Raw genomic sequence first — 121,707 nt, 5'->3', positions numbered from 1 at the left:
TAACAAAAAAGAATTTCCCCTCAGGGATAAATAAAGTGATTCTGATTAAATCTAAGGAACTTTTGACTGCCTCTCATGTCAATGAGAAAATACACATTATTCAACTAATTTAGGCCATAAATTATCATTCCTAAGCTGACAATGACAGTACACTCTTGAATGAAATTAACACTTGATAGACAAGGTAAATATTTATAGAGCAAATATCATTGAGTGCTCTGCTCCATCCATGCACCTCATTGTGTTAAAGCTTTCTGTCAACAAAACAACCAGCAGAGAGTGAAATGTGCTTTTATAGCTGCACAATGCATGGAGGTCATTTCTACTCGAGCTCTTTAATTGGCCGCTGTTCTGTCATTTTATTTCTGTCTGCATAGCAAATGACTTCCTGTTGCTTTTTATTCTCATCAGTCCACTTTGACTGCCAAATGTGTGCAGCCATTTCCCTGTTTATTGCTAAAAGTTTAGCAATAAATCCACTTAGCAATAAGCAGGAAAATGGTCGTTGCTAAGTGGTGAGTTGATACCGCTTGATATGGAGCCATTATATATCCTGGTTATAAGTGATGAGTGTCTGTCTGGGCTGGATCTGATGTGGAGATTTGTCAGGAGATTTCTGCTGATAATAATTTGTGATCAATATCTTCCTGATCTTCAGCACCTGAGCTGGCATCTCCTCCCAGAGAAACCAGATGGCCTCAGCACTTTCCCTTCACTACCATTCTGTAAGTCTCTACTCACTCCAAGGTCTGTTGCTATGTTTTCTCTGCCTGCGAGTCATCATCCACTATCACTCTCACAGCACACGAGGAGTATTCGATGTTGCTTTTCGTGGCGTATTCATTGGCTGTGATGCTCTGTTGATCGAGGCAGAACCCAAACTTGGGAGTTGATGGGTTCCTGAGGGCTGTGCACTATGCTTCAGTAAACCATACATACCATGCATATACATTTCTCAGTATCAGTGCCATTAAAAGATGCTTTGGCTTTAGTTACAGGGTCAAGAATTCCAGTTTATCGCCATGGAAACGCTTCAGAAGTCTAAGTCTCTCCTCACAGTAGCAGACATGACGTGATGACGGCGAACACAGAAGGACACAAGTCTGCCAGATGGACATTTGTATTCAGACTACTACTACTATCCCATATATACATACATATATACTGTATATATATATATGTACAGTTTAGGGTGCAGTTAGAAGAGCAGTTTAAGGACGTTTCAGATCCAGTTATGTTATAAAATACCTGTTATGGATTGCTGACATTTGCAGTCTTTTACAAAATAATACATAAAAATGACATCAGTGTAATTACATTTTCAAATCACAGGTCGATTCCCTCATTCAATAAAAAAAAAAGATCAGCTAGATGAAAAAGTTGATAAGCCTCCGTTGTCATGGTTACAAGAACACGTGGTGGATGAGGGACAGCCGAGGTGGGAAACATTTTAGAACTTAAAAAGAGTCAGTCTCCCATGTTAAAGTGTCTGATGATTTGTTGACACATGCATCCACCCCAGCCCATTAAACACACACACACACACACACACACACACTTTCACTGTAACAACATCACCTGACTTCAGCCACTTCAGAGCTTTATAATCTGAGTGTAAACAGAGTAATAAAAACAATTATGAGTCCATGAAAACAGTGCGATAAGTTTACTGTGCTGTCAATCAGACCTTAGAGCACAGCCATTATAGCCCCATGTGATATCACTAGCTACAGGAGACGAGTCAAGCTGAGCTCGATGCAGCAGCACAGCAGCCCACGGGCTCAATTAAAGGGACCTGATAGATAATAGTAAGGAAGCACTGAGTCCTGGTCTGTGTGACTGTATTCAAACTAGCTGGTATTTGTCGTTTTCAATAAAAATATGAATCAAACAACTGTACAGTTTTTGTTCATTCATTACTTTTAGCTGACAATTTTTTTAACTAAATGCTTTTATAAAAACATAAACATCCAACTCATTTATTAGTATTTTAATTTTGAGTATTAATGAGTTTCTCTGCTAACTTAGTAGTGTTGTTACACACTGTGTAACAAAGAGTTCCAAATCTCAATTTATAGACAAATATAACTTACAAATTCTATTTATTTTCTAAGTAACATGTCTCTTTAAATCTCCATGGTGACTGGAATCCCTTTTTTTTTTTTGGTGCCATGTTGGATCTCACCTGGAGCCGTGTCTGTGATCTGATCTGCTACAGGTCTAATGCACAGTATGGATCTTCTGTAAGTAAAAAATAATGAGTGTGCTATAGATAGAAAACAGATGGGACACTGAGCCAACACAATATGCACCATGTAAGAGCGTATCTATGGAGGTGTCTGTGGAGGATGGTCATTTTCAGCAGCGTTTGTGTTTACAGATCACTTAAATGATAAATAAAGTTTGGTTTTGGCCACTGTAAATCAACAAAGACCAAACATAGGCACATCGTGTATAAGCAGGCTTTTTCATCAATGATGCAAATCAATAACATGACAATAACATGGATGTGCCAACATGACCAATGTATTCAGTGTTTAAGGCTCTTTTTGTTACACAAATGTTGTCACACTCCGTTTAATCATTACAAAATGACCATCCTCAGTGAGTCACAGAAACGCTGGAATCTGTTGTGCTGCATCTATAATACAGCGTGCAGTATTGATTCCTCCTGCCACAGCCGAACACAGTGTTATCAGGGCATTGCACAAGGAGAGGGAAACAGCCATATATGCACGGCGACCAGCAAGGCATAAAGAGGATAAAGACACATCAATACCTCAGCGTGACGGTGCAGCTCTGCCCAGCTGCTCACTGAGTAATTGGTATGTATGTGCATCTTTTTTCCTCCTCATGTGTGTGTTTGGAAACAAAAACACTGAAACTTTATTTTTTTCTGTCCTCATTAAGGAAGCACCAACTGAGATCTGAAGTTTCAGAAATGTCTGAAAAATAATAAAACTGTGGCTGCAATAAAAATGCATCAAACGTGTAGCATCAAGTTTATTGCTTTACTATTAAGGTTTATAAAGTGTTTCTTAATGGGGATTTCTGTCATGTTACAGCAGTGCCACCTACTGTTGGATGATGGCTATAGCTGCATGAAACACTTCTTGGGTACATGCTTATTTAATTCACATTCATTTTAAATTAAATACCATGGACTCTATTGAATTTGTAAATTTGATGGCTGACCTCAGTACTTCATATTATTTTTTTTTAATTAAACCTCTTTATTGATGACACATCCAGCCACAAACAGGGCTCTCACACACTCTCCCTCTCTCTCTCTCTCTCTCTCTCTCTCTGCCCTGGACAGCATCCTTGTTTTGAATCATCAGACACTTGGCAGCCTGCTGAGGAGTGATGACTGTTAGTTAGTTAGTCACTGCATGGGCGTTGTTTTCAAAGTGGGTGCAGCCACAAAAGGTGAAAAGGTGATTTTGTGCATTATCTGTTTTGTTGTATTATTCATTATATGTATTACACACATTCTCAATTTGCATGATTTATTCCCTTTATTCCCCCTTTCCACGCATGATATATTTTCATTTAGTATCTTTGCTTTTTGCTAGGTCAGCTAAGTCAGCTGCTGTTCTATTTTTTGTTTTGGATTTTTGTTTTCAGCATACATTCACTATTTCCCAGATGAAATTGTCTTGACTTGATAACCACTTTATTTTCCATATGAGTCATACCTATGGGGTGGTTTGATGAATTTCACCCACTATATGATCCAGTTTTTAGGGAGTAACCTCTGTGACTATGACTAAGGTAATTACACTGGTGGGTTGATACTGCACAGATTAACCCTTACCTTACGCAATCCCTCCCCCCCAAAAAAAACTCCCACCCAAAAGCCTTTACAATAGTTTCAGTCATTCTGGTTTCACTGGTAAAGATTAACCCCACACTCTGTGGTCTTTATTGCCATGCCTGACCAGTTTTGCTCTTACAGTCAGAGCCTCTGAGATTCTATCAGCTGTGTGCATCGTTAATATCAGTGTAGGATTCTTGTGTTTTCATGAGTTTTTGACCCACTTTTCCCAGACCTATGTGACATGGCTTATAGAAAGCTGCCACTAGATGGCACCATGTGATGTCAAAACAACAGGCATACTAAACAAGAGCTCTGTCTTGTTCCTGCAGATCGTTGTGGTAATTAAGTGGCTCACATTTAAGCATTTTTAAATATCATTATTATTAAGAGAAATCTATACAAGAAGACATTGTGGATACATCTGTATCTGTATTAGAAGAATACAAAATATTAATAATATGAGAAGAAAAAAAGGTGTTGTGCACAGAGAAGAAGAAGTCATGTCCTAAAAGGTTGAATAAATGATGTGATGATACAAATGAGGGATAAAAAACAAGTGATTAAGAAGCTTTATAATAAAGAAAAGGAAAGCTATGAGACATAAACATGCTTGTGAAGGGCATCACAAGCTCTCAAAATCTCTCTCTCTTACATGATTTTAGTGAAAGCAGGAAAGTGTTTTCGCACACATGGAACCCCTTGGTGGATCATGATAAAGCTTTGCATGAAAACCATCCTATAGTACATCTGATAACTCCCTTTCAAAGATCTTTCTGGCACATGCTGGTAGCGATGTGACTTAGCTGTTGAAATCCAAAGGTAAAAACTTGAAGAACCTGTGGAGCCTCCAGGTGACTCACCTGAAAAACCCACCTGGAGAAAAACAAAACGGGGACGGCCAGTGTCAGATTGAGCGATTACCCCTGCTATGCATGTTTAAACTAATCTGATCTGTTGTGACACTACAAATATGTTGCAGTGTGTTCCATCATAGTTACAAACTCATTATTTTATACATTAAAAGCAGGTCAACTGATAGCATGCACTCTCTGGTGTGTGTGATGTCTTTATTGGTATCTTATTGGTATCTTTTTGAAGCATTTCACAGCTAAAAAAAGTCACTTCACTCAAGAAGTTATGGAAAATCATTTAGCTTTAGCCTATACATAAGTTAAAAGTTTGTTTTTTTTAAGAAGGTTGCACTGCTAACGCTGCAAATGACAGACCAGGCTGATTGTGAACTAGAGCAAAAACAACATACATGGCTGTTTCTGCAACGTCTGTGGTGAGCCATGGTCAGCCATGTTGTTTGTTTACATCAGTCTGAAAAGATTATAAGTTGTAAATTGGAAATTCTGACCTCCATCATTAACTTCCTGAGAGCTGAAAACATAGCTCTACTTCAAATATGCCTTTGGTAAACAAAGTTCTCCTCTAAATGACAGTCTGCTGCAGCTCAAAGAGCTCCAGCACAATCTGGACGTGCGCTGACTAATAATCCACATGTATTAACCGTCTGCATGGCTGATAAGACGACACAGCAGGCCGTCTTGAGTCATGATGAGAATTTACTCGCACACTGCGACTATCAAATATGCTTTTCTTTCTCAATCCATAAATGATAAGTTCAAAGGGAACTTCAGGGGGAATGGGGACCTGCCTGACGGATGGTTAGCTGTTATGTATATAGATATATACAGCTGGTTTTTGGTATCCAGGCAACATGGATCAAGAAGACATAATTAGTTAAGGATGTCTTCTTCAAAACTTCCATTAGAGATGAGAGAAGAAACAAAGAAGAAGAAGAAGAAGAAGAAGAAGGGGAGTACGCTGAGGTTGCTGCTCATTCACAAAGTTTAACATGACAGTGCCATCATCAGATGTCCATGTGTAACCATGGCAACGTGTTTCAGGTCGTTTGTCTTTGAGTTTTTGCTGTAGAATTGACAGGACACGTGGTTAGAGCTGCAGTTAGCGTTACAATTGAAACCAAATGAAATGTTTTTTTTAGATCCATAAGCGTGTCGGGCCTCCAGCTACACACACACACACACTCATGCACACAAATATTTTCCTGTGTCGAGGAAGGCCCGTGTGGTTCTGTGCCATGGATTTGTGGTTTCCAATACAAATATCTGGCAGAGAAAAAGGCATTTTCACTTTGGCCTGCTGCTACACAGCATCAGTCACTGTTTCATAACAACACGCTTCACTTGTTTTCTCAACATTTACTCAACAACAGTGCAACTATGTCCTAAGGCAAGATGTATCAAATTCACAATCTATGTGATGTTAATCCACCACAGGACCAGCTGTTTAACTAAAACCACGGCCACCCAATTGACTTGTTGAACATTTCTGAGTTTTGAATCAGGAACCACGGTCCGTCTGGTTGTCACAGAACATCTGCCTTGGCTCCAGATTGTGTACGTTCACCTCAAAAGATGAGGTGCTACAGCCACTGACACCCAGTCCATGATATCATGTAAAGTGTGTGTGGATGTGGACATGCTTGTGTGTGTGTGTGTGTGCGCAAGTGTTGCTGTTGGAGGCGATCCAGTCTTGCAGATGGCCCTGGTTTGTGTTTGCACTGAACGGCTGCAAGCCTTTCGCCTCCCCGGTGACCATGACAAACTATGTGCGCACACACACACACACACACACACACAAACACACAGGACAATTAGTTTCTGAAAAGTCTTGCAAAGTATGTCAGATAAATCTTTTACAGACCTGAGGTAATTTGCAGATGATTGGAGTGATAAGAATGCCAGCACAATGATTACATAACAGGTTGTGTGTTCATTAATCAGTCAATGCAGGTAACATGGTGCTGCATTGTTTATATCGACAGTACAAACAGAGCTGCGGTCTGTTTTGTTTCAGGGAAAGCCCAAAGCGTCATATCAGCTGTGACGCCTTTCAGGTTCCATCTACTATACTTAGAATAGAAGAGAGGAGTCGGTGTACCTGGTCTCACCTGTACACACTCACTGGCTGGCAGCCACTACTATAGCAACAACAACAACAACACAGCGGGGAAGACTTTTGGACTTCCTGGGAGATCCTCTGGTATGCACGCTCAATGTTTGTGGACTCAGGAATGTTGCCTGGGCGACCGGAGGCCACGGAGAGGGAAACCCCTTATCTGCTGACGTTGTCGTTCAACCGTTGTCATAGTTCAAAGGCCGCTTAGGTAGGAATGAAAAAAAGAATACACACAGAAGCACACCTTAAAGGCTGGTCTTAGTATGTGTGTCTCCATGGAGATATTGTTTGGGTGGAGCGTATGCTCCACAGGGCATGAATGGTTACAGAGCAGAGAGAGAGAGAGAGAGAGAGAGAGAAAAGAACAAGGGCGTCCCTTGGCTGTGAGTCAGGACTGGTAGACTTACACTTTCAAGCAGGAACTCTAACGATTCATGAATGAGCTGCAAACCATAGGTTTGTTTATGTTTGTGAAAGGCTGGGAGTGTTGGATTTGAAAACCTCCAAGTGATTGCAACACATTTTTCTTTGTGTTGCAAGTGTTGTTTGGTGCTTTGTGGATCTTATGATGACTTCAGATCTGGACTATGTTTTAAAATGGGAGAGAAGCTGACGATAGTGCAATCAAACAGGACTACAACATCCACTGTAGTCTTTAAAAACACATTTTTTTTAACATCAAAGTTGTACTCTGTGAGTACGTCTATTGATTCAATTAAAAGATTCAATACATTTATCCCCATTAGTGTCGAAATGGACAACACCTGAGCATACCAAACCAGGTGAAAAGCATGAGGTGTTGTCCACAAATGTCACCAGCACTCCTTCACCTCTCAAATAAATCTGAATTCATTATTTGTGTCAGAGCACAGAAGGTGTCATGGCTCCATATCGAAACACGTTTACTCACACATGCCGGCACAGATGGTGCAGATTGTGTCAGCACTCTGATGGTCAATACATTCAGAACGTGTGCTCGGTTGACCATTTTTCAGTTCATTTTCCTGTGATGATGGGAATTTTCAGATGAGAGAGGCCACAGGTTTGATCTCAAACTTTGTCGATGCATTTCTTTGCTCTTGCCGCTTTAACTGAAATCTCTGCTAAGCTTTAAAAGATTCATCTATCTCCATTGTCTTATTGAATAATAATAAAAAAATATAATGCTTGTGTTTCACTCTGTAACATCATCTTACCTCCTTTTTTTTTACGTGCTAAACGGAGCATTAGATTGGCATCACGCACCAGTATGTGTTCATTACAGACCTCTATCCCTGCTGGGATTAATTATTTAACACTTAGTGAGTGAGTGAGTGAGTGAATTCACATTAGTCAATGGAAGAAGACGAAGAAAAACCTGATGTTTGCCTAAACAACTGCTGATAATTTCCATTGTCAAAAGGTGCATGAATTCACTTTTAAAGCTGATAAAATGTTGAAAACTTTCTATCTTGTTTTTTTTTTAGCTTTAACGCCCAAAAGCCTGTGGAACACCAGCCCAAACCAGCCAGATCAGCGGATTAACACAGCTGCAGGGGAGAGACGTTAACACTGTTTGCATGACTCATCCCGCTCTGAACATTAATTTTATGGATTTTCCCTGATGAGAACCTCCATTTGCATGCAGCACTTGTGATAACTGTCAGTTTTTTTTGCAGCTTTCCCTTCCTTTTTTTAATATAAAACATTTCTCCCCCCGAAGGGATGCACAAACATTTGCTCAAATCATTAGCGATGAAAAAAAAAAAAAAAAAAAACCTAAGCTAAGCTAAACCATTGATCAATATTACACCATGTCTTCCTATGGAGTCCTCAGGAAGATACCCTGTTGGACAGCCAAATACATCAAGTGACATTTTCTTTGATAAACAACATTTGAGGATGTCAGGGCACTTAATCAATTTGGATAATGTTAATATATGCGTTGAAATATTGATAGGGATGATCGACCTCCTGTGGGGAGAAGCTCGTTAATAAACATAATCCCCTGAGCATCCAGCCAGCAGAAAAAGATCAGATGGGGCTGTTTATGCTGAGGTTGACCTGCTGAATTAAAGATCAACAAAAATCAAATTTACCCTTAAATGAGCATCAATGATTTATAGCCGAGCCTTATATTAAAAATAATAGGTGCAGGCTTAATATATTTATTTTTTACTGGCGGTTATAACTGAATATCACACTAATTATAAGCTGGAGACAGGAGAGAGCGTTCACTCCCTGCATTCTTAAACATTCTTTCAGAGCTGACGGAAATGCTGCACGTCATGACTTTGCTTGTATTGCGACATAAACAGCAAGATGTGCTAAAAAAAAAAAAAAAGTCCTAAACTGGTTTAGCCTGTTCCTTAAAAGCAGTGATGGACAATGAGAGCTGGGAGGAGAGGAGACTCCACACCCCTGTGTGCAGCTGTTGCTTCTATACAGACACATAAAGGGATACATATGCAGGAGGAGTCATAGTTTCCATGATGACAGTGAGGAAATCCTGTGGTGCAACTTGGAGGACCAACCTTTGCTCCAATGTTTAACTCAATCATTAACCGGGGGACTCACAAAGGTCCCATTGTGAGTCAATAAAAACGCTTTAGAGACCAAAACTGTCTGTACACATGCTTGATATTAATGTAGACACCTTGTTAGCAGCATGCCATTTTGGCAGTCTGCCTAAACACCCGATTAATACAAATACAGGCAAGGATGCCCATTGTGATTAAAATGAGTGGATGGGACACAGATCCAACTAAAGAGGTAGTTTTTGACACACTGATCTGTTCTAGTGCTCTTTTTTTCCAAGATGGTGCCAGTCTTCTGTCAACATGGCAGTGCCTGGAAGTGAGAGCCACACTGTCCATCTTTACATACAGTCTATAGCTGGTAATGCTCGACTACTCAGGAAGAGTTACTTGACTTTGACGTGTAAAATGGAGCAGTGCCTCTTTAGCTTCACAACCTTTGACCCACCTTAACCTCTTTGATGACCCCACTCATGTTCTCGCTCTGCACTTCTAGTATTACAGGACTAATCTAGCATTATGGCGGCTGCCCTCGGGTCACAGATGGCTGACAATTACAGCTCCCATTGTGTTTCCTGCAAGTTTTACAGTATCTCTCCCCCTCCTGGACTCGTCCTTTCCACCCCAGCCTCCCAGCCGTCTTCTTCTTCTTCTTTTCCCCTTAATCAGAGCAGAATAAGATTTAGAGAGGAGGTAAACACTCTGGTTTTATGATTGGGCCCCTTCTTACAGCGTGGTCTGTATAATTGAAAAGCCCTCTGTGACTATTTTAAGACACTACTGGGAACAGACTCCCATGTGTGTGTGCAGCGGCTGGGAATGGGGCTTTAGCTTTCTGTCCTACGTTCACTGATTGCTAAACGTCTCCTCCTGTGATTATCGCATTGTGACAAATATGTAAAAAATAAAAGCTCAGCTGTGATCTGTCACTTCTACAGAACAATGGTGACACCGCACTGTCACAGTGTGTGTGTGTGTGAGCGTGTGTTTGTCGAACAGGTCTTACTCAGAACCATCTGTTCTTCACACCGCTCTGCAATCCCCGACCACCAACATCCCACAAACCAAAATTAACGTTGTTTCACTGTGAGTAAAAAGTTTAAACAAACAGAAATATCAGCAGTCAGCGTCTTCTTTCTGCCCCTGAGTCGGCCATAATAGACCCTTTGTTCAGCTGAAATTATAAACTCTTATTTTGGACCTTGTTTGCATGTGTCAACTCTGAGTCTTGTGCGTCATTGAAAGCCTTGTACCTAAGGTTTAAAGTTAGAACCTCTGTAACAACATCAGATTTAAACACAGACAAAGAAACACTAAGTCAGGACATCTTCATCCTTCAACGACATAAAGCGAAGCAGGCGAACCGCAGGTTGTGACAGATATATGTGCAACCACAACCTGCATGCAAAACATGGCTGACACTGACATAAAGCTCCTGCTCTTTTTTCCCAGCTTTGCATATTGTCTTCGTTCAGAATTAAAGTTTTTAGAACAGATTCAACTTTCTTTTCTCTGAGTTTGACCACTCAGGGCCACCGTACATGCAGAAAATGACATCTGATAAACAGGATTTAAAACACAGATTTTCAATATATAATCAACATTCAACCTTGTCAGACTATAAATTTAATATAACAAATAATATGATAATCCTTCCAGTGGTTGGTGAGTTATTTGAGTCTGGACTGAGCTGAAATTCTGTAAAATCCACCCTAAATGCGCATTAAAAGAAGTTATGAGTGCATTAATTTTATACCGTAGTTCAAAAAAAAGAGAGAAACTAAATATCTATAGCTTCACTCACTCACGAAAAAGAAACCACCATGAGTTTTTGTGGTTAAAAAAAGATATTTATATATAAAAATATTGCCTCATAAAGCCATTTAAATAACATGTCGGCATGGTCCCCCAACTCCAACAAATAGGCCTGTTACCACATGAAAGACAGGCGACATGCTCTAGTTCTATTTAGCAGCGTAGTCTGACATGTATTTCTTTATTGGGTTTACCCAAAAGAAGCTCAGTTTATTTTATCACATATCACATTCCTGATTTTTAGGAATGACCTCAAAGCTGCACAATTTCTGGATTTGAAATTGGAGTTGGACATTTTGTTTCAGACTTTTGTCCTCAATGCACGGTAGAAAACAAATCTGTAATAATTTCTAGAAGGAGCCATTGCTTTTAACTTGAAGGCCACAATAACAAGATGGAACAGCTCTGCCAGCCACTGGAAATATGTGAATATTTTATTTTGAAGTGAACTGTCCCTTTAAATTAAAGGCCTTCAGGACTATACTTGTCTTCACCACCTCTGCCAACTATCCAACACACTGTGAACATAGCCTTTGTTATGGATAAAGAACCAGGATATGGTTAGCTTAGCTCAGCTTAGCCTTATATGACCATGAGATACAGGTTTGCCATTTCTTTAATCCATACACAAACACACATGAAGCCATTTCTTTGCTTAGACTTGCAAAGTCTAAACAACTGCTACCTCAGTATAGATGAGAGCGACTGGTACTGATATTTTACAAAACTATTGCCTATACTGGTGTGATCGGCTGTAAACATCAGGATTTTGTCTGTTATTCATAGTAAATAAATAGAAGCAGCAGCAGCAGCAGCAGCAGCAGCCGGTGAGAGCCGTGCAAAACAGCTCTGCAGCGAGACACACAGCAAGTGTGTTTCCAGATTTCAAAGTCAGCCACAATCATTACATTTGATTCCAGAAAAAGATCAAAGAGGGCTGAGGGGAACCCGCACACTGCAGACACGAGAAAAAGCTCCGTACGAAAATAGATGCTTCTACATTTCAACCATCAGCACACACTTCCATCAGCACTGAGAAGATGTTTTGACTCATGTGTGACAGAACAGTTAAGCGACAAAACAAAATGTGAGAGTGTTTTATGAGGCACCGAGCGGCATCGCCACACTGCCTCAACACAACAAAACACAAAGGCCTCAGGCATTGTTACAAAGATACGCAAATGTTTGTTTATCTCACTTTTATGTTTTAAGGTTTGTACTGAAAACAAAATTCAACTTTGATGTATTTTTAACTATTTTAAAGGCTTGTTTACGACAAACACTTTGTGGCAAATCTTAAAAAGAACCAGTCATTTTAATATTGTAAATGAAGGCGTTGAATTCCACTGTTTGAATACAGGTAGAACATCTTATTGATGCTAAAAAACAAACATATTTATGCTTATTAGCTTGATGTGACTTTGGCCAATGAGAAACAGGCACATACGTCCATATAAAACAGCAAATTTGCCATTTTTACACCCAAAAATATGCAGAATGGTGAACCTATTGGACGGAGCTAACTTTAGCCATTGTGGAGCACATTTTAAATATGTGTTTCTTTAACCTTAAAAAAATGTATTACTGTTCCTTTAATGTGTGTCTCTATGCAAACACACACTCTCACAGACACACAGCAAGAATTACTGCTGAAGAGAATTCCATGGTGCTTCATTCTGTGCTGGCTCTTCATTATAGTTAACTTAAATTAACAGCCACTTCAATAACAATAAAGCAACAGTAGGCAAGCTAATGAAACACTGAGCTGTTTCCAGCGTGCAAGTCTGACCCAGACTTCACTCACACCCACCAGCATACTTTCCCCTTACATCAGCAAACAAGAGAACTGCACAGCACTTTTTATTATTCATAAAACAAGATAATATAAACTGTCACTGGCACTGCAGACAATAATGTGGATTTCTTTTTTAAACTGTGCATTACGCTTCAATAAAATCCCCACTTTTTATTCAATACAACATGTCTAGACTATATTTTTATTATCATTATTGCCAGTAGCTAATTAGTGTTTTATTGTGCAAGTCAATTGGGGTTTTGGTCTGCCTTTTGTTTTTCTAAGTTTTTGTCATTCCTTGTGTCTCTGGGGGGAATGCCAGTCAACCAGTTAGTCAGCCACCCACTCAGAGTCAGGAGCTGATGCAGGAACCACAAGGAACCAGGAACCGCCCGCATGTCTCCCTCAACGTCACACTGACGCTGTCTGTCGGATGTGACAGCACAGCTTCACACGAAGGTGTAAAACATTTTAAATTTGATTTAGTTAATAAATTAAATCAATTAAATCAATCATTTTAATTTTTTTTACCCTATTTATCTTGACTTCTATGTGGTGTCTTATAATTTCTTTAATTATTTGTATTTCTTCTTTGCATAGTGATCGATATTATCCAACTATTAAGTTTAAATTCTCTTAACTATTTAAAAACATGCAGATTATTTTTTATTAGTGTTTTATTTATTTTAGGACTTCTCTGTTTAAACTGCTTGTAAAGCACCTTAAGTTGCTCCCGATCTTCCTGCTGTATACTGTAAATAAAGCTTGATTAACTGATTGATTAATGGTGCCTTCACATACACCATATGGACAAAAGTATGTGGACAGATGTGTGTGTTTGCTGGCCGCCATGTTTTTGGCGTTTGTAGAGTATGATGAAGAGTGATGAGGTCTGGCATTGAATGGCCTTCCACACTGAACTGGGAAGATCAATGAATGATGCAAACAATCATCAGCTGCAGATCTTGTGGACTGCACAGTGTCCATTTATCTTCTTCCTGTATATTATCCCATGTTTACACTACAACATGAATTTAAAAACTAAGTATGAAGAAGACACAGCTCTTCAAATATTAGAGGTCAGTATTCATTCAGATGGTTTTTACCTGACTGAAAATTATCCTCAGCATAATTAACCTGCTTTGCCCTGGTCTGTGGATAATTAAAAGTTGCTCCTCACTTTGAACTAAAAGTTTTAATGCTCTCTATGATGGAGCAGTTCTTCTTCCCAGCAGCAAAGTGCACGGAAGAATTTGATTTAACACATTTGATACCATTTAAAGAATTGAAGGGGCTTTTGGCCAATATAAGTTTCCATATTTAAATACTTTTTGTAATGCACGAACCATACATAGGGCACAATAAAGCAGAGAAATTTACCTACTGAGAGGACGAAGAAAATATGAGTGAGAATACCAGAGATGCAGAGAAAGAAAAAAAAAAAACTGAAACTGAAAGCAGCCCGCAAGCTATATATAGGGCAGATGTGGTGCTGGTGAAGCCCCTTGTAATAGAGGTGGTGGTTGGTGTTATGTTGCACTCTTTCTCCCCTCTTTCTCTGTCTTACTCTTACTCCAAGTTCTTTTTAATTTGCTCCCTCTAACCTCACATTTACAACGCAATTGCCCCCAGAGGACGTCAGCAGCTCGCTCTCCACTCCACAGCTGTTGGTGGAGGCGGAGGTGGATAGAGGAGAAAGGGAGGGAGGACAGAAGACGTAACCTTGCACACGTCTCCCTTAAGATTCGCCACAGAACGACTGTCAGGGGTTGTTTGTGTCAGGATGACTGAGAGGTAAACAACAGGTGTTACATATGGGATGCCTGAGGGGGATAATCTAAGAAGGGATTAGCTAAAATAGCATACAGTAGATTGGGTGACACAACAAAAAACTTGAGGCATTGTTTGGGATAGCACTAATGCCTGGCTGGCCCTCTGGCACGCACACAAACGCACACAAACACACAGCCTGCTATGGGTACAGTAATATCTCTTATCTGTCCATTTATTCAAGGTGACATAACACAAGCAGGAGCCTTCTGCTAAAAACTGCAGTTCCTTAAATGGCCACTAGAGGCTGGCTACAAAAAAAAAACCCTCATCAAACCATCGAACAGCAGAAATGTTTATGTAGTAATACACATACATATGAAACATGTTTATTTTCCGATGGAAATAAATGAATATTCAGTAACATTGTGTTTGCTTTAGGAAAAAGGAGCAACGATCCCCTGCACCCCTACACTACGTGCATCTCTATTTACTGTAAAGGCTTCTGCAGCCTTCAGGCTTTGCTTCCTGTATTTTGACACTTCATATGGAAACAGATACAAAACTTTTCAAATGAACTCAATTTAAAGGATGTGAATGCAGATTCTTAACATGCTGGATCACTCAAATGTGGGCAGGGTTTAGCAAAAAGGGCCAGCAGAGACCAGGAGGAGGAGGTGAAAAAAAAAATGAAATCTCAGCTACATTCTTTGGATTTAACATGCAGTTTGGTGAATGCCCCCCTTTTATGGGGCCCGAGCTGCACTAGCTGACTGAGCGCGTGCTGTGTAAACGTCAGTGTGTGCATTGAATGGATTTAGAGGTTAAACTGACAGTAGTTGAGACATGATAGTACCTAACTTACATGGACATTTCCATCAGCAGAGTACTTTTGGGAATGATCTGTGCTTTTCCTTTGTGGTTCTCATGTATCTTTCCTCCCCTACATGCACACACTTTCACACACACTGCATGCCAAGCAATAATCTGATGGGCAGAGCTGAAACCAGATGGTTTGATTCATATTCCTGCTGATGTTAAACAGGTGCTACCTGACCTTCATTCCACCGCTGCTCTGCCGTGGTTATTTCCTCTGCACTCTTCCCTGCCTGGCTATTTTTACTCACTGTACTGTTAACAGTGAGGTTCTGTAATTATTACATGGCACATTGACTTTTAGTAACATGCCTGATGCCTTTATTTTTGCCAATAATCAAGAGCCAATCAACTGTTTTGTGTAAACTCCATTGTCTCCATTGGTGCCTCTATTTATTATGTTCTGTTAATGACATCTTTCCGCTGTGGTGAAACAGCATTTTTTGGATAGTAGACGTCTTAATTCAGAATCAAAACATGGCTAAACAACACTTAGCTGGGCACAGATATTGAGGCGTGTGCCCATTTTGCCTAATGACCCATGGTGTGCGACGATTGTTTGTCTTTGTTACTCTGAGGGAAACGATTGATTGGGAAAATATTTTTACTGGAAACAGATCTGATTCAAATTCAAAGACCAAGCATTTCAAACTCATGAGCTTCCAGTGCTCTGAATCAAGCTGTATCGTTATCTAACCTGACACTAAAAAAAAAAAAAAGAGAGACGTTTAATTAGTGGGCTTGTGGGAAAGCTGATACCCTCTATTTATTTGGCCAAACGCCGCAGTTCCGGTTAAGACAGATAAAACACTCTCCTGCCATCCGTCGCTTCTTTGGTGATGTTCTGTGAAGTGTTTAATTATGTCCGAAATTTATGTTCTGAGAAAGTGGATCATCGTTCAGATTAAGTGTGTTTCCCAGGCTCCTATTTCACACGTGCAAGCATGCAAATGTCCTTTTTGGAGGTGAGCGTGCACTGCCAATGCACAAAGTATTTTTACAACAGTATTTATAAATGTTTAAGTCAATAATTAAGGGTTTAAGGGCCTTCCTGTTTAATGTAAAGACACATTCAAAGGATCATAACAAACCACTTTGGTGTGAAAAAGCCGTTAATCCCACCTCAGGGCCTAAAATAACTCCAGTTCTCTTTTCTCCCTGCTGAATGGAGAGATGCACAAAGAGAAAATGGGAAGGTGGTAACCCAAGCTTTGGGCCTGTGTAGCTGGTTAGCGTGTTAACTGTGAGAGGCCTAGATTGCATCCCATGCTCCAAGAAAAGAGTCGATTCTCACTGGCGGTGTCCGGTGTCTCTGGATCTACTCGCTGCTCTGGTTACCTGTGTAACCCCTCGAGGCGTGGTTACTTATTTATTGATTTTATTTCAGGCAAATAAAAGCTATACTATCACTTTCATAAAATACATATTTATTTATTTGCATGGTACACTTTGGCAGTCACAGCCTGTGAATCCTTGTTTCAGGGATAAGGTGACAAGAGAGGATGCTCTGGGATAAAGTGACACAAAGCAGCAGGTGTGGGAAGAAATGGCCTCAATCTATTCTGCCCAAGCTCTGACATTTCCCAAGGTAACCATCAATAGCTTGGATTTCCAACCGTCTACTTGACCTGTGTGTGCATTGACGTTGTCTGTGTGTGTGTGCCGAATGTATGGGGGGGGGGCAGAGGGACAAACATTTCCTGAAAAGTAACAGAATACACCAACTTCCTGGAACTCCCATTTCTGCTGCATTGGACATACAATGAAAACTTCTTAAGACATTCCATGGTACTGCATGGAAGTGACTTTCCCTGCATCTTTAGAGAAGCTGCAGTTTTATAGTGCTTGCTATGTTATGCTAAGTCCATTTTAGGGTTTTTTTGACAACTAATGATAAAACAATCCTTCTCTAAACTAGATAGTTAGCTTAGCTTAGCTTATAGAGTGGAAGCTTAAGCTGGATCCATACTCCGCGAGACAAAGAGCGGAGAACGCGCTCCACGGGTGGTAAGAGATAAAAAAAAAAGGTCTTTTCCGCACGGAGGTACCATACTCCGCAAGACGTGTGTGTGCGCCCACTGCAGCGCACGTCAGACACCAAACAGGAACAACATCACACACAGCCCACCTCCAGTGTTTGCGAACAGAGGAAGGTACAGCAGCTGACATTATGGATTTTGCAGTTTTGTTAAAGGAGATGGACGAGGAGACGAATATGCACACAGCGTTTTGCCTTTGCAAATCTGTCGCCCAGGTAGTGCCACTTTTTGCGACACACACTCTCTTCTGTGCAAAGTATCATTGCTATCTCCTTCCAGGAGTTGTTGCCTCAGCAAGCTTCTCCTCAAAAACATCCATTGTTGAATTAATTAAATCTGTTGAATCAGTGCTGTTTATACACCTACCTATATACCTGGAGAGGCTCTTGCGCTTCTCCACATTCATCACGCCCACAATAAATTCCGACCAATCACAGCATGGTTGCCGCACAGCCTTGAAAGACAAAGTTCGGCCCGGACTCTGTGCATAAGAGTGCGGAACAGCAGGCGGTCAGAGACAAAAAATGACGTCATTTTGTGGACGTAACGTCTGCACGGGAAAAAGTTCTTTGTCTCGCGGAGTATGGATCCAGCTTAAGGGGAAACCGCTTGTCTGTCTTTACAGATGATAAAGAATTTGTCTCAGTTCCACTAATGCATGCTCACAGAAATAAAAGCCACATTTGATTGATAATTCCATCCACCCACAAATGATGTAGTGATGTTGGAAGGCTAGAACAGAACACTTGGTTGTACATTTACATAGCAATAAAGGTCCATACAAGGACGTATGGGTAAGGATGAGGGGTTGGTTGGTGGCTCTAAAAAAAATGAAACTCAACAGCAGGTGAAAACAAAACAGCTCACGGTGTCAGGCGGGTTTGAACCTTGGAGTTCGCAGTCCCATGATGACGCCAGGCAACATGATAATATGTTCCTTAAGCATAAATGTTACCATGTGTCGTATCTGGTGGATGTATTGCTATTGTCACTAAATGTGACGTATTATTGTGCCCGCCGTGACCCTGCACTGCAGGATAAAGTGGGTTCCGATGATAGATGGATAGATGTGCTTTATTAACTCCACAAGCGTCACTTCTGTTTTCTTTTTACTCGCAATGTGGTTTAGGTGGCATTAAGGCAATAACGTCATGGCCTTTAAATTGTTTTATCAAAACGTAAAGAAAACAGACAAGCAAGTCTGTCGTAATGTGTAACTGTGCATACTGCTTCACTTTAATGCTATAGATAGTAAGGCTGACAAAGCAGTACATTAAATATAAGCATGGAGAAGCCTGTGTGGCCTGACAGTCATTATTGAGCTTACATTTCTCTGCTCTTTTTACTGGTACAGTATATTAGCAGCTTGTGGTTTGAGGACACATACGTTCAGAAGGCTTTGAAGGGCAGAAACACTCTTTTCTCTGATGTGTGTTAAGCTGCTTGGTTCAGCTCGTACCCCCTCTGGCCTGTAATTAGCTTCGTAGAAATCTGGTAGAGTCTTCACAACAAAACAGAGCTGCTTATTCACTGCTCTTATTTCTCTGTTCCTGTGTAAGAGCGAGAAACAAACCTCGATAATTCATATCTGCCTCATCTTCAGAGCGGTGCGATACATGCTGACGACACTCCAGAGAGGAAAGCAAATATGCTTACTCAGTTCTCTGGATTCCCTCTGAACTGTTCCTCGCTGTCTGCTGCCAAACTAACTGCATGATTTTGTCATTATATCTTATCCTTGTTTTCCCCTTTCCTCTTTGTTTCTCACTTTATAGCAACCTGAAACCTTGGTTGCTGTGATATGCTGCTTTATGCATCATTTAATCTTGCTCAAGTAAATGCATCATCACTTTGCGTTCAGCGGGAAATCCTTGTAAATGTCCCAGAAGATGCACTGACATCAAAAATATGGGTTTATATCAGGGTAACGTGCTTAGAGGAGAAACAGATTGAGGGAAAATGTCACAAACATCTGTTCCTCGATGATGCAATTGCATCAGGCGTGCAGCTCAGTGTAGCAGGAGCTCCATGGTTCCATGAAACGGACCAATCCTTTCACCTGGAGGCTGCACATGTCGTGCACAAACCTGAATGGGATGTCATACCTTCACAAGTGAATCATCAACAACATAAGAATGCTCCCTTCACACACCCTTTGCTACACAGCAAGGAAAGCCCTTTGTGTATTGATGTAAAACGCGCTTCTGTGCGTTTGTGCGCACAAAACAGTGACGCTTTACTGTCACATGGCGCGATGCCCGGTAATTCCAGATCTGTGATCCCATTGCCAAAAACGAAGACTCCCCACGCCTTGATCTGGTCTGAGTCAGCAGAGCGGGGATGGTGCCCTGCAGATCTAGCCCATGTTTGGATGAGCAGACATGGCGGAGGGACTGCGCACATAATTCTATACACAAGAAATGCACGAGCTCAGCTGTATTTTAGGCAACTTTAATGACACAGTCAGCAGGACGGAGTTAGAAGACAGTTAAGAGGTAATTACATAATCTTGGTAAAGTATGGGGTTCAGTTCTATTGTGCTGCCATACAATGGAAGTGACTTCACTGTTCTTCCATATTATTAAAAAAACTGTTTTGCAGGTAGATATTCAATCAGATGAATGAGTTTTTTTGGATCAGTGAGTACAAAAATGTGAAGAAAACGCGTCGTCTCTGGACCCTTTCCTGTTGCCCCCCCCTCCATGCATGTTGGAAACATTGACACTATCATAATTTCATTACAGTATTTATTGCGCCTGCTGAGACATACATTATGTGTCGCCTGGATTTTGGGGGCCGAGCTTGTTTCTTGCCTCGTTTGAAACAGCTGCTCGGCCTCTCAGGGCCTACGAGGCTGATGGATTTCATGGGATGTTTCAGAGCGTTGTTTGGAGATATGAAATTTTATATCAGTCATACTCTGGAATAGATCATGGAAAATGACTGCTCAGGGTGTGTTACTGGGTTCATGGGTAATTTATGGACGTACTGAGTGCATAACACCTCTGCTGCTTTTTTATTTATTGATGGATATCTGGAAACTGTACAGCTGATCGCTAAAGATGTGTGTTTACACAGTGAAACAACAGTCACATCCAAAATTATAGCAAAAAGCTGCTTTTTACAGGCTACAAGTACAAGTACTGTGTTTTAGCATCTTTTACTTATTTTTAATTAAAAAAACAGCCATTATAATAAAACTTCCAACAAGAATACATCTGCCAGATATGACACACTGGTACACACTTAACCACAGCTGGATTAAGGTTAGGCATTAAAAACAAGGTAAGGGGTTAGGTAAAGGTATTTTTAAAATACATCATTTTATAATATTAAACACATTTTAGAAGGAAAAACTGCTTCTGTGTGGTCACCACTTTGCGGCGAGTGCCTGCCTCCATGAACACACACACACACACGTAGTGTTTTTAGTGACTGAAATATCGACCTCATGCTACATTTTCTTACAACAAAGTGCGGAACGATCGGCTACACAAAGACAATTTAGATCAGTTTTTGTTACTACATAATACATTCAAACGTGTCAGTGTCTAACTGCCTTTAATTTAAGACTGCTGTAGCTTTTTAGCTTAGCAAAGCAAATTTAGATTAAAAAACAATTTAGTTTCTCAAGGACTAATCTATCAACTCCAGTGACAGAGATAATCTTTAGATGTGGAGATACTAAATGAATAAGCATTAATTTGACCACCACTCTGACAACGTTATTTACTGGCTGAGATCAGCTGTTGCTGGGTTGTGAATCAATCGGATCGAGCTGATGAAGGAAGTGAGAGCAAAAACTGTTTCTTACAAGAAAAAAAGATGACTTACAGTTAAGTATAGCAGTATCAGATCATCTCTGAGATGTTTTAGGTTTTAAAATATGCTCTACATAAATCAGCAGTTGTTACTGTACATTTATAAATGCTCAACTTAAAGACATATTTTGCAAAGTCTTTATTATTTATCACCAGCTGTTCCTTGGTTAAATATGGCTCATGGAAGCCTTCATGCTGACAGCATCAGTCAGATGTTTCAGTTATCTGCTATACAGCTATAATATAAATAACGTAACAGCTGGACTCAAATGTTCTGCAGACTGTTATGAAGAGCACCTGGGGAACAGGACCTTTAATTTTACCCAAATGTTAATAAACACAATATCATAGCAGGAAAATGTGTTTTTTGTCAGGTTACAGCACATGAGGCGAATAGTTATTCCAATTATCCGCAAATGTTTGTGATGTACGGTCACAGCTCCAACCTGATTTGTCATTTGGCCGCATATTTTTTGTTTTATATCATGTTCCTCTTCGGTAACGCTTCCAACTGTCTGAGGTCAGAGCTGTTTGTTAGTTACAGAGAGAGAGAGAGAGAGAGAGGGATTGTGGACAAGAGGAAGGAGAGAAGCAGATGCTCCCTCAGGAGGAGGGTTGAGCTGCCCACCTCCTCTCTCCCTCCATTTAATTCTAAGAGCATATGGACACTAAAGAAAGACCACAGGACCTCAGGACTTGCTGCAGAGGATAAACAAAGAGAAAGCGGGCAGGGGACAGACACTGAAAGGAAGACAGAGCAGCAACCAGAAAGACTGTGAGAAGGATGTTTTAAATAAAGGTCTTTTTTCTCTCAAATGAGATTGAATGATGGAAAATAATGAGCATAGATTTGCACATGAGGCAGCAGGCAGCTCGCCTGCTGAGGCAGGGTGCGGCGAGGATATCCTTGACTTAGTTTGCACTCTTTCCTGGCTTGAATCTAATCACTGTCGAACTGCAGAAAGTCTCAGAGGCTTATCAGTGTAATAAAACCATGTGCTTTGATTGGCTGATTGAACATTTAGTATACAATGACAGTTTCACATCACAGAGGGATTTGGAAGTGTAGATTTCAGTCTCAAAGGCGTCTCAAATCCTTCAAGATCCCATTTCTGGACACGTACGAATAATTGAGAATGAAGTTTCGCCTGAAATTGATGTCTTCTGACATAAAGGAATACACTTGATTTCAGATGACGGATTCAGTCCACCCAACATGTGTTTGGCTCAAAGGTTTGTAAAAAAAAAAAAAAAAAAAAAAAAAAAAAAAAATCCAAGCATGTCATCCCTCATGCTGTATGTCCTTTCCTTTAAGGCTTAAACATGGCTGACAATCAGCCAGCATTTGACATAATTTGCAGCTTTTGTGGTTGGTTAGATATGGATTGTGTGAATGAAACAAGTGGCATCAGAATCAGATTTACAAATATATACACCCAACAGAGTAGATTATTCACCATTTGATCAGCAGCAGTTAGCGCTCATTACAAACCCATGTAGCCCATGTGACACACATTTCATTTAAATAAAACGTTATTATGGTCTTATTGACCTGTTGCTAGCTCGCTGATACCTAATCTGCAGGAGAACTGCTTGCCTCATGGAAAATGAGTTTATAATTCAACTCGCTGAATAATTTATCTGTATATTATATATTTTATTGTTTCCATTATGACGTGTGTGTTACACTGCCACCTCTCCTAGGTGGAGCCCGAGAACAATCTCCACCAAAGTCTGCATCCTGTTTGATGTGAGCTCATTCCCTCAGTCTGGTCTGAATGTCACCTTCGGTTTGCTTACCAATTCATACAGGACGAAGAGAGCCATAAAATTCTGCTTTGTGTGTATTTAATTTTATCACAATAATCAATTAAAGTTTTACGACCTGGCAGCAGAATAAAAGGGAACATACATTTTTTTTACAGCACCAGGATGTGATTAAAAACATGTTACAGATTTTAAAAAATGATGCTGCTGTGTTTGTTTTCTCTGCTTTCATGTCAGATGAGGCAGGATGCCACCTCCGTCTGATAACTGTAACCTTCTGATGTTGAGGTGCGTTCCTGCGGTGGCGCCAGAAGGACAACATCATCTGCAAAGAGCAGACTTCTCAGCCGCTCTATGCCTGGAGAAATCCTCGTCCAACACCTAAATCATCCACAGGAACACATTTTCTGGTCAGAATTTTAACTGTTAATTATGTTTATTTAAATAGTCGTGTGAGCAAAAGAACTTTAGCAGTTGCTCATTACACCCCAGATGTTGCCTCATGTGGTACTGATGAGCTCATTCCACCGGCCAACAAAACCTCCTTTTCACTCACAACAAGACAGCATCTCAGAAGTGATGGCCTCGGGTCAGGCTAAGTATTATTTGTCAGATGAGACTTTTTAACCTTCGACCTTTTGGCAGGAGTTTTATAAGCGCAGCGTACAACGATCATTTCACAAGAGGTACGGCTCCGCTGAGCAGCCTGAAGGTGACGCATCGAGCCAAGAATGTGCTGATTTCAGATGTGGCGAATGGCAACCATGATGATTGTCAAATTGTAACAGTGTTGTTATTGAAACCATGTTTCGCTCAGCAGGAGAGATTTGATCCATTTTTTAATTTTTTTTTATATGAAGGCCAGTGAACCACAGCAAATGTAACAATGAATAATTAGTAGATCTGAGGGCTGATTTAAAAGCTCGTGTTGAGTCAGATCAACACTTGGATCAGGCAGCAGTGGCATGTGATCACAGGGTAATAGATTCCTCTGCTCAATGTCAGCTTTTAATCAGCATTTTGGAAGAGACCACAGCTTTCACTCACTGTGGGATATGATGATGTTTTCTCAAACACAGTTTCCTGTCAGAATACTAAAAAAAAAAAACACACAGCAAAGCAAAAGCTCAAATTAAATCCTCTGAAAAGCAAAATGAATTTTTAATACCCCATAAAAACAAATGACGCTGCACATTATGAGAAAGCAACATAAAAACATTTCTTTTAATGCGTCAATTAACTACAAACACAGCTGGGACGTCACAGTTGTATTTGTGTTGTCTGGAGTTTGGTATTTGACCAGGATTAATAGCAGGAGTTTGTCTTGCGGTTAAAGCCTTCAGAGAAAAATCATTGTTTGCAAATGCTAATTTATTTAGCAAGAGACATTACGTCTAGTGCTGTGTAACCAGTTTTGATGGTTGCTCTGAAATTATTGCAGCTTATTAGGAATGCATTCCTCGAAAGGCAGTAAATCATTTTCACAATCTTACTGGACAAGTTCTTTTATGAAAATCATCATGAATCTTTGTTATATCAACAGGGTTTCAAAGGACTCCACATGGACCGGCCTGACTGGCCACCATCAATCTTACCATGTCGACTGGGGGGAAAAAATTGGAGGTGGTTAGCACATTATATCATTATAGTAATCATAACTTCACTTAGGCAGAGTGTTTGTGGGTAACTTACTGATCCGACGAAAGCGTTTTCAATAGAGAAGCTAAACAAAGGCAGCGTCACACAGGCTGCTATTATTAATTCTGTTATAACTGGCAGCGTTTACCTCCACGGCTAACTCCTGCAGCTCATTATCCAACATCATTTTCATTGCAAGTAAATTTGGATATCTTGTTTTGCACCATTTTTTGTGACTGTGTCAGGCTTTCTAATGAAAGGTTCTGATCTTAATGTGAGGCTCTGCAATCAGTGCATGAAATGTGTGTTTACTCAGGGATTGTTCGGTTTTTCTTCCCCAGCCTGAATTCATCTAATGTTCATGGATTTAATACCGGTCTGGGTTTGTGTTGCTACACAAATCTAATGACAACAGAAGAGAACAAAGTTATAAGCCCATGTTAGACAAGTACAGCGGTGTTTACTGTCAGCAGTGTGATGTTGAATCTTATGCAGCTGCTGGAATCGGTATGGTTGAGTATGAGTTATAAAATACATGTATGGCTACAATGATTTGACAACACAGCACACATTTTCCAGCTGTTGTGTGGCATTCTGGACATAACCTGGATGAATTCAGGCTCCTGGAGTAGTGCTAATACTTCTTCTCCTTAGCTGACACTGACTGAAGGATTATCAGAGTTTGGAGAAAAGATGGAGTAAATGACTTCATAAGTATTCTGGCTATTTCAGATAATTGTCTGCCTACTGGAATAAGTAGACGTAGTAAGTAAACAGTGGTGTATAGCGGTGATTCTAGACTCATTTGTGGCAAAGTGATATCATGCTTTTGTGTTTAAGCAACTTTTAATGACTGAATTCTGTGTGCAGTAACTACACATTTGAAGCTACTTGTGTGTTATTTTACACTGTCTTTGGCCACAATAGAACACATGGATGCATTGACAAGCGTCACCCGATCAAAGAATGATATATCTGTCTGTCAGGAGGCAGAAGATTCTGTTGTCGCTTTAAACACCACTAACTGTTTTTCACTCACAGTTAGGCTTAGGCATTAAAAACTATTGTTTCAGGTGAGGCATTAAGATGAGGCCCCATCTAACCAGCTTATATGTAATATACCAGCAGCCAAAGGGATCATATCTCTCCTGTTCTAGCGTCTCTTCACTGGCTCCCAGTGGACTCAAGAATACACTTCAAGATCCTTCTTCTAACCTACAAGGCTCTTCATGGACTTGCTCCATTGTATCTGCAGGACCTGATTGTACCATATGTTCCTAATAGGACACTCAGATCTCTGAGTGCAGGTTTACTTGTAGTTCCTAGGATTCATAGAAGCAGAATGGGAGGACGAGCTTTCAGCTATCAGGCACCACTATTATGGAACCAGTTACCAATCTGGGTCCGAGAGGCAGACACTGCCTCCACCTTTAAGACTAGACTTAAAACTTTTCTGTTTAGTAAGTCTTACAGTTAGCCTTAGACCTAGTGTGTAGCACAGCTATGCTGCTCTAGGCCTACGTTGTCGGGGGGCACAAACATGATCCACTGAGCAGTTTCCCTCTCACCCTCTGACCTCTCCTTTTCTCTCCTTAGCCTGGCTCACACTGGTCTCAAGACCTGCATGCTGACCTGCAGTCCGGCCCGTGAAGTCTCTCTTGCCCTACATTGTCGGGGAGCACAAACATGATCCTCTGAGCAGTTTCCCCCTCACCCTCTGACCTCTCCTCAGTCTGGCTCATACTGGTAATATCATCTCATAATCTGTGTTTACTGTCTTCCTCATAGTTCTGTGCCTCGCTGTCTCTCTTTGCAGGTCTCAAGACCTGCATACTGACCTGCAGTCTGGCCCCTGATCTCTCCTGTGCTCATCGACTTCACTAGCCCCTGCTGCTCATCTTTGCTACCAAATTACTATTCCTACTTATGGACTGACTACAATATAATCACTGTTTCATCTTGCTGTCATGTTTGCTCTGTACTGTATCATGTTTGCTCCTCTCTCTCTCTCTCTCTCTCCTTCATCCTCTCTCTCCTCTCTCTCTCTCCTTCATCCTCTCTCTCCTCTCTCTCTCTCCTTCATCCTCTCTGACTAGCAACAGGACTGGTTCCCCCTTAAGCTGATTTATGCTCTTAAAGGGAGTTTTTCCTTGCCACAATGCTCTTAGGGGGGTTCCTGTGAAGCGCTTTGAGACAATTTCTGATTGTAATATGCGCTATATAAATAAAACTGAATTGAACTGAATTATACAATCTGACACTTACAAAAAAAAATCTTCACTTTAAAACATAAAACATACAACTGAGCAAGTGGCACTGCTGTAGTTTAAAGTTTGTCAGCCCTTTGGGGACCCCCTTTTGAGTGGCCTGGGGCCCCATGCAGTTGTCAGCCTCGTCTGATGGCAAGCTGTGTCGATACTAACACAGGCCACAAACTTATCAATCACCTCTTGTGCACACTGTACAGATAAGCACACATAAATCATGTGAAGATGAATTCCCCGGGGTTATCATGGTTAGGGGTTATGGTTTGACAAATGAAACAGTTTGGTTCAGATTAGTGTTGAGAAACTCCGGTAAAGATTTTATGCTTCCAGCAGGAAAACAGAAAAAGTCTTTGGTATGAGAGTGGAATTAAACCTCCAGGTCAACAGAGTTTAAGGCCACATCCACCCTTCAACCAGCCCAACCACAACACCCTCACTTTCCACCATGTGAAAACCACCGTTTCCTCCTCACATAATCCTTCCACGGTGGGAAATACACTACTGCTACAGCTGTAGTTGTTCTCTCACCTTTTTTGAGAGAACAAATTATATCAAAAGTTATATTCGATAATGACTACAGAATTGCAAATCTCCGATTACAAAACTACCCCCTCTCCCTCTCCTTCACATTTCTTTGTGGCTCAAACTGACAGAGCTCCTAATTAGAGCCAGATATAAGCTGCCAAATTCTTCTGAATGGCTTACTGAGCGCTGATGTCAGAGATGCAGTGGAGGTGAAAGTTGAAGCCAGTGATTCAGAGTATAAAAAACACCTAACAGGAAATATGGCTTTAACTCATGCTGCTTATTTGTCTTTTGACACTCTGCTGTAGTCACTTTAAATCTAAATAGCTACATTGAGATTCATTGTTTTCATATGAGACTTAATAAAAATCCAATTAACTTGTAACCTTTTTGCGTTTGGCAGACTTGAAATAAATTACCTGGCCTTACATTGTGCGGCTTTTACAATGTGGTCCTTTTATTGAAACACCAGATTTCACACTTTTTTTATCAGCATATGAAATATAGTTTCAGGGTTTGTTTATAGTGAAGAAAGTCTGAAAAAAATGTCTTTTTCTCTAATGTTTTAAATCATTTAGACTGGCAGGGACACTAATAAGATCAGTTTTATTAGTGTTGTCTTTTGGCCACAAGTGGTTTGGATTTGGGGGGAAGGTCAGAGGTCATGATATGTCTTAATCAGCCAATAATATATATCAGCATGAACTCTCACCTCTGTCCTCTCTGTAGGTTTTTGCTCCAGACGCAGGGATTGAATGAGTTTTTCCTTATTAAACCGAGCTTCGTCTGAAAGTTTCTTATTTGCTTTTGTGGCAACATCTTTACTAACATAAAATAAATTCAGTTTAAACCTTACATGAAAGTTTTAGAGGATACTGAAGAGGAATTTTGCTGAAGTAGCTGTTCGTTGTGACTTGTCTCAGACAAATAAGATAAATTAAAGGGGTGAAATTGAACCCTATAAGCATGAAATGTTGCTGCAGAACATTCAAAATCATTTTTTACTGTGAAGATAACAAAAGCAACAGAGTCTCCGTGGATGGTCTGGTTCATTTGCGATGACCGAAAGAAGACCAGAGCAAACATGACACGCTCAGGAGAGAAAAGTTGGACAGACCCCCCAGATGTCTGTGTGTTCAACAAATGTGATTAGGGGTCAATTAGGAGAGGGACATTTTGACACATGTGTTAAATTTGGAGTGAGAAGAATCAGATATCAGCAGCAGAGGACAGTGTATGGATGATATTTAATACAGTGCTGATGTTGAGGTGCATTCACGGTAAACCTGAGAGAACTGTACTGTTTCCCCTGCTGCTGTGAAACAGTCAATAACTTTATTGTTTTCCTGCTTTTGATCCACCGGCTTTCATTTTCTTTGGGAATCAGTCCACAACATAACACATTCTGGTGAGAAAGTACACTTACAAGGCTGCCATGACCTCACATTTCTACATAAAGTCGGTAATATGTCCAGGTTTTCCTACGTCACTGGATCGCTCTGTGAAACCACTAAAGCAGAGCTGTGAGTCTTGTTTTGGTAAACACTCCACTAGAAACCACCCCCATCAGAATGTGGCTCGGCGGCTGCTGCCAGGATTAATATGTGGTTAATGACATGGTTTTGGCAAGCTGCCCTGCTCCATTGATCCAGCGTGGATTCTTCCAGTCCACTTTATTACCCCTAATGTAAAACATTCATCACGGATGATTTCTGCTGTCCAACTCAGCTGAATGCGGTACAGTATATATGCAGTCTATTCTCTTTGGCATTCACGGGGCCCTCAAGAAGAAACTGGATATTTCAGATCATCAGATTTGCATCAGATTTACATACTTTACTTCTCTACACCCTTAAGTGGGTTAAAGGCCATTGGCCAAGAGCCTAGTGCTGAGAAGGCTGCTTCAGTTATTCAGTAACATCTTCTCAAGTGACTACTTTGCAGATTTCTTGGCCAGGTGAGCTCAAACACTGCTTAAAAGCAACAGTTTATTGCTAAAGAGTATTCTGCTTTTGTGAATGGAAGCTAAATAACTAGAGAGAGAGAGAACCAGAGTCTGAAAAAGCAGCATAGTAACAAGTGATTTCAGGTCACGTGTGTGTGTCTCTCTTCGATGGCTCCAGGTGTGCTGCTGTTCCTCGCGATAAGTTCATCCAACACTTCTACATCCTCATGTCTGTCTACAAAATTTACCCTGTCATCATATTTTTGCACCACTTTTCCTGCCTCTTTCCCTCTCTCTGCTGACACACCTTACACCACACCAACTTCCTGTTCCACCCAGTCCTGTCCTGCCTCGCCTTTCCCTCTCATCCCAGCCCATCCTGTTCAATCCCATGCACACCATCTCCTATTGGGGTGTTCTTGTTTCGCTTCTCTTTGGCTGACTCATCTTCCTCTCCACTTTTGCTCTTTAATAAGTCACTGTGATACTTACTGCCCATCTAAACTATTGACAAACATGATGTGAATCTGCTCAGAAAGTGCTTTATGTACAAAGTAGCCAAAGAAAGTCAAGCTCCGCCTGGCTCAGATTGTTCGAATTAGAGGAGTTGCGTCTTTTGGCCTCCCTTCTGCGCACGCACACACACAAACACACGCTGCAAACACACGCGTGTCCAAATGCTGAAGGAATTGTTACAATCCAGCTGCCTCCCATCCGAGGCTCGTCCGCTGCTGCCAAAGGATGATGATGCTGATGATGAAGTTGCACTGGACAGCGTGCCAGCGTTGGTCCCATGATGACATCACAGGCTGATGTCAAGCAGATGGGTGTGGTGATTAGACAGGCAGCTGAGTTTGGGTATGTGTGTGTGTGTGTGTGTGTGTGTGTGTGTGTGTGTTAGGGCAGGGTGAAAGAATGCAGGCGTTCTCTGGGGTTTTCTGCAGTCAGCCAGAGTTTTGGATGGACACTCGCTATTACGTTTGTACTGGAGGAGGATGGGACTGAGGAAGAGAAGGAGGAGGAAGTGAAGGAAGAAGAATGATTGAGATCAGAGACAGAGAGAGGCAAATGATCTCTTCCTGAGGGCCTGCTCAGTGTTTACAGCTACAATAAAGTTTCCAAATATGTCATTTTTAATTTCCATTATAACATATCTTTGTCAAAGAAAATTGTTTTTAACAGCAAAAAATGTGGAGGTCCTTCATCTTTAATACCTTATACTGAAATATTTGCCTGGGTTCCTCTTTTTTTTTTCAGATTGTCTGTGCTCCTCATCCACTTTCCTACTTTGACCTTTAGCCTTTATTTCACCCCACAATATCTTAGTAGTATAGTGGGAAATCTGTATAAAAAATATTATGTTAAATAAGTTTAGGCCTAATTACATTTTGGACATTTGGTTTGGGTTGGATAGATGAGGTGACATACATGTGATAACATGTTTAATCTAATCTCTGTGGTCTTACATAGCACAGCAGAAGTTTTTTTTCCGCTTATAGCGTGCTCCCCCCCACACACACCTCTTGTCCCATCAGTGAGGTAAACCCTGCATAAATTCTTGGACTTTGTATGGCCTCCTTGTGGCAATAAATTGCACGACAAACCTCCCACGCAGTCCATGAGCGATAAGAGCGTATCAGCAGATGTGGCTGTTCATAATTTGCTGAAACACAACACACGGTCCTGACAGCTATTAAAAGGATATTATTATTTTAAAAAATGGGTATGAAAACAGTGAAAATACACAACCAGGTAGGCAAACTTGTTTTCTCAAAATAGAGGACAATGAGTCTTTATCAGATCGCAGGCAGGTGATGAGTCATGTGTGGGTGAAAGTAGGCCAGTCTGAGAATGAGCGACACAGGTATTCGGGAGTGGGATGTTGCTATGGCGTTCAGCCAGCGACAACCTCACCTGTGTATTTGAGTGGTTCCATATTGTGCAACAGACCAAAAACTACCAGGGTCGGTATTATAAGACTCCTTAAGAACTGTCCTCTTTGTTTTGTCATAGTACAAATCACTGTTATGCAATGACATTATGCAGTCTATGCTTTAACTGAGTGATGCTGTAAGCATTGAATTTTCACTTCAAATTAAGGATTGGCATCTTGTAGCACACAGTATATAAGTAATACTTTGTGAAAGCATCATTGTAAAAGTTTTTCTAATGCCTACAAAGCATGATATACAAGTTTATCAAAGAGCTTCCAGGTTTCAAGAACTTCAGGTTTCATCAAAAAGTTCAAAGAGAGTCAAACTCTGGCAGAGGCAGGACGAGAAACATCAGGAAAGCTCTGGAAAAAAAACTACTGACAGATGTGACCCAAGAGCCGAGAACAACTGCAAAGACACCAGTGAAAGATTTAACCAAGTCTGGACCGGAAGAGTCAGAGAAGACTGTCACTACAACCTGGAGACAGATTCCACAGACTGGAAGTTGTTTGGTCACAGAGGTGTACAACCCAAACAACACAGTTCCCACAGTCAAACACGGTGGTGGGAGTATGATGCTATGAGAATGCTTCATCTTGTCAGGATAGAAGGACTCATATAAAAAGATGACATGAAACCGACCCAAAGCATGAAATACAGCACAATATTAAAGAATCAACTCTGCCTAATAGTGATTGCTTCCTTCAAGCTTCTCATACTGTCTCTCAGCCACAATACGTCTTATCTGCTTTCCATGTAAATAAAGTCATTCTAGCTCAACCAGCTACAATACAATAAAATAATATTAATAATATCATACCAACCAAAGGTACCAAATACAGAAGCCAGTATTGAAACCTTTGTGCTTAATCCTGGAAGTTGGCACACTTTGAGGACAGGACAGATACAATCATTTCTAAATAATTCCAGTGAATAGCAGAAACAGGATATCAGTGGAGAAGATAAGAAGAAGCTGTGCTACCAGAAGACATGTATTTATCAACAGTGTTGTGTGACCTGTTTTCAGAGCAGGCTGAAAATATCAGAAATATGTCGTTTGGTACAGAGAGGAGGGCTGTTGTGGTTAACTCTCTGTGTGCTTCAGTGGATGTGTAACATTTTTCTAAATACATATTTTGTTGCGTGAATAAATCATTTAAGCACACTTCTAACGAATTGGATGTTGAGTCATAAAGAGAAAACAACAAAACAACGTGACATGACAAAGAGTTTTGATTGGTTTCCATTTCATGTCTTGAACCATGAATGTGTGTTACATAATTTCGGGTTTGTTTTGCTGCTATGACGCAACTTCAAATATGGCCCCCACAAACCCAGGAGGTTAGTTTATAGACATGTAATTTACTTTTATAAGCCCAGCTTTAGCAGCTGAGACTCGAAGATGAAGAAAGAAAAATAAGTCTGCCAATGTTTGCACGGTCCACCGGAGAAACGCCGCACAGCACAGCGATAAAAGACGATATGAAAACACAGCTCTGTTAGTGTGTGTCTTTGCATTATTTTTGGAGGGGTGGGGGGGGGGGGGTGGTAGGGGTTCTCAAAATGAAATGTACAGTAAAGGCCAACACTGAAACTGATAGTTACAGTAGACGCACAGATTCACTGATACAGCTCAGCCTGTGTTTGGACTGTAACATGACGTTTGGCTGCACTCCAGCAGATATGAAGTAAAACAATGACTGTGAGGTTAGAGTGTTGTCTTTCAGTGTTTTGGGGTGTTCACGTCCATCCGGTGAAAAACAATCTAGCAATAATTACAGCATACATTCACCTCTGCTCAAGTTTGGGGTTTAGGGAGACCATGACTCAAAATGGTGCCTTAGAAATCTACAGGTGATGTCAAGGAAGCATTGTTCATAGTTATATATACACTCTCTGATGCTATCAGTCAGTTTCACTCATTAGCTGACTTAGCTCTCTACAAACTGTGGATACTCAGCTTGAACACCACAACTAAGGTAGAATTGCCTGCAGCTGGATCAAAAAGTGACTCAAACCCCAGACCTACATGTTAAAATGTTCACCTTCATCCACACCACACCGGGTTTCTCCCCCGTTTCCATTTTTATAGCTAAGCTAACTATCCACACATAAGATTGTTATCAATCTCCTGAAGCATGGCGCAAATACAACATGTTGAGAACTACCCACTCTCATAGTAAAGGGTGGAGAGGTGACAGCTGAGGCAAACAGGTAGTGAGGTCTGCAGTAGTTGGTTGCAAGCCAGGAGGGTGTGGGTCTCACTTCCTCTGCCAGAGACGTGTCAGATCTCTGGCAAGGGCCTCCCTGTCCTCTGAGTGGGTGGAGAGATTTTGTGTAGTCTGGTGATGAAGTGCCCCGTCATGGCAGAAGAATGAGGAAGGGGGTGACGGAGAGTGGCCATGGACTTTGTTCGAGGTGTGTTTCCAAGCATTGGTGGGTGAACACGGGTATCTCCAGCAGGTGTGAAGGTGTGAAGAAGAAAAGCAAAGGACTAACTGCTCTGACTAAAACAATCAGCCCAAAGTGGCGGCAGACGCTCAAGACGTTGCGTAACTTTTGCTTCATTTTGTTTCTCTTGAATCACGTATCTGAATTGCAGCCCCCTTAAAAGGAGTCCTGTATTGTTACTGAACAGAATAGTAACAAGATTAGACCACGCTTGGCTTTGTGTGTGTAATAACTCCACCTCTGTGGCATTCATAACACGGGCTTGGGTCACAGCAAAGAGGCAGAAAGGATAAAATAAAGCTTCGGCAGCACTCTTATCCAGGGCTCCCCTCCCTTCGCCTTTCCTTCCTGCGAAATCAGATCTGAGCTCTGGCCTGTCTCTCCGCCCGGCCTCCCGAGAGGGATGGAGGAGGTGGTGGGGGGGGGATCTGTCTGTCCTCGGCGCTTCCTCCCTGGCCCTCACCAACACGGATGGCGCTGGGTTTGTTGCGTAACTATTGGTTGATAGTACAATGTTATGAGGTCATCGTCCTTTGACTGCCTGCCTACCTCTCCTTAGCACGGCTCCAGCTCCAGCCTGTTCCTTCCTTTCCTGAGTGCATCCTGCGATGCAGTGAAAGTAGGTCTGAGTCTGAAGTTACATCGGCCTCCTGCCGCAATCGGTGCAGCATGTGAGGTTGCAAACAATAACACTGAGGTTATTATGTCATAATCCAACATAACAACAACAAATATTGTAATATGATAGGGACACAACTTCAAGGGAAAATTCTAAGAACGTATTGCAGCAGATTTTTTTCTGTAGTTTTTCAGTTATTCACTGACCTTGGCCATATTGGCAGCATCTGAAAAAGCCAAAAGCAGGAAGCAGGAAGTGTCACAATCATAATTATGCAAAAATTGTAAGGCTTGATGTCATTAAAGCAAACACTTCCTGGTGTTACAAATCAAGACCCAGACAGTTTTTGTACCAGGCTGTAAACATGTTCGTTTCTGCTTTGAAGTTGGACATTTTATCATTGAGGTCTTTTGGGGTTGACTCATTTTTGGAGCTAGGCCTCTAGAGGCTGTCGGGGGAATTGCCATGTTTGACATTTCAGCATGGTTCCAGAGGTTGCTGCTCAGTTTGATCCCAGAATTTTGGTTCATTTGGGATGAACACTCGGGTACATAACAGAAGATCCTCAAGAGTAGTCTCTGTAAGGATTTGTTCGTGTGGATCCCACTTTGATCCAGCCCAACTACCAGGTGTAAACTGCAAGCTTAAGGTACACAGCTCCTGTAGCCTTTGCTCCCTTAATCTAGCCTGTGATCTGAAGGCAGTAGTATTACCTTTCAGGATGAGTAGGAGCCAGATGTTCAAATGAAGCTTACTGACTTCTCTGCCCTCAAAGAAAACATTATTCTCTATTTTAAACTACATGTAGTCAGATTCAAATGGGCCTACATGGACAAATATTTCCTTCTGACACCTTCTCACAGCTGCCTCTTTATCACGGAACGTCTCTGCTTTTAGACCGCCGCTGGCTGCAATCTCTGACGACATAAAACGGTGTCTTTGTGCTTATCAATCAAAGCATCAGTGAACTTAAACAGGAAATGTCTTTTTAATGACCAGGCTGCCCTTGTACCGTAACTGTAAGCTGTGCTAGCCAATTATCTGCCAATAATTACGAGCTTGTGTGTATTTTAGAAATGGACCTTGGCTCTGAGCGCATTTATTGGTTTTGTTTAGACAGTGAAAGGGACAAAGTCACAAAAGGTCTCTTTGAGAAGCTCCTCAGGTGCACTTTGTCGTCGTGGTCTGCAGTCCTCCTATCTGATTAAACTTCACGATGAGGCCAGCATTCTGTGGTCCACGGAAAATTATGACATTTTGTGCTGTAGCTGGTCAGGACATGGAGCGGAGACCAAGCGGCGCACTGATAAGCATCAAATTGCTCCAGCCGGCGACAAAAACTGTCTCTGTTTCTCACATTTTGTGGCTCAGGCCGTGGTCCTTAGGAAAAAAGACGCCTTTTGAAATGGAGCTGAATAACGCACATTATGGAGGAGGGAGCAGAAAAAAAGCTATCACAGCATTTAGTTAAACAATGATAAATGGTCAACGTGTACATTAATATACAATTTTACTGTGTGAGGAAAAGTCTATAGCTGAAATCATGTTGAAACAACACACATTATGATATATATGTTGCCTGATTGATATTTTCAATTCTCACCAAGGATGCTCGATCAGCACTTTCTCACTCCTCAGTGCTGCTATTTTCTGTCACTGTGTGTATAGTTTAAGATAAAAGGCTGCTCCTATCTGTGGGCAGAGGGTGTGTACACTAGATCAGCACGCACATTATCGCCGAGTGACTATTTACCTTCTGGCCTGGTGCCCTAGTCTCTCTCTCTCTCTCTCTCTCTCAGGATGGCATGTGACGTGGTTGCTGTGCCTTCATGCTGGCTGAACTTATCCCGACACTTTGCCACACTTTGATCCATCCTGAAGTCTAATTTTTTCACCAAATTTTCTCATTTTCAGACCCAGACCAGAGCTGGGTTGTATATAGAAAAGCCGATACAGTGACAGCTTTGATACACTGCAAAGCCAAGTGTAATAGTATTGCTGGCAGTGTTCACTGTGACATTATAATTTAGGTAACACCCTCATTACGGCTTAATGGAGCTGTATGAGTGACATAATACTACAGAGATTCTAAAGTCAATGGAAAACCCCCGTGACAATGATCTTTCTTTGACCCAGAGTTGTGTTACTATGTCCTCCAACACCTGCCTTCTCCTCACTTCCACCATCACTCATGTCCTGCTGCTGCCTGTCCCCTTCTATGAAGGCTCGATTTCAGTTTCAGGACTCTTGCTTCTTTCTTAGAAGCACTGAAAAAAAAAGAAAGAGACCAAATTGCGGAACATTTCCATAGAGACAGTTTATCTACATTATGATCTCAGGCTGGCTGATTTTTCACCGTCATGTACACCAACTTTGCACTGAGAACAAGCGTTACAACAACAGAGGCAATGATGATGATGATGATGATGATGATGATAATGATGATATAGACAATAATAAAGGCAAGAGTAATGGAATACTACTCTAGCGACTGCTTACGCACATATCAGAATGAGTCACAGGGAGGGGAGGGGTCTTCCGCCCTCTGTAACTTTGTGGTGAAGTATTTAAATAGCGAGGAGTGAAGAAAAAACTGGTTTGACGGACAGTTACACAATCTGAATTCTTCTTCGGCTGAGGAACGCAGAGAAAGTGGTAGTAGACGTGCTGACGAGTGGTATGACGTGCTAAAGAGAGAACAGGAGGGCGGGAAGAGAAAACAGAAAGAGGGATATTTTTAACTTATCAGCTCTCCGTAAAATGAAACATCCTAAAACATATTTAGGACTTCATAAAGTTGGTTGTTGGATAGGAGGGGGGGGATGCTGGCAGTGTGTCACAAACCAGAGCTTAAGAACTAAAACCTACCTATCACTGAAACCGGTGAATGTCATTTAGAGTACCATTTAATATCCACATGCTGACTACAACATCTAAGCCTGTGCATCACAAATATTAGCATTAATCTATCACGGGTTTCTGTGTCATTTACTTCCTGCTGTATGCATAGTATTCAGTGCATGCTGGGAAAGTGTCAAGTTATGTTGGATGATTACAGGGGACAGTTTGAATTACAACTTTTCTTTTCTTTTTTTAACCAATCCTTGCCTGAGGCTTTGTTTAAAACTGTTACACTGAACTATTGTGTTTCTCAACCCACCTTTTTTATTTTTTGCCATGCTAGTGACGTGTCAGTTGCTAATTCATGATTTGCATAAATCATCATGTGTTTAGCAAGTAGCAGATGTTAGCATACTAACACTAAAGCTAAGCAAGGATGGTGATCATAGGAAATATAATATCAGTGACACTGCTGCTATAATTTCTTTTAACCAATGCTAAAACAAATTTGTGGGATCTTTCTGTGAAGCTCCAAAAATAGCTTTGTGTCTTCTCTGTAGTGTTTCCCAGCTCTGTGACACAGGCGTGAAACTGACACCATCATCTTCTAAGCTTTACAGTGCAGTTCATATGTCTCTTTCACATGCAGAAGCACTTGCAGAATGAGAAAATGAGGATAGTCATAGCTCCAGGGTTTGTGTCAGAGCACATACACAACCATTTAGTCCTAGCGACAGGTACACAAACTGTCGATTGTTCCTCTCCCCTCACGTCATCTAGCAGACTGTAGCACTTGTTTGCTCTGTGCAGGAAGGAGCCCCTTACCTATTTAACAAGAAAATACACGGTTGTACTTTAAATAGCAGAATGACTTTTTCTTGCTGTACGTGGCGACGCAGGTGCCAAAGCCTCCAAGACAAACAACAAGTTGTATTTTTCCTTGAGGTGTACCAGTATGTGTTTGTGTGTGTGTGCATATGCTTACATGGTGTTTGCATGCCCACGTCTTACTGGCTTTTTTTATTTTTTTTTGTTGTTGTTCCAGCAGAGCTGCACTCTGCATCACATTTTCCCTGGTACAGATGTAACTAGCTCATGTCTGCCATGCATGTGAGCGGGCATACGTACATACTGTAACTTGGCATAGCAGCGAGGGCAGTGGAATAAGTCTCCACACACACACAGATTCTCTCACACCATCAACAAGCTGGAGAGGATCCATGCTGCCTGTAAGGTCTATAAACCAATGCAGGGCCAACGAGGTCACGTCGTTTGAAACAACCTCTGAGTGAGTCACACGGCTGCTATTAAACAGGCTGGTGGCTTGAGGTATTGTTGGAAACGTGAAAGGCGCACTATACAGAGGTAGTAAAAATTATACTTATTATTATTCAACTGAGTAGGTTAACCTGAATAATATCACCATATGATTCTTTTATGCAAGTTTGTGAATGTGATTCATTGGTTATTCATTATTTGCATTATTTATTTAATATTCCTCCTCTTCTACGCTATTCTCCAGCTATAGATCTGTGGACCACAGATACTCTAACATGATGGCCAAGCTGTAATGATTACCATGCTACGTTTGTCATATTTATGGCCATTTATGTGTAAAAGTTCTGCCAGGGGAAAGCCTAATTTAATTCTTTAGAACTTTTGTTTCTACTTGATTACAATACCATAGTGTACAAGCTTTGTCATGAATGTCATTAGCGGCTGGTGAATTTAATATAATTAGTCCAAAGTGCACCATTGATCGCAGTTGAATTTTAGAAAGTCTCTGATGTCTTTTCAAAAATGTCCATAAATGAAAAAGTGCTTTGCTGATGTGGCAAATTTCCCATCTTTGGTTCCAGAGAAATCCATGTGAACCTACTAATTTACTTCACTTCTAACAGCCAGTTTTCTTTTCACACTCATTAAATCCATGTGTCTAATGAACAGCCTGTGTAGTGGCTCTGTCTCACTCTGTGCACACATGTGTGTGTGTGATAATAACACACACACAGTAACTTTAACTTTGGACTCGGAGAACGTTTTGGGAAACGTCCCGCTCAGACAATTGACACCGATCTCATGCCTGTGCACAAACTGAAACTAGCAGCCAGTTAGCTTAGCTTAGCTTAGAACTACTTAGTAATGAAGGATGCATCAAGTGCATCCTTCCCGACCCAATACATATCCCAGGATTCATTGTGCTCCAGTGATGGCTGTATTCTTTCTGCAAGTTGCAAACAGAAGTAGAACATCATGATCAACAGGAAATCGTCCACAGACTAGACCGTCTCCTTTGACAACCGAGGGCCACACCTCCCGTCTATGATGCACAGGACTGTGTCCTTCAGAGGATGCAGGCCTTCAATTGGGATACGACTAGTGCATCACATTTTAATAGATCTACCAAGCTAATGGCTTATTGTGGTACTTACAGAAAGTAACCTTTTACTTACACAGGCTAGATTCTTTCTTTTCCTGCAGCTTAAGCTAAGCTAACAGATGCTGGCTCAAGTTATTGATGAGGTATCAATCTTTTCATCTATTACTTGGCAAGAAAATAAATAAGCATATTTCCCAAAATGTCAAACTATTCCCTCAAGTGCGTTCATTAGTCTGCTCCAAAAAGAAAATCTGATATAAAAATCCATGCAAAGATCATACTTTCACCACTTAGGTTTCCCCCGCTGCCAGATTCTAGTGTCTTTATGATAAATGGCATGGTATCAAATTCCTCCAATCCATATAAATAGGTCAGTTTTATGACATTTTATTTCATAGTTAAAAGTATTTCATAGAGCCAAACTCGCTCTTAACATGTAGTAGAGAGAGAAAGAGAGACAGCCAGCGAGAAATGGGGGCGGCTGTTAGTTCATGAGCTGGTGGCCCATCTGGTTTGAGTTACTGTAACCCGCCCCCCTCCTCAATTAGACTCAGCATGATGTCAATAAAACGTCAGACTGGAGAAGCCATCACTTAAATTGGGCCTGTCAAGGATTGTTCTTTCCTCGGCATTCCAGCATGGGCCCATCAGTCTGAAATGATTTGTAGGTTGATTAAGATTACCACAACGTGCCACTTCTGATTCCATTTGGGCTCTTGCCCACGAAACATTGCCACAGAAATTGTTTGCCTACAGTACACTGGATATACAGGGAAAATGCAGTGAAGGAGAAGCAAAAAAAAAATCAGTACTTTGAACTTTTAATTAATTTTCCGACGATAATTTTCCAAGTTAGTCCTTGTTTTTCAGGTTTTCCAAGAGTTTGCCATCTACTGTAGCTCTCAGATTTATGCTTGAATATCAAACAGCATAGCATACGGAGGGTTTGTAGAAACAGTGGTGACATTTATGTTTCTCCTCTCTTATTGAGAATATATTAGTATTAATTTATTTGTTTTTTGTGATGGGAGTGTAGCGCTCTCCTCAGTAGTCCTGATGAGCATTGATGAGGGCAGGGCTTTTGCGTTCATTTAAAATATCTATCAAATGTTCCTTAACCTTAACCTTAACCCTTAACCCTACTTATTATCTTGGATCTCCCTTTAATATACACGCATGTAGTGTTTTTAACCAACCTATGAAATCACTTTCCTTAAGTTATATTCTTACATATAAAGATTTTAACTATGTGTGTCTGCATATGTCTCGCTGAATGAATCATTCCCTATTTTCAGGTAAGCAATAAGTAGCTCAACACAAGGTTTAAGAAATACACTTAAATTATTTACTTAAGTAAGGATTAATAGTAGTGAAATAAGGAAATGAAAATGAAAATTTACGTTATTTTGAGCCTTCAAAATAAAACGTCCCTTTTTTTAAAATAACACACTCAATCTCTTTGAATGCATAAACACAATATTGTTTTTTTTTTTTTAACCCTCTAATGAATTCAGAAAATCTCCCTTTACCAACTTCAAGGTCACTTAACATAAATTGTGGGCCCACACACACCTCAATGCACTGTGTACAAAGCCAGCAACTAAGATTATTACAAAATAAACTATACAGTAGCAGGCCTAATAAAAATAAAATAAATACCTGAGTTTATGTTCCGTTCCCATCTTTCCTCCAACAGTCCCAGGAGCAGGCTCGGCACCGGATCGGAATCTCACCACAGACTCCATCGGATGTCTCTTCACCTCTCTCCTTACCGGAAAAACTCACGAATCCTAGACGCTCCAACCTCTGTCCGGGTCTCTTCTCTGTCTTCAGGTCGAAAACAGCAGATAAACTTCTCAAACGGTTCCACTGAGGGAGTCAAACTTGAGCTGGAAAAAGTCTGTTCACCTGAGATGAACCGGCTTGAGTCTCTTCTCTGAGGTGGCTACGCGCTAGCTTTAGCGTTAGCATAAAACGTAAACAGACTGAACTTGCAGAAATTCCTCCCGTCGCTCAATATGCTTCTTGTCAACCTTAAGACACAAACTTACGCACCGTTTTGCGCACTGCTAACTTACACATTAACGCAGAAAATCCCCGTATTACACTCGTCACTTTACGTTTCTCCAGCCGCTCTCTGCTAGCCTGTGTCTCACTCTCTCTCGTCCGTGCTGAAACATCTGAGAGCTGACGTTCCTGCCAGTTGTTATTAACCCCATTTATGCTGGTATAGACGTTTTCCAGAAACACATTATTTTAGATAAAACAATAAACATATGATACTTTTCTAAAACTGCTTTTTACCCTTTTTAATAATTTAATTTAATCACTGTCATCACTCTGAGTTACAGGAGTTTCCCAACCAAGACAGTTTCACTCACTCCTACGAACCATGGATCATCCTGCAGTGCAGTGCATTTTTACATCTTAGAATGGCTTACACTAAGTGCAGGCATGTTTCCAGTGAGCCTAAAAAACACCGATCCGTGGAAAAGGTCACACATTCCCAACTGCCCCCAGTGGGAAAACAGGAGAGTCCACACCTTCGCAGGAACGCAGAGGCCTACTGGTCTGAAATCTGACAACAATTACCACATGAAGTTCAGCATATTATAATGCCAAACACTCTATCTGCAGGCCAGTCTGGAGATCATCAGCAGAGGACGCTAGTTTTGACTGTAAAAGCATTACATTTAGGCCTCAATCAAACCTGCTGGAGAGTTTAAATGCACATTACAAATGCTTAAAATTCCAAGTTGGAATGGCGTGCTCGCTCTAAGCCCTGTAAATCACAAACTTTTTAGGCTGTCGCTGAACCACCGAGCCTCTATCACGTTGCATCTCAAATTCCAATATGCCTCACGAACATGAAGATTTAATCAAGTGTTGTGAAAAAGTGACAGCCGCGGTTTAACAGAGGATCGACGGCCTTTGAATCAGCGCCAGTGTTCTCCTGATTGCCGTATTTGCCGTGCAGCGGGGGTCTGATGCAGACTCACACAGTGAAATAAAAGCCTGTAATGCTCATGTGTTTCTATAGGAACCATAACATTGTAAAGATGTCGTGTTGGTGTACTGACAGCTTTTATGCTGCAGGCATGACTGAAATGCATCATTTTAAATTACATTGTCCTGCATGGCTCATGTTCTCTGGATTTAAATTAACCCTTAATGTATAGGGGTGTGTAAACTATATTATGATGATGTGTGTTTCTGTTGCTGCTGTCCATTTTCGCTTCATCCACAGCTTGACATTTGTGGAGCTCTGTTAACTGTCTCCCATTGTGATGACACTCTTATCTGCTGCCTTAGCTGACCTGTGTGTGATTTTGCAGATGGGATTAATAAAATATGGCAGGATTTAAGTTCCAGTTCTTACACCCACACAAATCCAAAGTCACTTACGTGGGTGTACATGTTACGTGTTGATCAAACAGACGATCGAACACACGGTCCAACAATGTGACAAAGTTTTCATAGGACTTGCTATGTTATGCACCTTATTTCATTCCAGAATACAAAGAGCTCTTTCATTCCTGATTAGGATCCGCCCCCCCCCCCCCCCCCCCCACTTCTCTTTATCTGTCAATCACAGTTTACCTAAACTAACTGGATTAGCTTCATAGCACTGCACACACATTTAACATAAAACCCTAAAAGTTGAATTTGCTGCCTTCACCTTTAGGCTCTTATTTTGGTCATTTTCAGTCTTAAAGGTAGGGTAGGAGATTTTGAAAACTCAGTGAGAGTCAGCCAGATTTCGAAAGTAAACACACACCCCTTTCTCTCGGAGCTCACCCTGAAGCCACGCCTCCCAATCACATGGACGCGCGTTACCTGAAGACGAGCTGCGGTCTGTGACTTCGGCCATCATGCACGTACCTCTCTGGTGCGCGTAGAGCAGGAAGAGAGTGACAACCAGCCAATACTCTGCACAGGGTCCACCCGGAGGATTGGCTGATGTTTTTAGTGTTTTATAGCTTCCACAGATGATTCATATTCTTCGTTTTAATGCGAAACTGCCGATTGGATTGTAAAGAGAAGTTACACTAATTTAACAAAAAGTGCATCAGAATGAAATCTCCTACCCTGCCTTTAACTACACATGCTATACCTTGTTTTTTTCAGGAGAGTCTAGGCTATCCAACTTCATAACTCGCTGTGAGTGGAGATTTCTTTTCATACTTTTATTGGAGATTGTCTGGAATCTGGTGGAACATTCTATGACTCAGAAATATGACAAAATATGTCATTAGTGCATTTTAAATACAGTAAATGCCATTACGGTGAAGTTATTGGACACAAAATGTTTACAATATGATCCACATTGCCACCTACATTCAGGAGGATATCCAGTTTAGATGCCTTTATTTTGGTTAAATGCTTTAAACATAAGTTTAAATAGATCCTAAACTTCATAATCCGACATAACAGACAAACACTATGCTATGGTAATGTGGTTAAGTGAGTCCTGTCAAACATAGTGCAGTCTATGATGTGAGCTATTACAGATTTGAGTTCATTTGAAACCATCCAAGTTCCCTGTATGTCAACAAGGTGAGCTCATGGTAAGTCCCTGATTCTCCCATGTCGGACAGACAGAGCAACACTTTCTCTCTGGCAGCCCGGTCTCAGGCCTTTTCTTTTTAGAGCTTTCTAATCCTGGTGGGTCCCTGGTCTGACGTCACAGGGCCCTCCCTCTCTCCCCCCCCATAACCCGTCTGTCTGCTGATGTGCCGTACCCACACTCTCATTTCCTCCGCTGCTCACCAACACCAATCACAGCTCCGGCCCTTTTTGTGCTTCTGACGTCTGAGCATCTGATTAAAACAGACTGCCTCATCTGGCCGGCTGAGGGGCTTCAAATTTGGAGAAGAAAGGAGGTGCTGAGTGGATGTGTGGGCTGGTGTGAGCATGCAGCAGCCAACCAAGCTCTCTCTCTCTTCCTTTCCTTCATTCGCTCTCCCCCCCCTCTCTTACTTGGCTGCATCATGTGACCAGGAAGTGTGGCTCCCCTCCATTTCCCCTCCTGACAGAAAGGAAATATTGTAACAGAGGGGGCCGGCGCTGGGCTCTGTTACGTCGCCGGTTAAAAATAACTGGCATATTTAAGGCTGCTGAGGAATCCCAGGGCAGGCAAAGGCTGGACAGCTTGCCGCCCGGCAGGAGCTTTCTCTCCCTCTCTCTTCCTCTCTGCCTTCCTTTTCAGTCCTCTCTCTCCACTGAGAGCCCTGCGACATGACCACGACCACCACTCACCTCAACCACATCTTCCTACAGCCGGGGAAACCCACCACTAAAAGTCACAACATGATGAAAGTTCGCTGTAGCTCTGCTTTGTCCAGCTAAGTGGCCTCACTGACTCACAACTCACCCATATGCATCATCACACAGCAGTCCTAGCTCCATCTGTCAGCATAGTAGGAGAAGAAATACAGAAATATTTTGTCATAAAAATCACCAAAAATCTGCCTGTGATACAATACTAGCCCACAGTGACAGGTGTGTAACTGCAGACCCACGAGAACAACTAAAACCATGTAATAAAATTATGATTTTATGTTTTTGGTTGGAAAAGTGCAAAAGTATCTCACTATTTTCACCAACATTTGTTGCTTTCCACGTAGTAAGTCACTGCTTTTCTCTCTTTTATGTCACAAATATTTTGTAAATCAGACTTTCCCCCTGGGATCAATAAAGTATTTCTGATTCTAAATAAACTTTTCCATTGTGCTCCGAGTGAAGATGTAATATGTTTGAAACCAGAAAAAAACAAGGTGGACGTTTGTAGTTTGAGCAGTAAACTCTGAGATCGGTAATTCAAAACATTCAAAAGTCAAAGATAAGTCAGCTACAGTCGGATCCTCGTTGCTGTTCAAAGGTAAGTAATCAAACATTTATCAAGAGTTCCTGCATTCATAATTACATTAGGGTTAATATGAGGTGGAGCCTGGGGAAGCACAGCACTGTGAATCAACAAAAAGCTTGACTCAGCTTTCAAGAATTAAGAGAAGAATGAAAGCTATTTTTTAATTACTGAACAGCATCTGGAAGAGAGCACTGAAAACCTCAATATCTGGAGTTATGATCCGCTGATACTCATAATTACTTGGATGCTTTCCAAGAGGGGAGGGGGTTGGAGTCGATGGAGGACGAACGACGTAAAAGCAAAAGCCAAAGAACACTCAGCTGAGTTATTTGTTATTCAAACTGTTAATGTATTATCAATGTTCACAACTAGACTGTGTTGTATTTATATTAGAAGAGGCACAGACAGCTTGTGAAATCGATTAAAACTCTACGGGCAGCCAAGAACAACACCTGAGCTCAGCGATAAAAGGTGCTTCTTCAGGTTGCGCGGTGGAGATAATGAGTGGAAAATACTGCACCTCAATACCATAACATTACCTCACATCCATATGTCATCGATGCCTTTGACGTGACATCTGAACATTGTGTTGCACATTGAATGATTCATACTGGTGTTCAGCTAAAACTGTTGCATTAACATATTCCAACACAAGCTGCTGTGAAATGGCCATGACTTCATTGTGTCAGCACACAGTGGTGTCATCTTCTCCTCCTTTATCTCTTCCTTCTACTGCTGTCATTATTGCAATGCAAAGCACCTCAGCTGTCAAAGCCCTGGCCTTTTGTCTTCAGGATCACTTTCAAAACCATTATCTGCCATCATAAAGAATATGGCTATAATGACAGAGACGCCTTTGTCTTCCTATTTGCTGTAGGAAGCAAGTCTTCAAGAACAAGAGACCTAGAGCAAACAAAGCCAAAACCTCTCACCAGTATGGGACAACGCTGCCGTTTGGATTCTTAATCATGAGTAATCATGAGCTGCCAGGCAGCAGGATACACTTTCTTGTAGTGTTGTGGTTGATGCCTCTGTTCCCACCACTTTTTTGTTTGCCCAGGCAAACCTCTGTGCATTCATGCAACTTTGAATGAAGACGCCAACAGACCTTTACAGTGTCCTGTTGAAATGACGCCATGTTTGTTGACATGCCTAACAGACAAGATCCTGATGCGAGCAGGATCAGCCGAGAGAGCTGTGTTTGCTCTTGCACTGAACTCTTGAGTCAATGTGTCTAATTATGTTGGATAGAGAGCTTTGTGTTAGCTTGCTAGCTCTGTGCAAACACTGCCTGCACACAGTTCAAACTCAGCAATGAACAGTGCACTTTAACGCTAAAGGAGCTTTCTTCCACACGTTTTTAAGGTAAATGACAGTTTCTAACCTGGGTGACGAAGACGACAACGTCTGCAGGAGTCTTTATGTTTGAGAATGTTGGCCGCCATGCATAAACCATACACACAGAGGTCATTCCTCCTCGTGGCTCACACACGCCCTGACTGACTGCAATCACCTCAAATAGAAACACCACAAAAGTTATTGACTTCAAACTTCCTGTGTAGTCACTCAAAAAGTGGAGCCTGTCATGAGAGCTGCATGACTCAACAGCTTCTTATCTCTGAACATGAACTTCTCACCTCTTATATTTCTGCCATATATGATGTAAATACACAAATAAAGGAAATTAAAACAGCTGTGTGATATAACAACAGCAAAAAAGTCAAATGTTTCTCATGGCTTGTATTGTGGCCTACATATAGATGGACCAATAACTTATTATATTGTATAATTTAATGCAATATAATATAATATTTACAATAACAAAACTGTTAACATTAGGATGATTATTATGATTATTATTATTATTATTAACCACCTGCAGCCTTCTGTGTGTTTTTTATTCATAGAGTAGTGAATGAGGGAGGCTGTATGGTTATATGCGGGGCTCCTACGTCACGCTCCTGTCCTACAGACAGACTTAAATAAAACTAGTCCTCAGTGCGTGTGTTGCGTCGACAAAGATGCGCTTCTTCACCTACATTTCACAGCAGTAACAGCAGTAAGGATAGGTACTGTTGCTATGAATACAAACAAACCTCTCTCTGCCTCCCTCTCTCTCTCTCTCTCTCTCTCTCTCTCTCTCTCTCTTAGACCCAGCCTCTCTCCCCTCCTCACGCTAATGTTTTTCCGCGCTTGTTGCCGAGCAACGAAGGCGTTTCCCTGAGCTCCAGTGATTTAAGGATACCTCTCACGCGGTTTTCTCAGTTCAGACTGCCGGGTCCCTGCATGGCAACAGGCAGGGAGGGATTCCCCTTGTCCGTCGCCTCTCTCTCTTCCCGTTTAAGAATTACTGTAGCGTTTAGAATCAATCAGTCTGGCTGCTTTTCCCCGGCGCGCCCAGCAGCTTGCGGCATGTCTTGGAATAAAAGTAGAACGCGCAGCGCGGAGCAGAAACTTTAAAACCCGAAGGATTATTTAACCAAAAAAAAAAGCCTGCGCGCTCACAGCGAAGACTGAGAGACAGGACTCCACACATCCAAATTCTAACTGATGAGGTGTGGAAACTTTTATTTTATTTTATTTTAATTTAATTTTTTGAATTTAAATGACAACATTTTGACTGGTTTTATTTATGCGCCTGTGGAGCGTCACAGGCTGCGCTCTCGCCTCCAGGATGTCTCCACACGAGGATTTACGGTGTTTTCTGTTTGATTTTTTTTTTTTTTTAGGCAGCCTCCAAATGACGTCGAGATGGCATTAGGAGGAACGCTACTGCCCTCCATATCAACGTTTGCCAGCGGCCCCACTGTCAAGAGTAAATCCATTGGAAGTGCCAATTTAGTGAGTATAAGTCTGTATGGTCACCTCTTGTTGCGTGCGCATGTCAAATAGACCATAGACATCAAACAGGCTGTTAGGGAGAGTGTGTAGTTTATTTACAGTGTGTGTGTGTTTGCTTCCCATGTTATGTTACGACAGTCAGGGCTTGACACCACCGGTTTACACAGGCTGCTTCAGTAGGTTTTGCGCCAGCACAGGGCGCACATGGGACAGCGCGACTCTTTGCACAAAGTATGAGTGTGTTTTTTATAAAAGGCTGAAAGAAGCTTGATGATTTCAAACACTGCTTGTTGATCTTAAAGAGCTTTCCAGCTCAATTTGTAATGTGTAATACAAAGTAGAATTCTAGGAAGTGCTCGGGGCCAAAGACCTGAGCTGTCAGGTGCTTTTCAGCTTGAATTGTTTTTATTAACTTGGCTTTTATATATTTAAAAGAAGCAGGGCAAACTCCAGTCTATCATCAACACTATCTTGACACAAACAAGCATTAACATCTCTGTAACTTTCCTTTAGAGATGGAAGGAGGAGCTGTCCCATCTTAAGAGATCCAGTGTGCCAGCCGGAAGCAGCTGCCCCGACCCAGACCATCCCTCCGACACCAGCACGACCACCCCCAGCATGTCCAAGAAAGACACAGAGCCAGACCTGGACCTAGACTACGACTTCATTTTGTCAAACTCTATTCTGCAGCAGCAGCAACAGCAGCAGCAACAGCAACAACAGCAGCAGCAGCAGCAGCAGGAGGAGGACGCCATGGCATGCAGCTCTGCTCAGGCCCTGTCTCCTTCCTCGGGTTCTTTCTCCTCTTCTTACCCTCTTCCCTCCCCTCAGGGCACTGCCAGTGAACTGCTCTATACCATTCCAGATATCAGCGATGTTTCGCCCTCTGGAGGCTTTGTGGCAGAGCTTATGAGACCCGATTTGGACCCGGCATACCTCCACCCCACCAGCCTCCATGGCAAATTCGTGGTCAAGACCACAATGGACATGGGGGAATACAGCCAAGGCATGAACAAGGCCTGTGTTTCAGACCCTTCACGTGCCTCGCCGTCCTTTCCTTGCCATAGGATAAAGCAGGAGAATCCCAGTAACTGCACCATCTCTCAACCCATGGACCTACACTTAGCTGGAGTGAACTCACAGGGCAGAGGGAGCCAGCAGCAGCAGCAGCGTCCCAGCCACTTAGATCTGCACGGGTTCCCCGGTGGAGCACGGTCCATGACGAGCACCAGGTTATCCTCATCCTCCTCCCTCTCCCCAGATCATCCTCTCAGCCGGGAGCACCAGGTGTTAGGCCACCCCCACTCTCAGATCCCTCTGCCTCCACAGGGATACCACCACAGCTCTCCGCAGGGCTACACCTCCTACCCTCAGCCATCATCCATGCAGTACCAAGGTTAGACTTATTTATGTTCCTGTAATATCTAACTACAAGGCTGCTGAATGTAGTAACTTCAATGTGGGAAAAACTTTTTTCCCCCCATTAGTCAGAGCAGGAATGCACAATCAACATTTATAGTCTTTTTAAATACATCTTTTACAACCTTAAAAGCTTTAAATTTACGCCATGCCGTAAACCAGTGGTTTAAACAGTTGTTTAAAACCAGTGGTGTTTTAAAATAGACAACATAAACAGAAGACAACCACATATACCAAAATGTTGTCGCTTCAGTGTTTAGTTTTTGGAATAGTGGCTGTATTTTATCATACGAAGAAGACAGCAGATGTGTTCTAACCCTTTTTAAATAGCACAGTGTGACCAGGTACAGTAATATTAATAATGATGGTGATGGACTTTTGATCCGACAGAGCCGCTCATGATCTCCAGCGGGGACTGCTTGCCGGAGGAGCCGAAGCCTAAACGTGGAAGACGCTCCTGGCCAAGAAAGAGAGTCGCAACGCACACGTGTGACTACGTCGGATGTGGGAAGACTTACACGAAGAGCTCCCACCTTAAAGCACATCTCCGCACACACACGGGTATGTATAGAGCTCCTCTATGTACTCCATAGCAGTTCAGCACATGCCGTTTGTGTACAAAGACATTGCATTGAATGGAGATCAGGTTGGTGCTGGGGGGGATGGGGGGGTTGGGGGAGTTGTTAAACAGGTGCGGTGAAACAGGTTGATACTGATCCCTGCTCAAATAAAAAAAAAAAACCCAGGCTGATTGGTTTGGCCTTTACACGCAAGCTGCAGGACAGGATGGACCTCTTTTCTCCTGGAGCCATTTTAACCTCAGGCCCGGTTCTAACTGCTGCGTGTGTGTGTATTGTGTTTCCATCAAAGGGGAGAAGCCTTACCACTGCGACTGGGAGGGCTGTGGCTGGAAGTTTGCACGTTCGGATGAGCTCACTCGCCACTACAGGAAACACACAGGCCACCGGCCTTTTCAGTGTCAGAAATGTGACCGGGCCTTTTCCAGGTCAGACCACCTTGCTCTCCATATGAAGAGACACTTATGAGACCTGGTTGGAGGACAAGGACGGTGATGGATGAAGGCTCTAAGGGAAAAAAATACATATATATATATATATATATATATATATATATATATATATATTTAACAAAACCCTGAACAAGACTGTTTTTAAAACCGTAATTTGCCTTCAAGCCGACGTCAAGCAACAAGACAAGCTGTGGTGTTCATGGCTAAAAGAGCATTACTCCTTTAAGAGGCTAAAACTTCTCTCAAGACTGATTCTGTGTGTTTGCACGTTGTGCAGGTGACTCGACAAGACCTCTCAGCAAAGGGTTGTAAACTTTTATGAAAGGGACCAAACTGGAATTTGTCTTATTTAACCGACAAAACTTGGAGGACCAGGTGCCAACAGCTTTTAACTGGAAATGTATTTTCTGTCAGGGAAACCAGGAGCAACAGACAAACATCTCCAGAGGCCTTCTACCAGCAACATGTCATCATCACAGGCTCTGTTAACTACACACTGTTTAAAAAAAAAAAATACTGTATTAATAAGTACATCTATATTTATATATACACACATTTCACCTGCAATGCCATTGATTTCAGGTACAAAGTTAATTTATACAGAATGGTGCTCAATATCTCGGAAGGTTTTTAATAAAAAGGTACCAAAGATAACAGAAAGTAGACAAAAGAGGGTGAAATGGAAAAAAAAGTGCCATATGGTTGTTATATGTGTGTTTCTTGGAAACCTCTCTTTCACAATCTGACTTTAAATCAGGTGAAAACTTCACTTTTGTAAATGGTGATGGCAATCTTCAATGCACTGCAGCAAAGTGCAATAATTTATATGAGACATTCATATTTTTGTATTGAATGAGTAACTCTGAACAAAGATTTTTTTTTGTTTATAGCCAAAATATGTAATATAATCTTGAATGTTGTACATTTGTACATAAAAATGCTTTGGTATTGTTTTGTATTTTACATTATAATAAAATAAAATGTATTTGAAATAAGACATCTGTGATGATATGCATACGATTAACATCATTAGATACACAGTAAGTGAAGATATCCTTGGTAAGTGTAATAGAGAAGCACATTTAAATGGCAGCAATAGCTCTCACACACACACAATGTCCTAACCCTGATAATAGTGGGATCACTGCAGGCAAAATAACACAAAGCTGCTGTTACAAAGATTCTCTCAAAAGAAAATTCAGTCCTACAATGTCCCGTTTCCATGGGGGTTCTCTTTCCACCTGTCAGGCGGAAGAATGGAGAGGACAACCACAGTTACTGGCTGACATTCAAGGGTGACACTAAATCTGACTGCCGGAGCTCTCAGGTGCACAATATGAATAAAAACACACAAAGATGCTGCACTCAGATGGCGTCCTGATAGGTTTCTGCTATAGATTACTATCGTGAAGTATCACTTTATGCCATGCGTGTGTATACTGCTGTATTTTCCACAGCAAAAGGTAAACTTTATACGACATGAATAAACACATCTTTTGATGTACATTAACATAGTCTTGAATGAATTTTCATATATCGACTCACTTTTGATGAGTAATCAACCATTTAAAAATGCAGTACATCATTTACTAACGTGTATTTATGTAAGAAAAACACCTAAATGGAAGCTGAATGTGTGGAAAAGGGGTCAGTCCCTTACTTTTGTGCTATTTTACTTCAAATTGTAGATATTTACACTTAAATTGCAAGTCACTCACCCCTCGATAGTCGATCAAACTCTGTGTTTAACATTGGACAGATGTTGTGGTCTATGTTGCCCCCTGTAGGTGAAAAACAAAAAAGCTGCTCAAGAGAAAAAAGGACATGTTTCAACAAACAGTTGATCTGCTATGAAAAACAGAAAAATCATTTTTTGGACATACAGTCAGCAAAGACAACCGCAGACTGCAGGCGTGGCTTTTATTTATCTGGAAAACTTTATTTCAGTAAAAATGACAGTCATTGCATCTAAGACCCAGCACACACACACACACATATAAAGGTTCTACATGTTGATTTGCCTTCACATATGCATCGCAGGTCAGACTTCTTCAAGCGGCTCTCGCCAGTAATCCTGCTGATTTACATGCAGATGAGGAATGCTTCATAGAAAAAGTGCCATACGTGTTTGTTTTGCACATGTTTTCTAATAAAATATGAGTGCATGAATACTGTCCCATCCTTTCTGATCTACCCTGATCTGAACTGACTTAAAATGGAAAACATGCTACTGTTTATTTAAAAAGAAAAATACTGTGTAACTAAAGTGTAATCAATAGCACACAGGTGATCTCTGATGATGAAAAGGCTGTATTTTAATTGTTGCTGAATTTTAAAGTGGTCACAAACAACAGCCTGTCATTTTGCATGTCATTTTGGATCAGCTGATTATGATCCAGTGTTATTGAATGTGGAGGAAGTATTTTTTTTTTTTTGGAAATTAAAATGCTTATTGTACATGTATGTATTGAACTTAAGCAATCAAAAACTTAAGAGGAAGATGTGTGGAAAAACAAAACAAAAATCTTGATGGATCTTTTAATCATCATCAAAGTTCTGCTGTAAAAGGAAGTTGGCAGCCAAGTTCTCGTTCTTCTCACAAGCAAAGTAAGCCTGTATAACAAGTCCCTCTGGAAACCCCAAGGCTTTTAGCTGGAATTAAACAGAAGAGTTATAAATTAGTTAAACAAAACACAAATAACAGTGTTTGCTTCTCTGAAAAAAACCATCAAGCAGAGGTTTTTGGCATCAGAGAAGTTAATTTACACTATATTCCTATATTCTCACCCTCTCAATAGCCTCTTTCTCCTGTGGCGTGACCTGGATGTAGCTCATTTGACTTCCACCAGGTGCATCGCTGCTAGGTCCCCCTGTTCCTCCAACTCCTCCCGAGCCACCTCCACCACCTACTGGCACTGCATCTGGGTTGGGTTCATTGAGCATCTGGATGAACTGCTCTTGGTGGTTGCTGATTTCCTGCAAAAAAACATATAACAGGAATATTCTTAGAAATGACAGAAAACTATATGGTCAGTTTTGCAGTGAAGTATTACAGTTACACAAAGTGTAACCTGTGTGCTCTGATCTCACTGTTTAGAAGCTCAGGTGTGACTAATGAGTGGCTAACGACTAAAAGACTGCAGGGGAGCGGAGGTGGTCGGACAGGTTTAGCGACCCTCGTTAGCCAGTCATTAGACACACCCGAGTTTTAAAAAAAATTATTCACAGTCAGATCAAGGAACACAGGAAAGTAATGGGATAATATTTAGGGCTATAGCCAGGTGAGTACCTCACACATCCTCCCACTGAGGTCTTCCAACACATAAAAGTTCCCCCATCAAACAACTAGAACTGGTAAAGCTGCTCAGAGGAGCAGTAAAACATCTTCAAGAAAAATCTACAAGTCCAGTTGCCTCCCACCAACACACCCATGCTTCCTGCAATATTCATGTCATTAAAAGCTCTGTCACTACTTTACCCGCAACAGCTCAGGGTTTTCCCTTCCAATCTCCTGCAGGAGGGCAGGAAGCAGGGCGGTATTCTGCTGGATCAGCTGTCGCATCACGTGGAACTGGGGCTGATTTCTTAGGAAGCTCAAGGGATTGCCTGAAAGCATGAGTCAGACACACTGTAAGCAGCAAGAAGACAGACACAAGAAGGATAATAACAGACACAACACATTGAGGGTGCTGTAATATGCAGAACAGTGCGAGCCAATTACCTCCCCCAGCACTTGGTGAGGAGCCAGTGTTGGCAGGAATGCTAATACCGCCAGTAGGTAAAGCTGGAGTCCCACTCACTGAAGATGACTCCCCATCGGGTCCTGTTGCATGGCCCTGACCTCTGCCTGGGATACCCTGACAATTAAAATTCCATATATACTTAGTAAGCTAGAACTACTTGGTTTCAACATCAACTTTAGGACTGGAGGCTTTGTGCATATATCAGAAAGAACCAAGGGTGAAAGAGAAAAGTCTTCTCACTGTGAGCAGGTATTCCACAGCTCTGTCTGGGTTGTTAAAGCTCGCTCTGAGAGCTGCCACCACCTGCTCCCTCTCGTAGCCCATGAGCATCATCTCGTTAACCATGGCGTCATATGATGGGCCCGTCACTGAAGAGACAGGCAGAACATACAACACCAAGGTTATTTCAGTACTGGTCATAGTCAGCAATCAGTTAGCAAATGTTCAACATTTAAAAATGCACAAATAGCATTAACATACAGTACTAACAGAAACCGGCATGATGCTTCAATTAGACGCAATGCAAAGCATAAATAAAACACATCACACCCATTTCTGAAGAACTCTAGCAAATGATACATAATTTAATACAACATTCAAACAAACTCACAGCTACTTTTCCACATATGCAGCAAAACAAACAATACCCTCTATAACGGCCTTACCTAGATTTGAAACAGCTTCATTGATTAAGTTTGTGCTTACTGACACCCCAGAGCTCCTGCAAGACAACACAGACCTTGGGTGAAACATGACCTCATGTCATTGCTCACAGTCAAGACACACTGAAATCAGATAAATAGTTAAAGACAAACATCTACCCATCTTTACCCGACAGGGGTGGAAGGTGGTTCAGCTGCTGTCGAAGACTCTTTCTCCTCTGGTTTACTGTCTGTAGAGGCCTGCTCCGCCGGTTTGTCCGAGCTGGACGATGATGCAGAGGATGTAGTGCTGGGAGCTGATGCAGCAGGTGAAGGCTGTGGAGCAGCTGAGGCTGTTTTAGGCTGCAAAACAAGATCTCAAATATCAAATGGCAAAAATGACTTGGTTGTAATAAGTTATTTTAACAGGCCTCTCACTCTTAAAAAGTATCTGTATCTACAGATACAGTACTTATTTTTCTGATGCAATACTTTGACCACATTAAAATGCACGAGGAAATGTAAACATCCTGCTCCATGAACATCTCAGCAGGATAACGGGAGCTTCTCTCCATCTCAAAAAATACTGAGCATCAAGCAACTGCTGACCACAGCAGGTTACTTGTTCTTGTGCATCGCTGTAAATGGCTGGCAGTGAAAAGACAACACAAGCTAATCATGATTCTTATGAGCTTGGACATGATGTTCTAAACAAAAAATGACATGATCTGTTTAACAAGACCTATAATTTACTGAAAGTATTTCTAATGCCCGAACCTTTGTCACCATGACGACCACAAAGTTCTTCTCATCAATTTTGTATTCTTTGAGAGCCGTGTCATCGCTAAGGATTTTACCTGTGAAGAAACAGGAATATAAGTTAGTTGCATCACCTACGAAGACCTCAACACCAACAGGCAGTATCGTACTGTATCATTGGATACAATAGAGAGTTTATCTGGTTCTGCTGGTGACAATGTGACAAAGTGTCTTCAGAAAATTTCAGGGGGCCACAAAACCCTTGTTTGCAAGCACCATCTATTTCTGTAACCAATAATATTTAAAATTTATAGAAACACTCATTTCTACCCTTGGCCTGTTTCCCAAGTTTTTTCTGAACACATACCAGATAACTTCAGTGTTTGTTTAAACAAACAAAGGTTGGGGTATCATGAAACATTTGCACTCACTGCTTACTTAAGCTGCAACCTTTGCAGTTACCTGGTTAATGTTTTCATTAGTGTCACAGACAGATGTGTCATCATTCATGTTTCATGTGAGATTAAACTGTGGTATTGCTCCATTTCAAGGTGTGACACTATTATGTAAGCATTAAGGTCTTAAATTATATGGAAAACTACAACTATTTCTTCTCAGTGAATAAATGCCTACCACAAGTTTATTGTGAGTGTACCAGATGCAGAACATACCACAGAAACAGCATATGGCAGTTTCTGTTACGTATCAGTACGCTGCAGTGACAGATGCAGAAGCGGTTAATTTCTGTGGTTTTTTTTTTTTTAAATTAAAATGTAGGACCACTGTAGGCTACATTAAGCAATAATTCAAGCACTTGAGAACCATGCTAGCTTCCAGGAAGGAAGGTGATAAATAAACTGTTGGTAGGATTTAAGAAAGGTGAAAACATACCAGCATATATCAACTTCAGTCCTGCAACTGAAAAGTGGTCCTTTCCTTTCTCCTGTTCAATCCTTTCTTTCAATGTCTTCACCTGTAGGAATAAAATGACAGACCAGTTCACCTTTGTTGTCACCACTGTGCCCAACCCTAAAAATCTGCAAAGCTAGTAGAAATAAAACTAGTCCAAAGTGTGCACTACCTGCTAGCACCATCATAAACCTGATACTTCAGGTCTGTTCGTAAGTGGTGTTACACTTAGCTAACGACTGTATGTAAACTTATCGAACGTAAAAGTTAACATTTGAAAACGTCTTAGGTTTAATAACGATGTGTTCTGGTCAAGCTGCCTCACGCTTAAAGCTGACATTAAGCAAAACTTTGTCAATGAACGTAATGTTTTTCCGGTGCTGACAGACTAGCTTACTAAAAATAATGCTAGGTCATCCCGGCTAAACGCTATATAACGTCATTAAACAACGTGTATTAAACACTACAGTGTTTAAATGGCGCAAACATACCCTCATCTCACACCTAATTAAATCCTAGCTGATAATAACTTTTACGAACATTAAACGCAAAGGTTTATTCAACTTCCACCTCATCTGGAACCTGAACCTGGGCTACGACTAATTGCTGACAATTGCAACTAAGAAATATCCAATAAACGACGCTGAACTATTAAAAGTTTAGGTGTAAATACAAGTCATACTAACGCAAATGGAGCAGGTACTTAAAACGAATTTATTTGGTTAATTACGCAGACATATCTTGAGATTGTCTAAAATGAAAACAGTCCAACAGTGCACTCGGGTCCAGGATATACACAACTCCACCCCCCGTTTCACAAGTGCATGATTTTTAACCCACCGTCTCATCTTCATCGATTTCGACTTTGAACGTCTGTTGTTGTAAGGTCTTTAAAGTTATAAACATTTTGTCGAAGGAGTTTTTTTTATCCCTGGATGTGCTGGTATGAAGATTGTATATCCAACTTGCAGGAGTCTTCACTGTTTTCGTTGGCTCATCACAAACTGTCAGCCGCCATGACTTCGCTCTTCTTCTATGTTGGAGACCGTTAGCATACAGCGCCTCTAGCGGTCGGCTGTAGAATTACATTATAAAGATTTTAAATAATTGGGAAATGAAATACTCCAGATATTAGGAGGAAAAAACTAACATTTTTAAATGTCATTATAAACAATATACACTAATTTTTACATTTTCACTATTAATATTATTATTAATATTATTATATCCATCTATTAATATAATACTTTAAATAGGGAATCTCTGTTTGTATTTGCCTTTAGTTGAATATTTTCATAACTTCTCCAACAGTGATATGGTATATATACATATAAAAACCCCTTGTAGTAAACTTAAGATTGCAGTATAGGCTGCTATCACAAGTTTCAACAATCCCAGGTCCTTCAAGCAAGCATGGAGGAATTTCAATATCTCCTATCCAATACTCAGAATTCAGAGGGTTTATTGACTTCTATCTTCCATGCAGCCATGCAGCCCAGCTCTGACTTTAAGAGGACTGTTAAGTGCAAGAGATAATATGCTGAAGCTCAATAGGGTCTCTTCCCCAGGCCACTTCTCCCTTATTCTCATATCACTCCCTCTTACTTTCAATGAGTCTGCCTATCTTTATCTCCCCACTCCTCTCAACTGCCTCTGTCCTTCTGCTGCTCTTTGCCCTTCTCACTCATTTTTTTTCTATCCTGACTTTCCTGTCTATCTCTCCACTCAGTCCCCTGACCCCACCTACCCACCCCCCCTCGCTCTCTATCATCCAGTTATTACGACAGGAGCAGTGCCCTCGCCTGCCTTGGCCTGAGCACACACTCATCAGGCATTCCTTATGTTGCTTCACTCAGCAGTAGTAGCAGCAGCAGCAGCAGCAGCAGCAGCGGCGGCGGCGGCGGCACTGTGTCCTCCTTTCCCCTCTCCCCACCGTGGCTGTGCCTCCTGCTCCTGTCTCCAGGGGTCGTCAGTCTGCCATTGGCCCCCTCTGAAGTGTGGAGCCGCAGAGATTACAGTCTGATCCCGGGTGACTTGGAGATATTTTAAGAGATGATGTTAGACATGTGAAATAAAGACTCAGCCCCTTCTAAAATAGGCAGGGGAGGAAATGTGGAGGACATGTGTGAAATCAAGACTTTCAGTAGGAACACAATAGAGACAGGCCGCTCAAAGCTGTGCTTTTTAGTGAATTAGTGCAATGTTGACAGAATGAAGAAACATGAAAGCTGCCAAACAAAGCTGCTGGTCTCAGTGAGTTGTGGTATTTAGGGTGCATGAGCAGCAGTGGCATTGAATGTTATGTACAGACACACAATGATGTGCACACAACTGGCATTTGCAGGGTTTGTGGTTTTGGTCAGCAAAGCTATTGAAGGGTGTGGGGTGGAGAGAGAGAGAGAGAGAGGGAGAGAGGGAGGAACAGAGGGGTGGAAGGGTGTAACACAGAGCGAAGGCCACTGAGATGCCTTCTCAGCCCAAAGCTATTTCCTGTGAACAAGGTGCAGAGACTAGAACTGGTTGTCCCAGCAGCTCTGTGGATACACAGAGTGGAGAAACATGTTGCTTAAAAATGCAAAATATATAATTGTGTTTTTGAATGTTAACGTCGGTAGTAGTATCTGATTAGACACTGGCATGCTAGTAGTTAGTGAGGATGTCTTGCTGGTGCCTTGAGCTAAATGCCAATGTCAGCAAGTTTTTTTATTTTGCTTTGCTTTTTGATCATAATCTTTAAAACAGTGGTGTTTCTACAGTGGGCCTGAATGGACAGACTAGCCCAGTAAATTGCATCTTTATAGTTACTGTACCTCAGGTGGAGGCTAACTGCTGCTTGCGTGGAAGCATCTTTTGTTCAAATACTTTCTCGAGACTTACATTCCCCGAATGTTTGCTAAAACAGGGACAAAAGCAAAATATGTTGTTTTAGTAAGATAAGAGAGGCTCCAGTGGCGAAAGGCGGCTATGAGCTGCTTTACTCCCTTATAGGAGCTCTCAGGTTAAAAAAGAAACTTCAAATCTTATATAATCCAGTAGAAATTAAGATTATAGATTAAGATAAATTATGGTTAATTAGATTGTTAGAGCAGCACATACAAAGAGAAGAAATGGTTCATCTTCTAGGTAACATCTATAATTTTCTAATTGCAATAGCAGACACATTTTGCTGTATTAGAAAAATGTTCTCCTTTAAAGTGCAATATTTACAACATATTCTTAATTTGTTATTCAGAAAACTAGCTTATCTGGGAATTTTAGTTCTTTGCCATCTCTAGTGACATTCGTAGTTCTTTGATTGGGTGTTTATGTACACCAAGATGATAGAAAGGTCCACATAATAATAATAAACATTAATTATCACGTGCGTCTGTAGAAAACGGAGAGCAACACCATCATCTGTTATCTGATAACTTTATTATCAAGTTAAAAAAAGACAATGAATTACAATATTTACAGAATATCCAGAGATAAATGGAATAAAATTGTAAACAATCATTCTAGGCAACATCACAACCCACCATCAGGTAATCAGATTTATATGGGAAAAAAGGCAAGAAGGAGAGATTCTAGTGTCAAACTATGGAGACAACAGTCCGAAAAGAGAAATGCATCGGAAACAAACTAAACATATATACAAGTATCCAGTGTGTTGTCAGCAGGGGCTTCACTTTGGGTAAACTGGGAATATTGCAGTGTAGAGACTGCACACAGTGAGGGATTCATAGTCATTTTCTATTCAAATGATCACAGAACGACAAACAGTTTTAGGTTTGACAGCTTCATTACCCGCACTGTCCCGACTGGAATCTGGTTCACACCGGGTTGTCAAGCTGGGGCGACGAGCTGCCGATACAAAGCTTATTATTTCTACAACAACCATTTTCAAACTTTCAAAAAGCTACAAGCTGGTCCAGTAAAAACGGCAAGAAAAAAAAGGTGGGGGGGGGCTTTGAGATTCAGCACCAACTCCACTGGTTTAAGGTATTACGAGGACTGACTAGCTACATTCCCACCCACCGTTGAGTGGGGAACGCCACAGGCAGGTACACACTTGGAGTAAGTGAGCTGCTGCCTTTACTTGTCACGGATAGAAGATGCTGGAGTGTCACATTTTGGATTGGACATAAATGAGCTAGCTCTCAGAGGAATCTATAAGCTGTAGGAGCCCAGATGGTGCTCAAGCCCCAAAAAAGGACCAAGCAGTTTAGGTAAATGCTCCCAAAGGAACTCTTGTATACTTGTCTCTTCCTTTTGTCACCTTCACAATAAAAGCCCTGGCCATTAATTAGTCAAGAACTGCATAAATTTCCTTTATTTTTTAATATTGTACAACCACACTGAGCCTCCTAACTGCTCATTCCCATTACAGTACAAATAAAAAAAGGGATATTTTTCATTGAAACCAGACATTGTACAACAGCGTAATAATGTCGGATCGGGGACTCAAAAAATAAAAGCCCCTGAGGGTTAGCTATCATCTCTCTTTTTTCTTTTTTTTGATGAACACCTAAAGGAAAAATTGGTTAAATTATCCTTTCTGAAACACCACAGTTCAAACACTTAACGAGTAGTTTTGTTTTCTATACATGGCTGCGAACATGTAGCTACCTGGGCTCCACCCATAGAACTCTATGGTCCAAACCCAGATTTTCCATCAATGGTTCAATGCTTAAGAAAAGACGATTACAGCAGCAAACACAGCAGGCTTGATAAATATTTTGATACCGAGAACGAACACATACTTACATTACCGTAGTTGTGTTCCTTTTAGTAAATTTGTCATAGGAGCCATCGGCCATTTTGTTTCAGGGACTGTTTCACGTTGGTCTCATTTGGAATCGGACACAAATTTGACTTCATTGCTCTTCACTTCTCATAAGGCTTTAGGGCATTCGAGCAGCAACGTCCAGCAAATACAATCTCTGCCTTTTGTCAATATCAACAATGACATAACAGCTTTGTCTTAAAAACAAAAAACAGAAGCACACAAATGCTAAAGACAGAATGAGAATTTAAAGGGGTTTTTTAAGTTAAGGAGATTTAACACCTCTAAAAAAATCAAAACAAACAAAATAAAAACAATCTTTAGCATACAGTCCCAGTCTCATATATATATGTGGAAACGGATGGTTTCAGGGCGTTTTGCTCTGGTTACACTTGTCTTTTCAGTGTATCCTTTCCCCTTAAATCTGGACCATAAAACATGGCCATCAGCCAATAGGGTTAAAATGACACCACTCAGCCTGTGATGCTCACACCATTAATAAAAAGAAGAGATGGATATCTCAACACTTTGGAAAACAAATACATTTTTGGGATATAAACATTTTTAAAATGTTGATGATGTAGATGAAGATATATGTATACATATATACTTATTTAGTAATGTGGTAAAATCAGTTTTTAAGAAGTGATAGCACATTTTCACATTTCTGTGCAGTTAGAATAAAAAAACTTAGCTTAATTTGGTTTAATTTAGACTTCCCAAATTGCCATTGAGTAATGTGAGAATAGAAGTTAATGTAGCTGTTCACCTATTAACTTCATAATTGTTTTTTTTAAAGCAATTAAAAGCCATGCAGGGGCTTTAAGGAGTGGCATTTTTAAGGCACTTAGGCACTGGTTTGAAAACACAGCCGTGGTGGGGGACACATTTAGTAACAGTCTGTGCCAGCACAAACCCTCTTTTTGCCGCTACTGAATATGCAGGATGTGAGAGTTTGAAACACGTATTAGTCAATTAACTTTTGCCTTTTTGTGCTTGAGGTGGTTTAACTTTCCAGATATAAGTATGGACACTGAAGTTACAACTCCTAATGTCCAGCTCTGACCACAGATTACCCACAATTTTTCTCAGGTCTACATGTTCGTGACCCAATGCTAATTTGTGCCAGTCATTGAACACCAAATTAGATCATGACTGAATTCATAAATGTGAACAAAACTGCCCATTGTTGCCTTTAAATCTGAACATAGTGTGGCCTGATCCTGTGCAGAGAGGCGGACCACACCCACAAGTTCCTTATGGCCTGGCTCCCTCCGTGAGGTGTGGACACTACGTCTGCTTTTAAGAATGTGGACCGAGCTAGATGCTGGCACGCCCAATCATTTGCATTGAAAAGACAAGTGTAATCCCTGTCGACTGTGTCAGGACACCAGCGCTGCTAAAATCTATGGTTCTGCTCCAGGCTAATCCTGAACGGATACGAGTACGGTCATGACACATGTGACATATTTCTGTTGTTGCGTCGAGGCTAAAATGTGCTAATGTTGGACTACACACACATGACGGGGAACTTGAGGCTGAAGGCGTATATAATATGAAGGGACCTAAATTATAGCAATTTGCTACAAACACTGGGGCAAACGTCAATATTTCTACAAATGGAGAAAACGTGATTTGGGATTTTTACTAAAGGAGATAAGGTGCGACTCTTCCTCGAGGAATACTTCCACACATTTAACACAAGATGAAAGAACGTCTCAAAGGTAGCTCTACAGCGGGCCGTGGTTGTAAATGCTTCCAGATTTGATGTGTTTGTTTGTTTGTTTTAGGTTTACAGTACCCCCGCTTTCCACGAGCAGGGAGGAGTGTAAAAGGTGCTTCAAATAATAAAATTTCGTTCATATCATTGTGGAGAACAATCTTTATAAATAGTTTACTTTTATCCGGCTGGGATCTTTCACTGTAGATTTGACCAGAATGTCAGCAATAAAGAGTTCTGTTTCACTATTGGTTACCAATATATTAAGATCTGTCCTAGGGGACCGCCCATTTAAAGAGCTCAGCCGTTTTTATGCAGCACAACCTAATACTTATATATGTAACACCTAAAATCTAATAATGCACCAACTCATAAAAAGTCACTTTTTTTTTTTAACCATTTCCTTTGACATCTTATTCTCTGACCCCACTCAGCGCTGAATCTACCCCAATGCACAGTATCCCAAGAGGCCACATTCAGTTCAACCAGACTGTTGATCCTTTTTGGTGTCAAGCATTTCTTTGTCTTCCACATACTGGCTTTGACTTGTCAGCGATGCATCAGCAGGGGTTGCTTCCTCTTTTGTGTTGGCAGACAGGTCCGGTTTTGTGTCTACGAACACAGAGGAGCTGGTGGAAGATGGAGCTGAGGCCTCTATTGCTGAAGTGGTGCTGCTGCTGGTGGTGTCCATCCGACTGTTGTTAACCATCCTGGGTAGAAATGAACAAACAGATTTAATAGGTGAAAGTAGTGGGCAGGAAACGGTAAGCTAGAGGAGAAGAGGAAAACGGACTAACATGCCATGTCGAAGGACGTGGCGCTCCCATTCCAGGCTGTTGGTGAAGCAGCGACCACAGAACTCACAGGGAAGACGCTTCTCCGCACTGCTGGGTACAGAGCTGCTGCTGCTGCTGCTGATGGGAGACGCAAGGACTTCTGGGAAGTGGAGTTCAAGTATTCAGTCAGTTAATTCATTTTCTGTTCAAAATGAATATAGACACTGTTATACAGGGCCGGCCCAAGGCATATGCAAAATATACAGTCGCTTAGGGCCCCCAAGAGCACCAAAAGTCCATAGTAAAATATATATGTTATATTTTAAAAAATAACACTGATTAATACAAACAACATGGTATGGCAATGATAGTGGGTATGTTACACACACAGTGCAGCCTATAGGATGGTGAAGCATCTGATGCTGAGGTGGTGGTATGAAATTTTGCTTAGGGCCCCATAAAGGCTTGGGCCGGCCCTGCTGTTATAAAATAAAGATGAGGTAATCACCTTGCAGGGTAGACTTCCCTTCTTCCACCGCTTTCACTTCTTCCTCCTCCTCTTCTTCTCCCTCCATGCCATCCTCTTCATCCTTGATGTTATCCTCTAGCTCCGGACTATCCATTTCGACCTGGCCCTCCATAATTTCCATCCTTTCATCGTCGTCATTGTCCTCCTCCTCTTCCTCCTCCTCCTCCACCTCCTCCTCTTCCTCCTCCTCCTCCTCCAGAGCTTCTTTTTGATCTACAACCATTTCAATAATTTGCCTCTCCTCTTCCTCCTCTGCGCTGCTCCCCTGTTCCTTTATCATCTCCAGCTGGTCCAGGTTGACCCGGCCCATCAGCTCAAAGTTCCGGATGACCTGATCAGAAACAGGAAGTGATTTTTAGATTCACCTGTCGTGTGCTTCTTTTTTAGCAACAGATGGGCTCGACCGTAATTTCAAGTTTTTTTCAATTTTCTCCCTTTTTTTTTAAATTTAAAAATAACACACCATAAATAAATAAAAACAACTTATTTTCACACTTTTTGTCTAAAATGAAGGTGTTGTGATTTAAATTCACATTAAATTAATTAAATTACAATTTTACAGACTAGTCTTAGCATGATAACATGTTTGTGCAACTTTTCTGAATTATACTGTTGATTAAAAAAGATTTATTTATCACTTTAAATTTAGATATGCAGTGCTCCAGGATTCGTGGACTCCCGCTGACCTTGTGCTCGAGGCGTAGATGCTCCTCTAGCTGGTTCCGGCGGCTGCTGTCGTAATAGCAGAGCTGGCACTGGTAGGGCTTGATCTCAGCGTGCTTCTGCAGGTGCAGCTGAAGCGCCTGGTCGCTGGAGCAGGTGAAGGTGCATTTGTGGCAACGGAACACCAGGCCCTGAAGGTGGCGTGACAGCTTGGAGCGGCTGACCTCCAGCGGAGCCACACGCTCTTCTGGTGGAGGAAGCAGAGAGAGGATTATTATGTTGTAGAAAAAAAAGAGGGAGGGGAGAGGGGAAGAAGAACAGCATGAGCTAACAACACAACGGGAAAAGGAGGTGTGGGGGTGTAAGAGACCAAATGACATTTGTCACACACACACAGAAAAAAAAGCTGTCACCTTTTGTGGCTTTCAGTTGCAACACAACACTTTTCTGTAGATAACTGCAGACAGCAGTCTCATATAAAAACTACACAAACACTAAACGAGCTTTTATCAACTTCATTCCATTCTCCACTGCTGCTGTCATATACTTTATACACGGCTGCCCATAAAGCTGGAATAAAACGTAATTTATTTTTAACAGAGGAAGTCTATCTTCAAAACTTTATTGACCAGTGTCTTCAAAACATATCAGTGAAAATTAAAATAGGAATAAAAAGAGAAACATGGGCAACGGTGTATTGTGTCTAAATTATCTGCATTATTTAAATTGTTTAAAATGTTTGCTGGAACTTGGTCGGCCCACCTCTGTGCAGAACAATGTGGTCGATCATATTGCTCTTGTGTTTGGTATGGTAAAGGCAGAGAGGGCAGCGCAGGTCTTTAGGCAGGTCCTCAGGTGCGTTGTTATTGTGACCGGCCTCCACATGCATGGTGAAGGTATTCCTGAGGCAGATGTACAGACACAATGATGACATTCTATAATGTCAATAATGTCATTTCACTTCTTCAAAATTCCGCAGCATGTCCTTACTTGTAGCAGGTGAAAAAAGAACAGTCTTTGCACTTGAATAGCTTCTTGCCACCGTGGCGGTCCCTGTAGTGCCGGCGCAGACTCTGCATGTACCCAGAGCTGAACTCACAGAACTCACACGTTAGGACGCTGTCTGGGCGACCGTCAGCCATTGTTGAGCCAGCAGGTGTTGAGCTGGAAGACATTTGACTGCGGGAGGCCAGCTGGTAATGACTAAGCTGCTGGCGAACATCTGCTGGCTCCAGGTATGAAGGGTCTGAGAGGGACGTGAGAGAAAGATGGGGTTCATCACATTGTAGTGACCATTAAAATTTTAAGTAATGTGACAGGTATGCTGCTTTATGATAGAAAATATGCATACAGGCTGATGCCTGACAGCCATGTGACACATGTGGTCTCATATAAAGAGAATGGGAGGTCAGTTACTTTCTACTCAAGACTGCAGGATTAACTATGGTCTGGATACATGGACGTTCCCCACACCACTACACCAACAGCAGCATTCTGGGCTGTGGAAACGAGGCATGTTTGGTCTATGGACTCATGCTGTCCATGCCAAATTCAGAGCCGACCATCTGCAGCCTCAGCAGAAATCGAGATTTATCAGACCAGGCAATGTTTTTCCAGTCTTCAACTGTCCAGTTTTAGTGAGCCTGCAGCCGCACATTTCTGTTCTTGGCTGACAAGAGTCTGTATTTTTTATTTCTGCTGCTGCTGCTTGCAGCCTACCTGCCTGAAGGTTGCACATGTAGTGCACTCTGTTATTTTTGTGCACACTGTAACCTTTTGTTTCAGGTACAACATGCCCGGCTACCGGAGAGGAATTTCTGTTTGCCCACTACATATTTTTTGAATCATTAACTAAACATTTTTGTGAACCTCTGACATGCATCTGCAGGATTTCCCTACTGAAGTGCTGCCAAACAACCGGCCAATGAGACAAATGTATGACTAAGCAGGCGTGCAAGTGTTTCTAAAAAAGCTATCAGTGACTGTATATATATATAGTAGTACACATAATATTTAATAAAAGGCCATCAGCAGACAGCAATTGATTCATGCCTCTCTAAAGCAGGGAAATGTCTCTCTCTCTCTCCTCATTCTCTTTCTCATGAGTCTATAATATCAGTGAGCAAGCTCATATTCTCGTCCTACTTTGAGCCTCCAACACATCAATAAATAAACCACAGTGACACTAATAGAATATCTATCCATGTGAAAAACGCATCATTCAGCACTGCAAGAAAAAGAGAAAACTTTTTAACTTTTACTTTATAAAAATCCGGAGTTCCAATTTCAGACTTTTTTGCACAAGAGGCAGAGGAATTCATATGAATCAAACAATGCCACAGTTGATTCATGTTTTTAATATCCTCTCTGCATTCAGGAGATGTATGGAGATGAGATAGCAGATTTTGTAGTTAGGTGGCGATGTGGTTTCCTTAAGGACCAAAACTGGAGGAGGACACCGCACGGCAGCGTGGATGTGGACAGGCAGAGGTAGAAGCTAACACACACTCACACTGGGGATAGCTACAAACAATGAGGAGTCATCCTCTGTGTTCAACATCCCGTTGAGGCACACTTGAGGTGATGATTAATAAACTTGTGTTTTATGTTCTTAAGAAGAAACTCAAACTTGCTTTGACTGAATCTCAGACTTTTCAGCTGAAGGTAGCTAGTTTGGCAGAGTAGAGAGAAATTCAATATGTCAGCTCTGCTCTTTCTCAATGCTTCATTTGTCTTGGTAGGGCACAGCTGACAGTGGTGGATGGTGCATTGAGGAATGCTTCCCTGCTTCAGCTCCAGGGAAGATTCCACAGCTCCAGCAGCAAGGTGACAGCTGCTGCCAAGAAGAGTGTGCAAGCTAAAGCAGCCGCCGCAGAGCCATGGAAACACCTAAGACATGGCATCACATCACAGGAGTTTACTGCTACAGCTGCCTGCACTGAAGGGACCTCTTTGACTGAACATAATAATCAACACTCAAGGCTCAGAGGTCAAATCTGAAGAGTAAAAATTACATTTAAGTGTAATGTATTCATTTATCTTCGCACACAAACCTCTCAGACAGAAATATTTATAAAATATATCTCCAAGTAGTTAGAATATGTCCATAATGCTGGCCTATCATGTAAGTCAAGTCAAAAGCATTGCACAGATGATGTCATACCATCCTGGGCCATGGGAGTCTGCTCTGTGTTATCGGCCAGTCTGGATGGCCTGAGGGTGGCATGTGCAGCCTGGGTGGCGGCTCTGAGTTTGGGGAGGGTCAGAGCCTCACCGTGGTCTCTCAGAGAGTGCTCCTTCAGCTGGCTGATGGTCATGGAGGAGAATGGGCACGACAAGCACTTGTATGTGTGCTGCTCGCCTGAAGGGAGACGGAGAAATGTGAGTCAACAATTTGGCTTTTATATGTAATACAAAGGGAAAACAAGATGAGGACAGGCCCCTCTGAGATGAGCTGTGTCATTAAAATCATGGATGCTCCTATAGGAACCAAGCTATACATTGACCAATAGTCATGTGTATATATATTTATACCCTTACAGCACAGGGCTACATGTTTTACAGTATCTTGCATCCCATTTCTGTTGATTCTAATGAAGCAAGCAGCATCCTGAGGAGTGGAGCCATTACATCCACTCTAATATGACCTAAAACATCAGCTGATGTGTCCTTTGTGTGAAAATCTGCTGATGTTTCGGTTCATATTTATGCAGAAATATAGAAAATTCTACAGGGTTGACATATTTTAAGTAGCACTGTATATGTGTATTTAATGTACTGACTGAGTTGTGGCACAGCTCCACCAACTAACTGCTGATAAGCTATTTAAGCACTGTGTCTTTTTGTAGAAGGTGATAAAGAGAAGTTTATTTGAGTCTGGGAATACACCTTGTTAGCAGCTGTGAGATGTGTGTGTGTGTCTGTGTGTGTGTTACCTGTGTGTGCCTTGTGCAGGTGGCTCTTCAAGCGACTCACATAGGCAGATTTAAAGGGGCAGAACTTGCACTTGAAGGGCTTGTGGTGCCCGTGGTGAGACTGCACATGTCTGTCCAGACTGGCGATGAGACAAAATATGAAAAAAAAAAACAGAAGGGAGGATATGAGATAAGAGGATAAAAGAAGAAAAATGAGGACAAAAGGATAGCAGATAAACTAACAAGAATAGAGTACAGGAAGCTCTGCTCTACAGTATCCAGTTTGATGATTGCAACAGCAGGGTTTTTTCAGCGCTCAATTCTGTTTACCTCACAAACAACAGCCACACATTTCCAATGACTACAGAACAAGGAGCCGTGGGGTGAACTCATCTACCCACAATCCCCTGGCGGGAATGAGTGCCTGTGGGGACGGTGGCTGTGTTTTTAATGCCAGCCTCCTAGGTGGCATGGGAATGCGGCTTCTTTCTGGGTCAGGGCACATACAGTACAGAGGGATTACACCTGGGAGCTCAGAGGAGATGAGGACTCACTCGTTCCCTCTCGCTCTGTGTCTCTGTGATGGATAAAACAAATCACACTACCAAAATGTCTGTCTCACTGCAATGTTTGTCTTACTCTCCTAGGAGGCCGGAAATCTTGGAGAAGATTGAAGATTCAAAGGGACTGTGATGGTGTAAACAGAATGAGGTGTAAAACAGTGCCCTGCACAAAATGAGTTTCACATCCAGTGGATGTGAAGAACAGCTGGTGTGAGACTGGCCGGGGTGAAAGTTTAAAATGTGCTGCTATCGGTACATCTTGCACACAGCATTAGGGTTCACACTATTTAAACTGTAATTTTATCTCATTCACCGTTTCCTTGTAAACGCAGCTCCACATTGGATGCACTTGTATACCACAGGGGAGCCCTGTGTGTTTGTCACTGAGGTTAGCTCACCCTGCGGCTCATCAACACCACACCCATTCAGCCCCAATAGCCGTTTATGTCTGATCATTTTTTCATAGTTGGCAGGCAGAGTGGAGCAGGAATGAGCAGCAGCTGCAGGTGACTGAAATATTAAAGGTAAAGGTGCAGTTGACTTGACACTGCTTTGAGTGATAAACTGGGTCTCATATGATTTCCATATGAAAATAATATTACAAGCCAAAGAAAGAAGCATTGTGCGCTGTGCAACATAACACCAGCATGGCCGACACAAATTTATCTCAGATTCCAGAATGAAAGAGAAAGTATTAAAAGAAGTCACAGCAAGTCTAGTCAGGACGTCGACAAAGGTTTGTGCTGTACATCCAGCATGAGAGAGGGACATGTTTGTTTTTTTTTTGATTTGCAAAAGAAGGAGCGGGGGGTTTCCCTCTTTATTGAGGTCTTAAGGACCTTAAAAGAAATGAAAGTAATGAAAAGAAGGCAGGTGTGTGTTCAATGGGAAGTCAAAAGAGTTGCCACTTCCTCTCTACTTACTTGTGTCTGAATGGTGAGACAAACTGGCAATACTGGCAGCTGTATTTGTCCTCTCTGCTGAACAGCGCCATGGCTGAGTGGCTCCTCTCATGGGACCTCAGTCCCTGCATGGACATGAAGACTCGGTTGCACTGGGCACACGGGTGACCCCCCGCCACCAGCCGCTGCTTCAGCTGATCCTCTGACACCGCGGTGGCCACGAGGGCTGCCGCCATTCCTTCGTCCGCATCCGTTTCTGGATCCAGGGTTTCCACGGCAACAGCAGCGCCACCAGAAGAAGCTGTGGAAAACGTCGGGTCTATTGCCGTGGCTGCAGGTCTCTCGAGGCCGTCTGCTTCAGTTGCCTCTTCCTCCTCCAGGTCACCATTAGTTAGGCTCTCTGAGGGCAGCGTCAGTGGGACGTCACTGACTTCCTGCTGCAAAACAAAACAGGACGAGTCTCAAAGATCAGCTGTCTTTCTGTACCTGTTAAAGCTTAAAAGAAACAGACATGTGAAACCTTTAAACTGGATTAGCTGCAACAGTCTAACACCACCGATTCTGTGTATGGTATCAGTGAGTGAGTGAGTAATTAAAGAACCACATTTATTAGGATGAACTTCTGGCTTCGCACCAACGACTACAAAACAAAACTTCTCCATCTCTTTCCACTTCTTTCATCTGCTAGAGTGCAGGCTGGTTACTGCAGTCATCACGAGTCGACAGACAATCACTATGACTTTTTTATTGCCTCCAGCACACTCATTCTTTCTGAGGAAGGACCTGACCCTGCACTTCATGCAGCCATAAATAAGATGTGGCATCCACAGACCCAACCTTGCCATCCAGGGCCTGAATGCACTGTCAGCCTGCTCTTCATCCAGCATTATGAGAAGCCAGAATTCAAACTGCATTTGTGAGGCTTTTAAACCAAATTCATTCCACCTGATGGAGATGCTGAACATTATTGTGTTCTAAGTGCCATTAGTGAGAATGTCGGTAATATTTTTACTTTTTACTTTTTTTTGGTAGTATATTTTTACACTGTTTACAGGAAGGGCAAGAGTCGCCTCTACTTTCTGAGTCAGCTGAGGTCCTTCAACATCTGCAGGACGAGGCTGAGGATGTCCTCTGAGTCTGTGGTGGCCAGTGCCATCATATATGCTGGTGTCTGCTGGGGCAGCAGTCTGAGGGTGAGGGACATAAACATAAGACTCAACAGAATCATCAGGAAGGGCGGCCATGTTGTGTGAGAGGACCTGGACTCTCTGACAGAGCTGTCTGAGAGGAGGACGTGGTCCAAAATAAAGACCATACTGGACTGTCCCTCTCACCCGCTCCACACTGTGCTGACCAGCTACAGGAGCTCGTTCAGCAACAGACTCCGACTCCCACGATGCACCACTGAGAGACACAGGAAGTCATTCCTGCCTGTCTCAATCAAACTACTAAACTCTGAACTGTAACTCAGACACTGTACATTCATACTGGTACATTCATGTCATGCTCTTAACTATGTAAAGGTTTTTATACAGTAGTAAATATGTTTGTTCTTTTTTAGACACAACTCAGGGATTTAAATGCTATCTAGGTATTTAGATATTTATTATATATTTCTATTTCATATTTCTATTTATCTATGATTTCTATTGTCTGTAACAAGAAAGAATTTCCCCTCGGGGATAAATAAAGTAATGTGATTCTGATTCTTATTCTGATAATCAGACTACATTTTTACTGTGTCACATCCTCAGACCATCTCACCTTAGATACCTAAAGACAGACTTTGTGTCTGGTGGATGAACCAGGCCTGCATTTGGTGAGGCTCCCTTCACTGGCAGCCTCAGTGGAATACTAATTTTTTGAATAGTTACCCGCCGCTGCCCTAAAAGTTATGGCTCACCACTCCAACCCCCCCCCCCCCCCACCACCACCACCACCTACCCCTCCACAGCAATGGGACAGCATTGCTTGTTTTCTCTGGGGGAAGCTGACAGACTGTCTACCCAGAAGCCAGTGTCAGTAATAAACAAAACGGGAAACAGGACCAGAGTCCAGTAAAGCAGATCACTGCAGCGCTTCACAGGATGAGAGAAGACAGAGCACAAGGGCCGGAGAGAAATATTGTTATAGACGATACTGTTTTGATATCACTTTGGTTCAGTCGCTCAAACTGGTGACTCACTCGCTGCCACTGTTGGAGGTGGGGGTGGGGTGGAAGCGCTCCGTGTCATTATGGGATGGGAGGAAAAGCTTAACATTGTAATTTATGAAAACATAAATGGAAACTACTACCTGCTTGCCTGCTAATTTCCCTTGTTTTGATGCTTATGCTAAGCTAACCCTCCCCAGAAGTTCTCCTGATCCACTGACCTTCACGTGTCCCTCTTTGACCTCTCCATACTGGACATGTTTCCTCAGGTGGTTGCAGATAGCTCGAAGCGTTGGGTGTATCTCCACGCAGAATTTACACCTGAATCCAATGGGAGTGTTATTTACAGGGCTTTCCTGAAAACACAAGAGACAAATACAACATGTTTTTTCATCAGGCCGACTTTTTATTCTATCCCATGATAGTGTAATTTCAGTGCCTATAAATAGCGTACATCAGGTGATACATCTGCCACCATCAGAGGAAATTATTATCTTTTCTTGATTTACAGTTTCTCTAGGAAGTTACACCGAATCAGTGTTCATCATTGAATTAGATCAATGGTACTTTTAATGAACTTCTTATGAAAGTAATTATCATATCTCATTATCAGGCACTCTTACATATATACTGACAGAGAATAGGCAAATTGAAATGATCTTTTTAATCGTCTGCTCACTTCACTTTTAGAGGTGTGACTGCACTAAGTGTGGGTTTATAAAACTTCCAGCAACACCTCTATTAGAGAGTTGTGATTATTACATCAGATAAATCACAGAGTTTGGTAAATATTCTTGTTTTTACTTTATATCTTTAAGGGTCATGTTTACTCACCTTATCAAGTTTGTTGTCCGGCAGCTCTGCAGCTTTCTGTTTGCTGAGCAGCTGCCTCCTCCTCTCCTGCCTCATGGCCCTCTTCTGAAACTCCTCGTTGTGATTCAATAGATGTTTAGCCAGAGCAGGAAGAGACAGGAACTTCAGCTCACAGTGAGAGCACTGATACAGCTCAGACTCCTCCTCCCCGGGACCAGGTGATACTTCAAAGTCCCGCTTCAAGTCGTTGCTGTGGTGGTCGTTGTAGTGCATAGAGAGCAGCTCGCCTGTGCTGAAGGACAACCGGAAGCACTTGAGACACTTGAATGGCAGCCAGTCGTTATCTCCGTCCTGCTCCGATTCCAGCGGGACCTCCAGCATGTCTTTGTCTTCCTCTGCCAATGCACCAGTTCTCAGGTTCTCAGGTTCTTTGGCATAAATGACAGTGAAGTAGCGACCAAGCTTGCTAGAATGTTGCTTCTTGGGGAAGACACCTGGGTGGCGTTTTATGTAGTGTGAGACGATGCTCTTCCTGCTGAAGGCCTGGAAGGCGCACAGAGAACACCTTCGTCTCTCCACAGCCAAACGCAAGTCTTCACTCATTTCTGAATTCTCCCCTTCTGACGGCGGCGGTGACATCACTTTGTTTGGCTTTTCGCTCACTGTCTTGGAAGCAGCCAGGCAATGGGTGTAGTAGGCATCAATATCATGGCGCTTCTGGTAGTGTGCTGCCAGACCTTTGCGAATAGGGTTTGTGTACGAACACAGAGAACATTTGAAGACGTTGTTTTTACCCTCTGGCTGAGCGCGGACATTGTTGTGCTTGATGCGGTAATGGCGAGCGATGCCTTTACGGGTAGAGCAGAAGTATTTGCAGAGCTGACACTTAAATATAGCGTGTTTCTCTGTCTTATTGATGGGTAACTGAGAGAGGGCAAGGTCCAATTCACTGACCTCCTGCACTTTTGCTGCACTTGATAAATTGCCAGCACTGCATTCAGCTACAGGCTCTCCTTCTCTGTAAGAAGAAAAATTTGCCAGAGAGTGAGCGAACATATCGGAGGCAGACTGATTGTGATACTTCTCATAATGGATTTTCAGCTTCTCCAGTGTCCCGTGTGTGTATGGGCACATTTTGCATCTGTATGCGCCGTAGCCCTGCCTTTGAGTTTTGAACTTATCGTCTCCTTCGTGCAGCTCTGTGATTTGCTCTATATCATCTGCAAAGTCTTCTGCCGTTACTTTTACTAATGGGTGCCTCTTCTGGTAGTGAGTCAGGACACCATGGATGCGGGAGTTTACGTACGGACAATGGCGACATTTGTACACAGAACTGGGGTTGATGTCTGCCTCCTGTGCAAAATCTGCAGCTTTTACTTTCATACCTGGGTGCTTCTTTCCATAGTGGGTGAGGAGGCCGTGGAGACTGTTGTACTCTGACAGACACACAGTGCACCGATAAGGATTATTAGAGATGGAAAGGCGTGGGTGGGCAGGATGGGGATTGCTCTCTTGAAGTGGGGTGGCAATGACCAGTGCTCCATCATCTTCAACAGACTGGCAATTCAAAGGTTCTTTAGCCATCTGCTGGTGGATTTTTTCAGCTGAGTCATTCCCTTTGATGATATCCAGTAGCACAGATTCATCCCCTTTTATAGCCCAAGGATGGACTGCCTGATAGTGACTGGTTATGTCCCATATTGTGCAGGCCTCGAAGGCACAGTCTCTGCATTTGTAATGTTTCGTTTCCATATTGCCCCCTTGTTGTGTGGTTTCAGGCCCAGCCCACAGCTTACTGGCCATGTATGCATAATCAACGTTATGTTCAGGATGGCGTCTTTGGTAATGGAGCAGCAGGCCCTGGGGTTCAGCATGAGAGTAAATGCACCACTCACAGTGGTAGCCAGCCTCCAGAATGCCATCTTGGTAAGCCCAGTGTAGAATGGTCATGGCGGTGGCTTTCACAGTGGGGTGTTCCTTCTTCAGGTGCTTCTTCAGGGCATAGACATAAGGGGATGTATAAGAACAGTGTCTACACTTAAGAGAGCGCAAAGGTGTAGCATTTTCAGGGTCTGGTGGAGCTGGCACCGCAGCGGAGGAGACACTACCGGACTGAACCATCTGTGCTCGCTCACGCTGACTTCGGACAACTGCAGTGTGACGACGTACCAGGTCGGCATTGGCCTTAGTCTCCCTGTGCTTCTTCTGGTAATGGATAAGCACTCCTTTTACAGTACGGTTGCCATAATCACAGTGCTGACAGAAGAACAGCTCATCTTCACCTTTCTCACCAGTTCCTGTTTTAGGACTTGAGTTATTAGATCCATCGTGGCCATTATTTTGAAACTGCTTCAAAAACTGCTTTGGAGTTGCAATTTGTAATTCATCCATTAATTTCATTAAACCAGGAGTGGGAGCGCCATGTTTGATGTATTTTGCTGTCACCTTCACTTCTGGGTGTCTTTTCTGATAATGCACCAACACACCAACAACAGATCTGTTGCTGTACACGCAGTGTTTACAGTAGTACAGTTCTTCATCTGTTCCATACAGTGCAGCACCTGACTGTTTCGGAGTCGTAGACAAGCTGGAGCTGTACGAGGAGTTTGCTACAGGCTGAGACTGATCCACCGAGACGACCTTCATCGTTTTCTGTATACGGAAATATGACGCCTTTTGCTCTGGGTGCTTCTTCTGGTAGTGCACCAAAACAGAGTGCATGTTGGGGCTGGCAAAAGAACAAATGTCACAATCATAGACAACAACATTGCCACCCATAGCTTCTTTGAGAGGCTCGGCCTCAGTGTTAGCTTCAGGAGACTTGGAAACATTTTTTAGAACTGGACTTGAGGAGGACCTGGGCATTGATGTGCCTGAATTAAAACTCTTGGGGCCAGAGTTTAATATTTCTCTCAGTGTTTGCGATTCACCCGATTTGTGCGTCTGTTCCACAATATAGCTGGAGAAGATCATGGCATTGTTGATTTTGACAGTGGGGTGCATTCTTTGGTAGTGGGGCATCAGGCTCCTGACGTTGGGACTCGTGTAGGAACAGAAGCGACACATGTACAGGAGATGGGGCTGGTTGAAGTTGAGCACGTTGCTCGCTTCAGGGTGGTGATCCATGTAGTGTTGGTGTAGGTCGTTGTAATTTGTGTATTCAATGTAGCACTCTAAGCAGCGGAAGACTGCACTCTGGTCTTCAGGGTCCAGGATGTACTTAAAGCTGAACTTGATGTAAGGGTGCATCCTCTGGTAGTGGGTGCTGACGCTACGAGCTGATTTGTTGTGGTAATCACAGTGTTTACAGTAGAAACGTGCAGTTCCGGGATCCTCCGAATAGTCCATGCTCTCCTGGCCGGTGCCATCACTGGGATCAGCAGAGATGTTCTCACTGTCATCTGAGAGAGTCAGCGATATAGGAATGCTTCTAGGCTTGGACTTGGGGTTGCTTTTTCTTTTTCCTATTCTGCCTCCCTCATTAGAGATTGTGGATTCTCTTGTGTGAAGCTGTTGTGTGTTGTATGCAAAGACAGGGTTTTGGTTGTCATGGTTTCTACCCTCATCTGCACTGCCATGATTCTCCCCTGCATCTTCATCATCCATGTCGTCCAGATTTATGATGGTGTCCTGTTGGCTTTGGCTTATCTTACTCTGAAGGTTACTGGCTATTTCATCAATTCTTGTTCTCTTTTTTACTGAGGACAAATCCAAAGGCAAGTCATTAATGGATTTCCTGGCTCTTTTCCCTGTGACTAAGGGCTTCTTGGTGGCAAGTCCTAAAATGGAGGTCTGGGTTTTTTGTACAAAGATTGGAGAAGCATCCACTTCTGAATCTGGCTGGTCGGTCAGCTGGGCTTCAAAGACAGTGGCGTCTAGGTCATCACAGTAGGAATGCTTATGCTGCTGGTGGACCCTCAGACCTTTCAGAGTGGTGGTGGAGAAGCTGCAGAGCGTGCAGCGGTGAGGGTTCTGCTGGTCATTCGGTGTGCTGGTTGTCTTTTTTCCATTAACTTTGGAACTAACGTTACCCCCATTAACAGGCTCTGCGGTGCTGTCATTCTGAGGTTCTGGACTATCACTTGTTAGGTCCAAAGTCTCCAGTTCGGAGGAGATGTGAGTCTGCTTGTGCGTGCCTAGTTTCAGAGGGCTGGTGCAAATAAACGGGCATTCATCACATTTATACACTGTGGTCTTGCCAGAGAGGTGGATGTTCTCGATGTGCCGAGAGATGCTCCGCCTGTGCATGGTGAGGAAGGAGCAGAACGGGCACTGAAACCGGTTCATGTACTTTCTGAAAGGTATTCCTTTAGTCTCCAATAATTTATTATCGTCATCAGTTAATAACTGCTTTGCATCTGCAGACAGGGTTCCAGTATAGCTGGGATCATCTATATCCCCCAGCTCTTCATCGTCATCATCATCCTCTAAGCTGCTCCGTGAGTCTTCCTCATTGTGTAGGTTGGCCTCCATGTCTATGACATTGTTGGACACATCAGTTGATGCAAACCTCTTAGACAAAATGGAGGAACCGGTGCTGTTGGGTGTTACTGCACTTATCTGGGCATATTGGAAGGATGTGAGGTCTGCTACTGACTTATCCAAAGCGTTTTCTGATGCTTTTCTGACTGACTCCTCCTTTTCAGACACATCAGGAAAACTCCTCTGTGATCTTGTTGGGCTATGGGAAGAAGAAGGGGAATCAGGTTTGGGTGAGTTTGCACTCGTCTCTCCTTCCAGCTCTGAGAAGCAGGAGACAACGTTGACCTTGTCGCTGTGTTCCTTCACCACGTGATTCGTCCAGCTGTCCTTCTGGTCAGTCTGGTAGTCGCACCACTCACAGGCAAATGTTCCCTTCATCACCCCAGCAGCTGAGTCAGAATCCTCTCTGACCTCGACGTACTCCGGAGGATCTCCGGTGCTTTCTGAGGGAACTTTGTTGTGATACATCAGTTGGTGTTTCATCATCCTTGCTTTGCGTGGAGACTTGTATGTGCAATATTGACAGGAATACACTTTTGAATGGTCATTGTGCATTATAACGTTGTAGCTGGGCTGTTTTGCTGTGTGTGAGGAGATGCTTCCATCCGAGTCATCCTCGATGACATTATGCACCTTTTTGGTGTGGTTTCTTAACAAAGACTTGGATCTGAAGTAACGAACACAGAACTTGCACTGGTAAAACGGCGAGTGGGCTTCAGCTGTCTGCTTCTGAGATGTTTGGTTGGTACTGTCAGTAGCACTGGGGCCTAAAAGAATTAAAAAAAAACAGAAAAAGTGCTGCATGTTAATAAAACCAGGAGTAACAGAAAAGTGTAAGAATTAACGTGGTAGGCACACTCACTCGTTCCAGCTTTAGGAGGCGTATAATCCTTGTCATCCTTGTCCTCATATTCCTCTTCTTCCTCGTCTTCATCCTCATCTTTCAGAGAATCAGACTCATCTGCATCTGCAGGCTGCAAGAAGACAGTGTGCACCTCCTGTATATGGGTCTTCAAGTCATCGTACGACTCAGCACGGAAGTCACAGCCATCACACTGCAATACCTCCATCACTAAAAAGGGGGAGAACTCCCTGGAAAATCAGGGAAACCTGAAAAGAAATGAAAGAAAAGGAGGAGTCAAAAATCAAGGCAAGGAAACCAATGTGGCCGCTGACGAAGACAAAACAATTCAAAGGGCAGAGAAGTTCATATATTCTTTTTTATGAGATGCTAAAGACACAAAAAGCACCAAAACAAAAAGTAAAAACAGTTACTTTTGAAAAATTATTGCAGTTTCTAAAATGAATGGAGCTGTCCATACACTCTGATAGAAAACCCAACAAAACATGACACAGAGGAGAATTCAGCAGATGCCGGTGTTAACTCAGAATACTAAGAAGGTTCCATTTTTTTTAGCACACCATCATTCCAAGAACAATGGAGGGACTGAGGAGGGATTATGGGCTGATTTGTCCCATTTTTATTACCTTGGGATAAGCAACAGCTGGAGAGCAGCTCCACAGCTCAGTATTTAGAGCAGACTATTCTAGCAGATTGTATCTACTGCTCTGAAATAAGATTGAATGAATCAACTGAGGAATGACGGCTTTATGTCTTTGGACCTCTCTGCAGTTTGAACTTAGCCAGAAAAAAAAAATGGAAGCTGATGGTGTGGCCCATCCTTTCAGAGCTCTTTCATCATGGCGTTTTAATCATCAGTCAATTTTTTCTCTAAACCAGAAGACTTGGCGCCCACACTGGCTACTGAATAGGCAGTTAAAGGGCACAGTTTACAACCTTAGTCATACTCTAAAATCAAATCCCATTCAAAGTGATTTCTTTCACATTTTCCTTTAAATACAATAACTAGGAAATCAAAGACGTTCTTTTCTGCCAATAAATTTTATATATTTAAGATACGTGTTGTGTGTGCATGCAATCATTTTACAGGAAGAAAAAAAATGAAGAGGAAGTACTGCATTACTAAGATGTCACTGCGCATCTGCCGGGCAGAAAGGTAAAGCTGACACATGCACTGTTGTTCCTGATGCACAAACAGGGCCTACATGGAAGAATCATCAGGAGAAAAATCTTAACCTGCAACCTCATCACAAACGGCAGGTGAAGCTGGAGCTGCTGCAGAAACAGATGGTGAATGTAGCTTTTTGGCCATAATCACTAAAGTTATGTTTGGAGGGGAATTTGATGAAAACAACACAGTGACAACTGTTTCTTATATTCTGCTTGAGGGGGGTTAATGTTGCAGCCAGAAACACAGACTGGAGGGAAGAATGGAAAGTTCCATCTTTGACTGTTTGTTTGGGGTTAACCCAATGACAGCAGAGGCCAAACTGCCCCTATGTCTATAGACCCCTTTGTTTATAAGATAGGGCTGTGTTCTGCACATTTATCAGGACCTTAACTGTTCCTTATTTTCATTTTTTAAATATTTTTATTACCTTTATTTTGTATTTATTTGTATGCTGCATTTATGTACACTGTGGGTCATGACAGGGGGGTATATGACGGATCTGACAATAATTCAACACTTTTCCAAGGAACTGAAACAACACCTCACCTGTCTGAGTTAACAGGAGCTGTACATTTTCAGTTTACCTAAGCTGAGTTGGCAAGCTTCCATGTTGTAACCAAAACATTCGAGGTCATTATAAAAAGACGCACGGCCTGACTGTATTTGTTAAAGGTGTTCTGAAGGCCCAGGTGGCCTTTCTTTCTTCGCTAACATGGAGCTGCACTGCATATTAAAGTCATTTTTAGAATGAGAACCAAAACAGTGTGGAAAGTTGTGTATACACCACTGGTAGGTGCACAAATGAAGTCACACACACACACAGTGTGTACACTACACACTGGTTCTGTTTGTATCTATTCAAACTGAGCGTGTGTCTTCCTATTTTTTTGATCTTCAACAAGGAGGCACATTTCTCTGATGCTTTTTTTGAACAGCAGGTATTCATTTGTGTGAACTATTAGGCAAAGACCAAAATATTTTGCATGCATTCAAAGAAGATTAATGGTTCACACTGCATGCGTGACCTTTGTTAAGCCATTGCTCTTAATGAAAAAAAGTCCACACTGTGGATCATGTCTGCAATAGGACTGAATCTGATCTCGCTCTAACCCTCACTACTCACAGTTCATTCCTGCTGAAATGATGATTGCTTTAAAGAAATGGGGAAAGCCTACCTATCACAACATCCGAATAAAATATGCATTTTGATGCTGCTCCAAGTATGAGTGGCGGACACTGCCTAAATGCAGAGAACAAACATCAAAAGCTGGACACAGAGCTGACACTCAGCTAAAGTCTGCACCTTGATGCTTAACCTTATGCAATGCTAGTGGCTCCTGGCTATAATAGCTGCTAACATGTTGATGAAGATTCTCAGTCATCCAGGTCATAATACGTAGAGAAGAATGAAGCAAGGTGTCGTTCATCAGTTCAGAACTGATGAAGCTGCTTTGATGAGCAGCGAAACGTCTTCAAGAAAACTCTACAAGTCCAGACGCCTTGCTTCAATCTTCTCCACGTAGCTGCTAACATATCAGCATCTCACATTAGTGATAGTGAATAATGTTTCTTACATGGAGGAAGACTTAATGACACCACCACCGCCATGCTTCACACATGGGATAATGGATACATGTACTGGAACGCGGTGTTATGAACATAATGTCTTTAATTTGTACCAAATGATTGCACTTTGGTTCACAACATATTTCAGCAGCAGCCCTCTGGTGTGTCCACATGATTCATAACAAACTGCAGACTGGCAGTGACTTTCTCCTTGTAGCTCTGCCATGCACACCATGGTTGTTCAGTTGTTTGATGGTAGATTCATGAATATTAGGCAATGTCAGAGATGCCTTTGAAGATATGCTGGGTTTCTTTGTGACTATGCAGACTTGTTGGTCAACCACTCCTGGGGAGTGTAACAATGGTTTTGAGTTTCCTCTATGTGTACACAACCTGTCTGACTGATTTGTAGAGTCCAAATTCCTTAGAGTTGGTTTTGTAACCTAACTTTTTGTCTGCTTTCAGGATCATAGTTTGAGGGTTATATTTATGGAGAAATGCAGTAAACTCTACAGGGTTCACAAACTTTTAAGACTTTTGAGACACAACAAATGTGTTTCAGAAAGTTAAAGAACAAAGGTTATCTCCACTATAACTTCATTCAAACAAACAAATACATTACACGGGTCACACACACCCTCTACTTCATCTGGCTGGCAGCAGCTGCTCTGTCTGAAAGAGGGCCATGAATAAAGTTTATGGTGGCAGCTTTCATTTGAATACTCATATGTGTGAAATATAACTTCAACACCACTATGTCCACTGCTCTCACTCTCACTCAAATTTAAAATGAGGTCCGGCCAGAGACAGTTGGGAATCCCACCCTGCTTCCCACACCCAAATGGTCAGCCAGTGGAGAGCTTGATGTGAGCTAGCCAAGCTGCCAGTATGTCCCTGAGCAACCAAGAGATCCATTGTTGTTCAGGGTCAGGTTACAGCCTCACCACGTGGCCCCACCCTGCTCTCTTGGCAGTTCATTCCTGTTTTGAACAAAGTTGCCTCCTAATGCCAGGTTCCTTGACATGGATATCAAGAGAATCCTTTCGGAGAACGAGGGGACAGGAATGCCCGGGGAGGAGGAGAAGAGAAAACAAAAAACCTCCTACACAACCACCATCTGCCTTAGAGTTGGCTGTGTCTATTCAGCCAGCCAGTCCCTGCGCCACACCAAGTTAATGGGTGAGATTGTGTAACCGCTTTCATCTAGTCAGCTGGGGCTCTAACAGACAGGCGCTGAGCTGCTCAGATCCTCCTCTGAGCCGAGCTTCAAGGGCAGCCATTTTAGGAGCTGACTATGTGTGCTTAGGTGTTCAGCCAGCACACAACATGGACCCACAGATCTGATCCTCTTCCTCAAAGGCAGGCAGCCTGTCGCTGGAGAGCTGCTGACAGAAATCTATCTGCCAGATGTACAGTACTGTACCCAAGCCCTCTGCCCACACAGCTCAGCAGAAAACATCTCACTCTCTCTCTCTCTCTCCAGCCTGACTCTGCCTGGTCCTTTCATTTCTCAGGGACATTATCTCTCACATCAAGAGAAAAAAATCCAAAGGAAGACAGAAAGAATAGGTCAGAGCGAGCAGCATGCACCAGCACTTTGTGAAGAGAAATTCAGGCAAATGCATTTTTATAGAAGCTGCCAACGACGTTCCACAAGGGGGTCTAAAAATGTGAGGCATGTCTGAACTTCTTTATCTCACAGCTCTGCAACCCTGAGGAGAAGACGAGAGAGGAGGGCAGAGAAGAGCAGAAAGGGGGGAGAGAGAGCAGGCCTGAAGGGAAGAGAGGGGAAGGGAAGGGAGGGAGGCAGTGAGCGAGCATGACGGAGCCACCTGGAAGACCTTCAGTGGTTAGCAACAGAAGGACAAAGCCATCAGACTAGGCTCCCCAGATTCCAAAGTCTACTGACATTTGTTAATCACCAACCGGTCTCTCTGCATCGGTGAGCTCTGCCAGCAGTCACACCCTCTACTCAAACTGGCTGACAGCAGCTGCTCTGTCTGAAAGAGGGCCTTTGAATAAGCCAGCATTAAGCTGATTAGGAGTACAGAGGTTTTGTCCTTAACTGTTGGTTAGTTCTACCATCTCAGTCCACAAATGTGTTACAATTTTATACAGCGAGAAGCCTGGCTACACACAATTCTTCTGACAAACAAGACAGGATGTGCATCATGTCGACCTGCACAGCGGCCTCAATAATTAATGACCCATTGATTCAAAATGACAGTCTGCTTTTTAAAGGAAAAATGCAGTGGCAATAACAGCAGGTAGCCTGAATCATGGAAATTGATTTTTACAGAGATGAGATGACAACATCAGAGAGAAAAAGAAATCAATACATTTTTAGTTTCAAGAAAGTTATTAAAACAAGAGACAGCAGTGCATAGATAACCACATCGAATCCTGATCTCTTCAGCCTGCAGTGTCTCACCAGGAAGACAGCGGAGAGCAAGATCTCATTGTGTCTGCAGAGGAGCCGAACACGTTGCGTCACAGGACCAGTGAGAATTTGGCCTGTTGCACAAACAGGAGATAGAGAGGTGGAGATCAAGATGACTACTCCCATCCTCTGATGTCAGTAACCCTGGAGAGCTCAACACACCGGATCTAATAGTGTGCTTAACACTTTCTCATACAAATAGAACACCAACCTAATCCAATGCAATAAGACTTTAACCAAAGACTTTAAACAGGATACGACAAGCATATATTTCAACCAAAAAAAAAGACCAAATCTACTTTACTGACACAGCAAAGCTGGAAGAACCACAGGTTCCCTTTGGAAAGGCAAAGCAAAACAAAATGGAGGATAACTGGATGGACCAATCCTGTATCTAACCTTGATCACCCCTAAAAAAAAAACACACACCTGCACCTGCCAGTTCTCTCTTAAGACACCTGGCAGATGTAATGATGTACTACAGAAGGCTGGTGAAGCAACACCAACCAATCACCCCAGAGACTCCAGCTCCAGATTAAAAAAAAAAAACCCAACACCAACAAAGCAGCCTTCAAAATCAAATATTGGATCACTGCTGTGAGCGGGATTTGTTTACATGAATTCAAATTCTGCAGCTCTTTTACTGCAATCATTTTTATTATAAATGCATTGCTGACACCCGAGTCGCCTGCTGCACACCATCACAAAACAAACAGCCTCATAAGCATCAGGTTCTGAATGCTGACACACCGCCTCTCTGTGTAAATAACTAATATTTATATCCTGTGATAGGGAGGTTTTCACAGGCGAGCCAGAAAGCGTCCTCTTTCTCAGGAATCCACTTCCCGATATCCGTCCACGGTCTTTGAAACCTGGCTTTTAGACACATTACAGCATGGAGCCAACTTTTGGCAATAATTACAAAAAGCTGTGTGACAAGCTAGTTAGTCTGCTTACCCCTCATAACAAGGGGAAATTTAACCCTTTCTACTGAAAATCCATGTACAAAATAAATCTAAACCTTCACCTAGTAAAAAAAACAACACATGTATTAGTTCAGGTAGCTTTGCTTCCCTGCCATGTCAGTGCTTTATAACCACAGCTTTCTGTGGCAACCTGGGAGTCCTCTTATACCAGAGACTCTTAGAAGCTTTTATTCTCAAGCTCACTTCAAGTTTGAGACTATTTTAGGTCGCTCTTGCATGCACAGCATGTTCAACATCTACCCACGGCTTTTCAAGTCAGGGGACTGTGAGGGACATTCCAGCAGCTTCAGCTAGCATTTTTTTAAGTAGGTCATGGTGGATTCTGAGCTTCACTTTGGATCTCTGGTCCCTGTTTTTTTTTAGTTTCACTTTCTTGTTTCCAACCCCCCAATTGGCAAAACCCCTCTTGGTGATTATGGCCTGAGATTTCAGTTTGAACCTCAGAACCAACAGATGTTGGGCTTTTGTGATGAGTTTGCACGTCAGGTTTTCATCTTCTGATGACTCTTCCATGCAGATCCTGTTACTGCAAGCAACGGTGCACTGATGAATGACGCCGCCCACCACCACCACCACTCACTGACTGTGTCAGCTAAACCTTCCTGCATGTCCTTCACTTTTTGCTTTGCCGTTGCAGTTTTCTTGGTCTTTCAGATCTTGTCTTGACTTCTACAGTTCCCCCTTAACCGCCATTTCTTGATAACATTTTAGACAGTGGAAAGTAAACGCTGAAAGCCCTTTGATATCTTTTTATAGCCTTCCTCTGCTTTGTAGGCACCAATGTTGCCCCATTTCCAGATCCTTTGAGTTTATAGAAGAGACCAGGATGGCTGAGCGTTGACGTGAAATAGTCAGATTACGAGCCAATGCCTTATGAAGTTCTAAAACTTGAAAATTCTTTAATGTTTTAATCTTTTCTTTTGTCAACATAATTAAAAGTAATTGTATTATTTCTGTATTTTATTTCTTAATATTATTTTGCAGTGAAAAAGTTGTCTTTTTTTGTAAAGTATGGAATGATGCACAGCTATATCACTGGTCTCCATTAGTCTTTTTTAGATAATACCCGTCTTTATCACCGCATGACGAACCATTGCGCACTCTTTGATTGTCAAGGCTCAAATCATCGTCCTGAAAATTCACTAACTGCTGATGCAAGAACGGGCCAAGCCAAGCAGCAGCAGCAAGAAGTATTTATTTTGGCACCAAACCTTTAATCATTATTCTCTTTACCACATACAACTGAGAGACTTTGAAACCAAAAAATAAAAAAATAAAAAATCTGATGTAAGGCTTCAGTTTCAAAGTCAAACTTTTCTTTCTTGTTGCTCATCCAACACCTGTGTGACTGCATCATTAGGTGGATGGTAAGAGACAGAGAAGTACGCCTGTCAATACTGTGTTTTGTTGACATGCAGCAGTCATTGGTCTCAATGGGGAAAAAATAGGAAAACAATGAAATACATGTGATTACTAAAGGAAGGGAAAACAAATGCTGATTATTTTGTAACGTGGTGTTAAAGCGAAGTAAAAACTGGCCACTGTGAAGACGCAGAGAAGGACTTGAGTGCATCTGAAATAAGATGGTCACTGTGGCACTGCCTGTCAGTGGTTCGAGGAGAGACAGACCATAAACAGGGGGAGCAACAGGGTGCTGGGGGATTTGTTGGAACTAGTCTGATCCGCTGCAGGTCTAATTCACAACTTACAGGAATTAAAGGATCTGCTGCTAACGTCTTGGTGCCAGATACCACAGGGCACCTTCAGGTCTTGTGGAGTCCATGCCTAGGTGCTTCAGAGCTCTCTTTTTGAAGGCACCCAAAGAACTAAGCGTATTTTAGACGGGATATTTTATCTTCCTGATATGTTTGTGCCACTTCTATACTGTTTGCAATGTGTAAAAATACATGAAGGAATCACTTTCAAAATGTGATGCTACACAGGCTGGAAATGGGCAAAAGGTGACTGCACGTACCATGAAGTTGCAAATAGAGCCTCTGCAGACACTGACGTGAGGGTCAGGACCACTGAGTCACCTCTTCCACATCTGCAGGAAATATTTACACACTATTTCTGTCAGGGCTGCAGCAAACAGACCTAACCCAAGGAAAAAAAGTCTGCCTCTGCCGCACTGAATTCAACATTTTGTCTTAACTGCCTTATCTGACCATTGACCCAAAAATCCAAAGAAAAACTAGATTACTAGTACCATATATGATCGCAACTGCTGTCAGTTAGGAGGTTTTACAGATAGAGCTGCATGCATTTTCACAAGTGTGAATAACTTAAAGTTTAAAGGACCTTTTTGCAGGGTTTAATGCCATCTAGTGGTGAGGTGATCAACAACAACGAACGGCCAATCCTTCCCTTTTTATGCAGGAACACATGTTTGGTTTGTGACTTTAGAAACATGGAGGCCCCACACAGGGATGCAGTTAGCATTAAAGAGCTCTCTGAAGTAGTAGAGCCCAAAAACCGCTAAAAAGAGAGTGATCAGACGACCAGCAACATGCTAATGCTGTTTTAACTGCTGGATGTCCGATTGTATACAGGCAACAATTGCTTAACACGACCACATAATGCACACAATCTGTTTCAATAGCATCATAGTATCCTTGTGATACTCCTTGTTGTGTGAACGGGGCCAAAAATTTATCATTTAAATTTTTATTTTAAATGGAGAATAGAGTGCGACAGGCCCTGAATACACAGCCAAAGGGTAACCAGGAAGCATAATTAATGTTTGCACTGTCAGCTAACATGCACCCATATGTGCCTAAATTCACTGCAGAGGAAAGATTTTACACACACACACACACACACACTCACTGAACACAACCTAAAACACACACACACACTGCAGAGCTCCAGCATGCAACTTGTCTCGGATTTTTCATGGCTTAGCCTGCACCTGAAGGTCTCATGTATTAAAGCCATGGGGGTCTGAATGTGTCACAGAGCATTATTACCTAAAAAGGATCTCAGAGAATTTCTTAACACACACTCTGGAAGTTATTTTCGTTCACTTGAGGAACGGTGCCCTCAAATGTAGCCTAGCCCAAATAACAGTGTCTGGTTTGTAGCGATTCTCTGGCCCGTGTGCAGCTTACACTTTTGTTGGCTCTCAGTTGGGCTTTTATCAGTCCGCACTGTAGCAGATAACAACACTGGGTCAAAACAGAAAAAGCTGGTCTGACTGGACTGACCTTTATTGTCCAATATTGCACTTCATTTTCCCACAGAGTAACGCCATATTGACAGATTGTCTATTAGTATTATCAATAATATAACAGCGCATGATCACATTAGGGTTTTGTTCCCCTTGCATGTTCAGTGTTTGGGTCCAGAATGATGACATCACACAGTTAACGTTTGTGTCTTTTAAAGTCTCAAAGAAAATATTGGCATGAAATTTGATGTCCTAAATCTGGCGCCATCTTTAGACAAATGCTAAATTACAACTGCCTGAGCTGAATGTTGGTTTTAGTGCTAATTAGAATGCTAACAAGCTAAATAGTATAATAGTTAACATAATACCTGCTGAAATATTAGCCTGTCAGTATGCTACCATTAGCATTTTGCTCAAATTAGCCTAGCGATAAAGCACATGATGACAGCCAGTATCCATAGATTTAGATTATTTAGCAATTTAATCATTTTAGCCAAGATGCCAAGTCTCAAAAGCTAAATTTGATAGCATCATATCCCTCACTCTCTTTAAATCATGCACCATCATCAGTATTTTTCATTATTATAAACATCTGCTATGACATCTGTTTCGGCTGAATGTTGCATTTTGTGCTAATTGGCATGCTAACAAGCTAAATGGTTAATGGTATACCTGCTTAAAAACCAATTTGTTAGCATGGGTCCATTAGCATATAGCTTAAATTAGCCTAGTGCTTAAGCACAGTCACACATAGCATGAGAGTGAAATAAAGCTACATTTCCATTATTCAATTGTGCCAGTGACATGTTTTAGTTATTAAAAATGAAGATATATTTAAATATATTTTTTCAATACTTTGAAGACGTTCAGCAGTTTATTTTCTGTGGATGGATTTAGTCTGCCTTGCTCCTGTCTCTTTATGTAATCCCAGAGTGACTCCATGTTTTTGAGATCTGGACCCTGGAGGGAGTGGGGGTGGGGCAGGATGGGGAGTGCGCTCAATACCATCTGTTGCAGGACTTCCTGTCCTTCTTGTTGCTGAAGATATTTAGCACTGGAGACTCCGGCTGTGCATGTGACCAGACCACACATTTCATCATGATATGAACTTGTATGAGGTGGGGGCTGGCTCTTTGGCTTTGTATTATTATTATTATTACATGTTAATAAATCACAGTAATCTAATAGACTTTGACACAGAAATTAATTTGCAACGATCTAACCACCTGAATCTGACAGATATTTATCTTGTTACTGTATCCTTGATGAGCATATCTGTCTCATTACAACAGCTCCTGCGTGATAAGAACAGTTGGGTGGACAGTGTCCTCATTCCTCTCTGTGATTCCTTTAACTGATGTGGTCACATGATGCTGCAAGTCTGAATACACAGAGATGAAACATCGATCCCACCTGGCCGATCAATGAGGCAGGCCTTTTCAGAGAAGATGTGAGGAATCAATAATGTTCAGTATGAACGTTTTGTCATAACATTCATCAGACGTCTGCTGGAATTGAATGGAAGGGACGGGAATGTATGAAACGCCACAGAATGAAGCAAGAAAAATAGATTAGAAATTCCATCACGCATCTCCCTGCAGACTGCTAGCATGCATTTATTCCTACAATATTTTGACTGTAATTACTCTTCACAGCTGTGATAATAATAACTAAACACTTGGACCTTAATAACAGCAAAGCTGAGGCCAAGAACTCGAAAATGTCTTTGGGATTGACCGAAATCGTCAACATTTGTCATATTATCATGCCACCTGACTAAAAATGCTGGCGTTAATCTGACAACAAATCTGTTTGGGGAGGCATATGGCATTCAAAAAAAAAGTAGGTCAGCCATTTACCAGCTGACATGGCCTTGGCTACAGGCATTCTTCTAGCAGTGCTTCTTCCAGAAATGTTTAAAATCTCACTTGTTCTGATGTGAACAGCATCTTTCCGCTCCATACACCATGTTCTATTACTGTACAGATATTTAAATTAAAACATCTCATCTTTGGAAACCAATCTCCTCCCTGTGTGTGAGCAGCTCAGATCCTGACCTGCACTCTTTGTGCCATTCCTCTGTTCTTTGGTAAGCAAGATCAAAACGTTCTACCTTGATTTCATCAGACCACAAGTTCCATTTCCTGTCATGGGAATTAACCACATGCTTGCAAAATTGAGACGTGCCTTTTGGCTAGAAGAAGTCAACCCTGCTGTAGCTGCAGTGTGTGCAGAACACATAAAAGCCTCGCTGCTGCTTTAGTGCATGTTGTGGACAGACTGCTATACAGTCCTTCAGTTATTTTTAGCTGGCTGTTGGCCTCTTGGTAGTTTTTCCTTTGGAGCTTCCTCTTCATATGACCATCCATCACAGAAAGATGACCTGATCTAGATATGGTCCAAATAGCGCCTTTCCTTCCTTCATGTCTGTCTTCACTATGTGTAAGGAAAATAAAGCAGCCGTAAATCTTATATTTATGTTGGTTTTATGCGTATTTCTTTACACTTATTCTGAGCAAACTTACATAATTTAAAGATCAGGACAAACACAGCAGCATGTGTTTGTAATTGAAGACATACAAAAAGTGGAGAAGCTTCAGGAACCCTGCTCAGTAATCCCACCCAGTTTGTCTCAGAGGACTGGTGAGTACAGGTGCAGAGCCTTTCAGGCGCTGCAATCCAGCAAGCTTTGCTGATCTGTCTGCAGCCTGACCTTCACTAGTGTCACACTCAGAGGGCGTAAAAAAGAAACAACTCATCACAGCGGGCTCAGGCGACCCTAAAGGATTCTGGGTAAAGAAGAAGAAGAAGATCATGAGGGCTGTTAAGCTAACTGAAGGCAGGTTTTATGAATGAAGTAGATGGATAAGAATGATAATTCAGGTTTTTTTTCATGTCATTTATCAGATTTAACATCACACCCTATGCATTGCACAACATGAGCACGTGCTGCAGTGATCCAAACAGACAGGCTTGTAGAAAGAGACAGTAATGCCTTTAGCATGACTCCTTGCTGGAATGCTATGCTAATCCCAGGAAGAGATGATAATTTTTCTATTTTACGTGTGGGTCATCCATACTGCAAGGTCACACAGCGTCTGTGTCAGCCCGTCTCTTCCTGACAGATGGTTACCTGACATCACCCATCCCGTCAGACGGCCTTTTAATACTTAATATCACTGCACTCAGTCTCCTCTTTACAGCCTTTCTTTGCAAACCAAGACATTTCCTTCCTCAATCAAAGACATCCAGCTTGCTAATTCCATGTTTCTCTCTAAAGCTGCACTGTAGGAAAAAAAAAAGAAAGAAAGAAGCTGGCCATCATGGTACAAGTAACCTTGCTCCAAGGGTAGCCTTTGTGCTTTGCAAAGGGCTCAGATTGTTCCTCCTGAAAAGGGGGACGGCTGCAGCACAGAGCACTCAGTGGCAACATTTGGCCTCTTTTGCACAGATGATAATGACCAAGCAGATAAGGAGGAGGCTAGCATAAACGGCCATCATCTGTGTGGCTACTGTCTTCAGGTTGTCATGGCGAGAAGAAAAAAAATCAAACTAGTCCATTCAAAATGTAATCCTGACAGTTTTTTTTTTTTACATCTCCTGCATTTACGTGTTAATCATGAGCCTCAGAGATATTTATGTGACCTTCAAGGCTGAAATTTTCACAAAGCAACAAAACAGGGGGCTGGTAAATCCCTCAGTGAGAGCCTGCTGGGTGTGAAGGTTAGATAATGAATACCCTCAACAGAGTCACTCTCTTCATTCCTGCTAATAAATCCAGAAATGAACCTTTTCATCATAACTGATCATTTTTCTATTAAGTCTGCCTAATGAAAATGAGAAAAAACACACTACTACAACACTACAAAACATGGAGGTGTACAGAGGTGAAAACAAGCAGACAAGCCTGGCTTGAGTTCTCTCAAAGTCTACAGCTCAGCCTTCTTTTAGTATAGTCACCTCACTTGGCTGCTCTCTCGTCTCTCTCTCTCGGGGCTGACAGAATTATCTTCTGCATCAGAGCTGAGGCTGGGCCAACGCTCCACACAGAGGACTCCATTTCACACAGCCAGGCAGCCACCACTAGTGTCCAAGGAGACACAGCCAATCACACAGGAGTATCAGTGGCATGTCCATCCACCATTTTGTGCTCCTCAAGGTCTTTGACTGTCCTGCTCAGCTGAGCAGTGGAACTGCCTCTGCTCTGCTATCTGGTTACACAGATGGAAGTGTTTAACTTTAAGAGCACAGACCTGAGAGAGCAGCTTCCCCTCCTGTCGGTTCCTCTGCACACTGTCATGGCAGTCAGCAGAAAAAGCAGAAGTGAGATGTGTGGTTTGGTTTGCAGCAAAGATGGACACTGATGCGAGAGGCTTTGTTGAAGCTGCTTATGTTTCACTCTCTCAGACAAAACGCTCTCTGTGATAACATCAAATTCAAGTGACCCAACATGTATAAAATCTACACTGAAGAGATACAACTTTGGGGCAACCCTCAGCAACACGATTAAATATTCCATCCAAAAATGATTAAGTGCACAATTTAATTATGAGCCTGAGGCGTGATTATTTTTACAATTTTATATGGGAAGCAATAGGTGGATATATTTGGTTTTCTCAAGAGGTTACGTCCCTTGAGCCTCAAGAGGAAAGAAAATTCAGAGAAGAAGATTTCTATTACACAAGTAGGCTGTACAGCAAGAAAAACAACAAACTGCTCCACACAAAGCGACACACAACTGCACTGGAAACACGCCTGAAACCAGTTCATGCACGGAAGAGAAGAGGCAAGTGAAGGACGTCCGAGGACAGATCTTGGAGAGAAACCAGGAAGTGTTTTCCACAAGGACAATCACTCCAGGAAACCTTGCATTCCATGCAGCCTTGTAGTCCATCTCTCCCAGGCAACCACTTCCTGACGTAAATCAATCTGCAGCAGTCTCAAATAAACGTATAACGATGAACATGGACTTTTAAATTGAACAAAAATGGCCCCAAGTCATGCACGTCATGTGACGTGACTAATACCTTCTTCCTTATTGGCAGCAAAATCATCCGCCTGTTAAGAAGGGGCCATCGAAAAACTACATTTGAATGCCTTCATCAAAACGCATTCACTCTGATATGTGATTAGCCTCGGATAGAAGGAAAGAAAGATTACAAGACTAGGAGATGCACTGAAGGGTTTCTTGTAAAGTGGTGCTCAGTGGACAACTGCCAGAAAACACTGCAATGCTGACTTCCTTGTAAGCCTGACATGGCAGTTACTACAGTTACAGAGTGTGGGTGAGGTTACAGGCTGAAGTATTACAGAGTGACCATAAGAGGACACGGGAAAGATCTGCAGAAAACAGTCTGATGCATTTTTTTTACAGAAAAAAAAACTTCTGGTGGTCATTTCATTTTTTTTAATTTTTTTTTTAAAAAGAAGGTACTCGTAAGTTTAGTGAGGTTCCTCTGCAGGTCCACCGAACCAACCTCTTGAGCCAACTCAACAAGTTTGAGAAGGGAAAGATGAGAGAGCTATCAATATTAACTTACCACCGAGACCTCCTTTCCAAGCTCTTAAATATTTAATCGTCCTTGGACAGCTCTGTTGCTTCAGAGTCAGTGTGGATCCCTTCTACAAGACCACTCCTGTTCCTGCTCAATGAAGGCCTTGTCCGGTGGCACCACACTGCCCAAGGAACGGGCGTCTCCAAAGAATTCAGGATTTTTTCCACCACATGCAGCTTGAAGCTGACAAGAGCTGGTTCACTGTGTCTCATTACAGACGGGGACTAAATCCTAAAAGTTAAGCTGGAAACCTGAGGACACTGGTTATACCTTCAGTTATTATAAAACCAGACTTCTATAGGCTTAACATTCATGTGCTGAAAGGAGTCGCCAAGACAGACAAGAGACGCACACAGCTGTGAGCTTCACTGAGCTACACGCATGTTTTTTTTCCAGCAGGGGAAAGGCGACTGAACTGTTGATGTTCTGATGGAAAGCAGAGAGGAGGAACCAGTTTTGCAGCAAGCTAACGTGGCAACTGACAACAGAAACTGGAATGACACCTCCACCGAGCCACTTCCTTGTTCCATTTAAACGCTGACATGAAGTTGTTTTATTTCTCTCCCATACAGGCCAATACAGTGACACCACATTAAATTATTCAATGTACAATCTAAATTCAGTTTTGTGGCTAAATCGAGGAGGAAACATGTTTATGGATGAAGAAAGGTCAGCAGAGGAAAGCAGTGAGCTTTTTTTTTACCCTATAATGACTACAGCGATTTGGATCTGGGGTCTGTGTGTGTGTGTGTGTATCAGCACACTTTGCAAGTGTAGCAGCAGAGGGCCAGGCCGCATCTCATGAGCCATGCATCATGTCAAGAAAGCACTCACTGGAGCATTTCAATTTGCTTTTGTGTGCCTCCCTGGCCTTCTTCACTGCCCCAGGTAGGGAAGAATGGAGAAGTGCATCACCCAATGTGAGTGAGTGAGTGAGTGAGTGAGTGAATGAGGGAGGGAGAGGGTGAGGGATGAGCTTCACCACCACTTCCTCCCAGCATTCAAACCATCACAGGAGACTCTTGTTTGATCCTCTGTCCTCACTGTGTCGAGCTTTTTTAGCCTAATCCTGAAAATACCTTACAAAAAAATCCAGTTATGTAATTTTCTGCCCCGTCACCTCAACGCTGACCTGCAGCATCAATGTGTATTAAAATCATTTTAAGTGAAGTCAAATTCAACGGTTTGATTTAGATCAACTTTGTTCAGATTTGGAGCATAAAATCAGAATCAAATTTTGAAAAGTCAATATAAAAATTGACTTTTTATATGTTTTAGCATGTTCAGAACAACTGGACACCCATGGTATCTGTAAGGAAACTAGCAACAGAGCAAAGCGATATATTTAGTTATTTTCTGTCTGGTCTGCGTTCACTTCATTAGCATACAATGCTGTGTTCAAATAATTATTTTTAGTTGAGTGATAAGCCTTAAGGCACAAGGTCACAAGATGGAGTGAAGATGCAGGAGCAACATTAACATCCTGAGCGTTCCACCATTCAATTCACATTAGAGGTGGATATTATGACACTAACACATCATAACACAGAGAACCATAACACAGAGAACCAGGGGGTCTTCAGCATACAGAGCTTCATGGAATGGGTTCCATGGCCGAGCAGCTGCATGCGAAGTGTCGGATGCAGCGGTGTAAAAGCACGTCGCCACTGGACTCTAGAGCAGTGGAGACACGTTTTCTGGAGTGACGAATCACTCTTCTCCATCTGGCAATCTGACAGACTAGGTGTTTTTCAGGAGGTGGGCTCGGGCCCTTAGTTCCAGTCCAAGGAACTCATGCTCATGCTCCCAACTTTGTGGGAACAGCCAAGGGATGCCCCTCCCCCTTCCTGTTCCAACATGGCTGCACACCAGTGCACAAAGCAAGGTCCATAAAGACAGGGATGAGTGAGTTTGGTGTGGAAGAACCTGACTGACCTGCACAAAGTCCTGACCTCAACCTGATAGAACATCTATGGGATTAATTAAGGTGAAGGCTGTGAGCCAACGTCAGTGTCTGACCTCACAAATGGTCATAAATTCCCATCAACACTCTCCTAAACCTTATGGAAAGCCTCCTCAGAAGAGAAGAAGCTGTCATAGCTGCAAGGTGGGCCATTAAGAATATGATGTCACTTAAGTTCATATGCATGTAAGGGCAGATGAGTGAGTACTTCTGGCACTACAGTGTAGCTGCTAGCAGCATGAATAGGTCAAGAATTTGTTAAGGACTTGTGAAAGTTTCTACAGGAAGTGCCACAGTATCACAGAGACAATCTGTGTAGTTTCAGAGCTGCCACAAAAAGAACACACCACCATCACTTCCAGGTTTAAAATCAGCCAGCAGAACATCCACCTAAACTGCATCCATCTCAGCCATCCGCAACACAAACATGTTGACGTTGGCGGATTCCCGCCTGTCCGACCTCTATCGGCTCCTCCTTGAGAACCTGTTTGCCCTGCCACGCCAGGGAGAAGGAGCATCGCCACCATTTTGATTGCTCTTCTCAGCCCAGGCATTGTCGCAGCACAGTGTGTCAAGCTCACAGTCTCCTTGTCAGCAAGATTTCACACAGTGGCCAGGGGAACTGCAGAGCGTAGCACAACCACACACTCTTTCTCTCTCTCTCTCTCTCACACACACAGCAGCTAGCAAACAGCTTGCAAAAACACACCTCCTTCACTTTCCTGACAGGCTGATCAACAAGATATAATGTCTGAAAACCAGCCTGAGGCTGTGCAGTGGACAACACAGAGCCTGTTAATAAATAACCAAACAAGTTTTAAAGAACCTAATAAGGTGCAGACGTCCACTAACTGCCCGGACTACAAGTTATGAAGAAGCAAAACACTTTGAATTTTGAATCTAAAGCCACAAGAGTGTGAGGCTAAAACCATCTTGAGAACTTCCTATCTGCAACAGTCACGCACACACACGTGCACACTCAACCAGAAGAGAGACAGACAGAGAGTCTGTGTGTGTGTGTGTGTGTGTGTGTGGACACCACTTTGTTGAACATTAACTACCTGCGTGGTAAATAAAGAAAACACTGCATTATACTTTCCACCTCATCCATGTCAACACACACAGAGCGTACAGGCCAGCAGGTTATTATTATTATTATTATTATTATTATCTATAGAAATTAAAGCAGTAAGTTTATGGAGTGAAGTTAACCTTGAAAGGATCTTATCTGACTTTTTCAGAGTTCTTCTGCTTCCTCCAACAGACTAAACTTCAGAGAAGAAGAAGAAGAAGACGAGGAAGAAGAAGAAGAGGAAGAAGAAGAAGAAGAAGAAGAAGAAGAAGACAACCTTTGTTCTGAGGGATCCTGTCTGACTGACTGACTGACTCCAGGGCTCTCTCCTTGGAGACTCATCTGCGCTTTCCTCCATTTTATGGTGAAGCCCTACTATAGTATGACATACCTGACTTGAGACCAGTGACAGCAAATAGGCATCCAAAGCGGGTAACAATGTAGCAATGAGCAGCCAGAACAAAAGCCAAACGTTACAATAAAAACACGTAACCCACGCCACGCTGCGCTTTGACATTCATTATCACGAACATCAAGATATGTAGATCCAACAGTGAGGAAGATCGACTCCAAATCCACAGCAGATAAGGTTTCTTTTTTAAAATGAGAAGAGCAAAGGAGGAGGAGGAGGAGGAGGAGGAAGAGGGGAGCACATACAGCGTCCTCACACTGGACATGGCTTTCATGGATAGTGTGTGTGTGTGTGTGTGTGTGTGTGTGTGTGTGACTGGACCAGCGGCTATGCCAGCTCCTCTGTGTCGCTAATGGAGGCTGGTTGGAAGAGGAGAGCAATCCGTGCAATGGCTTCTCCATGAAGCTACCGCGCAACGACACGCACGGCCGGAGAGCGGACGCACAGCCGGGGCCAGTAATCCCCCCCTGACCAGACATGTCAGAATAACAAAACACTGCGCTCCGGTGCTGCTCGAACACACGCAGGCGAGCCTCTCTTTAACACCGCCGCGTCCATTTCCTTGTGTCACTTTGACAACAAACCGAAAGGCGACATAGCGAGCAAGCGCTAAAGGTTGGTTTAGGATATTAACTGGGAAGCGAGAAGACCCACTTGACTTTGGCTGCATGGGTTCCAGCCAGTGCGACTAAAAAAAAAAAAAAATCTAGCCTCGACTTCCACACTCGACTCGTCTGGAACCTGGACTAAAAGCCGAACCGAGTGGGGGGGAAGAGAGAGATCAGCTCTATCCAGGTCATTCACGAGGCGCTCTCCAAATTATATCCCATGATCTACCATACCGACGTTCTCGCAGACCTTGAAAGCCCAAACTGGAAATATATAGTGCAAGAGAGAGGGAAAAACTCACTGGTACAATCTTCTCCTTCAAGCGATCCTCCCAAAAGTTGTCCTCGTATTTCATGCGTGCGCCCGGTCGGTCTAATGGATGATCGCCATCTTTCCTGCTTCTCCTTTGCTGCAGCTGCAGATGACCTGAGATCCGTCTGTCTCTGAATAATGAGCAACCACACAGACAAGGAAGACAATCTGCAAAGCAGGCTACACAAAGAAGTTTGGGAGACTAGCAAGCACCAGAGGGTGCACAAGAGTTTACGATGAGACGAGGGAGCATCAGCAGGATGGACAACGTCTATGCCTGAGAAGCTCATCCTTCATCTACACTGAAGCCTTATCAGCGGCTCAGACCACCAGCAGATACATGCGGCCACTGTGAATTTTATATAGGCTTGCATACTATGTCTGCCACGTCATGAGGTTATCTGCAGTTCACTTTGGTTGTGTTGCTGTTCACGCCTCAACCACACACACAGCTAGATGGATTAATATATATATATATATATATATATATATATATATATATATATATATATATATATATATATATATATATATATATCCCAATAAATTTATATTAAAAAAATAAAAATTGATCATATAGCAAAAATAACTTCAATACAAAAAAATACAGATAAATTAAAAAAATACATTTGAAAAAAATACATGAAAATAAAATTCACTACAATCATTTTGTGAGTGTGTTTTTTACATTCATAAATATAAATGTAAGTGCAGCTTTGCTGTCACTATAAACACCAAACATGCTGCAGGCTGCTGCTCTGACCACCAGCTGCTAACAAAGAGGGAGCCCAAGACAAAAGGTGCAGGGTCCTGCTCAGATGTATGTCAGCAGTGTAAAGGAAGGGTGGGTGGGTGGGTGGGTGGATGAGTGAGTGAGTGGGTGGGTGGGGGCATGCATGCATGCATGCATGCAGAAGAGCCTACCTTGCATCATCAAACAACTACAGATTATTTATCTCCTCTGATGGCAGCAATTTGGGAAGAATTTATGGTGGAATTAGCGATACTACATCAATATCTGAATAATTATAGACCTATGTGTAAAAACAGTAAGTTTTAATTAGAATGACATGGTACAGCAGGTCTTTGCCTTTAAGCCCGAGCCTCTTGGAGACCCTGCTGCAGCTCTTCTCTGGGTTTATTGTGTCTCATTTGCTTCCTGTAATCCTCAGACTGACTCCATGTTGTTGGTATCGAGGCCATTGTTGGGGGGTGGGGGTGGGATTGGGACAGGGTGCAGAGGGCAGCACCATCTGTTGTTCTTCTTGTTGCTGAAGATGTTACAGAATGAATGATGGATATTAGATGTCTTTATTTTGTTAAATTATGGTGAAAAATAAATATAAAACACAAATATTAAGGATGACATAAAACGTGCCTTCATTGCTGCACCCTGCAGACAGTAGATGGCAATAACATCTGTCCTGATAATTCAAACAAAGATGTGAACTCTCCTCTTTGCTTAAAGTTTTATAGAAACGTCTTTATTTCTGCTTCTGCCACTCAAAGAAAAGAAAAAGTTCAGCCACAAATCTTGTGAGCGGGTGATTTTTGTCTTGATTTACAGGCAGAGACACAGAGAGGAATCAAATTTGTGTAAGATACAGACGTAGTTAATCACGTTTGACAAGTGTTGATGTTGCCTCTTGCGAGGTTCGGTTATGAATTATGGATTGTGGAATGCATATTTTTGTTGTTGTTGTTGTTGTACAGTTTAATAGAAAGCTTCAGAGAGGAAATGAAATTCAGTCACTCTTTATATTACCAAGATTCTCCACAATGATTCTTAATACTGTGAAACAAACATATGACACCTTGGGAGCTGAGTCATGTGAGAATATGAAATATATAATAAGCATAAGGTGACAGATGGAAACAGGAATGAGGCTTTGTTAATGCACTTCCATAGTGCCAGTTCTCCTGCTGCAGTGACGTACATAGCCCCATGTATTTCCCAAACACTGTGGCAAATGATCACTTGGCCCAAAACCTGACTTCCTCCTCCTTTAGGGTCACCTCCTCTATTATTGAATAAAAAAAAATAACAAAAAAACATCATATATTGATGCCAAAATTCTTGACATCTCAACAGATAATTTGAAGGAATGTCTGCAGGAGCGGCGTGTGAAAGACACACATCCACGCAGACGCACACACACTGTGTTGACAGTGTGTCCGGTGGGTGCCAGGTAGCAGCCGGAGGTTTATCATGCTGTTTGGACATATGGCTGCTGCGGCAAATCTGATTAATATGGGATGGCCAGGAGTCCAGCGTACAGCGTAGGACAGGCTGCAACAGGACATCCCTACTGGTCCGGCCTCCCCGTCGCACCGTGCCAGGCCTCCACCCGACACAGCTAAAAACAGACCCGTGGTCAGGCACTCAGATGGTCCGAACGGTGGGGGGGCGTGCAGGAGTCAGAGCTGTACTGATTTAGAAGGTGACCAATGACTTTTTGGATGCATTAATATTAATGCTTCTCACTGGAAACCAATTAACATGTTTTGTAGTTTTTTAGGCATTTTCTGTGTTGTATTTCATGCCTTGACACCCTCTTGAAAAGTTCCCATGTTCGGAAACAGTGCACTCCTATATGGGTCAGCAAACCTTATACCCTGTTTGTCCATTTAGAGGAGAGATCCGAGCAGATAAAGTGACTGCAGCTGTGACTCTGTAGAGACAGCCACCTTCAACTAAAAGTCGTAGCATGCTACATTTTGTCACCTATTGTAGTTCTCTCATTGGATTTTAGAAATACTAGGATGTATTTGCACAGTCTGACTGCACATCTGAGGCTATCAACATTAAAAAAACACATATATATATGTTATTTTTTTGACATGTTTGGAACTTTCTTTGCCCATTTTGGCTGCCCTGAGCACACATATACCATAAAACCTTGTGAAGACGTGCATCTAAAAACCTTGTGTCAACTCTGTAGTGTAAGGTTGAATCAAAGATAACATACACACATCCACACACACACACCAAACAAGCACAGACATGTTGTAGGAGAGGACCTGGACTCTCTGACAGAGGTGTGTCAGAGGAGGACGTGGTCCAAAATAAAGACCATACTGGACTGTCCCTCTCACCCGCTCCACTCTGTGCTGACCAGCTACAGGAGCTCGTTCAGCAACAGACTCCGACTCCCACGATGCACCACTGAGAGACACAGGAAGTCATTCCTGCCTGTCTCAGTCAAACTACTGAACTCTGAACTGTAACAGTCACTCAGACACTGTACATTCATACTGGTACGTTCATGTCATGCTCTTTACTATGTAAAGGTTTTTATACAGTAGTAAATATGTTTCTTCTTCTTTAGATACAACTCAGGGATTTAAATGCTATCTAGGTATTTAGATATGTTTTATATATTTTAATTTATCTTTGATTTCTATTTGTCTGTAACAAGAAAGAATTTCCCCTCGGGGATAATCAAAGTAATTCTGATTCTGATTCTGATTCTGATTCATACACAACATATATAATACATACAATACACTGGTCCTGAAAGGAGAAAAAGAAAATCCAAAGGACATTTCTGAGGACCTCGTACAAACAGGTGTTGCTGCTCATCAGGCTGGGAAAAGTTACACAACTATCTCTAAAGAGTTTGGACTGCACAGGACATTTAAGTCCAGTAATCTATGAAGATTACTCCAAAAACAAGTTACATAGGAATCAGGGTAACCTCTAAGCAGCTAACATTGGCTAATGTTAATGCTCATGAATCCACCACCAGGAGAACACTGAACCACCATGTTGTTCCTAACAGTGCTGCAAGGGGAACGTTGTGATGTCTGCTCCCTTGACTATAAATCAGCCTACATGGTGGGAGTTAAGAGGCTGCTGCATCTTTGTTTTTTTTCCTTCTTACAGAGATGTGTCTCAGTAAAGCAGGCCTCCATTCTGCCAGACAGCCGCACCTCATTTTGTAGAAATACAGGTCTGTGCTGTTGAAGCTTCCAGCGGCGGCTGTTGTGTTTACATCAACGCGGCGCTATTATTTCTCATGATGGATTGACTCCGCAGGTCACGCTTCAGCTAACAATATAAAATTGCTAGTTTTATTCATAATTGTTCCTCCTTACACTGCTCCTGCACTGATTTGATTACCCTTTGAGTCGGTAAACATAAATATGTGTAATTATAGCACAACACATCACAACCAAAGTGGCTGCAGGATCTCAGGGCTATTTAACAGAAACAATAAAGATAAATAGATGCCATTAAATATTAATGTTTTCTGAATTTAAAAACACTTTCTTTGTGTTGGAGCCATTCATTCTGCCACTATTTTTTAAGTATCTATTGTTTGAAAGAAAAAAAGCGATTAATTGCACCTATTGATCGTCCACAATTGTCTATAATCAAGCAGACAATGAAGGAATTCTTCCAGCAGTCTGGATTTTGAGTGATCACTTAAATGACAAAACACAAAGAAATTTAAACAATGCAGAGGTCAGCAAACTGCCAGGAAAAAAAGATCATGAATTATTAATGTGTCAATTATTATTTCATTTAGTTAAGCTCTTGAAATGGTCAAACAACTCGTCAGGATTACTGGAAACGGTTGCCGTCACGTGACTTTCCTCTGAAGTGTTCACTGACCTTTAACAGCATTACGAAGACAATAAAGCGAATGACAATCAGAGCAGATGTTCTTCTTCAGAAGCACGCTTCAGTCGTTCAGGTGCACTTCTTCTTCTTCTTTTTTTTTCTTCTTGCAGTCAAATCAAAAGAGAACATTCTGTACAATGATTACACTCCACTTACAGTACGGCTCCAAACAGCACAATGAACAATAGATATACCTGCTGTGTAATCTGAATGCGATTCTTCAAGCAATCTAAACTCAAACTGCACTTTTGAATAGGAGCGCTTTATATTTATTTTTTTTGTGCTGCACAGAAATTGGGACACCAAAGAAGAAACGAAGCACCGAGAGCAGGCGGTTTATTTTTACTTTACACATTTATACATGGTTTTCAAATTTAAATCATGGAATTATGGAGCATTTTAAGTTATTAAGACTGAACGGAGTAGCTGCTCGGCATAAAAACAAGTCAATAACTTAACAAAAATATGCATTTTCACTTACTTCAATCAGCACATAACAAATGTATGAAGCACTTTCTTCACTCTGAGATGCAGTGTTTTGGGGCTCTCGTCAGTGTTTGACGCAGACATACAGTATTTATCTGTGAAAAGGCCCAAACATGAGAGAAGCAGGACGCCTTCAGGCTGTCAGCAAACCGCTGCCCGGTGATTTGCATAACCCTTCTACAGCTCATTTGACTATGATCTTCTAATCTGTAGATGTTATCGCCGGGTGTATCACCTTTCCAAAGGGCTGAGGGATTGCTCTGCCACTCCTGCTTATCCCTCGTCTCCCTCACGGCTGGCTGCCTGTCACCGCTTCTCTGCTGCTGATGGTAGCTGAAGTAGGAGCGATCTGTGCACTTGGACTGGATTCAAACAAACGGGTCCATCTAGATGCAGTGTGTGTGTGTGTGTGTGTGTGTGTTTTATTTCCATACAACTGGAGTGCTATGTTTACTTTACACTCTGCAGCAAATCATCTTTGTCATAATAATAAAATTAAATGGTGCATTCTTAAATACATTGAGATTTCTAAACATTTAAAGATACAGTGCAGAATGTTTGTGTCCCCCTTGTGGCAGTGAAAGCAATTACACAAACACTGTCATATGCCACATTTCTCTTCTTCTGCATTCCACATTTATGTATACTGTACATACGTAGAGAAGATTGAAGCAAGGCGTCTGGACTTGTAGAGTTTTCTTGAAAACTGATGAAGCTGCTTGGATGAGCAGCGAAACGTCTTCAAGAAAACTCTACAAGTCCAGACGCCTTGCTTCAACCTTCTCTACGTATGATGACCTGGATGACTGAGAATCTTCATCAACATATACTGTACATAACAGTCTCACTCTCAGTAATCTCAGTTAATCTCAGTGGAATGTTTGCTAATTTCTGTGTATTTTTAATACAGTGAGGCAGGTGCCAAATCACATCATGAGCTTCCCTGCCCACATTAGCATCCTTTTTGCCTGCATTTGGATTAACCAGGACTTTAGACAGACTCTGACACCAACATGCCAATGGTACAGATGTTTTATCCATGGTTTATCCTTTTTGCTGAGTTATCCATCCTCTGGGGACTATGAATGACTCAGTAAAATGTCACGGAAATCCATCAAAAGCTAAGTGACATCGTTCTTCTCAGGACAGTTTTAAATACATAACTATCTGTGTTGCCATTATATTCTTGGAAGACTAGAAATAGATTATGGCTTTGTGTGTGTGTGTCACTGTGTGATGGCAGGTAATTTCTCATTGTGGAGAATTTTATTGCTTTCAAGTCGTCATTCTCTGACCTCAGTGAAGTGATTGCCTCTGATAATGCCATTAACCATTGCCCCGGAATTCTCTTGGGCGAAATCAAGACACTGAGAATAGAAAATACTTTCATTTCTGAAAAAGGGGGTTGAAGTTTCGCACCTCCTAGTGCATAAAAGAGCAAAAATTAACCATGTTTTATTTGCTTCTAACTAAGTGAGTCATAAATTGATTGGTCCTCACTTACTAAGCCTTTCATCAGCGGCTAATGGAGAGAATCAGGGTCAAATGAACTGCATGAATGACACACTGGATGATGCTCTAAACAAGGTAAAAGGAATATTGCATTTTGTTAGAATAAAATTGTACAATATTTTTAATATTGTTACTTATTTATTTGATTATATTATCATTGCTACTTTTAATTATATAGGTTTCGTGTGTAGACCAGTACACATGTGTGGGCGGCCAGGTTAGTTAGTCAGGTATGATTATGATGCTTTCAGACAGATCATGCAGGAAACAGATATGTGACAACATCAGAGGCAGCTGCTCACATCCTGTTTTCCTGCCCCCCTCTCTCTCTCTCTCCATCCTTTTATCCATGTTTCTGTCTTGCAGGCACAGTCCACGGTGCCCAGTCTTTATCCCCATCTATGCAACAATAAATCTGCTCTGCCACAGGAACTTAAAAGTCCCCAGGTGAGAGCTGCGCGAGGAGGCCCATCCTATCAGAGGACAGCCAAGCATACAGTGGACAGTGGCATCTCTGGGATTAAAAACTGCTGCATCCACTGTTCCCCTGGCCCATTGACAGATGGATAAAGCCTTGGACTTCACCTTATTGAAAGAAGGAGCGAGCGCCCGGGGAGCCATGAAATCCATAGACCCTTCTTTAAATGGGTTTGTAAGAGGCTTCCGTCTAGCAAACCACGGCTGAAAGAGCCCATTAAATAAAGCCCAGCTCCTCAGCAAGAAGCTGGGTCAGATTCATCAGAGAGAAGAAGGCAAAGATAATGATAGCTCATGGCCAGATGTGAGATGCTGGCTCCACTCTCATGTCATGTGGGACCATGTCAATAACAACAACAACAACAGACAAGCAGTCTTTTCACACTTTCTTTTGCCACCTCTCTTTGGGGATTGTGTCTGCAGCGACATGCAGACAGACACAAGAAGACATCAAGTACATGCAAGTTTGGAACACAGGGAGGGAAATCAGAGGTAATTGGCCCCTAGGGTGGATCAGTCTCTTTTCTTAAGCTTTTTTTAAAATCACAGATTTAAGGTTGCCAACCTGCATCCTGTATGTTCTGTCATTTCAAATGTGGATTAAGAATCAGGATGGGAACGTTAGTCCAACTTGTTTCTCCCTCAGTGGTTTGACAAGACCTTCACAGTGAGAGAAGGTGGAATGCAGCCTGGGCAGATTTGAATATCAATGTGGTCAGATAGGATGCGAAGGTGCTGGAAGGAGGGAGGAAGGAAGGCTGAGGAGGGCCTCTGGCAGGACAGTGGGAGAGATGGTGAGAGAGAGAGAGAGAGAGAGAGGGAGAGAGATTTGTCATTTGTTCTCCGTTCCACCTGCTCCCCTGTCATGCATCCTGCCGGGGGGGAAATACACCCTGATGTCTGAGGGAGACGTTGGAGAAAGGGATGAGTGAGGCTGGAGGAGAGGAGGAGGAGGGGGGGGGGGGCAAATAGAGGTGGAGGGGGATAGATGGACAGGATAGAGGAGGAGACAAAGGATGGTGGAAAAAAAAGAGACACATTGGTGGAGAAAGGAGGAAAATATATGCATACCTTTAGGTATTTGAGGTGCCAGGTCCTGAAATGCAGCTGCTAACTACAGGGGCTGGCAGGTATGCAAATAGGAGGATGTACCAGTGCGCCACCAGATTACTTTTCCTGCATTTGCTATTCATATATTTGCAAGGTGACTCACTACAGACAAAGCAGGTGATCAAGAGCTCTTTCTTTTTCTCTCTTTCTCTCCTGCTCTCTTCCTCCATCTCTGAGGCAAAGGAGAGCAGGAGCAGAGCAGGCGAGGCACGATGGATCCACAGCCTCAGCAGAAGTCATAAGCCTTGCAAATGCTGCAGCCAACAATTGCATGCCCTCAGATTTGATATGTATTCCGTCAGCAAACCCCATTTAATCCATTTTGCTGTCACCCACCCCTTAAAAGCATCTCAACTAATACAGGGAGAGTTTAGAGTGCAGTAGGGAGACAAACAAGACACCAGCATGCACAACTAACAATCGCTCCCCGATCACTGAGAAACATTTGATATTTGGGCTTTTTTCTTTACTTTTAGGGATTTAGGTTTGTGCATGGAGGGCTGAGAACACCCAGCAGCACGACTGTGAAAGTTTTGGATTTGATTCTTGTGGTCACAAAAGAGCAGGTTTCCGTTGATGTAAACCTTTCCACATCTTCTCTGCTCCTTATATCCCACCCCTGTCATTCCTGTAGCTTCTCATTTTCCTTCTTTTTGGTTGTGCTGTCAATCGTGACCAAAACATATGCTGTGTTTTCTCCCTTGTGTAGTTTTGCACCGACTGTGTGGCCAGATAGTCTGACAGAATTCAAGCTAAGCTCTTGCTCCTCCATTGATGTTTTCTCTTTCTAACATAAATTTGGCAGCATCCAGCCTCAAAAGCAACAACTAGATATTTACATGACTTCACTGTGCAGCTTGCAGGCCTAAAAAGGTGTAACAGCCTCATTAGGCCACCTTGCATTAAAAGACAGCAGGTGGCTGGATTAATGTTGAGATGTGAAGTTTGATAGATCCATTGTAAAGGTGATCAGAACTCCAAACACGGCACAGTGGTTTGTACAAGTCACAGCCTCTAGGGGCAGGCTCCAAATATGTGTCAATCCCAAGCGGCAACCTTCGGGGCTCAGACTTGAAGCCCATGTGGAAGTGTCGAAAACTTGTAATTCACGCCGCAACCACTGGGGGCTGGCTCCAGAAGCGAGTCATTTCCTATACACTCCCATGTTAAAGTGGCCGACTTCACAGCAGAAATGAACATGTTTACAGCCAGACCATTCTGGTCTGAAATGATAGGTTCTGTTCTAGTGTCAATTGTACGGGGGGTGAACTCACTGATCATATTCGGACTTAAAATTGCGCATAATTATGGGCGTTGCCGCTTGAGCGACAGACGGTTGTCATCTCACAGCGCGAGTTTCCTGCTTCCGCGATCGCCCGCCCCCCTAAACTCCACTCATGCTCCCCCTCTGTGTCCGTATTTGGAGTAATGGTGGACTGTGACACTGCCAACATGGCGGTGGTCAGCACGTCCTGGAGCCTCCAACCAAGTTCAAAACGGCTCTGTCCATAGTTTTTACTGTCAATGGTAAATCCCCATAGACCTCTTAACAGCAGAAATAAACATGTTTACAGCCTGGTACAAAAACTGTTGTTTTTTTTTTTAATGACAACTATACAGAGGGAGTTTTATACAGTTTACTTACATTATCTTATATAAATAAGACATTAAAGCCCATCATTTTGCACATTATGGGCTTTAATGGTTTGAGGATCAGGCTACCTGCTTCATGCTCCTCTTTGCCCGTATTTGGACTAACAGGGAGTTTAGGGGCACCCATACACTAACAACATGATGTCTGTCCATAGTTATATGCTGTCTAAGGCTAAAAGCCTATTTATGTTTTTTTTATCTAATTGAAAAGGATAAATTAGTGGACGCAATATGATCTTTGAACCAATAATTCCTCCAACACATTACATTTTAACAGTGTTTTTTCACTGTTTTTATTATTGATTATCATTTTTAATCACTGTGTGGTTAGGTGAAGACTTTATTTTTTGAAGGTTTAGGAAAAAGATCATGCTTTGGGAACATGTTTATTTACATGACTGCAGTACATTTCATATGTAAACACTGCTCAGTCTGAAAAATCAAATGCATGTATGTTTTTGAGTTCATGGTGTTTGAAGTGTGAATATCTGAAGTATTCACTGCATAAACATCTGTAGGTCTAAATTAGATATGCCTACATGCAGACAATAGAAACTGATATCTATGTTCAGTATACTGAGCAGATTGACAGACTGATTTACTCTCCCCATACCAGGTTTTCTCATATCTCTGAGGGCTTTGTCTCAGTAAGATTTGAGATGAGTTCTTTCCTTCTGTTCTGTTTTATTATAGCCTTGTAAGCTGTCAGTACACACAAAGAAAGGGACTGGGAGAATAACAGTGTACATTTCTTCTTTAAAATCATGAATTTGTAACAATGCGCCATCATAGAGTGGAAAAAAAAGGATATGTGATGCACCCAGAGAGCAACAAGATGCCACAGTCCTCTCCAAGGTCACATCTCTCTACCAAGGATGTCATGCAATCATGAGAAATAAATGAAAATCATGCAGCATCTAGAGGGGGGGGACACTACCAAACACTGAGCGGAGGTCCTCTCAAATCCAAAAAAGCATCCTGCATTAGGTTTGACAAATCAGATTATTTTTATTATAAATCAGTTTTATTTATATATTAGGACAGAAAGATGTCCATGATGACAGACACAGGGTTTCGTATCAGGGTGAATTTTTCCTTCTGGTCAAAACTTATGAATCAAATCCAAGACTCCAGGCAACACAGTGACCCATTTTATGTGTGTGTGTGGACAGTTCTCTCAAATGACTTGTTTCACTTGTTCCAGTCCTGGGTAAGACTCTGTTTCTGTGGTCATCACAAACATATAGCCATTGAAGCAATTTATCAGGCAAAACGTTTCAAAATTCTCTTTGTTGTCATGTATTGACTGAAATTTTCCGTGTTTTTCTGAACCTTTTTTTGGCTAATTTTCTTCAGAAATCCATGGTGATATTGCAGTGAATACAGTGAATTCTTTGAACCTGGTCAGAGAGAGAGAGAGAGAGAGAGGTCAGACATCAGTAAAAATAAGGAAAACATGGAGGCAGGTATGAAATATTAAAGCCGGGGTGTAACTCCAGGAAGCACAGAAGAAGTTGTCGGCATTTAATTTCACTTCTTTGTTGAGATTTCTTCCTGAGACAGTTGGCAGCGTCAGCAGATTCTGGTGGCTGGCACGAAAATTCATGGGACAAGTGTCCATGTCAGCACTTTCTCTCCCCCCCTCAGCCGGTGTGTAAAAGGACATCACGCTTGTCAGCTGCGTGCTGTGAGCCCAAATTATAAGGACAAATAAAACAGTGTGTCTCTGAGCAGGGCTTTTATGAGAGGATGTCCTTTTTAGATGAACCATATGACGATAACTTGTATAGTGTTCTCACATATAGGCTGACAGTTTGGCCTATAGGACAAACTGAATGTTGGTGTGTGTCTCTTTGTTTTGATGCACAGACATGCATTTGTGTGATCATCTGTGACCTTCTTTTGCAGCATGAGCAGCTAAAGGTGTCTGTTAACTGCTGACCAGTCATGCACAATGAATGGGAGACATTTTAGCCCATTCATCAGTACAGGCCAGCTGCAATCTGAGATGTTTGGAGGGTTTCCTCACAGGTCTGAAAACACCTGTTTTGGGTCATATTTTTGCAGAAATATAGAAAATTCTAAAGGGTTAAAGCAGAATTTCACATGTAATATACAGTGTCACTTTAGCAATGGCCACTGTACATCCTTTCCCCCCCTGTGGTCGCTCTACTTTAACACCTGCTGCATTTGTTTCACATCACACACAACGGAGAGGATTGTAACTAACATCCAGATGTGGTGGTGCCAAATGAGGAGACAGTCAAAACTCAGAGATAATCCGATGACCTCACAGCCTGAGCTGGTTAAATGCATGTGGATATTGGAATTTAAGTGATATTACAAACTATTTTTAGTAGCCCCCCCCCCTCCGCCATAAATGCTGCACTATTCAAATCAGATATTATCAGCCAGGCCCAGAGCTATCACCAAGAGGGTCTTTTTTTGTGATTGGATTTTTAACAAATAAAAGACACACATTCTAATTTCACATCAAAATCAACTGTTTAATATTAGTTCAGGTTTAATATAAGGAGATGATTCTCGGTGCTAGTTTGCAGGAGGTGAGTCAGGACTTAGTAGCTGGTAGGTGTGGATTAAGGTTTCTGCTCATTAGGTAGCAGAGCTGTAATCCACATCCACCCTCACTGCATGTACTGTATACACACACACAGGCCTGTGTACACTGAAACAAAAGTTTACATTCATTAATTTTGCATAACAAAATGGCAGAATTCTTCCTTTATGTTTTTATATGATGTAACTGAGTGAAAAGTGGGTACTTGCAGGTGTGTACACACTGAGAAAACTCTGGCAGTGCCTGTGAGGTGAGGTGAGGTGGAGGTCTTCAAAAGTCTAATCCTCTCCCAGTTCTGTGAAAACCCTCACAGGGTGTCATTATGGCGTTATTGATTTGACACAATGTCACAGCAAAGATGGGGATAATTTTCTTGGTATTTGAAAGGTTCAAATTGGTGGCAGACAGGTAACGATGAGAATTACCTTTAAGAGGAGGTGACCTTTGCTGGAAGATGGAAGTCAGGGTGTGGGATCCATAAACAGGCTCGATAATACAGAGCTGATTCTGTGAGGTATTTAAAGACATGCATCAGGGGTTAATGGGCATTTTTAAACCGTAGGTGGGAATGTGAGTGCATAGTTAGCTCCTATAATGGACTTGTATAGGGTATATCCTGCCTCTCACACAAAGTTATGAGGCTCCAGATTGATGGAGAGCAGCCAAACAACCACAGTATTGATAACTCTCCAAATGGCTGACAGGATTATATACACTGACCTTTGGGCAAAACAGCTCACATGTAATGTCATTTAAGGCGATACAGAGGTAATGCACAAAACTGAAGCTAATTTGGATTGGTAGCATTCTGCTAATGGACACTGATTGATCAGTTTAGCAGCAGATCCTTCCTCCATGACAGTCCGCAAATATATATCTTTATAGACGCTCTGCTGCTTTTCCTTGGAGGTGTTTGACCCCTTATATTAAAAACACAACATATTTTTGAATTATTGTTGCAACTTTATGTAAGGTTTTTGTATTGGACCCAAAAGCAGGACAGGAGGAGCTGACGTCTAAGGTGAATAATAACAAGTTAGGCTTCAAACAAAGAACAATTAAAGGTGCAGTGGCGTGGTCGCGAGGTGTGGGAGGCTGGCTGGAGGAGCACATGGAGTCCAAAGGTGAGTACCTGAAGGCAGTGCAAAAGATCATGAGACTCAAAATCCAGTAGATCATTCCTGAAGCTCAAAACTAACTAGAACAGCAGCAAGAGAGTACCACATGAGGAGACAATCGAAGGTGAGTCACGTTCCAACTTAAAAGGACGACCCACAGGAAATGAGCTGACGGTAGGTCCGCCCACAGCCGATCTCGACGAGAGAACAGAGCCCCCTACAGGAGGGAAGAACAAAAAGCACCACACACAAAAAACACCAACACAACCCCAATACACAACACTTTATATGCTTTACATGTTTGGACCCCTCATTTCGATCTAAATTCAAACAGTGTGACCCCTAGCTGTATAGATCATATCTTTGGCTCTGTAAAAGCTTTCTTTCTTTTCTATTGCAGCACTTCCAGCTTCAAGTTTCTCCAGGCTTTGCACACCTGGATTTGACACATCCTGCAGAAGCTGTCTCCACAGATGTTCTGTAGGGTTTAATCTGCACTTTGTGTGGGCCACACCAGAACAGTCAGAGCCTTGTCCTGAAGCCAGTCAGCCATTATCTTGGCTGTATGCTTCAGTTTACTGTCCCACTGAACCACCATCACCCCCCCCAGTCTTGGATCATGTGAGTGCTGGAGCAGGTTTTCCTCAAGGGCCTCTCTGTATTTGGCTGCACCATGTGAGCTCACAGGCCAGCTGCAAACATCATGCTTCTCCACAGAGGTATGCTTTTCCTGCTGTTTGCTGGTGACATTTCTGCATATGAATAGAAGATATGTCATGTTTGTTTGTGTGTAATTACTCCCACTACCAGAGGGGGAGACAAAAATTTCACATTGTAGCTCTAAAGAAAAAGAAAGTAGCCAGATTATGCGTGTAGCTGACATTTTTCTACTATTGGGTCCGACCACTTTTCAGCTGGACCGAGAAGAAAAGACATTTATTTTTGCATAATTACTGTCATAATGTATCCTGTATGTTTGTGTGCATGTGTTTTTACTCATATATCCACTGCTCTCTAATCATATTGGAGGGCTCTACAGTTCACTACAACGCCTGCGCAGGGGAAAAAAAAAAAGAAAAACAAGTGAAGGAGCAGCACCTTATCTCAGAGACACTGGCGGCAGCTTGTCAAGCTTGTGATGTTTTATATTCAGGGGTAATATCTGGATTCAGATGAACAGAGGAACCCAGGTGTATCTGACCACTGTCTGTGCAGGATTCAATCAAAGCCAAGTCAGATTTGTTCCATCTCCCTTTGCCTTCCCTCCCTCGCTGTTTCTCTTAATTTCACTTCAATTCACCAAGCTCTATTGGCATGAATGATAGATGAGGGATGTTGCTGCAGTATATTACAATAAACATTTGAATGACTGTGTGTCCATGCTATACATACATGATGTATTCTGCACGCTTTCTTGTGTCTTCTATCACATTTCTCAAAAGATTTTTTTATGCACATGAGAAGTGGTTGTAGGAATTTGTGTATGAAATCTCGCCAGGAAAATGTTGACATGAGGTTGTTATTTTCTAATTTTATTTCTAATACCCCATTCACACTAAGGGAAATCAATCCGGCTAGAGTGGGATTGGGGCCGTATCTAGATATATCCTGATAGTCTGTGATAGAGTGTGAACACAGCGAATCCGGCTATATCCAGCTTGATTTCAATCCATCACTCGGAGGTGGATCTAGCCGGATTGGCTCAAATGTAGCTCAGGTCTGAACACAAATGCAGTATGTAAACAACCGTTGAACTATGACAGCTTTGCCCCGAGTTTATCTTCCACAGGGCTACAAAGGAATAAACTGCTTTTTAAACCGGACAAAACAAAGGGACAAGCGACACAGGACAAAAAACATGCACGACGCATGCGCACACGCGGTCCTACCGTGGCCTGAACAGACTCTGTATATTACAAGGCGCCACCTAGCGGTTGGGAGGACCGCAAACAAGCCGAATTAAGCCAGATTGAGTGCGGACATGCGTGTGTAATAGCCAGATTTTAAAATAGGTCTGAACGTATCCAGATTAAAGACTATCCAGATACAATCCTACTGTAGCTGGATTGACTTTCTCCAGTGTGAACGGGGCCTTTAAAGGTCTAAAGGACTAAAGGTTTACCCCCACCATCCTAACTTACCTCATAAACACAGACCTTTTGGGTCGTATCAGTCCCATGATTGAATAACATTGGGTAAGAGCACAATGTGTCGTATCTGGGGCATGCCACATTGATTTAGAGCTGCAACCAAGCACTAATCCAAATGTGTTTATTTCAGTAACTCAGGTGAAGTAAACATTGCTGGCCTGAATGTGGAAGGACTCTTCATCATTTCTTCATCCATCCTCACTCTGTGGAACAATATTTGCTTCTGTGTTCATTTGTGATCACACTTTGTTGGGAGCGGATTGGGTTTTCTCTCTCTCTCCATTTGGGCCACCAGTGATTAGATGAGTCTATGTCTGAGAGTTTAATCCTTGTTGGAAGGAGCACCAAGTTGCATGCGGCCTGTTTGCACAACCACACACACACACACACACACTTTCACACAATTTGAGATCCAGATGTATTTTTTTTTTAAACTGCTGCATCTGCAGGGAGGCATGTGGCCCTCATGGCACAGGCCCAAGCTGCTTATTGATGGGCAGATTTAGCCTCCATTCATTCGACTCAGACGTTTCTTTTGTGTGGGCCTTCAGTCTCTCTTTTTCTCTCTCACAACACACACACACCATGTGTCAGATGATGCCAGCATGGGGCTGGAGACTTTGTGCAACAGGACAGAAAGAAATGATAATGTCTTTAAAAAAAACTGGCTGTAACGTAATCTGGCTGTAACATAATCCAGAGTATGGTTTCCTCCCTGTCTTCTTCTTCTTCTTCTTCTCTTTCTTTTTCTTGTCTTCCTCTGAAGTAATTTCAAAATACAAGCAGATGGATGGACTAAATTGGCAGTGTTGTAAATCTGCCACAAGGACTGCGTTGTTTTAACATAATAATGCCGCTTATGTACTGTACATCAATATTCATATCCACAGACTCCACAGATTCTGCTGCTGTGACAACTTGCACCTGCCTGACATATGTGTCAGATCCACAGCCAAAGTGTGTCTTAGCACATTGGATTAAAAATAATCTTTACAGTTTCACCTGTAATACAAGCGGAGCGGCTGCTGCTGCTGCTGCTCCACCTACACACACGGATCCTTTTTGTCTCAGAATGTTAACATTAACAGAGCTGATAAACACAATTCCCATGGCGCGCTATTGTCTTTCCACCAACCCACCTTCATCCAACTGTGCTAAGTTTTGCTCCATCTGTTGCCTAGGCGATTTATGCACCTGATTTTCCTAATGGCTTCCTAAAACACATGTAAAGCACTTAAGAGATAGAGGGAGAGGCAGGAAATGCATATTACTGTTTAAATTACTTGTAAATACAACACTTCATTAAATATTTACTGAAATAATAAATTAAACGCAGTGTTTTAAAACTGTTGATTCAAGGTTAGTGCAACCATTTTTTGCATATTTCATGAAACTGCTGCTAATTAAACATGTGTGGATGAACTCACATGACAACACTCATAAAGGATTATGGATAATTTGAGCACTTTAGAGGCGGATTACAGATACAGTTGTGGTCGTTAAGGTAAACTAAAAACACTGGCCGATTGTTTAACTATAAATTTGAATGACTCCATACTACAGTTTGACAAAATTATGACCGTTAAGGACGTGAACAGGAATAAACCTTCCCTTGGTTGCTGGGTCACACTTTAATAAATCAAGAAATCACATCAGGAAAACATGGCAGCGTTTTTAAAAAGAGGAACACCAACTCTGACCGAATCTGCCTCTGTGCCTCAGCAGCTGCAGCTTCCTCTGTCATCTGGTGCGACTCATGCATCCTCTGGCTCCAACACACACCATCATGTTACTCATACCATTCTAAACCACACACACACACACACACACACACACACGCATCTTACTCATTTTATCCCAAATACAAGGTCTGCTCAGGACAAAAACAGCCACAGAGCTACTGAAATCTCTCCATCGCTTATTTACATTTGCTTCTCTTCCATTCCAATCTATACATGTAGATGTGTTTTACACCTCATTATTTGTAATAATCTTGTGAGTGTGAGCTGAGGTGATTGCTATAGAATTAGAATTGGGAAAGAGAAGAAATAACTGCTGGGGTTCGGGACCTAATCAGTAACAAAGGGTTTGCAGATGAAGAAATGCTACATTTATTACCATGTGGACTTTTTCTCCCCAAACAATCACATTTTTGTCCATGTTTGATCGTTACAACCCACCAGACCTGTTTTAGATGACACATTTTATTGCGACAGAGATGGTGAAAAATAGTCGGTTCCTCTCACGGATGTCTCTCGCTTGTTCTCAGAGGTGAACATCACGCAATTAGTATGCAACCGAGACACCTCGATGTGGCCGCAATCTGAATGGAGAAAATGAAAGTTGGGGAAAATATGATGTGTTTTCAGAGCCTTGGGAGAAAGGAGCTAATATGCATGTCAGTCAAGCCTACTGGCAGCAGATAAAAAGCAGAGCAACCATTTTATGCCTGAGAGTGACTAAGATATTGGTGTGAACTAACTGACCGGATGCTGTTTTCAGAGTCAGTGACCTCCAAACAGAGATTTATGCAGAGCAGGGGAGTGTGAGAGGAGGGAACAGTGATTCTCATTTGTCCTGGATGTCATTCAAATCAGGAACGGAGTGACACTTCAATTAACTCCCTGTCCTCAACAAAGTTTACCTTAAAAAAAAAAAAGACGCAGTATTTCGGCTCATCCTGCAGGATTAGCCAATCATATTTCCAATCTCAGACCTGTCACCACGGTGTCGCTGTGCGGCAGCTGGTAGTCATATTGACAATCTGTTCCTTGGGAAGTGAAGAGCTGTTATTCCCTCATATTTCCATAGAGGAGCAATGTGTTTTCTCCTCATGCAGGCTTCTCCTCTGTTGATTCATCTGTCTGTCTACATACCTGGACTTGTTGCACGTCTGTCCATCTGTCTGATATTTTTGCTTCCAGTTTCTATTTTTGAAAACAGTAACTGGACTGTTTTTGTGTGTGTGTCTGTTTTTTAAGGGCCATTAACTCCCTCCCAGCATTCCACCTCTGGGCTGGGACACACCACAGATCCACATGTTGGCCTCCGAACAGGCGTCAAACTGAAGCTCTGTGTCCACAGGCCCGTAGACAGGTCCTTGCACCTTCCAGGAGACAACATGGAGTTGGATCAGGTTGGGAACACGCAGGGGAATCTCCAGCATGTGGACCTGTGGAAACTGACGTTATTCCAGATGCTTCAGAAGCACCACTTTGGGCAGCGTTACCTCACTCCACTGCTGGAATAGAGCACCATGAGACGATGGAGGAATGCAAGCAGATGTTTAGCATTACTGTATGTGGGCCCAGACTGGCTTGACTGTCCCGCTATGGATGAAGCTGCAGATTTTGTGGACAAATAACCTCCCTTTGCATGTCCACCAACCTACAATACAGGCTTCCTTTGTGGATCTTAGTAAGATTATTCTGTTATAAGGCCCGACATGATCTTCAAGTGATCTTTAATGTGAATCAGGACTCATCGGTGGATCAATGGTTGTTACCGTGGAAAAACAACTCTGTCTTTGATTCATCTGTTCAGCCGTGTTGCAGTCTCTTTCTGTAGATTCACACTTTGACGTTGTTACCTACAGACCCTGTGATTACATTTCATGGTTCTCAGAAGCTTATTTTTCTGTCTGCTCTTGGGTTGAAATTGCAGGAACACCTTAACAGATTGCCAGCAATCTGCCACAGGTGATTTTCCTTAAAGCTTCACTTTATTTCAAATAATTTGAGATCTTTTTGTATTTTGGTTTTTGATTTTTTTTTTTTTCCTGCAGGTCTTCTTCGGGAGCAAAGAGAGGAGGTCCACCTATAAGAAGGGTGCAATTATTAGCAAACCGGAGACTCTGGTTTTATGTATTTGAGTGTCTGAGTGTGTTTTTCTTCATTTTAGGTACAAAAAAGACGTCATCACAAATGTGTCATCACCTTCATAAAAAGCACTGTTTCAAAGAGGTGTCTGTATTTGCTGTTAAAAGCCAACAATTTCCACGTTGTTTTTACACATGTATGTCAATAAAGGACCCCCCCCCCCCCACACACACACACACTACCTCAAATCTTAGTCATAATGAGTTCTATTCAGTCCATAGATAATGTTGTCTAACATTTCCTGTGGAGAAAATTGAAAAACAGAAACCCCGCTAACATCCATAATTTCATAACGCCCACATGTTAAAACGTTTACTCAAGAGTTCTGTCTTAATGACTGGCACACAGCACACATTATGAAGGTTTATGAACCCTTTAAATTTTGTTCTTCTGCATAAACATGACCCAGCACAACAGCCCGAAAGTATAAAACAAGTTGTTCCAGCAATCATGGCAGAACGTCTTGACCTCAGATGGAAAAACCATGATTGTGATGTGGTGAGAGTCCTGATCCTCCTAGCAGTTCCTTTTCCGTTGTTTTTGCCCTGCTCGTCTGCTGTCCTCTACCTTTCAGGTGTGTGGGATCTGCTGGGCGGAGCTGTGGCTGATTCCACCTACCTTGTCCAATCCTCTGTCGCCAGGTGGATACGTAAACTCCTCTCTCTTAACCCGTTCACACTGGGGAAAAAAATGTGGTTCAAGCAGGATTCGGCCGCATCCAGACCAATCCAGATGTGTTTTTTTCTGAGTGTGAACACCTCGAATCCGGCTATATCCAGTTTGATTTCAATCCGGCTAGATCCACCCACGAGAGGTGACGCATGCGCACACGCGGTCCTACCGCGGCGTGAACGGACTCTGTATATTACGGGGCGCCACCTAGTGGTTTGGAGGACAGCAAACATGCTGGATGAAGCCGGATTGAGTGCGGACACAAGTGTGTGCTAGCCAGATTTGAAAATAGGTCTGAACGCATCCAGCTTAAAGGCTGTCTGGGCTCAATCCTACTCCTACTGGAATGACTTTCTCCAGTGTGAACGGGGCCTCTCTGACATCGGCGCCAGTTCTTCACGTACCTTGAGTCGTAAGCAACCAGTCTTGTACCTTGCCTGATTCATAGTATCTTGTGACTTACCTTATTTCTCCTTGTTTGGCCTCCAGCCACACCGCCCAGCCGATCCTTGCCCTGGACCCGCCCTAGTTGTTTCGTCTTCGTGGTAGTTTTGTTTTTGGACTCAACATTTTCGCCCTTGTGGTAGTTTTTGGTTGTTTTGCACTCAGCCCTTTTTTGGCCCTCGTGGCTGTTATTCTTTATTAAAGACTGCAAACCTGGATCTCCTTCTTTGACTGCACATAACAATGATACTAACACCACCATGCTTTACAGACGTGTCTAATTCTTATACAGCATTTTGTGAAGACTTACATTTCATCTCGAGTTGAAGCAAGCCCTTTTCGTCTTTTCATCTTGGGCAGCTGCAGTTCAACGTGTATCAGCAGAGAACACAAGTGTGTTGATAATGGATTTGTTTTTCTTTTGATATTGAGCACCACCATCAGCTTGCTGCTCTGTTATTGCCTCATTTGTTCTCTGTCAGTTAGAGGCACGTATTCATCGCTTGATCATTTCATGTGGTGTAGTAATGACTGAGATCATAAGATGTAAAGCTGTCCGTGACGTGCTGAAATATTATGGAAAAAAATTAAATATTTCACATGTCTCCTCCCACCGACAGCTTTACATGAGCACATTATTACTTTTCAAAATAAGCTTCTTCCTCAGCTGTTCCACCTTCTACATCCAATATCTGCTCAACAACAAACGACTTGCGTCACACGTGAGACGACAGGATCAAACACCACCATGAGTCACACACAGATCCAATATATCTCTTTTTTTTTCTTCATCGGAGTCAAGGTGTCATCATCTGCGTGCAGCATGAGCTCCGTGCATCTGATGCAAACATAACAAATATTATTCCCTTTGCAGCCTTGTGCGGTAGGACATGACTCCTCTATCATTACACACCTTCAAATGTGCATCTATGGTCATGAATATAAATACACCGCTGTGTAAAGAAATGGGTCTCAACAGCGGCATCTAATAGGAATATTTATACTGTATATCAGCCAAGACATGCATGAATACATATACTGTAATTGAGTGATGTGATGCTAAAGTAATGGAGGGGGAATGATAGACAGGAGGACAACTGTAAGGATGTAGAGATAGAGGCGTCGAGCACTGGGGGCTGAATACTGAGAATAATCATGATGTTCTATATTTTTGTATTTTTTTTAATCATCAAAACCTTTAACAGTCGTTAAAGTAGTTAAACAGTCGGTATTAAAAGCATGACTGACAGCAGCGGGCTAGCTTAGTGTTAGCCACACTTGCTACAGTGTGCAGTGCGTTGGATTTTAAACACCTGAGAAAGCATTTCATCTTCTTTTGTGTTAAATAAAAATATATGAATAGCCTTGGTTTATTTGTAACCTTTCACGCAGTGCTGTATATAGAGAGAGGTTAATGTGAAGGACCAAACTGGAGGGCAGAAAGAGTCTCCAAAATATTTTTAACAAATAAAGAATAGCTTGTATTTGAGCATATGAGTGAGATTGTAAGGTTTGTATATTAGACCAAGAAGCAGGACACAGAGATATTGCAGTTTTTGAAGATTTACTGAAGTTTACCAGAGTGATCACAGAATATTGCAGGAGAAAGGTGGATTGATGGTGTGGCAGGTGGCTGGCGGACTGACTGGAGGAGTTCACAGAGACAGAGGTTAGTTCCTAGAAACAGAAAAAACAAGATTAATCCACAAGACTTTTCCGTAGAATCTTTCTGAGAACACAGAAGGGTAGGACTGCGTAGGACTATAAAAATAACAAGCCCTATTCTAACCCCCCTGTTGTAGCAGGCACTTGGTACAGTCTGATTGGTCACTTCCTGTATTTAGCCACCTGGATGTGGAAGCACATGTTTGTTTGGCTTTGGTCAGTTAAGTTTCCCCTGATAACTCAAAAGAAAAATAAATTAATAAACAAAGTTAAATTACTAATAAATGCTAGGAAACCAATGTACTACTGCAGTGTGTTGGATGGGACGATATGTGCAGGTAGACAGATTTATTGACCCACAGAGGATGAAGTTTGTGATGTAAGCATCCCTTTGGAATATAATAATGTGAAAACAACAACATGGATCCAGAGACAACATGGATCAGCAGACAGCATGGGTCCACAGACAACATGGGTGTGCCTATAATCAATATCAGCGGCTCCCAGTGACATCAGCAGGTAAGACATGTTGAGCTTTAATATTTATATGATGATTGTTTGTTTAAAAGCATTGTCAGAAATCCAAGTGCACGAGCTGTGGAGGTAGCTGCAACATTATCCATTTTACACATGGGATGGCCCAGCAGGGGGTTTTGTGTTGAAACCAGCTCATTGTCTCAGTCCAGGCTGCAGTCTTTGATCTTGAGGCCTGCAGACTGTTTCATGGCCCCTCAGACATGACTGATGTAGTCCTGCTACTAGTCCTTCTGTCCGTGGGAGTTCATGCAGTAGCACCTTCAGTTCTCTTGATGCCTTGTTTTTTTTAGTCCTGACCATAAAGTTTTATTTTTACTCAGCTGATATGAGGCGCGGCGTGGTTTGGATGGTGACATTCTCTCAGTCAGTAGTGCCACTTGTTTCCC

The 121,707-nt window shown here is 42.2% G+C and overlaps 3 protein-coding genes and 1 long non-coding RNA gene across 7 annotated transcripts; 2 read left to right on the top strand and 2 right to left on the bottom strand.

Annotated features, from left to right (window-relative positions):
- The first annotated feature begins 47,955 nt into the window (after window positions 1-47,955).
- klf4 (Kruppel like factor 4) lies at window positions 47,956-51,963 on the top strand. 2 transcript variants are annotated; one of them, XM_028418693.1, is made up of 5 exons: window positions 47,956-48,231; window positions 48,406-48,517; window positions 49,031-49,913; window positions 50,327-50,497; window positions 51,381-51,963. In XM_028418693.1, the coding sequence occupies exons 1-5, from the start codon at window positions 48,227-48,229 to the stop codon at window positions 51,710-51,712; spliced, it is 1,503 nt and encodes a 500-aa protein (XP_028274494.1). In that variant the 5' UTR covers window positions 47,956-48,226; the 3' UTR covers window positions 51,713-51,963. The 2 variants fall into 2 exon arrangements, with proteins under 2 accessions (XP_028274494.1, XP_028274495.1); XM_028418694.1 differs by having other exon boundaries at window positions 50,807-51,963.
- A 1,295-nt stretch (window positions 51,964-53,258) lies between these two features.
- rad23b (RAD23 homolog B, nucleotide excision repair protein) lies at window positions 53,259-58,080 on the bottom strand. The gene is made up of 10 exons (XM_028418592.1): window positions 57,859-58,080; window positions 57,001-57,082; window positions 56,128-56,207; window positions 55,541-55,713; window positions 55,375-55,430; window positions 54,950-55,077; window positions 54,688-54,823; window positions 54,445-54,572; window positions 53,754-53,942; window positions 53,259-53,618 (listed from the first exon to the last, which is right to left on the bottom strand). The coding sequence occupies exons 1-10, from the start codon at window positions 57,922-57,924 to the stop codon at window positions 53,505-53,507; spliced, it is 1,152 nt and encodes a 383-aa protein (XP_028274393.1). The 5' UTR covers window positions 57,925-58,080; the 3' UTR covers window positions 53,259-53,504.
- A 2,333-nt stretch (window positions 58,081-60,413) lies between these two features.
- znf462 (zinc finger protein 462) lies at window positions 60,414-98,684 on the bottom strand. 3 transcript variants are annotated; one of them, XM_028417145.1, is made up of 13 exons: window positions 98,404-98,684; window positions 79,160-79,407; window positions 73,837-79,064; window positions 73,224-73,358; window positions 70,872-71,287; window positions 69,407-69,525; window positions 68,635-68,832; window positions 66,462-66,717; window positions 66,234-66,373; window positions 65,495-65,718; window positions 64,788-65,139; window positions 64,301-64,439; window positions 60,414-64,213 (listed from the first exon to the last, which is right to left on the bottom strand). In XM_028417145.1, exons 2-13 carry the CDS (start codon window positions 79,365-79,367, stop codon window positions 63,985-63,987), a joined length of 7,644 nt encoding a protein of 2,547 aa, XP_028272946.1. In that variant the 5' UTR covers window positions 79,368-79,407; window positions 98,404-98,684; the 3' UTR covers window positions 60,414-63,984. The 3 variants fall into 3 exon arrangements, with proteins under 3 accessions (XP_028272946.1, XP_028272947.1, XP_028272948.1); XM_028417146.1 differs by lacking the exon at window positions 98,404-98,684 and adding an exon at window positions 97,473-97,664 and having other exon boundaries at window positions 63,985-64,213; XM_028417147.1 differs by lacking the exon at window positions 98,404-98,684 and adding an exon at window positions 92,452-92,643 and having other exon boundaries at window positions 63,985-64,213.
- LOC114443271 (uncharacterized) lies at window positions 97,010-97,982 on the top strand. Its single transcript, XR_003671428.1, has 2 exons — window positions 97,010-97,151; window positions 97,274-97,982. It is a non-coding gene; the product is annotated as an uncharacterized LOC114443271 (long non-coding RNA).
- Window positions 98,685-121,707: the final 23,023 nt, after the last annotated feature.

Source organism: Parambassis ranga, chromosome 12 (assembly GCF_900634625.1).
Source record: "Parambassis ranga chromosome 12, fParRan2.1, whole genome shotgun sequence".
NCBI classification, from domain to species: domain Eukaryota; kingdom Metazoa; phylum Chordata; class Actinopteri; family Ambassidae; genus Parambassis; species Parambassis ranga.
Note: the sequence above shows the minus strand (reverse complement) of the source record. Positions and strands in the feature narration are given on the sequence as shown.

Bases quoted from the DNA above. Each gene is read 5' to 3' on its own strand.
- znf462 (XM_028417145.1), bottom strand. From the start codon at position 79,367: ATGGAGGTATTGCAGTGTGATGGCTGTGACTTCCGTGCTGAGTCGTAC. The intron at 79,065-79,159 runs GTGAGTGTGCCT...TAATTCTTTTAG, and splicing joins GCCTCCTAAAGCTGGAACGA to GCCCCAGTGCTACTGACAGT. The intron at 68,833-69,406 runs GTAACACACACA...GTCTCCCTTCAG, and splicing joins CCTGCACAAGGCACACACAG to GCGAGCAGCACACATACAAG.
- klf4 (XM_028418693.1), top strand. The intron at 49,914-50,326 runs GTTAGACTTATT...TTGATCCGACAG, and splicing joins ATCATCCATGCAGTACCAAG to AGCCGCTCATGATCTCCAGC. The intron at 50,498-51,380 runs GTATGTATAGAG...ATTTTCTGTCAG, and splicing joins ACATCTCCGCACACACACGG to GGAAACCAGGAGCAACAGAC.
- rad23b (XM_028418592.1), bottom strand. From the start codon at position 57,924: ATGTTTATAACTTTAAAGACCTTACAACAACAGACGTTCAAAGTCGAA. The intron at 55,431-55,540 runs GTAAAGATGGGT...GTTGTCTTGCAG, and splicing joins CCACCTTCCACCCCTGTCGG to GAGCTCTGGGGTGTCAGTAA. The intron at 53,943-54,444 runs GTAAAGTAGTGA...GTTTTTTTGCAG, and splicing joins AAAACCCTGAGCTGTTGCGG to GAAATCAGCAACCACCAAGA.